Source organism: Leucopleurus acutus, assembly GCF_964270905.1.
Source record: "Leucopleurus acutus genome assembly, chromosome: 1".
In the NCBI taxonomy this organism is placed as follows: domain Eukaryota; kingdom Metazoa; phylum Chordata; class Mammalia; order Artiodactyla; family Delphinidae; genus Leucopleurus; species Leucopleurus acutus.
The window spans coordinates 161,301,651-161,445,829 of record NC_139142.1 but is presented as its reverse complement, the minus strand read 5'-3'; the positions used below and the strand labels follow the sequence as shown (position 1 = coordinate 161,445,829).

Genomic DNA, 144,179 nt, shown 5'->3' with positions numbered 1-144,179 from the left:
AGGTAGAGCTCATTATCTCCTTTTTCCAGATGAAGAAACTTAAAGCTCGGGGGTAAAGTAACTTGCCCAAGGTCATGTTGCTGTGGCCTGGCTCTAAATCACACACTCATAACCGCTTCACCACTCTATGAGGTTGACCAGTGCTTTATCCTCAGTGTATCCTGACACCCCAATGGGTAGGACTAGACCCTTCCTGAGATGGGCTGCTACCTGTCTGAGGCTGTCTTTGGACAGCCTGCTCCTTCTCTCTTCTCTCTTTATCATTATAAAGAGGAGGATTCTTTATAAGAGATTACTGTATTACACCATGGTATTTTTTCTTCTTTGAAAAAGGGTGCGGGTGTTGGCATGAAATTACGCACTTACTTTCTCAAAAAAATAGGCCCTGGCCAATCTGCTTATTAGTGAGATGTGTAATGAAGAAGGCTGAGACTGATTTCTTTTACACCCAAAGCCAGTAACTACAGATCCTTAGGAGACCTACTTGACAGATTACTGTCATAAACATGTTTTCTTTTATGTAAATAGAACTAATGATAGAGTTTAAATTTATTTCTTTATGTTTGTCTGTAAGTGAGATAAGCCACAGAGCAAACTTTATTTGTAAAACATTATAGTGGAGCAGCATTATGAAAAGTAGGAAAAGCATAATTATACATGGGATCGGTCAAAGCTAGTTTCAAAGCCCAGCTCCACAATTTACTTGCTGTGCGTTCTTTAGCAAGTCACTTGACCTCCCTGAGGCTTTGTTTGATAATTTTTTTTTTTTTTTCCGGTACGCAGGCCTCTCACTGTTGTGGCCTCTCCCGTTGCGGAGCACAGGCTCCGGACGCGCAGGCTCAGCGGCCATGGCTCACAGGCCTAGCCGCTCCGCGGCATGTGGGATCTTCCCGGACTGGGGCACGAACCCGTGTCCCCTGCATCGGCAGGTGGACTCTCAACCACTGAGCCACCAGGAAAGCCCTGGTTTTCTAATTTTTAAGAGGAGGTAATCACACCTACCACTGGAGTTATTGAAAAAGCTGTAGAAATGTGAAAAGATCCTAAATGCTTAATAAACTTTAAAAAATAAGAGAGAATTCAAGCCTTTCTTAGGCAATTAACTTGAAAGCATGATACATCAATCAAATACACAAAAGAGATTTATTTGGGGGAGCTTTATCTTTAAAAATTACACTGTTTTTTTGCATTAGAAAGAGAGGACAGTTTGAACACACTCTATTCCTATAATGAGTGCAGGAGAAGACCTGAGTCACGCACAAGACATGTTTTTAACAAAAACTGACAAGAATGAATATTTCCCAGGCATCCTTCCCTGGATGCATGAACACTGCATTAAACCAAATCTACCAGCATTACATTTTATGGCATATTGTTGAAGGTGAATAGTTTTTCTGATGTGACTGCTCAAGGAAATATTTCTCCATATTTGCAAGTGGATTCTTCTTTCTCATTTCTCAGTAGATTTAGTGCATGGATAAAATGAATTCTATAATGCTCTTAAATGTTTCTCAGTAAGAGATGAATTTCAGAGTCTCACATTTAATCAATAATTTTTCACTTGGCAGCAGAGTGGAGCATTCCAACCAGCTTGGTCTCCAGCAGAGGAAAACCCGCAGGTAAAGGTCACTGTCCAATGTGCTGAAAAACTGCTCCAGCTTATGGGTTTGTTTTCTAGAAGGCATCTCATTTTAATATATAATCCAATATTTAAAAATACCTCACAGTAATTAAAGTAAAGCTTCATGAGGCTTGTAGGATAACATCTGTCAACAGATACTGGTTTGATGCCTAGAAAAATAGTGTTAATCCTGAAATCATTTGATTTTATCTATGTTTTTTATTGTGGCAACAAATGAAAATTTCTCCTTATTGCAAAGATAAGTGGATTTGTATAATTTTTACTGAGTGTAAATGATAACTAACAATAATTTTCTATATTTATTTACTAGGAAGCAGCACTTGTGATTTGTGGATTTTCATTTTGCAAAACACTGACTATATTTCTTTTAAGACTGGTGTTCTGGTGCTTAGAGCTTTTGAGAAGAACTGAACCACATATTTGAAAGTTAAACTCGCTTTGATTTACTGTATTTGGATTTAATTTAAAGCTTCTATGCCATAATAATCAATAATAATGAGGCTATCTTATACGCATAAAATATTCAAATACAAATTACTAAGACATTTGGAACTGAAAGCTTAACATATTTTATTAAGACTATATATTAGCTTTCATTTAATTATTTTATTTTATCAGTAAGTTTTCCTATACTCACCTTATTTAAAAAAGAATAATTACAGAGAGATCAATCAGAGACCAATTAATTAGAGTTCTACAACCTGCCTTCTACAGAGGCCAAGAGGGGTCCCAGGAAGAAGTCTGTCAGCTCACTATGTGCTTTAGCCTCTTGAATCCAGAGAATTTGGAAGCCAAATGAGTGCCTTTTCCTTTGAACATGGATGTGTGGTTTGAATAGTGAAAGTTATCTAAAGACTTTTTGGAAAAAAGTTAATTTGAAAGCTCTTACTTCTATGACCCATCGCATATTCTAGGTTTTCTTTCTTATTGTTCTCATGATCTGATAGCTTCTAGTACTAAGCCCTGGCTTATCTGCATTCTCTTACCTACCTTAGTTTTTTTGTTTTTTTCTGAAAATGTCTTTTTTCACCTCTATTCCTTTTATTGGACCATATTTAGTTCCTGGCACGCTGTCGTAATTGATCCTTAGAAAGATGCCCTGTGTTTTGTGTTCATTTAGTCATTGCCATTTCTTTTTCTAGCTCCATCCCTATTTACCCTCCTCCCATAGGCATTCACTCCAACATGCTTAATAAGTCCATTTACATATATTCTTAAAATATATTGTTTTATTTATACATATTCTATACATGGATGACATTACACCATAGTTTTGTTCTGTTTCTTGCATATATATACACATATATGTTTATATGTATTTCAATGCTTCTGACTTTATAAAGAAGTTAATTTTCTCCAAATTAACTTACCAACACAATCTAATTCTAAGAAAATTCTCCACTTATATATAATGTTGTAATCTCATTACAGGAATATAGTAAATCTCTCCACATAGTCAGCTCTTTTAAAAGTTTTCTTTGACAAAGTTTTAGATTTTCTCCATACAGGCCTTGTACACTCATTTTTAGAATAACTCATTGATACTTTTTTAGATTTTTATTGCTATTGTGTCGGTTATCTTATTTCATATTTTATTTTCTTGTTAGTTATTGCTAATAAAGGGAAATGCTATTTATTACAGTATGTTGATCTTTTATCCATAAAAGATAAATTATTTTATCTTAAATAAAAGATAAATATGTAAATAAATTATTACATCTATATGAATAGTCTACATGAGTGATCATATCATTCATCAATAATAATTGTTATGCCTTTTCATTTCCAATGTTTTCTATTTTTTCCTTATTTCTTTTTCTTGCCTAGTTGCATTGGTGGGGACCTCCAGTACTGTGTTGTACAGTGGTGGTAAAAGTGTGCATTTTTTTTTTCCTGTTCTTGATGTTAAAGTGAATGCATGTAAAATTTTCTCAATAAGTATGATGTTTGCTGGAGGTTTTTAGCAATCAATGTTTATTTATAGTCAGAAATACATACCTCTAGTGCTTTCTTTTTCACCAGTTCTAAGTATCTTCAACTTTGCATTGTTATTTCTTCTTTCTCCTAAAGGCAGAGTATTTCTTAGTTTTCAGACATGTGCTACTGATTTCTAATTTTACTGCTTTATGGCCAGAAACTAATCTGTATTAAACTTCTATTGTGGCCTGGTACATTATAAATTTCTGCAAATGTTTCATAAGTGTCAACAAATGTATACACATATGTAGTTCTTCTACAACATGATTTTTCTTTTTGTCTGCTTTATCTTTTTCTGAAAAGGAAGTATTAAAATCTCTAGCTACAATCGTTGATCTGTCTACTTCTCCCTATGGTTTCATCAATTATACTTCATGTATTTTTTTTTTTTTTCGGTATGTGGGCCTCTCACTGTTGTGGCCTCTCCCATTGCGGAGCACAGGCTCCAGACACGCAGGCTCAGCAACCATGGCTCACGGGCCCAGCCGCTCCGCGGCATGAGGGATCCTCCCAGACCGGGGCACAAACCCGTGTCCCCTGCATCGGCAGGGGGACTCTCAACCACTGCGCCACCAGGGAAGCCTGCTTCATGTATTTTGATACTGTATTATTTAGAGCATTATGTTCATGATTGTTATAGTTTCATGATCTAGTGTTGCTTCTACCAGTATACATCATAGTCTTTTTCTTTATGATACTTTTTACCTTACATTCTATTTAGTCTGATATTAAGATTGTTACTCTGAATTTCCCTGGGTTCTTATTTTTCCATTACTTTATTTTCAACTGGCAGACTCCCTCTTTGACCAAATTTTTGTCAGGCTCCTCTTAATCCTCTTCTTGACTAGACCTTGACCTTGGCCTGCTGAGTCCAGTTTCAGCAAAGAATCCTTCTAGGTGAGTTTAGGGAGAACCCCCTCCCCCCATCCTTCATATCTGATCAAGTTCCTCATCCTCCATCCTTGATATCCAAGTCCTTGACCTGCCTTTAGCAAGAATCCTGTTAAACCAGTTTAGCAAAAATCCCCCCACCCCTCTTATCTTGCTAGGTTCTTCTTAGTGATTTTCCATTAACTGATTCCCTCTCTCTGCTCTCTGGCTATCAAGCTTCAGCTGTCTTTGCTGCATTTGGAGTTGACCTCAGCTCTACACTGGAGTCTCTGCTCTACTGCAATACCTCAAATAACATTTCGCTTGCCATTGTTAACAAGTGGTGCAAAATACTTCTTTTATATGATCTCTCCCTGCACTTTTATTTTAAATAAATCTCTTATAGGCAACATTTTGCTGGATATTTTTCAAAATACAACCTGAGAATATTTTAATTGCTTTGTTCAACTTTTTACTTTAATTGTAGTTATTATTATATTAGTATTTGTTGCTTTATCTTGTCTTCTGTTTTTAGTTTTGCATAGCTTTTGTCTTTTTTTCCTCCCTTCCTACTTTCTAATACATATGTTGAATTCTATTGTATAGATTTTCTTTTTTATTTTGGATTTATTTATTTATTTTATTTTATTTATTTGGCTGCATTGGGTCTTCGTTGCTGTGTGCGGGCTTTCTCTAGTTGCGGCGAGCGGGGGCTCCTCTTCGTTGTGGTGCGCAGGCTTCTCATTACGGTGGCTTCTCTCGTTGCAGAGCACAGGCTCTAGGCACACGGGCTTCAGTAGTTGTGGCTCATGGGCTCTAGAGCGCAGGCTCAGTAGTTGTGGCACATGGGCTTAGTTACTCCGTGACATGTGGGATCTTCCCGGACCAGGGCTTGAACCCATGTCCCCTGCATTGGCAGGTGAATTCTTAATTGCTGCACCACCAGGGAAGTCCCTTTACAGATTTTCAAGTTACAGTTTTAGTTTTCTGGTCGTTACCTCTAGATTATTAAAACTACAATTATCTTTACAAACAAAGCAAATACATTATCATGGTCTCACCTCAATCTGGTATCACCTCACTCTGGTCAAAATATATATATTTTGAGTCATAATTTATTTACAAAATAAAATTTGTTAGTATATTTACTCACTTTTCTTTCCTGTATTTAGCAGTGTCCTTCTAGAATTTATTTTCTCTTTTTGTAGCACTATTCCTCTTAAAACGTATTTTCAAAGTGAGTCTTTGTGTAATAACCTTCTGAGGCCTTGAATGACTCACAATATCTCTTTTTACTTTTGCATTTAATTGAAAGTTTGGCTGACATAAGATTCTAAGCTGTCTTAGTTTCTTTCTCTAATAAGTCTTTGTCAATATGACTTAAAAAATAATTAATTAATTTTTATTTTTGGCTGAGCTGGGTCTTCATTGCTGTGTGCAAGCTTTCTCTAGTTCTGGCGAGCGGGGGTTACTCTTCATTGTTGTGCACGGGCTTCTCATTGCGGTGGCTTCTCTTGCTGCAGAGCACAGGCTCTAGGTGCATGGGCTTCAGCAGTTGTGGCTCTTCGGCTCTAGAGCTCAGGCTCAGTAGTTGCGGCACACGGGCTTCATTGCTCCGCAGCATCTGGGGTCTTCCCAGGCCAGGGATTGAGCCCATGTCCCCTGCATTGGCAGGTGGATTCTTAACCACTGCACCACCAGGGAAGTCCCAAATATGACTTCTTGAGTGTCTGTTGTGAGGACTCAGGTCCACCTTGGAAATGACCTTTGGTCACTCTGAACTTTAAGTAAAATGGTCACTGAGTTGCCTCTACTATGGCTTTAAAATTTTTGACAAAATTCTTCCCCTTTTAGAAAGGATGGGAAGAAAAGGGGAGAGTAGGTAACATTTCCTCCTGTTTCACAAGGTCAGGGAATTCACTGAGATTTGTTTTTCCATTTTTAAAAATCACAGAAAGTTTTTCTTGCTGTGGACAGATTAATGGCTTTCAGCAGCTGCTTTTGACAAGGTGGGCCTTAGGGACTAGTGTGTGATTCCTACCTTGAAACCAAGCTGTGCTATTTTCTAGGTATCTGCTGGCAGGCTCCGAGGCTGGGCAGGGTGGATGCTGCTCCTGAGGCAGTGAGCTGGCCTGAGCTGTCATTTTCAGTCTCGTGGCTGCTCTCATATCTTACACTATTCCCCCCACCCCCCAGTTTTCTTATTTAAAGTGCAAAAAAAGAGAAACAAATCGGGTCACTAATTCGTTTTCTGTCTTGTTAAGGCATCTGTTTCTTAGGCATCTGTGATTGCTCAATATCGTACCCTGTTCAGCTCTTGGAAGTGATGGGGGTAGTCAGGAGAAGTGAGCCTGAGAAGGATGGAAAGGAGCCCCTGCAAGTATTGTGGGAGGGGAATCTGTACAGGGAGTATTCGCCATGCCTGCCTGGTACCCCACCACATAGTAGTACCTCAACAAACTTTTGTTGAAAAATGTACTTGTTGACCTTGAGGTATACGGTTAGCCTCTCATTTCCAAGGAAGCAGGGTTCACTTTGCTTTGCCCTGACATTTTCCAAATTGGAGATGAAAAAATCCCCCACAACATCAGAGCCAGGGAACCCCCTTAGGAAGACCCAGACTGTCTGTATTTCCTTCTCTTTCATGGAGCAGAGCAGATGGTGGCTTCACTTGCCAGGTCTAAGCAAGTAGACCCACCCTATGCATTTTAAAAATCTTAGGGCCTTTGAAGACCTCCAGATATGTGAGAAAAGTGCAAGGACATTTGCCAATACAGAATGAAAGCAGCTTTCATCTTCTCAATGCTCCTCGTTCTAGGAAGCACTCAGCTTTCATATCGTTCCATTTATATTAACTTGAGGATTAATTCTCAAGTGAAGTGCTCGTAAAATGACCACAAAAGAGATCAATGGAGTAGATTTAAATGGTGTGAATGTGCTTATTGTCTCAGAGACAGCAGGCCAGAAAAAGATTTTGTTTTCCTCTATCTTCCAGCATGTTTAGGTTTATCAAACCTAAATTATAACCATAAGGGCCCACAAAGTTTTCCCCTACTTTTACAGTGTAAATGTGGGAATTGCAAACCTGTGTTGGTATGTGCCAGCTAATCATCAGGGTATAGATGAATCAGAGGTCGTTCTTTCTTATAGGATCCTGGACAAGACACTGAGATGCTGCAGTGGATGGCCAGCACAGGAGAGATTGAATTTAGGCAAAGTCAGCTGGGATCAGTCAAGGGCAGTTTTGATTAGTGTCTTGTACTAGGGGAGCTCGAGAGAGAAGAAAGTGTTTCAGTGGAGCAGAAATGGTAGGATGGGGAAGTGGGGAGCTCTGGCTCAGTGACTTGAGGAGTGACGGATAGGGTGATGCACAAGTCACTCTGCCTCAATTCTACCTTGCAAAGGCATGACCTTGGGCCAGCCCACACATGTCTCTGGGCCTCATGAGCTTAATTTCCTGTTTTGATAAAGTAGGGATAATGCCTTTGGGTAGAATATATATGTTCCTTGGGTATGTAGGGCCCTGTGGAGTGTAGGGAGGCACAGTATATATATATATATATACATACACACACACACACGCACACACACATACACAGGCATTGTTCTAGTTTTTTGAGAACCCTAATACATATATAGTATATATATGTTTTATATGTATATATATACTCTGTCTATATGCACAAACAGGTGGATACTATATCTATCATCTATATCTATCTATCTATTTCACCTATATCTATTTATCTATATCTATCTCACCTATATCTATCTACCTATCTATCTGTCTATCTATTGTCTATCTATCGATTGATCAAATGATTGATGGAGAGAGAAGATTTATTATGAGGAATTAACTCACAGAATTGTGGAGGCTGAGAAGTCCCATGATCTGCCATCTGTCTGCAAGCTGGAGACCCAGAAAAGTTGTTATAATTCTAGTCTTAGTCTGAAGGCCTGAGAACTAGGAGAGCCAGTGGTGTAAATCCTAGTCCAAGGGTAGGAGAAGACTGATGTTCCAGCTCAAGCAGGCAGGCAGGAAAGGAATGATTCCTCTCTTCCTCCACTTTTTGTTCCATCCAGGCCCTCAGTGGATTGGATTGGATGGTGCCCACCCACACTGAGGAGGGCAGCTCTACTGAGTCCACTGATTCAGATACTCATCCCTTCTGGAAAAACCCTCACAGACACACCCAGAAATAATGTTTAATGTGGGCACCCTGTGGTCCAGTCAAGTTGACACATGAAATGACCCATCACACCTTATAGGGTGGTGGGCAGGTTAAATGCTGAAGTACAGATAAGGCATAGCACAGTGCCTGACACGTATGTCCTGGATGAAGTTCGCTTGCTGTTGTTGCCGTGGCTGTATTAAGGATGTTGATGTTATTATATAGATACCTTTTCTTTTGGCATCAGGATTGGAGGGCCTGGGGATCAAAGGGTCTAGGGGAGGGCTGGGGTTCTATTCTATTCTATTCTATTCTATTACAACTAGAACAAAATGTGTCTATCTTTTTAAAAAAATCTGCAGGCAGGGAAAACATCCATACAAGGGAAACTGCTTAAGTGCTTTAGACTTTGTGTTCATAATTATTTATTAAAGATCTGCTGCTGAAAGGGTCTTGTTTTTCAAAAATAAATCAGTAGTTCACACACAGGCTAAGATACTAAAATTCTCTTCTTCTTGCTAGAAATTAGTCATGGAAAAAAATTACATTTGATGTGTTTGTGAAACATTTATTCATTCTATGTCCCGGGCAAGGCATGAGTATAAAATGAAGCATAAACTAGGGCCCCTGTGCTGAGGTGCTCACAGTCTAGGAGACGAACACTGTGTACAAAGAATTAAAATAAGATGCTATAACATGGATGGACGTAGAGATTATCATATTAAGTGAAGTAAATCAGACAGAGAAAGACAGATATCATATGATATCATTTATATGTGAAATCTAAAAAAATGATACAAATGAACTTATTTACAAAACAGAAATAGACTCACAGACATAGAAAATAAACTTGTGGTCACCAAAGGGGATAGCAGTTGTGGGGGAGGGGAGGGATAAATTAGGAGTGTGGGATTAACGTATACACTACTATATATAAAATAAACAACAAAGACTTACTGTATAGCACAGGGAACTATAGTCAATATCTTGTAATAACCTATAATGGAAAAGAATCTGAAAAAGAATATGTATATTATCTATCTATCTATGAATCACTTTGTGGTATACCTGAAACTAACATAATATTGTAAATTAACTATACTTCAATTTAAAAATGATTATAAAAATAGAGTAGGAAAATGAAAAATGCATTTTATAGAATTTTAACAAGTAACCAGCATGACAATTAAAAAAAAAAAAATGGGATGTGGGATGTGGCTAAAGATGAGACGAAGAGCTGAGGTTGACTGTAAGGCCCTTGATGCTATGTTGGGGAATTTGGATTTGATTCTGCAGGCAAAGGGGAGACACTGTGGGGAAATACGTATTTGGCAAATATGCCGTGGATAAACACCAGAGACAGAGAGGAAGGAAAATCAGCAAAGTTATGAATTATCCTCTATCAAGGGAAGGGAAGTTCCCTTGATAGAGGATCAAGGGAAGTTTCTTGCCTGCTGAATGAACTTGCACTGACATAAGTGCTGTGCCATTGGGCACTGTTAGTGAGTAAAAGTGTCACTGTGGGGTGAGTCTAAAGGGCAGACTGAGGAGGAAAGGGCTGGGATTCTAGCTAAGCACAGGGCCAGGCAGATGATAATAAGAATGATGACCGTTGTTTACATGGCACTAGTCACATGCCAGGCTGTGACAAAGGGCCCTACTGCAGAGGGAGGTTGATACCCAATCCCAGGGCTGTGGGACTTTGCCCTTCTTCTGCTCAGCCTGTCAGCTGTGGCAGCCTTCAGCCCACAGATGCTGGTCTTAGATGGAAGCAAGGATATTTACCATAGGATATCACTTATATCAAGTTTAAAAAACACACAAAACATATTGGACATATACATTAATACGTGGGAAGATATAAAAACTGGTGAGTCTCTGGGAGGAAGAGAGAGAGAGACAACATGGGAAAGGTCTGCGGAGTGCCGGGGGGCACCTTCAAGTTCATCCATAGACCTCCCTTTGTTTTGAAAGCAAAAAGTCCACAAGGTCAATGTTAAGATCAGATAAATCTGGGCTGTGAGTTGGTGGTTCTTCATTACGTTGTATCATTTTCTCTTCGTATTTCTGTATTTGAAGAGAAGTTTTATAACACGATTAAATTTTAAAAGGCAATGCTTTAATCAAGGCGCCCAGGCCCACTCCAACAAAGAGATTACTTTTGGCATTGAGTGAATATTCTAGTTGCTTTTTCTTCCCAGTTGACGGCTTTGGGTTTTCATCCACAATGCATGTGTGTGAGTAGGTGTGTGTTTGGAGGTCTGTTAGAGGAGGTGAGCACATTTGTTAAAAGGGAGTATTATGTTTGTATCAGAAACCTAAAAAATATATTTTCTTTACATGAAATGCAGACTATGCTACCTTAATGATTAGACGGGCTTATGTTATGGGTAACGGGGCCTAGACCACAGGAGATGAGGACAATTTAAGGGGTAAGTGGGGACGCCATGGGGGAAAGCAGTCACTTGGCTGTGGTCGTATTGCCCAAGAAGGGTAGCTGGAGATCTTAATTATAATTTTTAAAGCTATGTGGCCAACCTTGGTTTGACCCAGACTAGTCTTGCTGTGTGCACGTGGCCTGATCTGGTGGAGGGGACATAAACCACAGTGATTGTAATGACGTGGAGATGGTTCTCTAGGACTGGCAGAATCTCCTGTGGTTTTGCATGTGGATTTAGAGTTTGAAACAGCATATTTGGCAGATAAAATGTATTTTCTATATTGAATATAGAACCTTGTTTTTGGCCATGTAAACGACAGAGAGCTAAACTCAACAAATCTCAGGGGAAGAATTTTCAGAAAATAATTTGACTCTTAACTGAGCCATCACTCCCTAGGGGGAAGAATGAGGATTAGGAAATGAATGGCTGTGAGATTTGCTGAAGGAGGGGAAGCATAGGTGAAAAAGGTTGATAACATTGCTCTAGGCTGGTGTGCTCAGGGGACCAGCATCTTGGTGGTGGTGATGAGTTTGACAAGCAAAGCATACGCTTCTATCTCCCCGAGATCTCCCCACCTGGAGTGGGAGTGAGTGGGCCTGGGCTCTATTTGTTGAATACTGCTGTCCTGAACCCTAGTGCCTCTGGGGAGATGTTAGGCCCTCAGGTTCTTGGAGCAGAGTAAATGCTTTGAGAATCCCAGTTGCGGGCCGTGGTGGTGCTTGTTTGTTTCCAAACCTGTCAGTGTTGAATCGGGACCACGAGCAATAAGAGATGAGAGGAACCACCGAGGCACCCAGGTTTCAGTGCCCAGGTGGGGCGATAGGTAAGCCAGGTAATGGAGCAGAGGCCCAGTCGAAGTTTCTGGACATTCACCGTGGGGATGAGAGCTCGGCAGGTTACTCTGGGGTAAAGGCTATTAATTTCAAGCCTACTTGCTGATGAGGAATCAGCTTTAAACTGCAAAGGAGGAAAACTTTTCTTTTCCTCAACCCATTTTAGGTTCATTGGCTGGGGTCCTGTCAATTAGACTGACCAAAGACAGATTAACAAGAGAAACAAACTGAAGTTTAGTAACATGTGCAGAGCACATATACATGGGAACCCTCAGAGATGAGAAACTCCAAGGGGTGGTTAGAACTTGGGCTTCTATATCTGTTAAACAAAAGAACAATAAATTTTTAGAGAAGTGACAGGACAAAGGAAAAGGACTTTCAGTTTCAAAGGTGGCAAATCATGGAAAGGCAAATATATGGGGCAGACTAATGGAAGATAAGGGCTAGTTAGGAAGACTTGTTATGTAGGGTCCCCTGATCCTGCCTCTGTGCTCATAAGGGTCTAGAATTTGTCCTTCCTGGTAGAGAGGAGAGGGGGTCACCTTTACACATTTACGTCTTGCTTTCAGGGGAGGGCAGAGAGCTTTTCTTATATCTGCTTCTTCTCAATTGTCTTCAGCTCAAAATAATTAGTATGCCAAAGTGATGTATTCTGCTACCCTTCAGAACACATTGCTGTCAGGACGGTGTAGCAGCGGGATGGCTAAGTTTGCTTCTGTCTGACTGGGGACTAGCTGGGGCTACGTCTGCAGGCCAAGGGGCTTCAGATGGGTGGCCTATCCAGAGAGGCAAGCTCTGACAGCTCAGAGTCTGGCTTTCTTCTTAAGTATCTGTCATCACTCGTTAAGATTTTCCATATTTATGTATCTAAGGTGTATTAAAAAATCCAGGAAGTGCCTTGATCCCACACAAGTTCAAGCCTCTCTCCTGTTGCTTATGTTCTGATATTTGATCATTTACCAAGAGGGAAGGTTTCTGCTGAGGGAATCAGATGCCTTCCTTCTGTGTCTGGTCTTTGTGGCCCATTTCCCTGAGATCCAGACAGAACTCCTCTGCCCAAACCAAGCTTTTGACCTTAGAAATGATATTTCTCCAGCAGGATTGATAGGAATGGTAAGGGACAGAGAGTTTCGGGATATTTACTGAGCCATATGGCCTTGAAATCTGTTCACATATAATTAGAAGAAAGGCAAATGCCAGCCCCTGTTGATTACTTTTTGAACACACTTGCCTGGGGGCTAAGGAAGGAAACTTCCTGCCCCTGTGTCGACAGGGGCCACTGGCTAGCTGTTGCAGGCTCTAACATGTCAACACAGGCTTTCACGTGGCCAGTGGTGCCAGCCCACCACTCAGCAAAGACAGGTGCACGAGAAGGTCAGAGGGACTGTACTAGAGTTTATTTATTTTGCATAAATAAACTGAAAGCCATTCTCATTCTCTTTAGACATATTGTGGATTATACAGTGTCAGGGAGAAGGATTAACGTAGGTGGCATAAGATAACTATTTCGCATTTCACTTTTCCTGCATATCGGCTATATTTTCAGGGAAATGGACATGCTGGCCCTTCTGTCTTGAATGCTCCCACTCTTTCCACCCTTTGTCTCCCTGGCTACTTCCTATGCATTTTTCAAAGTCAAGCCCAGGCTTCACCTCCTCAGGGGAGCAAGTCTTCAGATACAGTGAATCACTCCTCCTGGGTACCAACATGTACCTGATGGGGTTCAGGGCATGCTCCCCCCAAATATGGCACCTTGGCATGTTGAATATTTTAAGCTGAAGGAGTCTGAGTAAAATGGCAGAAGCAGGGAGGTGACTCTGACCATCTGCTGCCTTGCTCTTGTCCCCTGAAATGGGTGATAAAAAACTCTCATGTGAGAGATGTCCTCCCTATACCCAGAGGAAAGGAGCATCCTTATCTCTTAAGGCAAAGGGACCCCGAGAACAATCCCAACAAGCAGGCCTTGCTGTTTCCCCCAGTTTACTGCACTCATCTCATACTCCTTAACCTGTCATATTCCTCCATGACCACATACTCTTCATCAAATCCAGTATAGGTATAGGTAGGTCTAACTGTTTCTTTGGGTTTTCATTTCCTTACAAGGGCTCCTGTGTTACCTAAAACTTATATTAAATAAATTTGCTTGCTTGTCTTCTGTTAATGTCTTTGTCATTTTAATTTTCAGACCCAGTCAGGGACCCTAAGAGGGTTGAGGACAATTTTTTTCTCCACTACATATTATATAATTCTCAACTTTGATATTGATTGAAGGCCTAGTTTTTACTTTTAAACACTAATACGGTGTTTATTAGTCCTTAACACTTGTACATATCTTTCCTCATTTAAGTCTCATGACAGCCATGTGAGGTAAATACAGATATTCTCCCTATATTACAGATAAGACTAATGATACTCAGAGAGGTGCAGTTAAGTACCCAAAGTCACACAGCTAATAGTAGTAGAGCTAAGACTCAACTCTGGGTAGTCTGGCTCTAGAATATGTGTTCATAACCAGTGTTGGGGAGGAAGACGTTTCCTTTCTTTTCTTCCAGGTTCTATGGCTGGTCTAATAATTAAATAGACATAAAAGAGATTAACAGGAGAAAAATACATTTAATTTCGTATGTACCGGAAACCATAAAAAAAAAAAAAAAAGAGAGAGAGAGAGACTCAAAGAAGTGGCCAAAACAGGCAGCTTTTATACCTTTTTAGACAAAGAAACAATAAATTTGTGAAGAATTGACAAGACAAAGGGGTTTGGGGCAGGGTAGTAAATTAGTGAAGAAGTAGCAAGGCTTGTTTACACAGCCTTCTTGGCCTTGAATTCCCTATCTCTGGTGATAAGGATTTCTCTCTTCCTTCTGGTACAGGGAGGGTACCTTTCACGTGGGAGGTTTATTTCCTGCTTTCAGGGGGACAAAGGAGGGTCAGAGTGCTCTTTTTGCGCCAGCTGTTTCTTAAATAACATTAATTCATTAATGCCAAACATTAATGCCAAAGTGCCATATTTTGGGGCAGCCTGCCCTGAATTCCATCACCAGCATTCCATATTGTCTCTCCCGAAAGGCTTCTGCCTAATCATAGCTAACTTGCATCAATCCACATCTCCTGATCCTGCCCCATCTTCAGCCAAAGCTGCAACTCCTGCAGGTTTTCTTTTTCCACCTCAGTTCATGGCTACTCCATCCTTCCAACTGCTCAGGCCCCAGATCTTGGAGTCATCTGACTCTTCTCTTGCTGTCACACCCCACATCTGATCCATCTGCAAATCCAGATGGCTCTACCTCCAGCATGGAGCCAGGTCTGACAGTTCCTACGACTTCCATCATAACCATCTCAGCCTAAAGTACTGCTGCTGCTCTGGATTACGGCAAAAGGCCCCTTCCTCTGTGGCTTCCCTGCTCCCTTCCTTGTCTGCCCATACCAAGTCTATTCTCAACACAGCAGCAGCCAGAGTGATCCTTTTAAAATCTGTCAGATCATGTCACACCTCTGCTCAGTATCTTTCACTGTTCCTGACTTTGCATTTGCCTTCTTTATTTGAAATACTTTCTGCAACTACAGTTGTTCCTCAAAATCGGCAGGGGATTGGTTCCAGGACCCTCCGTGGATACGAAAATCCGAGGATGCTCAAGTCCCTTATAGTATCAAATGGTGTAGTATAGCCAGCCCTCCTATATCTGTGGGTTCTGCATCCATGGACGTGGACCCTCCGGATATGGGAGTGCTGACTGTATTTACACAGCTCACTCCTTTACTTCCTTCTATTCTTTACTCAAATGTCAACTTATCAATGGGTTCTTCCCTCTTTCTCTACCTAAAATAGCCCATTTTCACTGCTGTAGTCTCCTGTTGCTTTTAACCTGCCTTGGTTTGTATACATGGCACTGTTAAATAACAACAATTCAACTGAGTAAATGTGAAGACCTAATTGGCTTTATTAAAAACAATTCAATTGTTTTTTTTACTGGTTATTTTTTAAAAAATTCTGTCAGTGAGCAGCATTTCCTGGTTTTACACTCCCTGCCCCCAAACTAAGTTCTTGGCAGCTCCATCAGGTGGCATTGCAGGTCGCTTCTGTGATTAGGGTCCTTGCAGCATGGATATCAGTTGGGCATACTGGAGGGTCAGGAAGGCTGCATCTGTCCAGTGTCTTGAAGCAGCTGTTGCAGGGGCTCTCCCAGCTAGCCCTGGCAGCTTCAATATCACTCACCAGATTCCAGGCCAGGCACATCCCCCAAATCTGTAGCAATGCAATACCTACGAAAGTACCAGCCATGATGATCAAGTTATCTTGCAACCACATCTCAAACTGGGCCGCACAGCCTTTCGTGTAGATTACAAACTGCTGATCGACTTCTGTTTTTTGCCTGGCATCATAGCCACACTGAGCGTTGAGGACACCTTCTGTGGGGTCTTTAGTACAGCAGGTGAATGGCATGCTGCATCGCTCTCGACTTGCATTGGAATCTGTGCAGCTGAAGTAAATATTTAGGTTCCAGTCATCAGCTCCAAAAGCAGCACTGAATTGGGCAACATCTCATCGAGCAATAGAAAGGAGCTACACTGAGATGCAGAAAAGGAGAGGTTTATAAATGTAGAGAGGGAGGGTGTGGTGGGGTGGGGGGATAGAAATTAGCAAAGAATTCATTGTTTTAAGCAAGGTTGCCCTCCTAAGGGGGGTGGAGGGAGTCTATCAGAGGATTTCCTAGTGCTGATCAGGAAATTCCAGGTTGGCTGGTTAAGGGGCACGTTCCTGGGGAAGGTTGAAACTGTAATTAGGTTAGGTATTAACTCTTGGTGGGGTCTAGCATAAGTGACTCCATTTTGGGCTTCTTTCTTTTTTAACAGCACTCACATGACATTTACATTTACTTGTTTATTTGTATATTTCTTGCCCCTCCCACTAGAATGCTAGCTCTATGAGGGCAGAGACTTGAACTCTTTTGCTCAATGGTGTATCTGTAGTGCCAAGAAGAGTACTTGGCATATAGTAGATGCTCAATAAATATTTACAGAATGAATGAAAAACAGTAATGAATGAAGTGAATACTCACTCCGTGCTAGTCACTATTATAAGCATGTTTACATGCATCATTTCTTAATCTTCACAAGATCTCCCAAGGCTACCTGGGTGTCTTGGAAACATTACTTATCTCTGTTTAACTTCAGTTTCTTTATCTTTAAAAAGAGGATAATAACAGTGCTTACTTCTGAGAGTAAGTACATGTTAGTCCTGAGGACAGTGTTTGGCACACAGGACCTATTGCAGGGGGGTTTCCTGGGAAGTGGAGGGAGATTGGTACGCAGAATTAGTGCTCTTGGGAGCAGCATCTAAAGGAGTAAAAGAAACAGGATTGGCCAGAGGGAGAAGGTGGGCTGCAGTCTCATCTCTCCAGGGAGTGCAGGAGCTGGAAAGACCCATAGAGTTGGCCTGCCCTGCGGCAGGTGGGCCTGGCCTTTGTACGCCCATGTCACTTGGTCATTGGCTTCAGGTGTCTCTGGGAAAAGGGCATGGCCGTGGGTGAGGCCAGTCTCTAGGGAGAAGCGGGGAAATGAGGGCTGCAGACCAATTGTGAGTGGAGGCTTGGGTGGAGCGTGCCAGCACCCCTACAGTAAACTTCAGTAAATGCTGGAAATCACACCTTCTTACTGCACTGCCTTAACCCAGCAATCAGTTCCTTCTAAGCACCTCTAGCTATTCTAGTGCCCATTGAGAACAGAGCACATACTATGCTTTGAGAATCTTGGCTTGCTTGTAAAGATTCAGGATTGGATTTGGTCTATAAGCTTTTCTCCCTATGGATTTGGTGGTGGTGGTGGGGAGCCTTTACCCAGCTGGCCAGTTTGCTTAGACCATGGTTGAGGTGTCAGCGGGTTCTACCCTATTTCCTGTGATCCAGGTGATTCAGAACAAAATAAGGCTATTTTTAGTTTTTGGAGAAACCTCCATACTGTTTCCCAAAAAACTAAAAATAGAACTACCATATGCCCCAGCAATTCCACTCCTGGGTTTATAGCTGAAAAAAACAACAATAGTAAATTCGAAAAGATACATGCATCTCAATGTTCATAGCAGCACAATTTACTATAACCAAGATATGGAAGCAACCTAAATGCCCATTAACAGATGAAATGATAAAGAAGATGTGGTATATATATATATATATATATTTATATATATACAATGGAAACCTACTCAGCCATAAAAAAGAACAAAATTTTGCCATCTGTAGCAACTTGGATGGACTTGGAGGGCATTGTGCTCAAATGTCAGACAGAGAAAGACATATCATATGGTATCACTTATATGTGGAATCTAAAAAATACAACAAACTAGTGAATATAACAGAAAAGAAGCAGACACAGATACAGACAACAAACTAGTGGTTACCAGTTTGGGGGGGTGTGCATTATAAGGGTAGAGGAGTGGGAGGTTTAAACTATTGGGTATAAGATAGGCTACAAGGATGTATTTATTGTACAATACAAGGAATATAGCCAATATTTTGTAATAATTGTAAGTGGAGTGTAACCCTTAAAAATTATATAAAAAATATATGTAGAGGAAAAACAAGGAAATAAATTAAAAAAAATAATAAATAGGGCTAGCCTTCTGAGTAGTCTAGGTCACCAGGCAAGTGCACAGTTCCACTTAAAGGAAATTCCCCCACCGCCTGGAGTCCTTCTGTTACAATTCCATTCAGTATTGAAGCATTTTTAAGAAGCATTGAGAGTGTTCCGTTGAAATGCAAATAACTCTGTAAAAGTGAAAGACTTAAGCTTTGTGATGAAATGCCTTTCTATCTTTATTCAAAAACACTATTAACTTTTTTATTTTAAAGTATCCTAAATGTGGTGATCCTGTTATGGTGCAACTTGGGTTTCACATGCCGTTCAGTGAAAACAGTCCAGACGTCTTCATTTTCTTTGAGAAGAGTTGAGATGCAGTAGAAGCAGGGGTTGGGTCTGGGGAGCTGGAGTCTAGTGTGAGGTCTCTTCTAACAAACCGAGAACATCTATCTAGTCCTCACTGGGAACTCATTACCCTCTTGGTGAAAGCGGGGTACCTCTAGGTCTGCACTGTCCAACACCAGCCAAATTTAATTCAGTTCCTCAGTCACACTAACCACATTTCCTGCTTTGAATAGCCATGGGTGGCTGGTGGCTATGTCGTGGGCAGCCCAGAAAGTTCTACTGGACAGCACATGATGGTTCTGCCTTCATTTCTTTTAAATTTCTAACTTTTTTTAGTTTTGAGTAGGGTTATTTATTTCGAAGAAAAATTAACTCACACTTGTGATGTGTTGAGAGTTACGGTAATAGATCAATCATAGTTATGGAGGTTTACACACATCTGCTGTGCTTATCTATCCATCCACTTACTTTCTTCTATTCCTCACTACCGGCCTATAAGGTAGGAAACACTGAGGCTGAGAGGGGTTAAATAAACTTGCGGGAGATCTGGACTTGGATTCAAACCCAAGTTGGCCTAAGGCTGAAGTACGGACCCCAGTTTTCGTTTTCCGGAAGAAGCATATGCTAAAATATTGCCAACTCACTATGCTTCAGAAAGAAGCTCACAAGTCCCTTATTGCTGCTGCTCCCTTTCCTTCTCTTCTTCTAGAAAGTTTCATTGTCTGGGTACAGTGTACCTGATTCCTCTTTCCCAGAGGTAACTACTGTTAATATTTTGTTAAGGAAGTTCACCCTTGCAGAAGGTTCCCCATGCATAGAGCCATATGTAGACTGTTTTCGTATACGGATGGTGCACTGAGCCACATAGGGGTGCTCTCCGAAGGCCTCACTATGATTGCTACTTTGAATTTCAGTTCAGTAAAAGTCAGAAACCCCCTCAGGAATTTCTGTGGATTAGAATCAGATGGAACACTTCCAGTTTGCTTGGGACTTGAGGAGAGCTGTCCATCTGGGGGTGTTGTGGGCAAGGCCTGCTTGAAAGTGAATAATCACACAATCATTTTGAGGTAGTGGGGGTGGGAGTGAGGGGGCCCATTCTCACCCCCATCTTCTGGTTTGCCAGCCGACGGGCTCATAAGGATATAAATGTTATCTTTCCTCTTGACTTGCTTGTATTATAGAGAGAGTGAGTTTAAAGTCAGGGGTGTCCAGAGGAGGAAAAATGGATCTTCTGATCCATTTAGAAGTTTGAAAGGCTAGTGTTCTGATGTTAGGATCTCTTATTTAACTACATCACCCCAAACAGGAAAGAAGGCTCTGATCCAGCCCTGGGTGTGTGCATCTTCCAGAGAGACCTGAGACAGTGAGAAGGGAGCATTTGGTGGAGGCCCAGGGCAAGACGCTAACTCTATAAAAGTTGTGAAATTGCTCCACAAGCAGTTTTCTTTAAAACATTTTTTCTGCTGAAGATTTTAAAAGGTGGGACTGAAGAATTCCTCTGTGGGAAGCCTCCTGTGTCTAAAGCAAAGTATTGCTTCTGTAAGGAATCTTTTTAGTCCCTGTCCCTGAAAATGGCCTCTGTGTCCTGTGAGGTGCTCACCAGGGAAGGGATTCATCCAGTTCATGCAAACTGAGAGCTAATTTTTTCGCGGCATGTCTATCAAGTCTGTTTGGCCTGATTGGTATCACCAGTCAAGCCAGGGTCCCTGAGCTCACAGGAAGCAATGGCAACATTTCTGATGTAGTACAAACTGACTGGTGTCTGAACAGCTGGTTTCCAATACCCCAGTAGAGACCCCTCCCATTTTGCAAAAACCTTTGTATGTACACTTCTATTTATATGCAAAACAGCTTGCAAATTACCTCTTTTTTTCCTTAGATCTCTAGGACAAATCATGACTGTGTGGTTTATGAAGAAGAGGAAAGTATTTTTATTTTTCCTTCTGAAAGAAAACAACACTGGGTTAGCTGATTTCAGAGGTGAAAAGTTTCCAAAGATCATTTTGCTAGGGACAGTCCCATATTCACGGAACACAGAAAGACATGGTGTCTTTGGTTTCAAGGCTCCCAATGGCAGCAGCCGGCAGCTCTGGGGGTGGATCCCAGATGACACCTGAGCAGGAACTGTCCTTCACACAGCATGTTGCAGTGACGCACCATCTGTTTCTAGGATGATTCCAATAGCTGTTGAGGAGCCCATGAAAATATCCCTGCCAGGTCTTCTTAAAATTCATCTTTTCCCTGTAGACGGTATATGATAACCCTCTAAGTAATAAGGTAATTTAGAAACAGGAGGACAAGGAAGATACATCTTTTAAAAAAATAAGCTTCCTGTTACCTAGTTTGGTTCCCTCCCACCCACCTCCTCCCTTCTTCTGTCCTGCTCAGGACTCCAGGACATAGCTCTCTCGGAGTTCATTTTGGTATCCAAGGACAGATGAAAGGATGCTCCGATGGGTTATTTGGGTTTCCACTGCCCTGGGCTTCAGTGGGGCAGGAGTCCAATCTTCTCTTTATTTTTCTTTTGTAATAAAGTATTTATTAAGTGCCTTTAGTGCAAAGTCCTGCAACTTACCACCTGGGAGACAAATGCAAGGTGGATCCTGCCCTCAAGGTGCTGACAATCTAGGCAGTCAGCTGCAAGAGTGCGTGAGTGTGGCAATACTGCTTCAAATAGCTTAAGCAGAGTTCTTTAAGATGTTGACATCATTTGAAATCTCTCCTTACTAAATAGGTAGGAGTAATTTCAACAGGAAAGCCAAACGGTGGAAAGAGGCATGTGAAGGAATTTCGTCACGCAAGTAGCCAGGCTTGTCAGGTATCAGGCTGAGATAATCTGTGACATTCAGTAATACAGTGGAGAAGCCCAAAGACCACAGCAGAGGCTACCAGGGATAGACCTGGGTGTGAGTCTGACTCTGCCTCTCTCCAGGTTTGTGACCTTGGGCGATTCTCTTGGCCTCACTTAGCTCCTGTTACCTAAACCCACCTCTTAGGTCTTTGAAAGGATTAAATGAGCTTGTGTGTGAGAAAGCTCCTGACATGTACTACAAGCTCATTAAAGGGTCCCTTTCTTTCCCCTTTTCTTTCGCTGTTACTCTAGGATTTGGAGTGCAGCCCAGAACTGTACAAAACTCTAGGCTCTAGCACTAAATGTGTTTGCATTCCTGGCAACATTTGAGCTCTTTCTAATTACAAAGTTTATACTTTGCCAAAGCTGAATTAGAGGCAAGGATGGAGAGAAGGAGGACACTAATTACAGAGATGTCATACATTGGAGTGGGGGGCAAAGGAGAACCATAGGGACAGTCACACCCGGAGACTGAGTCACTCCAGGATAATTAGGAGGCGAAGACAAGAATTAGAATGTACTGGGGTAAATTAAAAAATATATATCATTTCAGGGAACTACAGGGGACTGGTAAGAGCAAGATAAGCTGGGAGGCCTCTACTTATAGTTTCTTCAAAGTGAGAAACGTGGGGAAGGTTTCCAGGGGCTGGGAGAGCAGCGGGCTGACGGGATGCAGGGTGGAGCCATAACTGGGCAGCAGAAATCAGGGGCCCCTAGCTGAGCAGCGTGTGGTAAGTCCATAGGCCTGAGCTGCAGAAGCTGCTACCTGCAGGCAACCCTAGAGGAAGGACGCTTCCGTGGCTGGGTTATTGCAAGGCTGAAATGTAGCAAAGAGCAGGCTAGTTTTGGGGTTTTTTTTAACTTGTTATTTTATATTGGAGCATAGTTGATTAACAATCTTGTGTTAGTTTCAGGTGCACAGCAAAGTGATTCAGTTATACATATACCTGTATCTAATCTTTTTCAAATTCTTCTCCCATTGAGTTTGTTACAGAATATTGAGCAGAGTTCCCTGTGCTGTACAGTAGGTCCTTGTTGGTTATCCATTTTAAATATAGCAGTGTGTACATGTCAATCCCAAACTCCCTAACTATCCCTTCCCCACATCCTTCCCCCCCTTCCCGTAACCATAAATTCTTTCTCTAAGTCTGTGAGTCTGTTTCTGTTTTGTAAATGAGTTCATTTGTATCATTTCTTTTTAGATTCTGCATATAAGCATAACATACAATATTTCTCTTTCTCTGTCTGACTTACTTCACTCAGTAGGTCAATCTCTAGGTCCATCTATATTGCTGAAAATGGCATTATTTCATTCTTTTTAATGGCTGAGTAATATCCTATTGTGTATATGTGCCACATCTTCTTTATTCATTCATCTGTCAATGGACAGTTAGGTTGCTTCCATGTCCTGGCTATTGTAAACAGTGCTGCAATGAACATTGGGGTGCATGTATCCTTTCAGACCATGTTTTTCTCTGGATATATGCACAGGAGTGGCATTACAGGATCATATGGTAGAAGAGCAGGCTCGTTTTAAGAAAAAAAATGGACGAGGGCTAAGATGAGAGAAGAGGTAAATAAAGACATGAAGAAGAATTCCTTTAGCCCTGCCAATGGTCCTCAGACTTGCCTTTGGGGCACGATGGGGAGGTCTTGGATCCTCCTGGATATCAACTATATTAATCTGTCCATGCCACTCTTCATTTTCCTCATAGATCTGTATCCACAAAGTTTTTAGTCTTTTAGGAAGAGACCCAAATTTTCAACCAATGCCCCCTCCCCCAGTGGAGTATCAAACCATTTAAGTTTAATGCCATTTCTGTATTTTTTTTGGGGGGGGATCTACTTCTAAAGATTGTAACACACCAGAAGATGGAGACTATCTTATGTGTGAAGAAAGGACCCTCTTCTTACAGAAATCTGTTGTTCTTAGGTTTAGTAAAATGTCTATGAACTAGACTATAAGGGACATGAGGGCAGGAGCTTGTTATATCCCCCTTGGTGTCCCCAGCACCTGATACAGGACCTGCTGTGTAGTTGGTATGCCTCCCCCGCAAAGTATTTGTGGAACACATGAGTGACTATAGTGATGACAATTCAGTAAGGCTAGTCCCCTAGGAGGAGTTATCAGAAAAGGAGAAAATACAGCTGGGGAGGTGGAGTGGGCATTGTTTAGCGAGGGTCCTTCAAGGCCAAATTTGAGGACAGTGGTTTGAAGAAACCACTAGGAGATGTTAGGCTGTGAGGAAGTGTGCTGACCATGTTGGGGTGATTCAGGTGAGGGATGCTCTGAGGCAGTGTCAGTTGGATGAAGGCTTGTCTCCAGACCTTATTTCTTTGGCATAGTGTCAAGATGTAAAGTCTAGTAGGCTCAGCGGGCAAAATCTGTAAACCACACAAGAAGAGGGTCCTGGGTGTTTGGCTTTCTTGATGATGGCCACTGCAGTCTTCAAGCTTATATTCAATTCTGTTATTGGCATAGTGCTCTAAACAATTTGTTTCTTATCTTTAAGCTGCACTTTCAACCAGTAGAACTATTTTTGAATCAAATCTATTTTGAGAAGGAAAATAAAGTGTATTTTAAATGCCCAGCAGATTCTAATATCTCTTCTTGCTCTGGGAGATGGAAGTCCACAAGCAGTGGGACCGATCTTTAAATGTTCCCTTAGAGAAGCCTGTGCTGTGTTCTATGAGTTTCCAGGTAGATGTGGGCAGCACAGAGGGCTCCATTTTAATAGCTCTTACTTTTCGTTCTAAAGGAAATATTGCTTCTCAGAAAAAAATAAAACAAAAATTTTCCAAAAAGCAAAAAGCTTGACCCCATTCCTTTCCTTTCCTCCAGGTTAGTCTAAAATGTACCTGTGCTTCTTCACTCCTCAAACTTCCAGGTGTCAATGAGTTCAACACCCTCTGTTGTCACTCAAGGTCCTTCCTAATCTGGCTCTACCTTCCTTTCCACATATATCTCCAGCTATCCTCCCAAAGTCCCCCTTAACTTCCTCTGGACTCGCTGGCCTCCATGGAGATTCCATCATTAGAAAATCTGACATTGCTGAAAGGAAGCAGAATATGCCACGCCAAAAGATGCCACTTTGGCATATTGATTATTTTGAATTAAAGGTACTTAAGAAACAGCCGGTACAAGAAGAACACTATGATCTTCCTTTGTTCCCCTGAAATCAGGAAATAAATCTCCCACATGAAAGGTACCTACCCTGTAACAGGAGGGTAGAGAGCATCCTTGTCACAAGAGCTAGGGAATTTAGAGCCAAGAAGGCTGTATAAACGAACCTTGTTACTTCTTTACTAATTTACTACCCGAAGTCCAATCCCCTTTGTCTTGGCAATTTTTCATAAATTTGTTGTTTCTTTGTCTAGAAGGTATAAAAGCTGCCTGTGTTAGTCATCTCTTTGAGTCTCGTATTTTTTTGAGACCCCTGTATGTATAAAGTTAAATCTGTTTTTCTCCTGTTCACTTGTACTGTGGCAGTTTAACTATTAGGCCAGCCAAAGAACCTAGGGAAGAAGAGAACATTTTTCTGCCCCTATGTTACCCAAATTTGCTGTGTAATTTTGTCAGTCTGTGAATTTACTTAGGGCACATCTGTTCCCAAGTGAACATACAGGAATGTTTTCAGTTGTTGCTTACAGTGTACAGTCTTTGTTGAGTGTATCTGATTGTAAGGTAAAGTGGGATTGTGGAGGAATAGAGGATCCCAGGGCCTGGTTTGGAGGGTCTGTGTTATCTGGCAGACAGGCCCTCTCAGTGGTAGTCAACATTTAATTTTTCTTCAAGCTAGCATTGGTTTCTGAGAGGTACCCATCTGGCAGCAGGAGAGGCAATAAGGGTGTGGGGGAGGAAGCTTAGTAAAGATGGAGAGTTTGAATCCTGACTCTCAAACTTACTAGCTGTGTGACCCTGGCAAGTGACTTGACCTCTCTGAGTCTGTTTTCTTATCTATGGAATAGAAAAACAAGCATAACTATAACCCAAAGTGGGATCCGGCTGCTCGCTGCTCAAAAGCCAATAAAGAGGCAAGGTTGGTGGAAAGGAAAGTTTGCTTTATTTTGGAGGCCGGCAACTGTGGGGGTGGGGTGGGCAGACTCCTGTCCAAAGGCCGACTACCCGCCTCCGTCCCCTGCTGACAACCAGGGCACAAGAGCTTTTATAGGCAGAGGGAGGGGCTACATGTAGAAACAGCACAGTCAGCTCTGAGAGTCATCTTGAAATTGGTCATCAGTGGTCTGATCAGCGTCATCTTGATTGTTTTAAGTACAGTTAGTCTTCAGTTCCAGCGTTGGTTTGTTCCATTTCTTTGAGGCCAGTTCTCGGAATTGTGGCAGCTTATGTCATGGCTACAGTCTGGTCATCGTGTAGCTAACTTCTTCCACCTGGTGGGAGTTTCGGTATCTACAAGCACACAGGATATGGCTCAGAATATTATCTACAGCCCTTGAGGAGGAGCTAAAGGTCCTTGAGTTTGCTTCACGACTGAACTATTATTTGGTCTCCTTCTACTGTTTTCCTTTGTTTCTGCATTTTCTCACTTCTCTGATTAAACTTATTCTTTGGCTAAAGTTTTTCCACAGGCAAAATGCAGGTGGAGGACAGAGGGGAATGACTATAGGGTCCTGCTCTGTTTCATTACTATCTCATAGTGTGGTGAAGTTGAAATGAAATGATAAATCTGAAGTACTCAGATAAGAAAATGTTGCTTTCATTCTACCTTGAAGGCAGTGTTTTCTGTCTGGGTGGTATTTGTCAAGCTTGCATCATTCATACATGATCCTCAAGATTTTTACCATATCCCTGGCAAAGATCATGCTCTTACTTAATTTTTAAAGAACAGTCAACTCACTCTTATTAAAGGAATACATTTATTTAGGAAGGAAACTATACCACTCTTGTAAATATAGGGTAACTATAAAAACAAACACAGTGAAAGCAATACAATGTTATGTTGTTGATGTTTAGCCAGATACCGTGCCTTGCTAAAAGCTCGGAATCTAAGGCTTGTTTTCACTTTGTTAAAAAGGGCAGTTAGCAAGTTAGCAACTAGGAGGTAGAGCTGTGCTGGCCCCCCAAAGGAGACTTTTCCTTTGACAATTGAAAGGGATTGAACATTAAAAATGAACTTTTTCTTTATGTGATTCAATGTTATTTAATGCGATGCTCGAACATATCTTGAAATCATGTCAGATACCAAGAAATGTAGCATCACCCATTCTGGGAAATTGGCCTTGGGCATCAGTCATTTGGGAGTGTCGGGAAGGGGAAATTTCCCCCTCAATCCCTCTTGAGTCCTTGTGGCTGGACTAATAATAAAAGTGACACACGACAGATGAACAGGAAAAAAAGAAACAAATTTTAATTTGTGCATAAGGGGGTCTGGTAGAAATGCGACCTAAGAAGTGTCCAAAGCAGGCGGCCTTTATACTTTTTAGACAAGGAAACAATGCATTTGTGAGGAATTTACAGGACATAAAGACTTAGGTTTTGGGCGCTGAATTAGTGAAGAATCTAGAGTTTGGGCTTGGGGTAGTGACAAGGTTGTTTTATGTAGGCTTCTCAGCCTGAATTCCCTGTCTCTGGCAATAAGGGTATTCTTCTATCTCCAGATATAGGGAGTGTACTTTTCACATGAGAGATTTATTTCCTGTTTTCAGAGAGATAGAAAGGAGGATCAGAGTGACCCTCCAGCGTCGGCTGTTTCTTAAGTAACTGTAATTCAAAGTAATCAATATGCCATTGTGGTGTATTTTGGGGGGCCCACAATGAACCCCAACAGGAGCAAAATATCTGGTGATTACAGGGATGTTTGTCAGGGTCGGGGTCTCCAGAGAGAGGAGCTGGTACAGAGTGACGGGAAAAGGTGGTCAGGACACTGGACCAGGGGTAGGGATTCAGGGCGGGGCTCCAGCAGACTGGGATGACATAAATCACAGCAAGATCCTTTTTGACCCACCTCCTAGAGAAATGGAAATAAAAACAAAAATAAACAAATGGGACCTAATGAAACTTCAAAGCTTTTGCATAGCAAAGGAAACCATAAACAAGACCAAAAGACAACCCGCAGAATGGGAGAAAATATTTGCAAATGAAGCAACTGACAAAGGGTTAATCTCCAAAATTTATAAGCAGCTCATGCAGCTCAATAACAAAAAAACAAACAACCCAATCCAAAAATGGACAGAAGACCTAAATAGACATTTCTCCAAAGAAGATATACAGACTGCCAACAAACACATGAAAGAATGCTCAACATCATTAATCATTAGAGAAATGCAAATCAAAACCACAATGAGATATCATCTCACACCAGTCAGAATGGCCATCATCAAAAAATCTAGAAACAATAACTGCTGGACAGGGTGTGGAGAAAAGGGAACACTCTTGCACTGCTGGTGGGAATGTGAATTGGTACAGCCACTATGGAGAACAGTATGGAGGTTCCTTAAAAAACTACAAATAGAACATACCATATGACCCAGCAATCCCACTACTGGGCATATACCCTGAGAAAACCAAAATTCAAAAAGAGTCATGTACCAAAATGTTCACTGCAGCTCTATTTACAATAGCCAGGAGATGGAAACAACCTAAGTGCCCATCATCGGATGAATGGATAAAGAAGATGTGGCACATATATACAATGGAATATTACTCAGCCATAAAAAGAAACGAAATTGAGCTATTTGTAATGAGGTGGATAGACCTAGATTCTGTAATACAGAGTGAAGTAAGTCAGAAAGAGAAAGACAAATACCATATGCTAACACATATATATGGAATTTAAGAAAAAAAATGTCATGAAGAACCTAGGGGTAAGACAGAAATAAAGACACAGACCTACTAGAGAATGGACTTGAGGATATGGGGAGGGGGAAGGGTAAGCAGTGACAAAGCGAGAGAGAGGCGTGGACATATATACACTACCAAACGTAAGGTAGATAGCTAGTGGGAAGCAGCCGCATAGCACAGGGAGATCAGCTCAGTGCTTTGTGACCGCCTGGAGGGGTAGGATAGGGAGGATGGGAGGGAGGGAGATGCAAGAGGGAAGAGATATAGGAACATATGTATATGTATAACTGATTCACTTTGTTATAAAGCAGAAACTAACACATCATTGTAAAGCAATTATACTCCAGTAAACTTGTTTAAAAAAAAAAAGAAATTAACTGCTTCTTGGGGTAAGAAGAGCATCAACCAGAGGTTCTTGACTTTGAGTGATCACAAGAATTACCTGGAGAGCTTGCTAATAAAACAGATTTCTTTCCCCCTTCTGTGTCAGAAGGTTTGGAATGGGGTCCAAGAATCTGTGTTTAATTGGTACCGAGTGATCCTCCTGTAGGTGATTTGAGGACCACACTGTGAAAATCCCTGACCTGGCTTTAGAACACAGAGGAGCAGAGAGGGAGAGAATTAGCATTTCAGGGATAACTAGGTCAACGTTAAGATCTTAACAGATCATCCCACCATATACATTTGTGTAGTATAAATAAATACATATTTACAATATATAATATTATAGGAACTATTGGTATAATGATGTAATATATGATTTACCTATATTTTCACCTACTATTATAGTGTGATCATTTTTTTTCTTAATAAGTCCTTCAAAACCCATAATATTTAACTATATGTATAAGCTGCATTTACCTAGCCCCTATTACTTAACATATGGGTTGTTTTCTGGGCTAAATGATGCTTTGATTGATGTACTTCTCCATAAACTGTTATTTTGCTTTTGTAGTTTAAAATAAAGAACCATTCTGAACAGTCAAATTAAGGCTGGCATTCCTTTAAAGTATTTGTGTTTTTCTCCAACAAAAAGATGATGTAGTTTGGGTCTTGTTTAATAACCAATACACCTTGGAAACTGGCTTTCTGTTTTAACACAATAGAACAGCTGGGTGCTTCAGCTAAGAAGAGAGAAGTACTTTTAATGTCACACTAATGAGCCCACACTATGTTAAGTGGGACATCTGAGGTTGGAAGCCTCAGAGAACATATCTTCCGATACTAGCCAGATTAAGCCTTGTTATTTTCGGCTCACAGTAGATGTAACCTACTCCAGAAACATCAAGCAGTGTATTTCAGGAAGCATAGCAGGTGGTTAAAACATATTTTATAGTCTGAAAGTTGATAACAAATAACTCAAGTAGTCCTTAGGACCATTGCACCAAGCCGGGACCTCGGTGTCAATGAAAGGCCAGTAGGGAAGTAAAAGAGTGAATGACTCCTTGTAAAAGGTGGCGTCTTCAGGATGTCAGCTGATCCGACTTTTTTTTTTGGTAAATAAAGGTAAACCAATTGGTCTATTTACAGCCAGGGTAGGGGCACTCTGGCCCAGATGCCATTTTGACTTGCTTTCAAGCAGGCACTGAATAACTATTAACCTCCTTTATCGAGCAAGGATTTTCAAGGACCTTCTATGTTTAAAGACTCTGTATTTGGTTCTAGAGATTAAAAAATTAGTAAAATCCCATGTTTTACCTATCCTACAATTACTCACAATCTCCTGGCAGAGAGACACATAAACAGTCACAGTATAATGTGATTATAGAGATATGTGCAGAATGCCATGGGACCTCTTGGAGTAATTCTAAATATTTAAGAATAAAGAGTCATCACATTGCCAGCAAATGGTTAATCAGTTTGGAAATTGTTGCTCTTAGCTTAAAATGGACACTATCCCAGATATTAAAATAATAATAATAATGCTTTATATATTACTTAGATGGTTCAAAGCATTGTCACAGATATAGAAGAAAATATTGAATCAGAGAGCTGGAAAGGACCTTCAGAAGTCATCCAGTACAGCCTGTCATTTAGCCGCATGAAACTGAGGGCTGCATCCAGGGTCCCACCCTGACTCGATGGCAGGCATAGGGCTGTAGTTCACATCCTCTATCTAGTGGTCCAGTGGTCTTTCTCTTAAACAACTGACAATATTTTGTACTGAGCCCTCTTGTCCTATCTTTGGACTCATTATTGGCATGACCTGCACAATTAGGATGGGAACTGAAGTAAGAGGTGTCTGCAAAGCTAACTGACACATTGGCTATCTCATTAGTGCCTATCTGAGTTTGCTGACTTTCCTATCTCTTGTTCATGTGAAATAGAATTACACTAAGGTTCTAAATACGATCTTCTCAGGCTTTGCCCCTCTATGCCTCAGTTCCCCCTTAATTCCTGCCAAATAGTTTCAGGAGTACCCAAGGCCATCTCCTGTGTTGGTGCACTAGCCTTTCTAAGTGTAGGTTATCTGCCATGTTCTTCTGCCCTGACTCTTTGGGGTGAATGTCTCATCAAGGCCAATTGCAGCTGAAGCCACAGCTGCTACTGACGCCTGCCAAGGAGGCCAACGAGTGCGCTCAGCTTTCTAGGGGTGGGTCTGAGTCTACTGGCATCTTTGCTAAGGGGACCATCTTCCATTATTGTTTGCACCCAACTTACCACATTCTGGGCTCTTGATATACCACCAAGATTTGATTGAATCTGGTGGAAAATCTCAGAATTATTTTTCCCTCCACCTGTGGCCCATTGGGCTACGACCAGGCTGTTTTCGCTAATTCTCACTTCTAATGGGTCCTGCATGCAAATAGACTCCGTGATGCTTGCCAAATTGGCTTTCAAGACATGACAAAATCCTAGGTTGAATAAAGCTTAGACTCTAAATCAGTACTTCACTATTCAGAAGAGCCTAATGTTAATACGGGTTCCAAGGAAAAAGAGGTCCATAATCACGGGTAACACTGGTTTCCACCAGTTAAATAGATTTTGGGGGGAAGAAAGAGGGGAAGAACAGCAGCTTTATTATATAATATAAATTATAAAATTATTTAAAATAATGTATTATTAAAATATACATGGCATAAAATCCACTCATTAGAGTAAATGATTTTTAGTAAATGTATAGAGTTGTGCAACAACCATCACTGTAATCCAGTTTTAGAACACTCACAGCACTTCTCTGGCTCAACTTTCCTCAAATTTACTTACAGTCACTCCCTGCTCCCAGCCTGGCCCCAGGCAACCACGTATCTGCTTTCTGTCTCTATGGATTTGCCTGTTCTGGAGAATGTCATATCATGGAGTCATACGCTACACGACCCTTTGTGTTTGCCTTCTTTTACTTGGTGTAACGGTTTTGACGTTCCTCCATGTTGTAGTATGCACTGGTAGTTTGTTCCTTTCTCTTGCTGGTTATTCTTCCATTGCATGGATATACCACCGTTTGTTCATCCATTCATTAGTTGATGGACATTTGTATTGTTCTCAGTTTGGGGCTATTGTAAATTATGTTGTTATTTACATTCACATATTAGTCTTTGTGTGGGCATGTGTTTTTATTTCTCTTAGGTCGGAATTGTTCGGTAAGTGTACGTTTAACATTTTAAGAACGTGCCAAACAGTTTTCCAAAGTGGCTGAACCATGTCTTATTCCTACCAACAATGTATGAGGGTTCTAGTTCATAATATCCTAGTCAGCACTTGCTATCGTCTGTCTGTTGATTGTAACTATTCTGATGGGTGTGTGGTGGTAGCTCATTGTGGTGTGAAATAGGTTTTTATTCAGGTCTTCTCACAGCTTTTAACATAGCCATGTGCATTATGAATCTCTGAAAGAAAATGGTGAATAGAGTATGCAACATTTCCTAAACTTATTTGCTCTTGAAATTCTTTTTTTCCCCTTAAATGAGCATATTAAAAGGCCTAATGTTCTGCAGAACACATTTTGGGAAGCATTACATCATTTGATTATAACATTATTTTTAGCTTCGTTCTATGTGATATTTAATCATGAACAAGTGTTTACCACGTGATGATTTTGTATCAGATAGCATAGACGCAGAGGTTAACAGGATGTAAGAGTTAAAGGAGGATGCTTAAGAGATTTGTGCTGGGTCATTTTGGAGAAGCAGTGGTTTTCATGAATAACTAAATGTCAGTTTGTTTTTCTCTGTGTTTTGTTCCCCAGCCCAGTCCAGATGGGCCCCAGATCTCAAGTGGAGTTAGGCAAGGCTCAAGCTGAGAACCTGGCTACATTTTCCTTATCAATCCTCAGATAATAATCATAACAACAACAACAATCATAATAAAAAATCAAATTTATATTGATCACATCCGTGCCAGGCACTGTGCTAAGCACTCTTCATGGATTATCTTCCCAAATCCTCAACGTAGGTACTAGTATTACAACCATTTTTCAGGTGAGGAAACTGAGGCACAGAGTCGCCAGAAGCTTGCACACAGGTAGCAGGAAGTGGCAGAGTCGAGATTTGAACCTGGGACCTTAACACTAGGGGTTGTGTTCTTGAACCATTCTGCTATATAGCCTACCACCCTCCAAAAAGGCAGATCAGCCTGAAAAAAGACTTGTCTGTCTGGCTTTCTTTTTTTAATTTATTTATTTTGGCTGCAATGGGTCTTAGTTGCAGCATGAGGCATCTTTGTTGCGGCATGCAATATCTTCAGTTACACACACACACACACGAAAACTTCTACCTGGTTTTGTTGTCTCTAGGTTTTCACTTAAAAACCAGGACACGCATTCCCACCAGGAAAATCTTTCCAGATCCCTGCTCTGCATGACGCTACTTTACTCACTTCAACAACAACTTCAGGGCTTCAACAACTTCAAGGGAAGCAAGGGCTTCCCTTGCTCAAAGGAAAATTCTCAGTCCCTGAGCAGGGCATTCAGACTGATTGCTATTTCCCTCCCCAGTCTGTCTCCCATAATCACCCCTTCTTGGATCCTCTGCTGTGGGCAGATGCTTCATTGCTGCCAAAACAAGTGAAGCCATTCCTACCTCTGTGCCTTTGCTTCTCCCTGTTCTCCAGCCTGTAGTGCCCTCCTCTCTGTTGTTTGCTTCTCTGAGCCCTTTCCTGCCCTTGAAAATCCCCCAATCTCTAAGATGCTATTTCAGCAGAACTCAGCTCATAGCGATCCTTCCCTTCTCTGAACCTCCTTGGAGAACCTACAACCTGTGACCCTGGTCATCTGTCCAGCCTCTTCAGCCTCAGTCTTGTTTATTGTAAACTGAGTATAAAAACAGGGCTTCCTTGGTGGGGCAGTGGTTGAGAGTCCGCCTGCCGATGCAGGGGACACGGGTTCGTGCCCCGGTCCGGGAAGATCCCACATGCCGCAGAGCGGCTGGGCCCGTGAGCCATGGCCACTGAGCCTGCGCATCCGGAGCCTGTGCTCCGCAACGGGAGAGGCCACAACAGTGAGAGGCCCGCACACCACAAAAAAAAAAAACCCCAAAAAACAAAAAAAAACAGCCCCTGCCTCAAAGGGTTCTTGTCCCAGTTGGAATATGTAGAGCACACGATAAACTTAGCATTGTACTTGGCTCAAAGCCACAAGGCAAGTGCCCAATAAATGAAAGATAATATTAGTGAGAGTTAATATTAACATTTAATTTTTATGACTGTTGTTTGACTCTCTCATGTTGTTTGTGTTGTTTGACTCTCTCATGAGGGGTAGACCTCTTGAGAATGGGGATCAAGTCATGTCATAACTAATACAGTGCCTTAAGCACCAGAGATCCTGGGGAATGTTTGTTGAGGATGGGCAAACAAACTTGAACCTGGGAGTCAGAAGCCCAATGTCAGTCCTAGCTCTGCAGGCAACTCTTGTCTGACCCTGACTTGTCTCCTTGGACTCCTAAGTTTCTTCCACTGTACATCATCCCTAACATTCTCTCTGAAGCTGGCTTCAAATCCAAGCCCTGACATTGATTCTCTGTGTTACATTGGGCACATTCTTTAACCCTCTTAGCCCTCAGTTTCTTCATCTGTGAAATGGAGAGAATAACATTGCTTCACTATTGGCTGTGAGGATAAATGAGGTAATGCTTGTAACATGCTCATCTTAGTCCGCAGTTAACAGCTGCTCTTCTGGTTGTTTTATTATTGCTGTTTAGCTCATAATCATTAGACTTGCTGATGTTTTTGAATATATGAGTTTCCTGGTGCTGCCATAACAAAGGAGTACAAACTGGGTGGCTTAAAGAAAGAAATGTATCATTTCACAGTTGTGAAGACTAGAAATCCAAAGGCAAGGTGTTGGTTTTGATTGATCCTGATGAGAGTTGATTCCTTCCGAGGGCTGTGAAGGAGACTCTGTTCCAGGCCTCTCTCCTTGCTTCTGGTGGCCTCAGACATCCCTTGTCTTGTCAATGGTACCCCCCCTGTGTCTCCACATCATCTTTTCTCTATGTGTGTCTGTCTCTGCATCCAAATTTTCCCTTTTTATAAGTCACCAGTCATATTGGATTACAGCCCACCCTAATGACCTCATCTTAACTTGATTATCCTTATAAAGACGTAGTTGCAAATAAGGTCACATTATGAGGTACTGGAAGTTAGGGTTTCAATATACCTTTTTTTTAGGGGGGAGGGGTCCCAATTCAACCCATAAAGGATTAATAGCTGTACTCTCTAGAAAATACTTTGCTGAAAAAATGAGTTGGCATTTCTCAATGAAAGAGAAAAAAACCCCACAGCACTTGACAGTGAGTCTTCCCGACTCCACGACACCTGACATTCACAGCAGTTCATTTAACTGGATCAGACGAGTGGAATTTGTTTTGACAAAGATCTGCTTCTTTCCACAAAGCAAGTCCCAGGACCTTTGCCCCGAGTGGTATTTCCCACATGTGCTTTTGGAATTGCAAATCTATCATTTTTAGTTCATGACATTTTTGCAGAACCCCCAGGATGGAAATAACACACCAGATCTCAGGCAGTTGGCGCGTTCTATCTCCATTTTTTATAGCACTCTGCAAAGCTTTCATGCTGTTTACATGTGATTTATATTCCTCCTGTGGTCCTAAATGCATATAATAAAAACAGATTTAGAATATTAATTTGACATGATTCAGGCCAGCATGGCCTAATACAAATTTATTTACTGGGGATGGTGAAAAATCTGAAAGGATGAAGTGAGAATCAGTTCTCAGTAAATATTTCTTGCTGACTTTTTACCTCACTGTTTCTCAAAGCGTAGTCCACTGGATTCCTTATGACGTCTGTGGAAGTTGCAGATTTCCAGGCCCCATCCCAGCTCTGCAGGTTCAGAGTCTTTGGGGGAGGGGTGCTTGGATTTGCATTTCTAATGAGCCCCTCATGCCCTGACTGGCTCTGGCCTACCCTGCGTTTGAGAACCACTAGTGTCTGGCATCCCCCAGTAGATATCCCTTGTGTTTTCGGAGTCAAATGAGTTCCAGAGCTGGAGTCTGTCCAGGGCTGAGGGCGAGGAGAGCCAGGCAGACAGGTGTAGGGCAGGGGGTCCAGGGATACCCTGTGGGCACGGCAAGGGCAAGCGTGTCCAGTCCTCTGTGGGGTGGCGTCGGCTGAGCTTGGTGAAAGGACAATGTGGGTTTCGGGTGTGACAGGGAGGCCTGGAAAGGTTGAGGGAACGAGTATGTACTTCACAGCAGGTGGGTTGAGCTGGGGAGTGGATTTCTGGCAGCCCTGATGAAGAGATCTGAGCATCCATCTTAGTCCGAGGGTCTGGCAGTGGGGAGAGTTGAAGTGAGTTAAGGTGTCCGGGAGGGGTCTGGCCTCCACCTGGGGGCGCTGCTCAGTAAGAAGCTGGGCCTCAGAGCCACTCGGGGAACCGTGTGAAAACTCAGTTTCTGAGCTTGAACCAGTCCCTCTGCATGCATTCTAGAATCTGTTTTCTAAATTCCCCGGGGGATCTAGTGTGACAGGCCCTTGGAACAGCATTTGGGAAGAACGACAGCCATGGAAAGAACTGACTTTGGGTATCAGTGGACCTGGTTGAGTCCTGGTTCTGTGACCTTGATCTAACTCCACCTGAGACACAGTTTCTTTATCTGTAAGATAAGGAGGCAAACACATTTTCTTTCTTTTTCTGATTGTTGTAGGAATTAGGGATAAGGGATGTGACACATTTAACACAGTTTCTGGTACCCAGGAGGCATTGTTAAATGGTGACTCCATACCTTGTGAGAACTGGAATTCTAGGGATGTAATTAGGACAGGGTCTGTTGGGCATGGAAATCAACAGATGGACCCACTGATTGGAATTGGGATATAAGGTAGGGTCTTGGCTCTGACAATACTGGGTCTTGGTTTCCAGAACTGGAGCTAGAAAAAAAAAGAGCAAAATAACATCAATGCTTAAACAGTGTTTACCAAGCAGGTCAGGCACTGTTCTAAGTACTTTATGCACAGCCTTACGGGTTAAGTACTATTATTATCTCCATCTTACAGATGAGAAAATTGAGGCTCAGAAAAATATGTGCATGATCACATGGCCATTATGTGGCAGAATCAAATTTCAGGCACAAGCTCTCTGGTTCTGGGTCTTTAGCAACTATTCTTGCCTATTTAAGACAAGTACAAGGTCAGAGTGGCCCTGGAACCACAATGCTGAGTTTCAAAAGTAAGCTGAGCCCTGGGAAAAATGGTCCTGGATATTTCTTTGCCATACATTTCTAGATGTAAAATTGTACAGCCACTTCATGCCAAAGTTAGAAAAGCTGGCCTCCTCGTAACAGAAGCTGAGCTGTAATAAACCTGCCCTGTTGCCAAAAGCTTGATCTACTCTAACAGAAAACCCATAACACAAAATCGTCTTGTACTGAAAATCTCTTGCTCGCTTTATATTTCATTCTTGTGTAAGACTTGACCCCTTTCATGGGTTAATCAGTGCTTCCAAGGGCCTCTCTGACCACTGCTCTTTTTCACCGGTTTAAGGCTCCTTCATTTGGTATGAATCTGATGTCTAACCAAGATTTCCTCCACATTACACATGAAGCACTGGCACTAATAAACATATTTGTTTAATTCTGAGAGTGTTTTGTCAGAATTTCCACATTTCATAACATTCTTCTCTTTCCTTTCTCTGTACTCCAGGGTATAACCTTCAGTAGCAGAACAAACCAGGCCAGTCAGCAAGTTGCCAAGTCCTGCAGACTCCTTGTCAAGGAGAACAGCTGGACCCATTTCTAATCAACGTCTCCAACACAATACCCTTGGATTGCTGCAGGAGACCAGACCAGAATTTGAAACTTTCCAAAGACTTCCAATAGACATTGAGTGCACATGGATACTTAGGTCGCCTTTGAGACCAAGGCGAAGAATACAGGTGTCACGTTCACCCAAGAAGTCTACATTTAAACAACTCTGTACATAGAATGGATGATGTTTATTGAAACAGCCCAAGCCTCTTTCACAGTGCAAGGGATATAGCTCAAGAGGCAAGCAGGCAGTCCCAGAACCAAGGAATGGATGACTACAAATATCATGACAACTATGAGGGCTATGCGCCCAGTGATGGCTATTATCGTGGTAATGAATCCAATCCAGAAGAAGATGCACAGAGTGATGTTACAGAAGGCCATGATGAGGAGGATGAGATCTATGAGGGCGAGTACCAGGGCATCCCTCACCCAGATGACATCAAGGCCAAGCAGACCAAGATGGCGCCCTCCAGGGCGGATGGTCTTCGGGGCCAGGCAGACCTGATGGCCGAGAGGATGGAAGAAGAAGAGCAGCTGGCCCACCAGTACGAGACCATCATTGATGAGTGTGGCCACGGACGCTTCCAGTGGACCCTCTTTTTTGTTTTGGGTTTGGCCCTGATGGCTGATGGCGTGGAAGTGTTTGTGGTGAGTTTTGCCCTGCCCAGTGCAGAGAAGGACATGTGTCTGTCTAGTTCCAAGAAAGGAATGCTTGGTAAGTAGAAATTTTCAAAGGTCATTCTCTTTGTGGCATTAAAATCTGAAGGGGAAAGAGCAGTAAAATTTGTATAGCACCTGTCACTGTTAGGTATCTTAAATCTATCATAGTGTCCTTGCAACACTATCATTTTACATCCATTTTGTCACTAAGGTGTTTTTATCTCAGAGAAATTAATAGGCACAGGTTTACAAAGCTAGTAAGTATTGGAGCTTGGGTGCCTACCCAGATCTGTCTGAGTCCCAAGCTCTTAGTTCTTCTTTCCAAGTCTTTTTTTTTTAAAATTGAAGTATAATTAATGTACAATATTGTATGTTACGGGTGTACAACATAGTGATTCACAATTTTTAAAGGTTATGTTCTTTTTTCCAAGTCTTGTTGCCTCCTTGAGAGTCTGATTTCTCTCTTTTTCATGTTAAACCATCTTCCATATCCAAATGACAAATTCATTTTGTGTGTGGCAAGCCAGGGGTCTCTTCCACTCAGTACTTCTCTCTGTGTCTTTCCAGAACCTGATAGCATCTGCTCCTGGTTTCTCTTGTATATAAGTGTTAGTGGGCTGAATGCCCATGTGCCTTGGTGATGAATACTGGGCTGAGCCACCCACAGAGCCCCTTCAGGCTGTTGGGGATCACGCTGTGAAGCACAGATGGATTCCATGGGATGGAGGACCAGCTTTGCAAATCATTGATGAGACTAGCACCATCAGAGCCAAACATCAGATATCAGGGCTTGCGGCACAGAGGATTCTGTGAAGTTAGAGAGAGGATGGGCATAAATTGTGTGACATAGAAGAGATTCATCAAAATATAGACAAAATAGTCTTGGTCATTAAATGTCCTGCAAAACATATTCATTCTCTAATCTCAGAGTCCATGCAATTGATTGTTTAGCAAATATACAGCTACAGAGAACTTACTGTGAGTCAGGTTCTTCCTCAAGACGGAGACATAGTTATGACCCACAAGAACTCAAAATCCATCTAACAACTTAGTTCATTCACTCAAAAGATATCTCTTACTTGTGTACCATGTTTTAGTCTTTGTGCTCAGGCCCTGGGGAGAAAATATTGAACAAGGTAGGTGTAGTCCTTGACTCTCAAAGAACTTACATAAAGTAGGACAAACAAGCATTAACGAACATAGAGAATTATTTGATTATGGTAGGGATACCTGCTATGAAACACTTTGTGCCATTCTGGTCCCAATGCCTGCTTTAGAGCAGGGATTGACAAACATTTTCTCTAAAGCTCCAGATGGCCTCTGTCACCACTACTCAACTTTGCCTCTAGCACAAAAGCAGCCATAGACAATTTGTAAACTAATGGGCACAACTGGTTCCTATAAAACTTTATTTACAAGAAAAGGCAGTAGGCTGAATTTAGCTTATGGGCTATAGTTTGTTGGCCCCTGATTTTGAGCCACAATAAATAAGATTGAGATATAATATAAAGAAAATATCTGCATAGAGAATTGTCCCTGGAGGCTCTTAAAAATGGTTTTACAGGCTCACAGATAATAGAGATCAGACTTGTGGTTGCCAAGGAAGGGGAGTAGGGGAGGGAAGGAATGGGAGTTTGGGATTAGCAGAGGCAAACTATTATATATAGGATGGATAAACAGCAAGACCCTACTGTATAGCACAGGGAACAATATTCAGTATCCTGTGATGAACCATAATGGAAAAGAATATGAAAAGAATATATGTATAACTGAGTCACTTTCCTGTACAGAAGAAATTAACACAACACTGCAAATCAACTATACTTCAATAAAATTTAAAAAAAAAGAAAAAAGAAAAATACGGGCCAATATCCTTAATGAATATAAATGCCCCCCCAAAAATCAGCCTTAAAGAAGTAAATTCTGACACATGCTAAAACATGGATGAAACTTGAATTATGATAAGTGAAATATACTACTCACAAACACACACACACACAAATGGTTTTATCCATTCCTGCTTAATTAAAGAGACATTTAAAATGATGAGAACTCTGTCAGATATGGCCATCAGGAAACCAGAAGAGACAAAGTATATGCAAACAAAAGAAATGACTCAATAAGCAAGACGTCACCCAGAGTTTTTAAACACCAACAAAATTTTATTTTTTAAAAATTATTTTTATTATTTTTTTATCAACAAAATTCCGCTGTGTTTCTCTAAGTTTCAGTAGATTTTTTAAAAAGGGCAAAAACCAAAGCAAAACAAACCCCAACCTCCTGATCAAACCAAACCATCCCCAATTGATCTAAATATTTCCAAGACCATTATTTTGTTTTGTGACATTCTCAACTGAAACCTTGGGTCCCTATTAGTCCAAATTGGTATGTCAGTAACGCTTTCACTCCCTCTTGTTCTCTCTGCCACCCTGGTGCCCAGTAACCTCATTAACAGCATGGTAACAGCTCCTGCTGGCTCCCAGGGCAAATGCTAGGAGTTGAGGGAACATGGTCCCAATCTGGAGAGCCCACATTTGTGCAATTTTACTTTCAGTGTTTATCATGAAGATGCTATGACTCAGCCCAAGAGAGGCAGGCAGACCCCTGAGCAGAGATGGACTCCCGATGCACTTTTGGGGCCCCCTGTATGGATCCAGGGAGGTGGGTGTTTGGAGGGTCTCGTGAGGCCGGCTTTTCCATGTGCTGTCTCATGTCAGCTTCATAGTCACCATGGTGCTTATAGGATTTTTATCCCATGTGTACACATCAGAAAACAGGCTCAGAGAGCTGTATTTAATGTCACATAGTAATTGCTGGAGCTGGGATTTCAACCCAGATCTTTCTGATTTCAGGGTCTGTGTTCATTCTGCTATACCATACCGCCTTTCTTTCACACATGGTCTTTAGGAAGGAGGTCATGCCATGGGGCAGACTTCTTTCCAGTCATCAAGCATCCCATAGATTACTTGAGCACCATGGATTGCTTCCAACAGAGACATAGCATGGTGTGGGGAATAGTGGTGTGGACACTGGTGTCTGGCCACTAGGGTTTGGCAACTGGCTATATCATTTATTTTCCAATGACCTTGGGCAAGTCATCACTTCTTTAATTATCAGTTTTCCAATATATGGAATAGGGTAATGATACATCTGTTGTGAAGATTCAGTGAGATAAAGCTGGTAAAGCAATCAGCTCTCCATGCCCCTAAACTACTGTTTGTTCTTGTTACTTTGTATTATGACAGTCTCCCTTCAGCATTTACAGTGAATTATAGTTGCAGTGAGACAATGGAGCAGCCTGGACCCTGCAGCCAGGTGGCCTGGGTATGAGCCCTTGCTCTGTCAATTCTTAGGAGGGTGACTTTGGGAATTACTTAGCTTCTCTGTGCCTTGGTTTCCTTCTCTGCAAAATGGAGATACTAATGGTATCTTACCTCATAGGGTTTTTGAGGGCTAAATGGATTTAATGCATTTAACTTGCCTGAAACAGTGCCTGCCCATAATAGGTGCTCATTTTAGTTATTATTGTTGAGGTTGTTATTATTACTAAGTTGATTGCTTGATAATGATGACTCATCCAAATTCAGGACTAGATTTTCTCAGGTGACATTGCATATTTCTTTAACCCAAAGTTATTTATAATAGGCTTTTAAGGTCAAGCTTCCCTACCTTGGCTGGTAAAAAGGCCTTTTCTGTTCAAGTGCTAACCCAGTTCTTTCTTTCCCCTTCCTAGCTGTTTTTCTTTTTTTTTTTTTTAAGACAATATTTTTTTGAGAAGTTTTAGGTTCACAGACAAATTGAGAGGAAGGTACAGAGATTTTCTTTATGCCCCTTCCCCACACACATACATCATCTCCTCCTATTATCAACATCCTCTAGCAGATGTACATTGTTACAGTTGATGAACCTATATTGACACATCATAATCACCCAAAGTCCATAGTTTATTTTTACTTTAGGGTTCAATCTTGCTGTTACACATTCAATGGGCCAGACAAATGTGTAATGACATATATCCATCATTACAGTATCATACAGAGAATTTTCACTGCCCTAAAATTCTTTGTGCTCTGCCTATTCATCTCTCCCCGCTTCCCCAACCCCTGGAAACAACTGATTTTTTTTTTACTGTCTCCATAAGGTTTTTTCTTTTCCAGAATTTCGTATAATTGGACTCATATAGTATGTAGCCTTTTCAAATTGCTTTCTTTTGCTTAGTAATATGCATTTAAGTTTCCTCCATGTCTTTTCATGGATTAATAGCTCATGTCTTTTTAGTGTTGAATAATATTCCATTGTCTGGATGTACCACAGATTATTTGTCCAGTCACCTACTGAAGGACATCTTGGTTGCTTCCAAGTTTTGACAATTATGAATAAAACTGCTATAAATGTCCACGTGCAGGTTTTTGTGTGGACATGGTTTTCAATTCCTTTGGGAAAGTATCAAGGAGTGTGATTGCTGGATTGCATGGTAAGAAAAAGTTTGGTTTTGTAAGAAACTGCCGAAGTCTCCTAAAGTGGCTGCGCCATTTTGCTTTCCCACCAGCAATGAACGAGAGTTCCTGTTGCTCCACATCCTCGCCAGTATTTGGTGTCTTCAGTGTTCTGGATTTGGTCATTCTGATAGGTGTGAAGTGATATCCTGTTGGTTTTTTTTTTCTTTTTTTTCTTTGCGGTACACGGGCCTCTCTCTGTTGTGGCCTCTCCCGTTGCGGAGCACAGGCTCCGGACGCGTAGGCTCAGCGGCCATGGATCACGGGCTCAGCCGCTCCGCGGCATGTGGGATCTTCCCGGACCGGGGCACGAACCCGTGTTCCCTGCATCGGCAGGCGGATTCTCAACCACTGCGCCACCAGGGAAGCCCTATCCCGTTGTTTTAATTTGCATTACTCTGATGACATATGGTGTGGAGCATCTTTCCATATATTTATTTGCCATCTGTATACCTTCTTTGGTGAAGTGTTTATTAAGGTCTTTGACCCATTTTTAAAGAAGGATTTTGTTTTCTTATTGTTGAGTTTTAAGAGTTCTTTGTAGGTTTTGGATAACAGTCCTTTATCAGATGGGTCTTTTGCAAATATTTTCTACCAGTCTGTGACCTCATTCTCTTAACTCTCTTTTATTTTAAAAAGAAACTGGGGGAGTTCCCTGGTGGTCTAGTGGTTAGGACTTGGTGCTTTCACTGCCGTGGCCTGGGTTCAGTCCCTTGTGGGGGAACTGAGATCCCCCAAGACCTGCAGCTCAGCAAAAAAAAAAAAAAAAAGGAAACTGAAAGTGATATACCTCTGGACTTGACTCCTAGTTGATGTTCCAGGGAAAGAATTCAGAAGGAGAACTCTTCCTACCCCCAAATACGGGCCTCAAATTATAGACTATTTTGTTATTTTCTTCCTGGAAATGGATGAACCATTCAGAAAATAAAAGAAGCATCCCCAGGCCAGGTAACAAAAATATCTGGGTACCGCTGTGCCACTTTGCTGAGGTTTTAGAAAGATGAAAGTTTGCTTCCTTGAAGGGTTGTGTTTTAGTGAGTCACTTGTCTAGAACTGTCTCAGCTGGGGAAGAAGAAGTCCTGTGAAAATGTGGTTAGCATCGAAGGGTCAGCCCTGCTTCTTATAAAGTGGTTGGTCCCCTTTAAGACAAAAAGAATGCATTCATTTGTTAATTAGACTCTTTATTCTTATTTTTAAAAGAATTGCTGGACATTTCCACATGCCTGTATTCCCTCTATGGCAATGCAAGACAGGCAGGTCCCAGCACTCAGTGTGTTTTATTCTAATGGTGAAAATAGAGTTCATACAAGAAATATAAAATACCAAACAGCACTATGCAATTATGCAATGCAATATTCAGTATTATCCCTGTTATTCAAATATGAAGAAAACAGAGACAGTGTAAGGGATAGAACTTGAGGTTGGCGGGTTGTAGAGTTAAGTGGCTTGTTTTTATATCTGCTCTGCTGTTTAGTGGTTGTGTGACCTTGTGCTGATCTGAATTCTTCCTCTCAGAGTCTTCCATGATTTTAGGTGGTTGATGAATGAACCTATCAATATATTTCTTTTTAATCCCCTTCAGGTATCAATATTATTTATGTATTTTCTAGCTATATGTAGAAAAAATCATTTAAAATGACTTAAAGATAGGAAGTTTAGGACTGTCTGGCATGACATTTGCTTTTTCAAATGACATCAAATTGTTGGCATCTCTAATCATTGTTTCCTTATAGCTAGGATACCACTTAGTATTGATGACACATGGACCAAAGCAACAGCATCCTTCTCTGCCTGCATTTGGTAAATTGCCACCAAAGTTTTCTCGTAATTGTAAAAATACCCCTTAGGCTGCAACTGTGGTTGATTCCTACCTTCATGCTGATCAAAAGAAAGAGAGCCTCATTTTTAGGTAAGAGTTCCACTTTTGCCTTCAGAATTTTGACTTCCTGGAAGGGTCTAGTTGCTCAGTGGGTATTTTGTTGGCTGTTAGTTTTTCTTGCTATCTGCAGCGGGAAGACTCAGGGAGTCCTACGCTTCATATAGTGATTTAGAACGTAACAGGGGACCCCTGGGGCTTGGTGTCATTATGAGCTAAGGGAGGACATGGAGCAATGTCAGATGGAGTGGATTCATTAGAATAAATTGCGTGTTGAATTTCCATAGCAGCTTGGAGATGGATGTATTACTCTGCTGTCATGAAAGATTATCCTTTAATTGTTTTATATGCAAGTTCGAAGTGAACATCAGGGCAGAGCACTTGATTTATGAGCCACTTTTTCTTTAGCCCTGAATTCAGAGTGTCAGTTCCTGAAAGGAGGGGCCACCTGTACCCCAGAGCCTGGCACAAAATACGTGCTCAATAAATACTTACTTAGCCTCATGGAAACAAATACTTGTGATGGTGAAATCCACCACTAAGAATTTTCATATAATCTTTTTGTGTTTGATTATATCAGTTGTCCTTATTTATATTTTTTAGATCATGGGATTCTTCAGAATAGAATGAAAGCCAAGGCCTCCCTTAATAGAGTCTACACTGATTGCCATATTTAGGAGTGTGGACTTGGTTCCACAGGCAATGCAAGAGCTATTAAATGAGGAGCTATTAAATGGCTTTGAGGAAGGGAGTGACAAGGTGGTTTAGGATGATGACTCTACTCCTGTGATTTTGGTACTGGGAGTGGTTCTAGAGGAACAGAATCTTAAGGATGAATTTACTGAATTGGTTCTGGAGCTTCTGGAATCAGTTCTCTAATCTGGTTAGATTTAGAGACACTATTGACTCTATTTCCTGTAGTAAAGAGAGCACTTCCTGTTCACAACATGATGTGGCAATAGGGATACACAAGATATCATCATTGGATACTCCTATTCAAATACTTACAAGAGGCAAGGATCTAGGTGAGCATTTTTGTCAAACTAACTGCTGTCAAAGTAATGAGTATGAGATTGACTGGTTGCTCCTAATATCATTGACAAAGTGGGAAAAGAAATTAATGAACTGAGGACTCGAATTCCCAGCACAAGCACTGCATAAATGACCCAAAATCTTCTATGTCTGCCCTGAAGGACACCTTTATCTCCTGAGATTGCTGACAATCAAACCCAGTATCTCATCCTCTGAGTGGCTGAATTACAGTGCAGGTTGAATTCCCAGCCTCACAGCATGTCTACTGTTAAAGTAAAGGCATTGATAGGGAAGAAATAGGATCCTGGAAGTTGGCATGGGCATGTGTGGGAAGACCCTGATGCAGCTGGGGACATTGAACTCCTAAATTTTGATCAGTTCTCTTCGCCAATAGAAGCAGGCCCTCCACTTGTCTTGAGGGGATTAACCCTGCGTTGATGAGGAAGCTGTAATGGCCTCCCCTTAAGGCACCTGCCTTGCAAGACATTGTTGATTCTCCTCAGGACCCCCACCCCTCTTTTCTTCTGGACTTATAACTAAACTCAAGTCCCTGCAGGTCCCTAAAAGTGAGGGTCAAAATGTGACCCATGAGGAATTCTGCTACACTGCAAAAGAACTACTTGGTTTTTCTAATTTACACAGAAGTTCAGGGAATATGTGTGGGAATGGATATTAGGGGGGTGGGGTAATGGTGGAAGGAACATAAATTTGGATTGGGCCACATTAATTGATATGGACCCGATAAACAGAGATTTCTGCATTTAATGTTGAAGCTCGGGGAGTTAGAAAGGGCTCTACTAGTTTGGTCGGTTGGTTGGCTAAAACATGGACCAAAAGTTGGCCCACAGTAAATGAACTTGAATGCCAGACCTGCCTTGGTTTAATGTAGAGGAAGAGATTCAAAGGCTTAGGGAGATTGGAATGTTAGAGTGAATTTGTCATTTAAAACCTACTCACCTGCCTTGGGGGGTTACAAAGGACACACCTTTCACCGTGACTATGAGAAATAAATTTGTGAGGGGACCCCCAGCATCCTTGAAGAGCTCTGTGATCACTCTTAAATGTAAGCCAGACCTCGCAGTGGGGACTTCAGTCACTGAAGTGAGAAACCTAAATGCAGAGTAATTGGACCCTGGGTGGCAGGGGCCAAGTGACAGTACTTAACCACCAAAGTCAAGGTGGGCGTGATTACTGTAATGGACAGCAGAGTCAAAGCAGTACCTGACTCTAAGAGACTGTGGTATTCCCAGAAGTGAAATACATAGGAAGCCTACTAAATTTTTATTTGATCTGTTTGAGCAGAAAAATTCCAGGTCAAGTGAACAAAAGTCTAACCTGTCTCATAAAAACAGTCACTGCCCCTCAATTGATTCCCAGATTTGAGCCAGTTTATAGACCCAAAATCCATGAGTGAAGGGGAGGCTGGGTCCCTTTGAGGAAGGATCCCAGGCCACTGCCAAAAATTTATACTGGTTCATCTTTCTTCCAGTCTTCCCCAAGGGACCTTTGGCTTTTTACCAGCGTGACTGTGCGTTGGAGAAAAGGAAATAATCAGACCTTTTGAGGATTACCAGACACTGGATCTGGACTGGCACTAATTCCAGGAGATTCAAAACATCACTGTGTTCTATCAGTCAGATTAGGGACTAATGGAGGCCAGGTGATCAATGGAGTTTTGGCTCAGGCCCATCTCACAGAGGGCCCGGTAGGTCCCCAAATCCACCCTGTGGTTATTTCCCCAGTTCTGGAGTGCTTAACTGGAGTAGACATATTTAGCAACTGGCAAAATCCCCACATTGACGATAAATGGATTGTCAGGGAGAGAGACTAAGGTGGGAGATCTGACAGAAGTTTACTGGAGTACTCCAAGGGAGAAATATGCAATTCCTGGACTAGTACATAGAGGAAACAGTAGAAACTGTTTGAGTGTTTTGAAAAATTGAGATTTTTTTATATAGAGCTTCAAAATATTTCTGCTATAAGCACCTTTTTTCTCTTATTTAATATATGCAAGAAAGAAAACCGATGACTTATGCAAAGAAGACAACCCTTCTTAACTTCAAGAGATTGACATTTTTACACAGCTGGCTGTGTTTATTGCAATAAAATCAGTGAATTCATAGTCAGAGGGTTGACTATGACAAAGCTGATGAGTAAATTCAATTTTCTGTAACAAACATAAAGGAAGAAAAACAATTTCCTATACAACCAACCAACCCACTAGCTAACCAAGCAACCAAAAAACCAGCATCGTAATTTCAAGATTAAAAGTTATTTCACGATTAACCCTTGGGTTAATTGTAACGGGGTTAAGAAAAATCTTGCAAGGAGACCTTCTTGAAACAAAACCCTCAGTTTTATGATGTGGGCTACATGTTAAGTACGGATTTAGCTTTGAGTGAGGCACTTTTCCTATTTGTCTACAGCTGTTTTTTTTTTTTTGTGCCTTTCAACTTAGTCCTACATCAAAGGATAGAGCCTACCTCAGTCTGAAAGCATTTGTGTCAAAAACTAACTATTAACCACTTATTCGAACTTATGGATCCTGGATTTCTACTCTGATTTTCATCAAGATTGAATCTAAGCTATTTGGAGCTCTATGTGTGTAGGTTTTAGTTTTACATGGAGTAAATAGCATTGTCTGGAAAAAGAGGGGGAGGGGGAGGGGGAGGGGGAGAGGAGTACTTAGCTCTCAGGGCTGTTGGGAGAATTGAATGAGATCACCCTTCTAACTGTCCAGCTCAGGGTCTGCACACAGTATGTCCTCAGTTAATACTCATTCTGCTCTTCTGATCCATCTGTTGGATCTTCTGATCCAACAACCTGATGATGTTCAGCTTCTAACTTGTTTGAACTTTCATTGTAGCAAAGATGTCTCAGTACATTCTGTCTACACTTCTTTGCAGAACGTCTTTGGCCATGAGACCTTCAAAGACTTGAAGGTTTTTTGTTTTTGCTTTTGTTTTTCTTCACAGTTGTAAGCACACTCCTTGAGACCTAAATAAAAGATGTTTGGTAACTAATGATATATTAATTTGGGGAATAAAAATGTGCTAGTTACTTATTTATATGTATTCCCCTATATTTGTCCCCACCATGGAAAACTTTAGTGAATTAGAAAAAGCTCATAGGGCTGTTAATCCACATATTTGAAAATATAATCTTCAGACCATGGAAAATACAGCGGGAATGAATGGGAGAAATCCTTAAGTAAACTGTTATATTTACTGTGAATGGAGGGGAAGTTGCAGGGTTGGGCATGTCTCCAGATATTGCAGAATATCCCCTGGAGGGAAAAAGTCACCTCCAGTTGAGAACCACTGCTCCAGGTGAGGGCTTCTCCCCTCTATCTGCCCATTTGAGTCACCTGAGGAGCTGTTAAAAAAAAAACAGGCCCTGGGACTTCCCTGATGGTCCAGTGGTTAAGACTCCTCACTCCCAATGCAGGGGGCCCGGGTTCAATCCCTGGTCAGGGAACTAGAGCCCGAATGCTGCAACTAAAGATCCCGCATGCTGCAATGAAGATCCTGCACGAGGCAACGAAGATCCCATGTGCTGCAACTAAGACCCAGCTCAGCCAAATAAATAAATAAATATTATTTAAAAAACAAAACAAAACAAAAACAGGCCTTGCTGTAGAAGAATGCTGTCAGGGACTCTGTGAGTGAGGTATGGCTTAGGCATTTTTTCACAGCTGCCTGGTGATTCTGTTGTGCAGCCGGGCTAGAAAACTAGGTAGTTTACACAGACTCAGGGTTATTGGAGCTACTGAGTTGTCAGGGTTTTTTTATTGTGCTACCTAGGAATTCTCCCCAGACGGCTTCCTTCTTGAGTTTGTGGTGATGGATGGGATATTTGCATACACCTTAACCAGTGTAAGGAAAATGGGGCTGTACCCAAAAATCTTGTTTACATTTGCAAACAAGATTATCAATGGATTTTGATATCCAAGAGATTATCAATGATTTTCATAGATACTCACATTTGATCTTGAAGTGAAACTGTGAGGTGGTCAGAGTGGTAATCCCAAGTTTATAGGATGAAGGAAGTGCTGCTCGAAGACCGTAAGTGATGCATATGGTTCCTAAGGTAGTTTTCTTGTCTTGCGTTGTCACTCATTGCCACTCGTGTTCACTGTGGGTTACTTTATAGTAATGAGGTTGGAAGGTTTATTTTTTCATGTACGGATTTCTTCATAAAAAGCAAAGAACTAATGCTTAAGGGTTCATTATTTACCAGGACTGGTACAACCTGTTACCTTTCTTTTAAATTAAAATCAAATTATAATAATTATATTACTACCACCACCAAAAATTACAGTTTGATAAACTCTTTTATACTAAGCATTTTATATATGACATTTCTGATCCTTATAACAACCTGCAAGGGAAGCATTATTTTCACTGTTTTACAAATGAGAAAACTTAGTCTCTAAGAGGTTAATGTAACTTGTCAAAACTAGTTAGTGATGGCTCTAGTAGTTGAAACCAGTTATGTCTGCCTGCAAAGTCTACTGCTGCTCCTTTACCTTGCTGTCCCATCTATGGAAGATGTCTCTAGGTGACCGTTACATAAGTAACCTTGAGCGACCTTTACACTAAATGCATGACTCTGATAAGATACAGTTGCCAAGTAGGCACTGGGCCTCCATCAGAGTGCTAGAGTCAGTTACAGCTTATCTCTGTAGGTGAGAGTATGACGTAGTCCACGTCCCAGCCAGCTGGACCAGAAAGGCCAGGTGCTGATTTCACCAGGGACTTGCAGTGATCTGAGGCATAGATTGTGAGCCCAGAATAGGCTGTCATATTGCTGAAGAGCAACACTGCCATCCACCCGTGAAAAGGGTCCCAAGGAATGCTCCATCACCTTTTTAGACCAGAGCAGCAGAGGCACAAAGGACTTCCCCACCCTCCTTCTGCCAGGAACCACATCAGACAATGGAACACTCTTGTCCAATGTGGAGTTCATGACTATACAGCTATCATGGCCCTTTGCAGGCCAGCAGGTGTAAAATCTCTCTGTATTTATAACCCTTGTGCAGCACAAGCCCAGATGAGTTGGGTTTTTCTTTGGAAAGGATTGATTTCGTTTCCAGAGAAGTCTCAGATATTAGCAGGGCAGGGAGGAGGGAAGGGAGAGTCAGATAGAAGGTCTTGGAAATGTAATAGCCTTTGACATGCCCCCTGGGGTCCACTGAACAGATTGAATGTGAACACTCTTTTCTCCATTCAGACGGGCCCAGGCTGCTCAAATGTGCAGAGTGAGCATCATCTGTTTCAACACCGGAGATTTTGCTGACTCAGAGGCATATATCAATCTCCACTGGGGACGTGCAGCAAATAGCCTAAAGAAGTCGCATCCTTTCCTTGGCCTCTCTGCCTCACCTCTCCTTGGGTCCTAGAAAGGAAAGTCTTATCCTTCGAAGGAGATGTAATGACAGATTATAAGGCATAAGCCATTACTTACAACATTATAGAATCGCCTAATATTAGAAGTGAAAGGGATAAAGGAGAACTCCTAACATGCCTTTCATTTCTAACTGGAGGAAACTGAGGCCCAAGGAGGAAGCGAGTTCTTCAAGGTCACAAGCTCTGAGAGCAGGACCTTGGCCCCCGACAACTGGCACAGAGGTCTTTCCTCTACACAGAGTTGTCTTGCCTTTTGCTCTTAAGGAATGACTATGTAAATCAATCAGATGATCTTTCATCTGTATGCTTTCTTTTTTAGGAGGCGATATGTGTCTAGGATGTATTCAACTGCCGGTAACAATGACTTTGAATCATGAAGATGTTTATTCTTTACTTATCAAGAATTCTTAAAGTAGGTGGTTCCAGGGTTGGGTCAATGGCCTACTGATGTCAGGACATTAGGCAAGGACATTCTTCTGGCCTTTCTGTCATGGTCGTAAGCTGACCACCATAGCTCTATGCTCTACATCTTCCCATGATGGCTTTCCAAGCAGGAAGTGAGAGCGATGGTGGCAAGAAAGTGCCTCTTCTGCAATGTTCTCTCTTTTATTGCACAAAAACATTGCCTAGTAGCCTTTGGCAGACATCCTTGTATGTCTTATTGCTCTCCCTCAATTAAGAGTTGGATTCAGAAGACCATCTTAAGTTAACTATGCTTCGTCCCCTAGGGGTGTGTGTGTGTGTGTGGGTGTGTGTGTGTGTGTGTGAATTTCTCTGAACACATTTTAATACCTAACAAAACCACGCTTCCTTTAACAAGGAAGAAGAGGGAAAGAGTCCTGTTGGGAATGTGACCAACAGAGACTACCATATGTATAAACGCTTTAAAGGTGGACAGTCTGACTTAATATTTTGGCTCTATCACTAACTACCTCTACCATCTTAGACAAGTCACTTAGCCTCCCTGAACTTTGGTTTCATTATCTATAAGATGAAGATATTATTAGTACCTACCTCACAGAACTATTGTGAGGGGTGATAAGATAGTGTACATCAAGGGCTCATCAAAGTGCCCAATAAGGACCCAATAAATATGATCTTGCTTTGTATATATATATTTTTTATCTTATTGAATAACCCTTTAAGGAATCAATTATTTATTGAGTGGCTCATTGATGAATGACATACAAGTGCCTCCCTCATGGAAGTAACGTTTTAGGGGGAAACAGACAATAAATGAGATGATTCTACCACCCCCCCACACCTTCCTAAACTCCATTCTTCCATTGGCAGGAGCAGGGGGTGATCCAGAACTCAGGGTGCTCTAGGTAGGTCCTTCAATACTTCTTTTCCCCCTAATGCTACCAACCGTGTTACCAAAATTGGTTTTGAGACCTTCGGGAGCATGTTTACACCCTTTGTCACTGTACGTGTTGGTCACCATGAAAGGTCCATGTCTCCCAAGATGTTCATTATCACCCAGACTTTCATTCCCCTATGGCACTGTGCATCCTTTTTTTCCCCCTATCTCATCTCCCACCTCTTCCCTTAATGTCATTTGCCTTTTTGCTACAACTGAAATGTATTCTCCTCTGAGGATGTTACTTAGCCCTGCAGTCTTAGTGGGTGGCTGTTTCCTTTTTCATATTCCACACCCCTGTACCATTGCTCCTCCTGGCTCCCCCATGACATTTCCAGACCATTCTCCCTTCCTCCTCCTTAAAACATTCCTCATTTGCATCTCCTGTCCTCAGAGGGTATCACCTAGCATGCATCCTTGTTACAGTCATCTACTGGCCCCCTGTGTCATGCCCCCTCACTCCTTGAGGAATTTAGTGCCAGGTTTACTGTCACTATTTCCATTATAATTCTTGGTGATTTCAGTAAGCACTTTCCAATATCCTAGTTTCTTTCCTTAAAGTCTTCTGCAATGATATCCCCCCCTCCTAATCACCTACTGTCCTGGTCTTACCCTAGGTCTTATTGTTATCCATTACTCCAACCCCTCCACAATCCCAATGTCAAGTGCCCCTTCTTCTGTCTTTCTAGCTCACTCTATCCAGTCCTCCAGCTCCCACAATTGTTCAACCTCATGAGACCTACAGCCTTTTGGTCTGTCACTCACCACGCTTTTGTCCTCATCCCATTCTTCACTGAACTTAAATTCTGTGAGCCAGAATCATAACCGCCATCAACTTCCTTGTGCCTCTCTTTTTTGTCATGTCCCTCAGCTCTGGTTACACCTCACTCTTCATCAGTCTGTTCCTGTACCCTGTAGGTGAACACGGCTGGTGAGATACACACCATGTTGTCCACTGGTCTCACTTTAAATTTATTGTCAATAACCTCAAGGGCGCCCTTGTGCTGCCAGCCATCATCCTTCATTCCCCTGAATTATTCACTTTCCCAGTCTCCTTGATGACAATTTCATGCCTCATCCTCTGTTTTCCAGTTCCCAGCGCCTCCTCCCCATCTTTAACCTCAGCATAATGAACTCAGTTCCTCTTTCACTGAGAAAACAGAAGCAACCAGAAAAGAACTCCCACAGTGCCTACCTCCACACTTACGTTCCTAACTGCCCCTGGGCTTACATCTTATTCCTGTTGCTGTGGAGGAGCTGTGAGGCTCACCTGTCTACTCTCAGACTAGATTCTCATCCACTCTCACTTCCCCAGGGTACCACTTTCATAATTCTCACCTTCCTCTCCCTCATCTGTTTTTCTGTCTATCTCGAGTCATTCCCATCAGCACACAAACATGATACAGTTTCTCTAATCCTGACTTCACACACATCTCTTCTGTTTTCAGTAAAACTCACTAAATCCAAGTCCTCACTTTCCATTTTTGCTCAACTTTGAGCAGAATTTAGTCCCCAACACTTCAGAAAACTGTTCTTTTCTAGATCACTAGTGACCCCCACTTGGTCAATCGAGTGGTCCAATCTCAGTCCTCCACATTCCAGACCTGTCAGCAGCAACTGTAAGAGTTCAGCCCTCCCGCCTCCTTGAAACACTTTTTTTATTGGATGTCTAGGCTACCCCTGCCTCCAGTCTCCCTGCTGTTCCACTGGCCACTCCTTCTCATTCTCCATTGCTGGTTTCTCTTCATCTTCCTGACCCTTAAACACTGGAACATTTCAGTACTCAGCCAAGGAAGCTCCTCTCTATTGCCACTCACTCCTTTGGAGAGCTGATGCAATCTCTGCTTTATATACCATCCATTCTCTTGACTCTACCTTTAAAATACAACCAGAATCCAGCCACTTCTTACCATTTCCACTGCCACCAATCACTCCACTCCAAGCTGTCAATGTCACTCACTTGGGATATAATGGCCTTCTAACTGGGCTTTGTGATTCCACCTGTCAGAGGGAGAGACCGCTGTGGATGTTGTGGATGGGTGGTCAGGGAAGCTTTGGAAGGAGCCAGCCATGCAAAGATCTGAACAAAGAGCATGCCAGATGGAGAAACAAGCAATGTGAAGACAGACAGGAAAGAGCATAGAACATCACTATCCAGGGGGTACTCAATGCCTGATACAAAGGTAAAGAGAAAATTAAGAGTAATTGTCATAGGAATAAAAAAATTGAGATCTGACCCACGAGATACATTTTATTTCAACAAAAGTGTGAATACCCACCTTCCTAACATACTAATATTAAAACCTGTGCCGATCTCTGTCACATAGGGTTTGCAAACAATGGATGAAAATAATTGTTTTGTTAGTAGAGTGTTTTAAAAAGCAAGGAATTTTATTTAGAAATCAGATTTCCTGCTCTTTTTGAAACTCTAGGAATAGAGTGTATATTCGATAACACAACAACTGGCTGAAGTTAAGTATGGCTGCTCCCTTTAGATGGGCCCATATTCCCCCATTCCTACCATTCCCCATTAAATATGCCTGCTCAACTTCACTCATTTGCATTTACTGCTTGGCCCCTGTAGGCATCTGATTTTGAAATCCTTGGGCTAAGAGGTGAAAAGATTTCATCAGTTTGGATATTTGAGAGGACTCACAAGACTCCTCTGAGTATAGTCACATAGGCTCTTATTTAAAGGGAGAAAGAGAGAAAGAGATTGTAGGCAAGAACTGGACATTCAAAAGACATCCAGGCACACTCCCCAAGGTCCTTCTTATTCTCATATGGGCTTGTCTCCAGATAAAACCACTAAGATCTGTGCAAGAAATCTTCACTTTAGGAGACCTCAAGGCAGAAGTTCCCAGAGGGATTTTCTTGTCCCTCTGATTCTGTGGTAGACCCAGGTTGACCAGTTATGATACTGAAAACCATGAGTAAACAAATTGTCTCTAGGGATCACCAGGGGAGTTTCAGACTTTAAACAGCACATCACAAATCTCATTACCCTTATCTTAGCCATGAGTCAGAGCCAGATGTCTAGGTGTCCCAGAGAGAAACACAGATCTTTTCCAGTCTGGCTTTAAATCAACTCTATGCTAATATAGAAGATAATGTTCTTTGAAGACAAGGTAGCCTGTTCAGAGTCATTGTACCAAAAGGCATCCAAGTTTTGTAAGGTCGTGAGTTTGACCTCTGCCAATAACCAGCCTCATCACCTTCTGATCCCTGTGTGAGGCTCAGTCCTGCTGTCCCCATCCAACCATTCCTTTACCACCGCCAACCATCTGCTTATTCTAAGATAGCAAAGCTTGGCCCCCACCCTCTTTCTAGTCATCAGCTTGCCAGAGTTCTTGCTGTGGCCTTTCTCTGGCCCCTGCCCTGCTCTACCACTTCACTTGTTTCCACCTATTTATTTCTGTTATATTGTGAGTGTTTTTGAAACTGGAGGACTGGGCTGGACTTATTTAATCTCTATGCCCCTTTCCCACACTTGCTGATACATAGAGAATTGGGCTGAGCAAATTTCCTTGTAAAGATTTTGGTTTCCATTCTTGATTTTATGTCAACTACTCCTGTCTCAGCTATTAACTCTGAGCCATACCTTGCAATTAATTAGCACTACCGTGATTCTCCTGGACTGGTCCTAGATGTCATCAGATACATGGTTCCATCCTCTAGAAGTGACCACAATGGCAGCCTCAACTTGGGCTTTAGTGGAATGGTTGAGGGATTGCCAAGGCTCACTGGGTAATGGTCATATCTGAGATGCCCACGGTGTCCAGGAGAGCTATCAGAGATGTCACACCTCTACTGGTTTTAGTCCAGGTGACACCTCTTCTTACCTGCACTGAGAGGTCCCAAAAGGAAATCTCTGCTTTTCTAAGATGGCTCTAGTGTGGTGGTATGTGGACAAGGCAATTTCAGGGTTCTCACAACATCCTCAAGGAAGAAGAGGCACTAAGAAATATTCCTTGAGGATGTTGTGAGAACAACATCCTGAGAGAAGATTAAGGGACATGACAGATACCCCTTTGCCCCAGGGCTAGCCCGGGGCAGAAACCTCACTAGTGTCCTGAAAGTTTTCAGTTACAGTTGCTTCCACGATGGCTGTAGGCCTATCTTCTACTCACCGAAGACATGGCTAGAGATCTGGGGTCTGGGTATACTTACAGGCTCACTGCTTGGCTCAGAATATTGCCTTGTGGCTTGAGCTTGGTTATGCGTCACCTGGGTTGATAAAGTCTCTGGGCTGCCTTGCAGGGTCTTTAATTTCCTTTAAGTATTGCTGGAGAAAGAACCTCTTCCTGGTTTAAGACCCTATCCTTACACTATGTTGCTGAAGCAAGTGGCTGTCTCTCAGATTCCCCAATCCATCTGCAGACCCCTACCTCTGGATCTATTGGCCACATGCTGAACCTAGACCTTCCAGGAGGGATGATTCTGCTCTTCCATAGCATTGTGGCTTCTCTCGAGCTGAAGGACCAAGCATGAGTGAATGTATTGCATCCTCAGGCAGAGTGACAAATACCTCCAACCCTGGTGTCCTTGAATAGTATTAGTGCACCTTTTCTCATGAGCTACTCCATAATTTGGGGCATTGATGAATCACCGAACTGTAAACGTGGATTTCTTCTATCAGATATTAGAACAATTTACTCAGATATTTCAATAATTGTGGTCAGAGAGGAAAGCTCCTAACTCATCTATTAAATGAAAACATTAATACTTCCCTCACAGGGTTGGAATGACAAATTAAAATTATTCTATATATCACCTAGCATAGTATCTAACACATGGTAGGGTCTTAAAAGATGCTAATTCCTTTGTCCCTTCCTTTCTCTTCTCCACACTTGTTTCCAAATATCTTATGTGACCTTTTGGAGAGCTCCAACTTTCAGTAGACTGGGAAAGTTAACCTACTTCCAAAGATTCATTCACTTGAGTTTATCGGACACATAAAGTACTAGAAGAGTCCAATACAGTGACTGCCAGGTTGGTTTCCACTAGACATACTGTTAAAACCAAACCTTTTCTGTGCTAAATGCTTTAGACCCAAAAGGAAGTATTTACTTATCCCAGAAGTTTCCAAGCATCCAGATGTTGTATAAACAAAGCACTTGGCCAAACTACCCAAGGCATCTGATTTCATAGGGGTATGCAGATAGATACCCTGATGTTCTTCCATGACTTAGTACCAAAGTGAGACTTCTCCCAGAGGTTCACTTATGTGTTCAACCTTTATCATGTTTACCACGTGATAAAGCAGTAAACTTTATAGATCTGTGACTCCCAGACCCTAGTCCAAGAGAACATTACCCTTCAAGAAAGTATATTTGGATGAATAATAAAGAAGTGGAATGGAAATGGTTCCATCTGGAGATGCTGATTTTTATTCTTGCAAGGCACATGCATGCAGTCAAATAAATACTGGAGTGGCTGCAGAAAAAGGGAGCTCAGCAGTTTCCTAGGATATTAATGCATTTAATTTCTATGTATTCAAGTGAAAAAAATGTGAGAAATGCTTTCTTTGTCCTTGGTTAATTGCTAGATAAAGAATATTATCCTGCAGGAGGCTCTTCTTTCCCATCACATATAAGCCAGCACATTCTGATTGTTTATCTCCTCAACGTGCTGCCCCTGGTGTTGCGGGTGTATTCTGTCTGTGTGAAGAGCATCTCTAGAGATGGCAAGAGGTTTGTGTTACATACCAGCTCTCTGGAAGGAAATTCAACGCTGGGTCTCAAGAAACCCTTTGACCTCATGATTTCATTTCTAGGAATCAATTCTGAGCAAATAACTAGCAACGCAGACAAGGACATATGCACAAAGATGTTCTTTGCTGAGTTACTTATCAAGTGGAAAAAATAGGTTATGGAACTTCCAAGACAGAATGGTCTCCACCATGTAATTGTATGTGTACAAATACAAATACAAAGAATAAAGTACGCTAATAACAGCTGTCTTTGAGTGGTGGTATGATAGTTTTGACTTTACCTTTTATACATTTTTAATGTATTTTTCAGAGTTTTCTACAGTGGGTGTGAATTATTTTAATATTATTTTATTTCTTGAAAAAATATTAATGGAGTGCTTACAAGGTGTCATTCTCTGTGCTGGGTGCTAGAGACACAGTGGGAACTCCACTCGGACAGAACTGACAGGTCCCCACCTCCCCCTCCTCTGGGACATGGCAGTCAAAGGCATCTGACAAACGTTGAGCCAATAAATACATAATAGCAAATAGACATATGTTATATGAAGGAATGGTAGTATGGTGCCGAAAGACAAGCAGAGATGACAGAATTTCATATGGAACAGGACAGGAGTCAGAAAACTATGGACTACAGGTCTGTGGCCTACAGTAAGTCCCCTACATACGAACGTTCAAGTTCTCGAACGTGTGTGAAGTTACAGCTTGCCCTCCATCTCCTGTTGCTGACGATCCTTCAGCTCTACCATCTCCTACCTCCTCTCCCTCCTCCAGTCAGTAACCCTTCTTGCCTGTTCACTCGATGCCAGCCCCTGGATGCCAGCTGTTGTACTGTACTGCCGTACTTCTCAAGGTACTGTACTGTAAGATTAAAAATGTTTTCTTTATTTTTTGTGTTTGTTTTTTATGAATTATTTGTGTGAAAAGTATTACTATAAACCTATTACAGTACAGTACTTTATAGCTGATTGTGTTAGTTGGGTACCTAGGCTAACTTTGTTGGACTTATGAACAAATTGGACTTACAAACACGCTTTTGGAATGGAACTTGTTTGTATGGAGGAGACTTACCATATTTTTGTTTTACATTTTTAAAGGATTATAAAGAAAAAAGGAAGAAGAATATGTCACAGAGACCACAAGACTTCTACAGAGTAAATTATTTGCAAGTAAAATATTTATTCTCTGGCCCTTTACAGAAAAAGTTTGTTGAGTCCTAGTTTGGGACATCAGGGGTGCCTCTCTCAGGAGATGACATTAAATCTGGGAACTTAAGAAACAGAAGAGTTAGGGGAAAAAAGTGCCCCCCCCCCCCCGCCACCAAAGTCTTGTTAGAAGAAACTTGAAAAAACTTTAGTCCAAAAAAGCTTTTTGTTGGAAGTTGGCTTCCTTTTCAGGTAAAGATAGAGGGAGGTACATTTAAAGGGAATAAATAAATAAGTTTTTTAAAAAAAACTCCTGTAAATAAGTTTCTTAGGCTTGTCTTGATCCTCTTTTCTCAAATTCTAATATATGGTTGATTTGATTTTAAAATACCACCAACTTATTGTCATTTTTCCAATCCTGTGGCTTTCTCAGGTACCAGCCTATTCTAAGCTGCATTGCTCATAACAACAGTAGCAACTTTGATCAGTTATGTATTTACTTTCGAGCCAAGCATCCTGCTATGTACTTTCAACCCAATGTCCTACATAATCCTAACAACTCTGCAAGATAATCACTAGTATCTGAATTTTACAAAGAAGGAGCGATGATCAGAGAAGCTGAGTGGGGAGCCCATGGTCATGCTGCTGGTAACCCATGGAGCCAGGACTGTGACCACAACCAGCTCAAGTCTTGTGTCTCAAGACTGGGCTCTTCCTTTTATGGGCACCTATCAGTGTGGGTTCCTCCCTCTTTTCCATTTTATTTGTGGTGTTACCACCAGTTGAAAGCCCTTCTCACCCCACCACATCCCCCTCCTTTCACCTCCATGCCCCTGCTCTGCAAGTAGCAGAGTGCTTTTGCTACCAAACTTCACTGTCCAAGGCAAAAGAGGAACTAGATAGAACAAGAAGAGCTTTTCAAAATGCTGTCGTAATGGGGTCAGAATATGTGGCCTCCAAATGGGCCACTTTGATATAAGGATTATTTTGAGCTGAAGACAGTTGAGAAAGAGCAGACTTAAAAAAAAAAAAGCTCTCTGCCCTACCCCACATTTGCCTAAAAGCAGGCTTAGACTCTAAATCATGGTTTTTAACTACCTCAAAAACCTTGGTGTTATTAGGGGGGGACATTGCCTCAAGATGCCACTGAGCTTGCTGAATAGCATTGAAGGAGGGTAGACTTCCTAGCTTTCTAACTAGTCCCTTATCAGCTTCATGCTAAAGTAATTTTCCTTGGATAGGCTCATCTTTCTTCCATTCTTCCTTTTCATGGCGTCCCAAAACAGTACAGGGGAGGAAAAACTTTTTCCCTCTATCCTCCTAGGTTTGGTGGCTGGGGACCCTTTGAATTAAACTGACAAAAGACAGATTAACAAGAGAAAAACAAACAGACTTTATTGCCATGCACAGTGCATGTACCTGTGAGTAACTCTAAGGATGGTTAGAATCTGGGCTTAGATAGCATCTTCCCAAAGAACAATACATTTGTAGAGAAGTGACAAGACAAACTAACAGGGTTTTAGGCTTCCTAGAGTGGCAAACTGTGGGAAGGTAAATCAATCTGTGGGGCAAACTAATATAGAGTTGCTTTAGTGAGGTTTGTTATGTAGATTCCTCTTTGTGTAGCACTATGTTGATAACAGTCTCTGGTGATTTAGCGTCTAAGCCTGCTTTTAGGCAAATGTGAGGGAGGGCAGAGCTTTATTTTGGGGTCTGCTCTTTCTAACTGTCTTCAGCTCAAAATAATCCTTATATCAAAGTGGCACATTTGGAGGCCGCATATTCTGATCCCCCTACGACAGCATTTTGAGAAGCCCTTCTTGTTCTTTCTAGTTCTTCCTTTGCCTTGGACAGTGAGGTTTGGTAGCAAAAGCACCCGGCCTGGAGCTAGGAGAACAGAGTGTAGTGCCAGCAGATCCCGGGCCAGCAGAGAGCTTCCGAGAGAGTCCCTGGCCTTCTCTGGTATTCAGTCTCCTCATCCAGTACAGCTAAGGGATTGAACTCAATGTCTAATCTCTAAGATTCATCCATTTGCTTATGTGTCTGGATCAGTCAGGGTGTAGTCAGGAGACAGAAATCATGGCAATTATTGGAACAGAGAGAATTTAATGTAAAAACTTCTTAACTGGGTAAGTGAAATGTTTGTAAAAAGTATACTGAGGTAGTGAAGGCAAGGAGCAGCTGCCACCCTTAGGACCTGGGGGAATAAGTTAGAATTATGATAACTTAGAAGCTCAGGGAAAGGGGGCCCTGTGGAGCTAGCTCAGATCTCTGGAGAGAGGGCCCAGGCTGGCTGGTGCTGCTCTGGAAGGGGAGGGGAGGGGAGGCGGGATGTGTCTGGTTCTGCTTTTTGGATTCAGCTGCTGCTGCTGTGGAAGGGAATTGCTGCGGCCAGAGAGAAAAAGTGTTGCACAGGTGAAACGACAGGAGCAAAAAGCAGAGGTCCCCTCCTTGAAGCCTCCCTCTAGTGCCCCCTACTGGCAAGGCCTAGCAGGGAGCAGCCTGCAAAGTACTTGTATTCGTTTGTGGACAAACTAGGGGCTAGAAGGATGGCTTTGGAGCTGAGAGATAACAGCTCAATAACTGGCACAATGTTCACTGCTGGGATTGCAGACTGGTGGCCCAGAAGCCACTTCGGGCCACATCTGATCCATAAACATGTCTTGTGTGACTATCACAAAAGTTTAATCAAGCATCTGTGTCTGGGTTTGTTTTTTTAGTCTGACAATCTTCTTCCTGAGAAATTCCACAGAATTTCATCCTTCATGATTTATACTTTTTAGAAACAAACAAATGGGAAGGCAGCTTGGAGATTAGCTATCTCAATGATCAGTTTACAGATGTGAAGGTCAGGCCCTTACAGGGTGAGAGGATTTTCTACCAAATTACACAACCAGTGAATGAGATCTTTGGGTTCCAAAGTCAGGATTCTTACCACTTCCCCTCCCTGTCTTGTCCTGAAGCTGGGTGTGCTCTAGCCTCTTGCCACTCAGAGTATGGTCTGTGGACCAGCAGCACAAGTCTTACTAGAAATGTGGACTCTCAGGCCCCAACTCAGACCTACCAAACTGGAGAATCAGAATCTGATTTTAAAAAGATACCTCCATGATTTTTGTACATAGTGAAATTCGAGAAGTGCTGAAGATAGCTTTATTGAAGTAAGAAAAAAATAGAACATTTATTGGACGCTAGTGTTTTTCTCTGGGGTGGGACCAGGGTATGGGGCGTGCAGCTTGGTTCTTAGCAAATGTCCTGACCATTCCTCTGATTCTTATCTTCTCTTCCCCCCAATTTGTAGGCCCACATATAGGCATGCAAACACCACATGTGCACGCACTCATACATGTGCATGCATGTGCTCCCTCTCTCTCTCTCTCTCTCTCTCTCTCTCTCTCACACACACACATACATACATGCACACACAACTTCTGAACCATTTATGATCTGGCCTCTGTCCTAACCTCCAGCCCCAATCCCTCACCAGGTGTCCCACGAGTACTGTGTTCTACTCACACTGAACTACTTGCAGGTAGTTGCCCAAACACATCAGTTGTTCTTTCAGCCTCCCTGTCTTTGCACGTGCTGTCTGCTGCTGCCTGAGATACACCCCCGTCACCAAGATGGAGACCTGACTGACTTCTATGTGTCCTTCAACAACAGCTCAATGTCTTTCTCTTGGAAGCCTTCCCATGTTGCGTGAGGTGTATCCAGGCTGTGTTCCTCCTCTGTGATTTTAAAATACCTGACATATACCTTTATTGGAGCACTGTTTCTCACCAGGAGATAATCACAGATTTTGTGGTTTATCTCCTTGAATGGAAAGAACCATGCCCCACTGAGCAAGCCATCCTGGGGACAAGCCAATGAAGAAAGAATGAACTGATGCAGAGCTACGAAGTCTGACCAGTGCTTATCCATAAAGAGCAGTGAAATATAGTAGTTGAAGCAGGGACTCTGAGGTCAGAAGTACTGGTCCCAAATCTTGATATTTCCATCAGTTGTTGACACTGGGGAGCTACTTTATCTCTCTGTGGATCAGTTTCCTCCTGTATAAAATAAGGATAATAACAGTATCTGCCTCACTGGATTGTTGTAAACATGAAAGGGGATCAACAATGCCTGTGAAATGCTTATCACAGAGCCTGTCTAGTGGCTAGTGCTCACCCCATGTTTGCCGTTTTGCTGCTATTATATGATATATTAGGCTCCTTAAGTTTGTTCGGCACTTACCGTCCCATTATTTATTGCTGTATAACTCAGTGGCTTAAAGCAACCATAGCATCTATTTTGCTCATGGAGCTGCAATTTGGGTGGGACTTCCCTCCTCCCTCCCTTTTCCCCCTTCTTCCTTCTTCCCTTTCAATATATACATTTTTTTATTCCAAATGTTTACTGACCAAGTATCATGAGAGAAACACAAGTTTTCTGTTGGCTGAATGGGATGTTGGAAATTCTTGGCGGGGAGTTGCACTAAACTGAGGCCAAAAAATGTTGGAAGCCTAACAGACCTAACTGGAGAAAAAAGTTCCCTCTCTGCTCTGGTCTAGAAGTCTGAATTACCAAGTATAAGGAATTGTGTGAAACTCCAGTGTGAACTGGACTGGTGGTGAGCTCCCAGGGGTCTAACTGGGAGTGGGGAGGAAGGGCAGGGCATCTCAGATGTGGGGCTCTTGGCCGTGGTCAAGGTGTTAGGTGGGTTGTCTAAGTCTGAGGAAGTAGAACCCAGTTCTTTCCTGGGGAAAGCCTGGGTAGACACACACAGGGTTTGGGACTTTTCCAATTGGTTGGGGCATCAGATGCTGGTAGGAAACTAGCATGGGGACCAAACACAAAGCCAGTCTTGCAAACTAGAACCACTTGGTGAGAATAATAGGGAAGCTACAGCCTGAGGCTCACCCAAGCACCCGACCGAATTCATTCTTGCTGGAGATAGGTCATGGCAACAGAAGATGGTTTTAAGACACCCTCATCAGTGAGTAAGGCAATCCCACTTAACACCCGATGGCTAAGAACCGGGCAGGATTAAGTCTGCTGGGAACCAGATGCTGAAAGCCCTTGGCCAGTCAGGGCTGGATCAGGCAGATAAACTCACAGTCTAACAGGAAGACTAACCCAGACGTTATTACAGTACAGCATGACCCAGGTCTGAGTTGGGTTTGCAAGTCTTGACTCATTTTCTCAAACACAAGTGTCAGTGACCTAATACAGTGGGAAATTGCTCACTGCATTTTCTGAGCTATGGGCTGAGAAACTGGTAAAATTGTAATGGAGAGAAACCTTGGGTCTAGGAGCACAGGTCCAGCAATTTCCCCGAGACATCCCCATGTTTGACTCCCTGCAGATCTTTGCCAAAATGTCCCATTTCCCTGAGGGCTTCCTGAACCATCTTATTTAGAACTGTCACCTCCCACCCTGACTCTCCTTTTCTCTATAACACTTATCAGCATCCCACTTACTGTATCTTTTACTCATTTATAATCTCTTTTCCCCAACTAGAATGTAAGTGCCATGAAGGCAGGGATTTTCATGTGTTTGTACCCTGCTGTGTCCCCATTAACAAAAATAGCACTTACCTAATAAGAGGCATTTAATGAATGCTTATAGACTCAGGCATATTTCATGAAGTGACATATACGGAAAAGAAAAAGGAAATAACATATTTCATGACTTTGAGCGATGTAGAGGTGAAAAGTTACAACTCACATGAGGGAAGGGAATCCTAGTTAGTGAAAACCATTGACAGCACCAAAGTTATCATTTCTTTTCATCTCATGGAATAAAAATAATAAAAGAAGGAAATCTGCCACTGGGAAGATAAAGCAGAGCATAGTTGAATTGCTCCTTTTGGGGACCTACCTGCCAGTTGATTAACCAGCTAATGAAGCTCTTTGCTTTACCTGGGCCCTTCCCAGCACACATCTGCATAAATAAAGCATCCGCAGGTCAGGAGAAGCTTCCTTTCTGTGAAAGACAAATGATGTTCTTCGTTTGATTTACAGTCAAGGCTGAGCAAAAGAACACTTACCTAATTCGTATTCAGTATTTCCACTGCATGAAAGACATTCTCCAAAATTTGCTTCTTGGGTTTAGTAAATGATGTACTAGCACAGTCGTTGATAATTAGTAAGTACTCAATATTTAGTAGGAAAGAACTATCCATGTGCTTCTGGAGATTTGCCACCTCTATGAGGATGCTTGCTGGCTTCATTGGAATTCCATAAATGTGTGTACAACACTGTATTTAAATGATATCATAAATTAACTGATTCTATTACAAGGCACATAGTAGTTACATGTGTTGAAGAAAGGACAGCTCATTGCTACTGTCTTCCGCATTCCCCTAAGACATCTGAACGTTGGCTGTGGCTTGGAAAAGGTCCTTCTTGGGTGTTTAATAAAATAAGCTGTCTTGTTGGGAATTGCTGTTTTCACTTGCACCATGTTTTTCCTTCCCATTGCTCCCCATACCTGCTTGGCCACAATTTTCCCTGGAAAATTTCTCTAAACATAACCCCACAAGGACTTTTGTAGCACCAACACTTTTTTTGTTTTAATTTTTATTTATTTATTTATTTTTGGCTGTGTTGGGTCTTCGTTCCTGTGCGAGGGCTTTCTCTAGTTGTGGTGAGCAGGGGCCACTGTTCATCGCGGTGTGCGGGCCTCTCACTGTCGCGGCCTCTCTTGTTGCGGAGCACAAGCTCCAGACGCGCAGGCTCAGTAGTTGTGGCTCACGGGCCCAGTTCCTCCGCAGCATGTGAGATCTTTCCAGACCAGGGCTCAAACCTGTGTCCCCTGCATTGGCAGGCAGATTCTCAACCACTGCGCCACCAGGGAAGCCCACCAACAGTTTTTTTGCTTAAAAATAAAATGACAGAATTTCCCTCATCTGAAGATTATGCATCTGAAAAAAGATACATCAAACTCAGGTATGGTTGATCTATTTTAGTATATATACATATATGTAAACCTGGTGAGACTATTATTTTTTGAATACCATTCCTAAGAAGTCACATTTGTCCAACATTTGTAATTGGCCACCAACATCTGTCACATTCCACCTTTTATGTCTGTGACACAGAATTTCTAGGATGCATTAAAATGGGCATCAGATTTTCTAAAATGTTGCGTGGTCTCTAATCGCTTGTATTCTCTCTCCACCCTCTCCTCTCTCTTTCTCCTCCTCACAGGGCTGATAGTCTACCTAGGAATGATGGGGGGAGCCTTCATCCTGGGGGGCCTGGCTGATAAGCTGGGGAGGAAGCGAGTTCTCAGCATGTCCCTGGCCGTCAACGCCTCCTTCGCCTCCCTCTCTTCCTTCGTACAGGGATATGGCGCCTTCCTCTTCTGCAGACTCATCTCAGGCATAGGGTGCGTAATTACAGAGGTTCAGCTGGACCTCCCCCCACACCAACCCCAAGACCAGTGGTCCATCCATCCTGATACCCTGACTCTGAGTGGTACCTCCAGAAAACTTTGAACTGAGTTTTTGTTTGACTTCCAAGATACTGTGTTAAAGTTGAACCTTAGAAAGGGGTTAGGTTGTAAAGTCAGTCATAAGGTCAAAATAATCTGACACTGCCTTGGCCGGTCTTTCGAATTCACTGGGTTATTTCACCACTGAGCCTAAGGGTGGGACAAGGCAATTGGGTTCCTGCTATGATCATTTTTAGTGTCTGACTTGGTTCTTACTTTCTGGCATTTTCTCTCTGCAGTATTGGGGGTTCTCTGCCCATTGTTTTTGCCTATTTTTCTGAATTCTTGTCCCGGGAGAAACGAGGAGAGCATCTCAGTTGGTTAGGCATCTTCTGGATGACTGGAGGCATCTATGCATCTGCCATGGCCTGGAGCATCATTCCACACTATGGTGAGTGCACTGGCTTAAAAGAACCCAGGGGCCCTTGTTACTATGACACCTGCATCCGAACAACATTCCCTGTCCTCAGCCTTATTCCCACACTCACTCACAGTTCCTGTATATGACCTTGATCTTTCTAAAGAAATTCTAACACTGGAGACACATGGCTAATTTCAGTACACATGTCTTCCTGGAAATAATACAGTCTACCCTCCCTCACTTCCTCCCTCCTTCTCTCCTTTCCTTCCTTTTCTTTGAAAGGACTTCAACCTTCATCTCCTCCACCCCTCCTCCTCACAGCAAGTTAGGCTCAGTAACCCCATTTTATAGATGTTGTAACAGAAGCCAAGAAGTTGGTGACTTGGCCAAATTGATGACTTGGCCTTGGCCTGACCTTGGATCATTATGCCCCCTCCCCCTCAGTGTGGTGCTCTCATATACCTTCCATTTTAGTGCCTGCTGTCACTCTTTCAGCTGCAAACGTGGAGCAGCCCTTACAGACAAGGTCTTGGTTTCAGCTGAGACAATTTTATTATCTTGGATAATTGCAAAAACTGGATTTTCTGGGCAGGGACTTGGCAACATTAACTTTCACTATTGGATTTTATTAAGAGTAAAGTAGGGAGAAGGCAGCAGTTTTGAATTTGATTATGCCTTTTGAGTATCCTGGGTAATGTCATCATTACCCTTCAAAATTATGTTTGGTGAACCACTGATTATGGGTGTAGGCTTTGCCATCATCCAGAATCCTGCAGACCATAGGGAGGAACAGAAACTGCCCCTGAAACTGACCAACAGTTCTCTACCCATTCCCTTCCTTGGTGTGTGTGTATTTATTGAAGTATAGTTGACTTACAATGTTGTGTTAGTTTCAGATGTACAGCAAAGAGATACAGTTATTCTTATTTATTTATTTATTGGAGTAAAATTGTTTTACAATGTTGTGTTAGTTTCTGCTGTACAATGAAGTGAATCAGCTATATGCATACCTATATCCACTCCCTCTTGGACCTCCCTCCCCAACTTCCCCCCCATCTAGGTCATCACAGAGCACCGAGCTGAGCTCCCTGTGCTATACAGCAGGTTCCCACTAGCTATCTATTTTACACATGGTAGTGTATTTATGTCAAACCTAATCTCCCAATTTGTCCCACCCTCCTCTTCCCCCTCTGTGTCCACATGTCTGCTCTCTACATCTACGTCTCAATCCCTACCCTACAAATAATTTCATCTCTAACATTTTTCTAGATTCCATATATATGCATTAATATATGATATTTGTTTTTCTCTTTCTGGCTTATTTCACTCTGTATGACAGACTCTAGGTCCATTCACATCTCTACAAATGATCCAGTCACTTTCCATTTTTATGGCTGAGTAATATTTCATTGTATATATGTACCACATCTTCTTTAACCATTCATCTGTTGTTGGACATTTAGGTTGTTTCCATGTCCTGGCTATTGTAAATGGTGCTGCAGTGAACATTGGGGTACATGTGTCCTTTTGAATTATGGTTTTCTCAGGGTATATGCCCAGTAGTGGGATTGCTGGGTCATATGGTAGTTCTATTTTTAGTTTTTTAAGGAACCCCCATACTGTTCTCCATAGTGGCTCTATCAACTTACATTACTACCAACAGTGCAAGAGGGTTCCCTTTTCTCCACACCCGCTCCAGCGTTTACTGTTTGTAGATTTTTTGATGATGGCCATTCTGACTAGTGTGAGGTGATACTTCATTGTAGTTTTGAATTGCATTTCTCTAATAATTAGTGATGTTGAGCATCTGTTCATGTGCCTCTTGGCCATCTGTATGTTTTCTTTGGTGAAATGTCTATTTAGGTCTTCCGCCCATTTTTTAATTGGGTTGTTTGTTTTTTTGATATTGAGCTGCATGAGCTGTTTGTATATTTTGGAGATTATACATTTGTCCATTGCTTCATTTGCAAATATTTTCTCGCATTCTAGGGTTATCTTTTCCTCTTGTTTATGGTTTCCTTTGCTGTGCAAAAGCTTTTAATTTTAATTAGGTCCATTTGTTTATTTTTTTTTTATTTTCATCACTCTAGGAGGTGGGTTAAAAAAGATCTTGCTGTGGTTTATGTCAAAGAGTGTTTTTCCTATGTTTTCCTCTAAGAGTTTTATAGTGTCTGGCCTTACATTTAGGTCTTTAATCCATTTTGAGTTTATTTTTCTGTGTGGTGTTAGGGAGTGTTCTAATTTCATCCTTTTACATGTAGCTGTCCAGTTTTCCCAGCACCACTTATTGAAGAGGCTGCCTTTTCTCCATTGTATGTTCTTGCCTCCTTTGTCATAGATTAGGTGACCACAGGTGAGTGGGTTTATCTCTGGGCTTTCTATCCTGTACCATTGATCTATATTTCTGCTTTTGTGCCAGTATCATACTGTCTTGATTACTGTAGCTTTGTAGTATAGTTTGAAGTTGGGGAGCCTGATTCCTCCACCTCCATTTTTCTTTCTCAAGATTGCTTTGGCTATTCGGGGTCTTTTGTGTTTCCGTACAAATTGTGAAATTTTTTGTTCTAGTTCTGTGAAAAATGCCATTGGTAGTTTGATAGGGATTGCACTGAATCTGTAGATTGCTTTGGGTAGTATAGTCATTTTCACAATATTGATTCTTCCAATCCACGAACATGGTATATTTCTCCATTTGTTTATGTTATCTTTGATTTCTTTCATCAGTGTTTTATAGTTTTCTGAGTATAAGTCTTTTTCCTTCTTAGGTAGGTTTATTCCTAGTTATTTTATTTTTTTTGTTGCCATGGTAAATGGGATTGTTTCCTTAATTTCTCTGATTTTTCATTGTTAGTGTATAGGAATGCGAGAGATTTCTGTGCCTTAATTTTGTATCCTGCAACCTTACCAAATTCACTCATTAGCTCTGGTAGTTTTCTAGTAGCATCTTTAGGAATTTCTGTGTATTGTATCATGTCATCTGCAAACAGTGACAGTTTTACTTATTCTTTTCCAATTTGTATTCTTTTTATTTCTTATTCTTCTCTGATTACCATGGCTAGGCCTTCCAAAACTATGTTGAATAAGAGTGGCGAGAGTGGACATCCTTGTCTTGTTCTTAATCTTAGTGGAAATGCTTTCAATTTTTCACCATTGAGTATGATGTGTGCTGTGGGTTTGTCATATATGGCCTTTATTATGTTGAGGTAGATTCTGTCTATGCCTATTTCCTGGAGAGTTTTTATCATAAATTGGTGTTGGATTTTGTCAAAAGCTTTTACTGCATCTATTGAGATGATCATATGGTCTTTATTCCTTAATTTGTCAATATGGTGTATCAACATACCATCACTAATATATTAGATATCACTAATCAATTGATTGATTAGTATATATTGAAGAATTCTTGCATTCCTGGGATAAATCCCACTTGATCATGGTGTATGATCCTTTTAATGTGTTGTTGGATTCTGTTTGCTAGTATTTTGTTCAGATTCTTGCATCTATGTTCATTAGTGATATTGATCTGTGATATTTTTGTCTGGTTTTGGTATCAGGGTGATGGTGGCTTCATAGAATGAATTAGGGAGTGTTCCTCCCTCTGCAGTTTTTTTGAAGAGTTTGAGAAGGGTAGGTGTTAGCTCTTCTCTAAATGTTTGATAGAATTCACCTGTGAAGCCATCTGGTCCTGGACTTTTGTTTGTTGGAAGATTTTAAATTACAGTTTCAATTTCATTACTTGTGATAGGTCTGTTTATATTTCTAATTCTTCCTGGTTCAGTTTTGGGAAATTTTACCTTTCCAAGAATTTGTCCATTTCTTTGTGGTTGTCTGTTTTATTGGCATATAGTTGTTTGTCTCTTATAATCCCTTGTATTTCTGTGGTGTCAGTTGTGATTTCTCCTTTTTCATTTCTAATTTTACTGATTTGCACCCTCTCCCTTTTTTTCTTGTTGAGTCTGACTAAAGGTTTATCAATTTTGTTTATCTTCTCAAAGAACAAACTTTTAGTTTTATTGATCTTTGCTATTGTTTTCTTCATTTCTATTTCATTCATTTCTGCTCTGATCTTTATGATTTCTTTCCTTCTACTGACTTTGGGTTTTCTTTGTTCATCTTTCTCTTGTTGCTTTAGGTGTAAGGTTAGATTGTTTATTTGAGTTTTTCTTGTTTCTTGAGGTGAGATTGAATTGCTATAAACTTCCCTCTTTGAACTGCTTTTGCAGCATCCCATAGGTTTTGGGTCATCATGTTTTCATTGTCACTTGTTTCTATGTATTTTTAAATTTCTTCTTTGATTTTTTCAGTGATCTCTTGGTTATTTAGTAGTGCACTGTTTAGTCTCCATGTATTTGTGTTTTTTACAGTTTTTTTCCTGTAATTGATTTCCAATCTCATAGCGTTGTGGTCAGAAAAAATGCTTCATATGATTTCAATTTTCTTAAATTTTCTGAGGCTTGATTTGTGACCCAAGATGTGATCTATCCTGGAACATGTTCCATGTGCACTTGAGAAGAAAGAGTATTCTGCCACTTATGGATGGAATGTCCTATAAATATCAATTAAATCTATCTGGTCTATTGTGTCATTTAAAGCTTGTGTTTCCTTATTTATTTTCTGTTTGGATGATCTATCCATTGGTGTAAGTGGGGTGTTAAAGTCGCCTACTATTATTGTGTTACTGTCAATTTCCCCTTTTATAGTTGTTAGCATTTGCCTTATGTATTGGCGTTCTCCTAAGTTGGGTGCATAAATATTTATAATTGTTATATCTTCTGGGAGTGATCCCTTGATCATTATGTGGTATCCTCCTTACCTCTTGTAGCACTCTTTATTTTAAAGTCTGTTTTGTCTGATACCAGTATTGCTATTCCAGCTTTCTTTTGATTTCCATTTGCATAGAATATCTTTTTCCATTCCCTCACTTTCAGTGTATGTGTCCCTAGGTCTGAAGTGGGTCTCTTGTAGACAGCATATATATGGGTATTGTTTTTGTATCCAGTCAGCCAGCCTGTGTCTTTTGTTTGGAGCATTTAATCCATTTACATTCAAGGTTATTATCAATATGTATGTTCCTATTACCATTTTCTTAATTGTTTTGGGTTTGTTTTTACAGGTCCTTTTCTTCTCTTGTGTTTCCCACCTAGGGAAGTTCCTTTAGCATTTGTTGTAAAACTGGTTTGGTGGTGCTGAATTCTCTTAGCTTTTGCTTGTCTGAAAAGCTTTTGATTTCTCTATCGAATCTGGGATCTGAGATCCTTGCTGGGTAGAGTAATCTTGGTTGTAGGTTTTTCTCTTTCATCACTAAGTATATCCTCCCACTCCTTTCTGGCCTGCAGAGTTTCTGTTGAAAAATCAGTTGATAACCTTATGGAGGTTCCTTTGTATGTTTTCTTTTGCTTTTCCCTTGCTGCTTTTAATATTTTTTCTTTGAATTTAATTTTTGTTAGTTTGATTAATATGTGTCTTGGTGTGTTTCTCCTAGGATTTATCCTGTATGGGACTCTCTACACTTCCTGGACTTGGGTGACTATTTCCTTTCCCATGTTAGGGAAGTTTCCCACTATAATCTCTTTAAATATTTTCTCAGACCCTTTCTTTTCCTCTTCTTCTGGGAGCCCTATAATTGAAATGTTGGTGCGTTTAGTGTTGTCCCAGTGGTCTCTTAAGCTGTCTTCACTTCTTTTCATTTTTTTCTTTATTCTGTTTTGGGCAGTGAATTCCACCATTCTGTCTTCCAGGTCACTTATTCGTTATTCTGCCTCAGTTATGCTGTTATTGAGTCCTTCCAGTGTATTATTTTATTTTATTTTTTTGCGTTACATGGGCCTCTCACTGCTGAGGCCCCTCCCGCTGCGGAGTACAGGCTCTGGACACGCAGGCCCAGTGGCCATGGTTCATGGGCCCGGCCACTCCGCAGCACGTGGGACCCTCTCGGACCGGGGCACGAACCCACGTCCCTCGCATCGGCAGGCAGACTCCCAACCACTGCGCCACCAGGGAAGCCCTTCTAGTGTATTTTTGATTTCAGTATTGTGTTGTTCATCTCTGTTTGTTTGTTCTTTAGTTCTTCTAGATCTTTGTTAAACATTTCTTGTATTTTCTCAATCTGTGCCTCCATTCTATTTCTGAGATTTTGGATCATGTTTACTATCACTACTCTGAATCCTTTTTTCAGGTAGGTTTCCTATTTCTTCTTCATTTATTTACTCTTGTAGGTTTTTATCCTACAAGACTTGCTCCTTTATCTGTGACATATTTTTTTTGTCATTTAATTTTTTTTTTTGATGGGTGGGATTGTGTTCCTGTCTTTCTGGTTGTTTCACCTGAGGCTTCCAGCACTGGAGTTTGTAGGCTGTTGGGTAGAGCTGGGTTTTGGTACCAAGATGAGGACCTCCTGGAGACTTCACTCCAATGAATATTCCCTGGGACCTGAGGTTCTCTGTTAGTCCAGTGGTTCAGACTCAGAGCTCCCACCACAGGAGCTCTGGCCCAACCCCCAGCTTGTGAACCAAGATCCTGCAAGCCATGTGGGGAGGCAAAATAAAAAGAAAAAAAAAAGAAAGAAGAAAGAAAAAAAATGAGCAGAACAATAACAAAGAGTAAAAAATAAAATAAGATTAGAAAACTAACATATGTTAGAAAGAAAAAATATATATATAGATGAAGCAACAACTGGAAGGTAAAACAGACCCTAAATAGTAAAAAAGAGGAGGAAAAAGAAAAGCCAGAAAAGGTCTTGGCTGTGGGGCGGTGGGGCTTAGGCAGGGTCAGGGTTTAGGTGGTAGGCGTGGCCTATGCTTAGGACTGGAAAAGGCCCTGGGGGGTGGGGGTTGGGGCTTAGGCTCAACGCAGCAGGAGGGGCCCAGGAGTGCCTCTGGCCTTGGAGGTCTGAGGACCAGGTCCAGGACCCCAGCAGGCTCACTGGGCCCGAGTGGGTGGGGGAAACGCTAGGTGCATTCTCCCCATCCTCTGATCCTTGAGGGCCCCACCCCATTGGCCTCTCTTCTTCCCCCACTCCTTCCCTCCTATGTCCCTAGGACCCCAACAGCCAGAGGGGCCTCAGAGAATGGAGGACCAGACCTGGGAGCCCAGCAGGTATCCCAGGGCTTGAGGGAAACAGCTGCCATGCCTCCCCTGATCCTCCAGTCCTGGAGGGTTCCCCCTCCGTCTGCCTCTCCTCTTTTGCACCCTCCCCCACCCCGCACTTCCCTCCTATGCCCCTAGGACCGGTGCAGCCTGGAGGGGGCCTTGGAGGGTGGAGTAACCAGTTTGGGAGTCCTTCAGGCTTCCCAGGGCCCGACTGGGCAGGGGAAATGCTAGGCATGTTCACCCCAATCCTCCAAGCCCCCAAGGGTCCCTCCAGGCATGGGAACCCCTACTCCCTCCCAGCCACCCCTCAGGGGCACAGGTCCTGTCTGGCCTCCACTTCTCCTTCCCCCTCACTCCCCCCACATCCTACCCAGTCACTCAGGGGTTCCTCCTGTCTCCTTAGGCATTGAGGTCCCCCACCAGCATCTGGCAGGCGCCTTAGTTGTGGGAAGATGCGAACTCCGTGTCTCCCCACACCGCCATCTTCCACTGTGCAGCTCAATTCTTCTTTTCAGATTCTTTTCCCTTATAGGTTATTACAAAATATTGGGTGGCCAAAAAGTTCATTTAGGTTTTTCCATAACATTTTACAGAAAACCCCAAACGAACTTTTTGGCCAACCCAATATTGAATATAGTTCCTGTGCTATACAGTAGGTCCTTATTGGTTATCTATTTTATATTCAGTAGTGTGTATATGTTAATCCCAGGCTTCTAATTTATCCCTCCCCCCTCTTTCCCCTTTGGTAACCATAAGTTTTTTCTATGTCTGTGGGTTTATTTCTGTTTTGGAAGTTCATTTGTATCATTTTTTAGATTCCACATATAAGGGATATCATATGATAATTGTCTTTGTCTGTCTTACTTCACTTAGTATGATAATCTCTGGGTCCATCCATGTTGCTGCAAATGGCAGTATTTCATTCTTTTTAATCGCTGAGTAATATTCCATCTTATATATGTACCACATCTTCTTCATCCTTTCATCTGTCCATGGATGTTTAGGTTGCTTCCATGTCTTGGCTGTTGTAAATAGTGCTGCTGTGAACATAGGGGTGCATGCATCTTTTTGAATTAGAGTTTTGTCCTGATATATGCCCACAGGCGGGATTGCTGGATCATATAGCAACTCTATTTTTAGTTCTTTAAGGAACCTCCATAATGTTCTCCATAGTGACTTCACCAATTTACATCCCCACCAAGAGTGTAGCAGGGTTCCTTTTTCTCCTGGTATGCTTGTTTTAAATCTGACCCTCTCTGATGTGTGTTCTGGGTTAATGGAGGCTTCTGTATTATCTTTTTAAGAAGAAGCTTTGGTGTAGACAATCCCTATTTTATTAGTTAAGGGGATGCTGGGTGTATTACCCTGAGAACCTGATAAACCCTGAAATCTTAGTGGTTTAATACCAAAGAAGTTTTCCCCTCCTGCAAAGCCCGGCTGGTGTTTCTGATCTGCAGGCAGCTCTGCTCTATCAGTAATCCCAGGGCTCAGGTTCCCTCCAGCATGTGATCTACCCTCTTCAACAGGTAACCTACATGTTGGTTCGGTGAAAGAGCATGGACAGTTGTATGTGGGTGCTTTTGAAGGGCAGGCTAGGAATTGGATCACATCTTCTTTGCTCACATCCCATTGGCCCCAAATCTGTAATATGACCACACACTACAGCAAAGGACACCAGGAAATGTGACCTAGCTGCGTGCCCACAAGGTAGAGGAAATGGGTTTGGGACCATCATGTTACCTTTGCCATATCCCACTGGATTTTTGTATCAGAAACAGAGAAGAAATACGAACAAAAATAATGAAATAAAGAGTTGAAGGGTTTTCCAGATAATTTTGTTACTATAGGTAATTCTACATAATTTTAGATACAAAATTGTATTACTCCTGATATCAGGCTCTGCATTCTACCCTTCCCCAAAATGCATACATTAATTATCCAGGCCGTTGGTTATAGGGGTCCAAGGAATTGCTTTTGTCCCCACAATTCTTGCTATAATATCATTTCCCCTGTTAATTGATCCAAACGTGTTAACACTAAGAAACTATTTCTACATATAAATTGAGTTAGACAGTTTTGTTGGGGTGGGGGGAAACAAATAGACTCTGGATAAAAGCTGAGTCAAAATAGTGGTTCTATGTAATTTGGGACAGGTCACCTAGCTTGTCCAGCCTTGGTTCCTTTGTCTATAAAATGGAGAGAAGGAAGCAAAGAGAATAGACTGTGGAGATCCGATCTGTGCCAGCCCTAACATCCAGCAGTTCTTGGGAGGCAAATAATGGTGAGAAAATTTTGAAGACGATTCTAGTATTTGGGCTCGTTTCCCTCCAAGCTGCATTAGCAATTCTAGCCCTATTTTCAGACTGCTTGTTCCACAAGGGAACTGCCCTCACAACCAACCAATGAGCAAAGGTCCTTGGCTTCCCTCTGATTGGATCAGCTTAAGTCATGTGCTCACCTCAGCCAATCACTAAACCCCAGAGGATGCCAGGTCCTGGGCGTTTCATATACTTTCTTCTCCATCCCTGGCACTGGGGATGGGGTCAGTCCCACCCAAACCACAAGTCTGCAACCCAGTGGAGAGGAAGGATGGGAAGGATGTTGTGAGGGGAGCAACCCACAATAGTCACTACAAACTGCATCATTTTTTCACTTCACTTTGCACACACAAACACACAATGTCTGGGTGTCTGGTTTCTAAAAAAGCAATAAAAGAATTCAGGCTGGGGACACATTGACCAAGACTAAGGGGGATGCCCATGGCAGAGGGGCCACATAGCTCCTGGCTGATAGCAGGGCTTGTGGTTAAGTATCTTACTCCAAATGGATAGGATATTTTCCTATTTGTATGCCTATAAGAAATCTATGGCTTTTACATTCCATTTAAAAATACCAGCCTCTTGGATGATTAGGCTTAATTGAAACAGGCTTTAACTTGAGGGCAACCCATCCTAGAAATATGGCGGACTAGAGTCACAGTGCAACAGGAGTGATTATTCATTTTAAACCTCATTTTACCAGGACCAGATGTTCTGTCCACAGTGAACAGAGACATTTGATGATATTTCCCAACAGACCTAAGACATTAATCCTCTAAAAACCCCTCCACTCAGCAGGGACAAATGCAAGGGTGATCCGGAAAGGAGACTTGATGTTTGTACGTAGCTTGTGCAAACCATTTAACTGGTTTTGCAGGAATGAAGTGATGGGAGGTCTTGGCACCAGGAATCTGGGTGACTGAGTCATTGAGAAAGAAAGTTACAAACCTCAGAATGTTTTTCTGGGAACTCATGGGCATAGCCCCCCCAAAATGGATATATTATGGAAGATTAATTCCCACTGTAGTCAGCAGCACCAGCTGTTTGAGAAATCCTGATGGAGAAAAGTAGGGCAAGCTAAAAGATCAGTGACCAGAACAATCCCTGTCTCCAAATTAATAGTAGTCTTATATATTTGGAAGCAGTTCACTGTTTAATTTTAATTGATTTAAGGCCCCAAAGGTGTGCCTAATGAATGTGATAAGTGCAGATTACTAAAATCACCATAAAAACCAGAGAGGCATGAGGGAAGAATGGATTTTGGATAATTTGCATATATTTTCATTAAGAAAAAAAATATCTCTGAGGCGGAATACTTTCTAAACATACCTGCTTCTGCCCTTCTTCTCTTGTTACCCACCTGAGTTTGACTGCTACGTAGCTTTGGTCAGCTTTATTTCTGATTACACCAGAGTGGTTTTTGGACATGAGCTGAGGATGTGGAAATCTTACTATGGTTTTGCCTTCTTCTTTCTGTTGTCACTCCCAAGAGAGGAAAGACTTCTTAATTAAAATTAAAATGAACAAAGAGGGACTTCCCTGGTGGAGCAGTGGTTAAGAATCCGCCTGCCAATGCAGGGGACACGGGTTCGAGACCTGGTCCAGGAAGATCCCACATGCCTCGGAACAGCTAAACCCGTGCATCACAACTACTGAGCCCACACGCCGCAACTACTGAAGCCCATGCGCCTAGAGCCCCTTCTCCGCAACAAGAGAAGCCACCGCAATGAGAAACCCATGCACCGCAACGAAGAGCCGCCCCCGCTCACCGCAACTAGAGAAAGCCCGTGCGCAGCAACGAAGACCCAAAGCAGCCAAAAATAAATAAATAAATTTATAAAAGAAAAAACTCCTGTGAGATGGAAGGAGAACAGGACAGGCTGTGCAAAAAAGAGATTTGATTGTGATTGAGAATGTTGGATGTATTATGTGTATTATGTTCTGTGGCCATTGTGTAAAAGCGGCCACAGCCCCATGTTTTTTTCACCTGGGATTCCCTCCGGCCAGTCATTCCATTGTGCAAATAGAGTAAGAAATATCTGCAGAAACAGCAGATATTGGTTAGGAGTCCCCTGCAAGTAGAACAAATTGAACCGCGATGGTAAGAGAGAATTCAAGACATAAACTGCCCACCTCCGGAGTTGGCCATATAGTATATTTTCAAGTAAATGGAATAGAGATTTTAGAGCTGAATAATGTTCACCGTCTGAACTTTAGAAATCAATATATTTATTTATAAAGTTTGGTCTTTTTCAGAAATGCTGTTGGAATTGTCTTCAGAGATCGTTTTGAGTGACATGAGAGAACCAGTCTATTTCATAACCTTGGCTTTAAAAGAAAATAATCCTTTTGCTGATATTCATCTATTTTACTCAACATCTTTGGCACTAACTGTCATGTAACTATTTCAAAACAAATCAAATCTACCCTCAAAGCAGGTGAATTACTTTTGGTTGCCAGGAGCCTTCACACACAGCAAATCTGTGGAAGTACCATTACCTGCCTTCTACAGCTGTGAAAACCCACCAACATAACAATAACGATGTGAGAAAGCCAGGATTTGAACTCTGATCTACGTGACTGCAAAAGTCCAGGCACTTTTCACTGTGTTATCGTCCTTTGCAAGAGGAAAATTTGCTTCTTACGAAGATATTTGAAGGAATGTTTTATAGATCCTGAAGGCAATTTTGGAAAATGAATTTTAGAAATGTTTTGAATAATGAAAGCTGAGTAGGAGCTATTCACCTCTCCATTTCAATGATGGTAGAATTCATTTGAATGTAGAAGCTCAGTTTCTTTAAAAAAAATTAGTATTATCACTGACAGTTTTTTCAAAGTGTGGTCCTGAACCCTGTGCATTGGAATCACCTAGAGCTGGTATTGCCCTTTGACTTAGGTAAGACTAATGCCCCATCAAAACCCTGGGTCACGTAAGGCCTTGCTCTGGCTTTCCTCCAGCTGTACCTCTTCCCATGAGGCAACGTGCGTCCCTAAGGCCACAATCCCACTCCATCCAGATCATGCTCTGGCTACTCAGGACCTAGGACTCCCCACTAAACTCAAGGGATCATGAGAAGGACACCCACTCTTACTACGGTGGTGTGTGTGGTGTGACCACACGTGTTGGCATGAGGCCCCTCATTCTACAGGAGGGGCTGGTCGGGGGACAGAAGGGGGTCCTGTAAAGGTGGGTCTTGGGCAGGTCAGGGCTTGGCCTTCCAGTTCCTTATTTGTTGAGCAGGAGGATGGAACATCTGTTATCTAACAGTTTAACTGAAATTTTAATGAATATATAGAAATATGGGATGGTGCCTCTATTTGTACTCCTACCCAAGGCCCCATAAGTGTCAGGCCAGGCCTGCCTCTGGGGTTGACAAGATGCAGATTCCCAGCGCCTTTCAGAATCAGAGGCTTTGGGGGCACAGCCGGGGAGTCTGCATGTTAACCTGCTCCCCAGGTGATGCTCTTGTGCCCCATGGTTTGAAAGCCGGTTCTTGAAGGTCACTCTAAGACCGTGTGTCAGAGATCCTCTGACTGCTTCTTCACAGGCTGGGGCTTCAGCATGGGCACCAATTACCACTTCCACAGCTGGAGAGTGTTTGTCATCGTCTGCGCTCTGCCCTGCACTGTGTCCATGGTGGCCCTGAAGTTCATGCCAGAGAGCCCGAGGTTTCTGCTAGAGGTGAGTCAGCACCCCCAACCCGTGTGAGGGCAATGGAACAGCGACAGGAGCTAGCCCTGCTGCTCCAGCCCCTTGGTCTCATGTTGGCTGACCTGGCCCATCATTAAATCCATCGTGATGGTTGCACGCCTGGGATTCAAGGACAGCCAGAGCCGGAGGGACTCAGGAGCTCACTGAGCACAGAGCAGCAGCACTGTTCCCGGAGGCTGGGTGGAGCTGGAGGGGGCTCTGCTGAGGATGCTTCTGGCACCCACACTCCCCAGAGGCTCTTCAAAGCTGCATGCAGTTTTTCCATGTTACGGCTGTGAGCTGGGTTGTAAATCTGTCACTGCTCCCAAGCCCTTCAAGACTCTTGGCTTTGCAGGACCTCTCTCCTCCAGAAAGCTGCTCCCGGGGTCCTGTGAGGTTCCCAGCTTGGTGGTGGTGGTGGTGAGGCTCTCGTGCTTGCGGTGGTCAGACAGGCAGGGCTGGTGGAGGGGCGATAGGACTTGAAGGCTCTTACAGCCCCAATTCTCAGAGTCTACTTATAAGCCTCCTTCTAGCTTTCTGCAGACTGACCCTCCTTGTTGAATTTCTTCTTTCATCCCATTGATCAGGTTCCAGATGCAGCAAAAAGTTTTTTTATCCATGCTTATCTCAAAAGCTACCCTTCATTGTGTATGAGTTTCCTAGGGCTGCTCTAACAAAGGCACACAAACCGAGGGGCTCATAGTAAGAGAAATTTATTGTCTCACAGGTCTGTTGGCTAAAAGTCCCCAACCAAGGTGTTGGCAGGGCCACACTCCCTTGGAAGCCCTTAGGGCAAGCTTTACGTGCCTCTTTCAACTTCCGGTGGGTTGCTTGCATTTTTTGGCATTCCTTGGCTTGCCGCTGTTTCACTCCAGTCTCTGCCTTTGTCACCACACGGTGTTCTCTCTATGTGTCTCTGGGTCTTCACATGGGCTTCTTATAGTGACACCAGTCATGTTGGATTAGGGGTGCACCCTACCCCAGTATGACCTCACCTTAATTAATTACATCTGCAGCAACCCTGCTTCCAAATAAGGTCACATTCTGGGGTACTGGCAGCTAGAACTTCAACATACTTTTAGGGTTGGGGACACAGTTCAACCCATCACATGTTGTGTCTTTGCTTTGTCCTGCCAGGGAGGAACATGGCTCCCACCCTGCAGTCTATTCAACCTTAACCTACGAGTAGTTACTCACAGCCTATAATGATAATAGTACCCAGCATTTACACCTTGAAGGTACAACCTTACTATCCTTCCAAGATGGGCTGCGACAGAAACTTGTCCTAGTCTTTCACAAGCCCTAGATAGTAACACATCCATGGCCAATCGCCTCAGACTTGGGTATCAGCACCTGTTGGGCTTGTAGGGTTTTCCACCCCTAATCAGCAAAAGACTGTTCACGTCTCTCTCCTTGGTTTTACCAGATGGGCAAACACGATGAAGCCTGGATGATTCTCAAGCACGTTCACGACACCAACATGAGGGCTAAGGGGGCCCCAGAGAAGGTGTTCACGGTGAGTGCCTGGTCACCTATGCCAACAGGAGGGGGCCTCTCCTCTTCACTGCTTTGGTTTGCTAAAAAATAATTTTATTATATAAGTGTATCCCAGAAAATTTGTCAAAAGGGGAATAAAGCCCCTGACATTCCTATTACTGCATCACAATTATTCTTTGCATTTTGATGGATACCTTCTTGGTACTGCTAAGTGTTCAAATATGGCAAAGGGAAAACCTAGCTATATTCATATGGGGATAACCATATGTACATATATTTACATATATCAATGCATATAGATTATTCAGGAGTACTTATAGGCGTTCTATATGTGTCTCATAGTATTCAGAATCATCCTTTTAACGGACATTAATATTAGAAACATTAACACAGTTTTCATAAACATGTCCCCAATGTTAGAGATGCATATGCCCTGCTTTATTACCTTGTTCCTGCAAATATTGCTGCAATGAACCTTTTCCTGCACATAGTTCCTTTCCTTTCATGTTCTGGGTTTGTTTTCTAAGAGTAGACTCCTAGAAATAAAATGAGTGCCTCAAACAGCACGAGTATTTTTATAGCTCTTGAGATGCATTGCAAGTTACATTTCAGTAGGGTTGCAATGATCTGTGATACCTCCAATGATAGGATACCTGTTTCTCAGCATCCTTACCAGCATTGGCTGTTAGCCTGGATTTTCTTTCTCACTAGTTTAAAAAGTGAAAAACTAGCCAATGGCAGTTTCCACGGGGAGGTCCTGTTAGTTACCATGAACTGTGCTCTTCCCACAGAGCTGTGGCCAACCACGAGGAATACCCACGGCAGGGTCCCTGTGCACCTGTCTGCATGACCCCCTTTTAGACCAACTCCAAATCCATTTCTTCAAGGAAGCCTTCCTGAGTTAACTCCCGCCTACTCCAACTCACTGCTTTTGCTTCTTTGGCTTCCGTAATTTGAGTCTGGAGTAAAACACTTTTTCTTGTTAACCTGTTACTTGAAACCCCTGATTCTCAGGCAGGACCCCATAGCAGCTAAGAGTCTACAACCTGAAGCCAGACCAGTCTGGGTCCAAATCCTGATTTTAACATGTTCTAGCTGTGTGGCCTTAGGCAAGGTACTGTCTGTGCCTTATTTTCTTCATTGGGAAAAGAGGGATAACAATGTCTATGAATAGAGTTATAGTAAGGATTAAAATCAAGCACCTAAACTGTGCCTGGCTTAGAGTAAATACTACATAGATATTAACTATTATCCAAATATTTTATATCATATTTTTAAATAAATAAACTCAAATAATAGATTTTATAGAAAGTTGTCCAGTGGAATATTTCCCCAATTCCAACACTCCTAAAATTATCTAAAATATGGGACCAGTCCTTTTATCACAAACATTTATTAAGAAGCACCATTAACAATATTTATAGACTTTCTGGTTGGATAAACGAAATGTAATTGAAAATAGAACTTTTAGCTAGTTCGTTTTCTTAATCCTTCCTCAATTAACTTTCTTATTAAAAATTTCCCACACTTAAAAAAAAAAGGAAGAAGAAGCACAATTAGCAGAGCTACTCCAAATGAAAGATGATAAGGGAACTGGTGGTTCTCCCAACCTCCCATCCCCGCCGCTCCCTGTGATGGGTTTTCATGCTGCAGCTGGACTGCAGGTCTGGACCCCAGATGCTAGCAGGAGCGCCCTGTCCCCTGGGGTCTGGGTATGCTTGGTTCAGTCCTGCCTCCCACCCCACCCATTCTATAGCCTTCTCTCCAAGCTCCTGCTTATTCCTAGGAGATGTTACTGAGTCTTTGGGTATAACCTCTGCTTTTAGTAGATTTCACCCTTTCTCAGGAAAAGGGAATTAAAAAGGTCACGGGCTCAGTATTTCCAAACTGACTTGATGATCATAGTAATTTTGTAGAAGAGGATGACTGGATGGGCCAGGAAAAAAAAAAGAAAAGGGGGCTTCCCTGGTGGCGCGGTGGTTGGGAGTCCGCCAGTCGATGCGGGGGACGCGGGTTCGTGCCCCGGTCTGGGAGGATCCCGCGTGTCGCGGGGCGGCTGGGCCCGTGCGCCATGGCCGCTGAGTCTGGGCGTCCGGAGCCTGTGCTCCGCGACGGGAGAGGCCACAGTGAGAGGCCCGCGTACCGAAAAAAAACAAAAAAAAAGAAAGAAAAGAAAAGAAAAACAGCCTGAAAGTGTTCCTGACCTCAGACAGCTGGGCAGTGGCTGGAGTCAGGAGTGATACTCAGCCCTGACGAATGGGGTCGTCTGCTAGGATCCTGTGCGCGCCCCTCTGTAGACGGTACTCACAGTAAACATGCTCAGGGGCCTGGAGGAAGAGCTTCGGGTAGGCCAGGCTCTTAGTGTTCATGGTGAGCCCTGAATGTGGCCCTCCTCATATCCACCTTGGAGCTGATGGGGTTCAGGACATGATACCCCAAGATATGGCACCTCAGCATATTGAATATCGGAAGCTGAAGGAGCTTGAGAAAACAGCAGAAGTAGAAATGTCACTCTGACCTCCCCCTGCTCCCCCTTCTTCCCTGAAACAGGCCATAAATCTCCCATATGGCTTCTTTCCTCCGGGCACCAGGAGGAAAGAAGACATTGTTCTCAGCAGAGATGGGGAACTTAGGGCCAAGAAGGCCGTATCAACAAACCTTGTTAAACTAACCCTTATCGTCCTAATTACTTCTTCACCATTTCTTCACCCTAGCCCAAATCCCTTTGTCTTGTCAGTTCTTCACAAATTTACTGTTTCTACAAGGTATAAAAACTTCCTGGGCTGGTCACTTCTTCGGGGCTTCATTCTCTCGTGAAGGCTCCTACGGACCTGTAAAAATTCAGTAAAATGTGGATGCTTTCCTCCTGTTAATCTCTCTTTGCCAGTTTAACTTCCAGACCCAGCCAGGGAGCCTAAGAGGGTAGAGGAATACTTTCCCTTCCCCTACAGAGCCCTGGCTTTCACCAGCCCGTCGCTACCTCACAAGCTTCTGAACAGCCCCCTGGCAGGTGTCCACTGGGTGGGTTGAAGTATTCCCCTGAGAACCCATGCTCTGCAAGGCTGGGATGAGCACAGACCACACAGACTGTATTCTACTTTAGACTGAAGCAAAGCCAAGTATCCCAGTTAATTGTAACTTACAGTAATTATGCTTTGCAAGTTGTCAACACGCCCACTCCCAGATCCCCAGGGAATAGGGTGTTATTTTCCCCAGGAGCAAAGCAAAGGCAACATTTGTATTTCCTTCCCCTCTCCCCCACCCACACCTCAGGCACGTGGGATCTTAGTTCCCTGACCAGGGATTGAACCCGCGCCGCCTGTGGTGCAAGCACAGAGTCTTAACCACTGGACCTCCGGGAAGTCCCATTTAGTGAGATTCTTAACGTGCTTCCTGACTTGGGGTCAACCTTCTCCTCGGCCTCTTTCGGCTGCAGCTGGGTCCTTGGTCTCCCTGGGATACCTAATAACACAAAGACCAGTTCCAGCCAAGAGTCACACTGGAGGGCCTGCTGCGTTCTCTCTCCTGTGTCCCTGGGTGGGCCTGGGCAGAAGAGCATTTGCAAAGGCCACACACCCAGGAATGGCAGGACCAGCCCGGGAGGCTCTGGCATGCTTATATACCTGTGATTTTTAGGAAGAGCACCTATGCTTTTACCAGGTTCTCAAAAGGGTATCCGGCCCTCCCGAGAGAAGAACCACTGTTTTCAGTGTTTAGAAAAACAAAGCTGAGCCCTCCTAGGCTCAGGGCTTGAGAATTAAAGAAGCAATTGTCCCTAATTCAGGAACTGTATTTCCCCCTGTGGATATCCAGCCTCATCTCTCTCTCTGTCTCCTCACATTCTCAGTCCCTTGGCTGAAGAAAGAGATGGAGACATTTACGACTAAAGCCTTTTCTCCCTAGAAAGAAAGGTTTGTTGGAGGAGGTGATAGAAACTGGTTTTGAATTTTTTGAGTACACTCTTCTATTTTGCTCTGAATTGGTCTGCATGCACGGACCTTGATAACTTGGCTAAGAGTTTGTGTGGTCAGGAATCTCCTTAACATGATGGTTAGTTATAGAATGCAGTGGTTGTCTTAAACATTGATTAAACTGAAAATCGCTGTCTTAATGAGTCAGGATTGCTCCCTGGGGCTACCTGCTGACATTGGACAAATAACACTTTCCGGGGCCCTTGGGGGAGCCCTGAGATATACAGCCTTATTTCCATTCCCTATCTCTTTGATTTCCTCCAGGAAAACCAGGGGTAGCAAGGAAGACATAATTTCTCTCTCTTTCTAAAAATTAAGGTATAATTGACAGATAACATTATATTAGTTGCAGGTGCACCACATAATGATTCAGTTATTTGTATACATTGCAAAATGATCACCACAATAAGTCTCATTACCGTCTGTCACCACACATTTACAAACATTTTTTTTCTTGTGATGAGGACTTTTAAGATTTACTTTCTTAGCAACTTTCAAGTAATGAATACTGTATTATTAACTATAGTCACCATGCTCTATGTTACATCCCCATGCCTTATTTTATAACTGAAAATTTGTACCTTTGATGCCTTTCTCCTATTTTATCCACCCATAACCCCTCTACCCTCTGGGAACCACCAGTCTGTTCTCTGTATCTATGAGCTTGGTTTTCTGTTTCTGTTTTGTTTTGTTTGTTTGTTTGATTCCAAATATAAGTGGGATCATAAAGTATTTGTCTTTCTCTGTCTGACTTATTTCACTTACATAATGCCCTCGATGTCCATCCATGTTGTCGCAAATGGCAAGATTTTTTTTTAAATTTTTTGTGGCTGGGTAGTATTCCATTGTGTGTGTGTTTGCATGGGTGGGTGTGTATCACATTGTTATCCATTCACCTGTTGATGGCCACTTAGGTTGTTTCCATATCTCCACTTTTATAAATAATACTGCACTGAACATGGGAATGCAGATATCTTTTCGAGTTAGTGTTTTCATTTCCTTTGGATAAATACCCAGAAGTGGAATTGCTGGATCATATGGTAGTTCCATTTTTAATTTTGGGGGGAACCTCTATACTACTTCCCATAGTGGCTGCACCAATTTACACCCCCACCAACAACGCAGAAGGATTTCCTTTTCCCCACATCCTTGTCAACACTTGTTATTTCTTGTCTTTTTGTTAATAACCATTCTAGCAGGTGTGAGGCGATATCTCATTGTAGTTTTGATTTGCATTTTCCTGATGATTAGTGATGTTGAGCATTTTTTTCACGTACCTGTTGGCCATCTGTATGTCTTCTTTGGAAAACTGTCTATTCAGATCCTCTGTCCATTTTTTAATTGGATCTTTTTGTTTTGTTTTTTTTGCTATTGAGTTGCATGAGTTCTTTTTATATTTTGGATATTAGTCTCTTATCAGATACATGATTTGCAAGTATCTTCTCCCATTCAGTAAGTTGCCTTTTCATTTCGTTGATGATTTCCTTTGCTGTGCGGAAGGAGGACATAATGTCTTTTATTCTGCTGTGTTTTAAAAATGTCTTGCATAGCAAACCCCCTTTCCTAACACACACACACAAACACACACACACACTGTTGCCTATATGGGTTCTAGACTTCTGTGATGTTAATATCCATTAAGGATAGACTTGTGGATTTTAAGGTGGAGTCAACTCTACTATGGGCAAATCAGATATAAACAGGAATTCAGTGTATTTCCCAAAGCCATAATTGAGTGAAAAAACTCTGATTCATTTTGTCTGCAGTGGGACATAGCCACCTGAGAAAGATCCCTAAGAGATGCTATGTACAATTTTGGCTAAGAATTACTGAACTGTAGGGTCACCGAAAGCTCCTCTAGCCCTAAGTAAGTTAATAAAGTCAGTTACGTTAAACTAAAAATTGAAAAGTCAAAGTGGGGTTAAGATTCTCTAGCCAATCTTTGCTTTACAGGTTTCCAACATTAAAACTCCCAAGCAAATGGATGAATTCATTGAGATCCAAAGTTCAACAGGGACTTGGTACCAGCGCTGGCTAGTCAGATTCAAGACCACTTTCAAGCAGGTACAGCTGGGGACCTCGGGTTGTTGAGAGGGAGGCTCTGTGGAAATCTGTAATGTCAGTGGATGAAGAATAGAGATCCTGAACACCCCCATCAGCCCAAGACAGTGTGGTGGGCAGGAAGCTACCTTGGATAGGGACTTTTGGGTCCTAGCCCATGCTTACCTGTGAGCCCTTGAGCCACAAACTATAAACCTTCGTTTCTTTCCTTTGTTCTTCCTTCCCAAGGCAGAGATTTTGAATGTAGGTGCAATGTCTAGTCTGAGTAAAAACCTTTCTCTCTAGCACCTTCTCATTAAATAATCCATAGGAAGAAAGGAGTGGGTTAAAGAAATGACCCCTTTGAGATTTGTTGGTGATTTCTGAGAAAGTCTTCTTGAAGGGCAAGGCTCCTGTGAGGTGAATCAACTATTGAACACTGAGGCAGTCAATGGCCAGAGTCTCCTGAGCCTGGATAACCTTCCTGGTGTAAAAGGTGGTTCAATGTTTGGAATATCACCCATTCCCACTGGCGGGGAGCAGAACTCACTGCTCAAGGCTATTCACTGCCTTGACATCTCCACTCCGTGTGCTTTTTGTCACATGCATGGAGCATTGTTGTGTTCCCAGGTGCTACAGGACGGTTAGAAGTTGAGACCAGCCAGTAAGAAGAGAAGAGGCTTTCCTTGTTATTTGAGCAGAATTGCTGCCTCTGGAAACGAATGGGTTCCTAGGCAATTTAATAGAAAATATTAAAAATGAGCTCTTCCAAGTCACAAGTTTCTGCCTTTAACAACCCATCTCTTCTGTGTGTTATAGGTCTGGGAAAATGCTCTGTACTGTGTGATGGGGCCCTACAGGATGAACACACTGATTCTGGCCGTGGTCTGGTTCACCATGGCTTTAAGGTAAGCTCTGTCTTCCTTAAGTTCATTAATTTCCTCGTGCTTCAGGTGCCTCATCTATACACTGAGGGTTACAGTTGGTTCTAACTTACAGAGTCTGTGTCAGATTGGATGATTTTGGCTCTAAGTAACAGGCAACCAACTCTAGTGGCTTCTACAACTAGGAAATTTCTGATCCTTTTTAAAAAATTTTGTATTTTATTAAAAAAATATTTTTATTATTATTCTTTTACATCTTTATTAGAGTATAATTGCTTTACATTGTTGTGTTAGTTGCTGCTGTATAACAAAGTGAATCAGCTATACATATACATATATCCCCATATCTCCTCCCTCTTGCGTCTCCCTCCCACACTCCCTATCCCACCCCTCTAGGTGGTCACGAAGCACCGAGCTGATCTCCCTGTGCTATGCGGCTGCTTCCCACTAGCTATCTATTTTATGTTTGGTAGTGCATATATGTCAACGCCACTCTCTCACTTCATCCCAGCTTTACCCTTCCCCCTCTCTGTGTCCTCAAGTATATTCCCTACATCTCTGTCTATTACTATCATGCCCCTAGGTTCTTCAGAACCTTTTTTTTTTTTTTTTTAGATTCCATATATATGTGTTAGCATACACTATTTGTTTTTCTCTTTCTGACTTACTTCACTCTGTAGGACAGACTCTAGGTCCATCCACTTCACTACAAATAACTCAATTTCGTTTCATTTTATGGCTGAGTAATATTCCATTGTATATATGTGCCACATCTTCTTTATCCATTCATCTGTCGATGGACACTTAGGTTGCTTCCATGTCCTGGCTATTGTAAATAGTGCCGCAATGAGCATTGTGGTACATGACTCTTTTTGAATTATGGTTTACTCAGGGTATATGCCCAGGAGTGGGATTGCTGGGTCGTATGGTAGTTCTATTTTTAGTTTTCTAAGGAACCTCCATACTGTTCTCCATAGTGGCTGCATCAATTTATATTCCCACCAACAATGCAAGAGGGTTCCCTTTTCTCCACACCCTCTCCAGCATTTATTGTTTGTAGAATTTTTGATGATGGTCATTCTGACTGGTGTGAGGTGATACCTCATTGTGGTTTTGATGTGCATTTCTCTAATGATTAGTGATGTTGAGCAGCTTTTCATGTGTTTGTTGGCAATCTGTATGTCTTCTTTGGAGAAATGTCTATTTAGGTCTTCTGCCCATTTTTGGATTGGGTTGTTTGTTTTCTTGATATTGAGCTATATGAGCTGCTTGTATATTTTGAAGATTAATCCTTTGTCAGTTGCTTCATTTGCAAATATTTTCTACCATTCTGAGTGTTGTCTTAAGTTTCATTAGGTACCATTTGTTTATTTTTGTTTTCATTTCCATTTCTCCAGGAGGTGGGTCAAAAAGGATCTTGCTGTGATTTATGTCATAGAGTGTTCTGCCTATGTTTTCCTCTAAGAGTTTGATAGTGTCTGGCCTTACATTTAGGTCTTTAATCCATTTGGAGTTTATTTTTGTGTATTGTGTTAGGAAGTGTTCTAATTTCATTCTTTTACATGTAACTGTCCAGTTTCCCCAGCACCACTTAATGAAGAGGTTGTCTTTTCTCCACTGTATATTCTTGTCTCCTTTATCAAAGATAAGGTGACCATATGTGTGTGGGTTTATCTCTGGTCTTTCTATCCTGTTCCATTGATCTATATTTCTGTTTTTATACCAGTACCATACTGTCTTGTAGCTTTGTACTATAGTCTGAAGTCTGGGAGCCTGATTCCTCCAGCTCCATTTCTCTTTCTCAAGATTGCTTTGGCTATTCAGGGTCTTTTGTGTCTCCATACAAATTGTGAAATTTTTTGTTCTAGTTCTGTGAAAAATGCCGTTGGTAGTTTGATAGGGATTGCATTGAATCTGTATATTGCTTTGGGTAGTATAGTCATTTTCATAATGTTGATTCTTCCAATCCAAGAACATGGTATATCTCTCCATCTGTTGGCATCATCTTTAATTTCTTTCATCAGTGTCTTATAGTTTCCTGCATAGAGGTCTTTTGTCTCCTTAGGTAGGTTTATTCCTAGGTATTTTATTCTTTTTGTTGCAGTGGTAAATGGGAGTGATTCCTTAATTTCTCTTTCAGATGTTTCATCATTAGTGTATAGGAATGCACGAGATTTCTGTGCATTAATTTTGTATCCTGCAACTTTACCAAATTCACTGATTAGCTCTAGTAGTTTTCTGGGAGCATCTTTAGAATTCTCTGTGTATAATATCGTGTCATCTGCAAACAGGACAGTTATACGTTTTCTTTTCCAATTTGGATTCCTTTTATTTCTTTTTCGGCTCTGATTGCTGTGGCTAAAACTTCCAAAACTATGTTGAATAATAGTAGTGAGAGTGGGCAAACTTGTCTTGTTCCTGATCTTAGTGGAAATGGTTTCAGTTTTTCACCATTGAGAACGATGTTGGCTGTGGGTTTGTCATATATGGCCTTTATTATGTTGAGGTAAGTTCCCTCTATGCCTACTTTCTGGAGAGTTTTTATCATAAATGGGTGTTGAATTTTTCAAAAGCTTTTTCTGCATCTACTGAGAGGATCATATGGTTTTTATCCTTCAATTTTGTTAATATGGTGTATCACGTTGATTGATTTACGTATATTGAAGAATCCTTGCATTCCTGGGATAAACACCACTTGATCATGGTGTATGATCCTTTTAATGTGCTGTTGGATTCTGTTTGCTGGTATTTCATTGAGGATTTTTGCATCTATGTTCATAAGTGATATTGGCTTGTAGTATTCTTTTTTTGTGACATCTTTGTCTGGTTTTGGTTTCAGGGTGATGGTGGCCTTGTAGAATGACTGTTCTTCCTTCTGCTATATTTTGGAAGAGTTTGAGAATGATAGGTGTTAGTTCTTGTCTAAATGTTTGATAGAATTTGCGTGTGAAGCCATCTGGTCCAGGGCTTTTGTTTGTTGGAAGATTTTTATTCACAGTTTCAATTTCAGTGCTTGTGATTTTTCTGTTTCTATTTTCTATTTCTTCCTGGTTCAGTCTCAGAAGGTTGTGCTTTTCTAAGAATTTGTCCATTTCTTCCAGGTTGTCCATTTTATTGGCATATAGTTGCTTGTAGTAATCTCTAATGATCCTTTGTATTTCTGCAGTGTCAGTTTTTACTTCTCCTTTTTCATTTCTAATTTTGTTGATTTGAGTCTTCTCCCTTTTTTTCTTGATGATTCTGGCTAATGGTTTATCAATTTTGTTTAACTTCTCAAAACCAGCTTTTAGTTTTATTGATCTTTTCTATCATTTCCTTCATTTCTTTTTCATTAATTTCTGATCTGATCTTTATGATTTCTTTCCTTCTGCTAACTTTGGGTTTTGTTTGTTCTTCTTTCTCTAGTTCCTTTAGGTGTAAGGTTAGATTGTTTATTTGAGATTTTTCTTGTTTCTTGAGGTAGGATGTATAGCTATAAACTTCCCACTTCATCTTGTCTATCTTCGTTCCCTGAAGTTTTCAAATATAATCTCTTCAAATATTTTCTCGGGTCCTTTCTCTCTCTCCTCTCCTTCTGGGACCCGTATAATGTGAATGTTTTTGTGTTTCATATTGTTCCAGAGGTCTCTTAGGCTGTCTTACTTCTTTTCATTATTTTTTCTTTATTCTGTTCCACAGCAGTGAATTCCACCATTCTGTCTGCCAGGTCACTTATCCGTTCTTCTGCCTCAGTTATTCTGCTACTGATTCCTTCTAGTGTAGTTTTCATTTCAGTTATTGTATTGTTCATCTCTATTTGTTTTTTGTTTAATTCTCGGTCTTTGTTAAACATTTCTTGCATCTTCCCGATCTTTGCCTCCCTTCTTTTTCTGAGTCCTGGATCATCTTCACTATCATTATTCTGAATTCTTTTTCTGGAAGGTTGCCTATCTCCACTTCATTTAGTTGTATTTTTGGGGTTTTATCTTGTTCCTTCATCTAGTACATAGCCCTATGCCTTTTCATCTTGTCTATCTTTCTGTGAATGTGGTTTTTGTTCCACAGGCTACAGGATTATAGTTCTTCTTGCTTTTGCTGTCTGCCCTCCCGCATCCCATAGGTTTTGGATCATCGTGTTTTCATTGTCATTTGTCTCTAGGTAGTTTTTGATTTCCTCTTTGATTTCTTCAGTGATCTCTTGGTAATTTAGTACTGTATTGTTTAGCCTCCATGTGTTCGTGTTTTTTACGTTTTTCCCCTGTAATTGATTTCTAATCTCATAGTGTTGTGGTCAGAAAAGATGCTTGATATGATTTCAATTTTCTTAATTTACTGAGGCTTGATTTGTGACCCAAGATGTGATCTATCCTCGAGAATGTTCCATGCGCACTTGAGAAGATAGTGTAATTTGCTGTTTTTGGATGGAATGTCCTATAAATATCAATTAAATCTCTGGTCTATTGTGTCATTTAAAGCTTGTGTTTCCTTAGTAATTTTCTGTTTGGATGATCTGTCCATTGGTGTAAGTGAGATGTTAAAGTCCCTGCTATTATTGTGTTGCTGTCGATTTCCTCTTTTAGAGCTGTTAGCAGTTGCCTTATGTATTGAGGTGCTCCTATGTTGGGTACATATATATTTATAATTGTTATATCTTCTTCTTGGATTGATCCCTTGATCATTACGTAGTGTCTCTTGTAACATTCTTTATTTTAAAGTCATTTTATCTGGTATGAGTATTGCTACTCTAGCTTTCTTTTGATTTCCATTTGCATGGAATATCTTTTTCCATCCCCTCACTTTCAGTCTGTATGTGTCCCTAGGTCTGAATTGGGTCTCTTGTAGACAGCATATAGATGGGTCTTGTTTTTGTATCCATTCAGCAAGCCTGTGTCTTTTGGTTGGAGCATTTAATCCATTCATGTTTAAGGTAATTATCGATATGTATATTCCTTTGACCATTTTCTTAATTGTTTTGGGTTTGTTTTTGTAGGTTCTTTTCTTCTCTTGTGTTTGCCACTTAGAGAAGTTCCTTTAGCATTTGTTGTAAAGCTGGTTTGGTGGTGCTGAATTCTCTTAGCTTTTGCTTGTCTGTAAAGCTTTTGATTTCTCCATCAAATCTGAATGAGATCCTTGCTGGGTAGAGTAATCTTGGTTGTAGGTTCTTCCCTTTCATTACTTTAAGTATGTCATGCCACTCCCTTCTGGCTTATAGAGTTTCTCCTGAGAAATCAGCTGTTAACCTTATGGGAGTTCCCTTGTATATTAGTTGTCATTTTGCCCTTGATGCTTTCAATAATTTTTCTTTGTCTTTAATTTTTGCCAATTTGATTACTATGTGTCTCAGTGTGTTTCTCCTTGGGTTTATCCTGTATGGGACTCTCTGTACTTCCTGGACTTGGGTGGCTATTTCTTTTCCCATGTTAGGGAAGTTTTCAAATATAATCTCTTCAAATATTTTATTGGGTCCTTTCTCTCTCTCTTCTCCTTCTGGGACCCCTATAATGTGAATGTTGTTGTATTTAATGTTGTCTCAGAGGTCTCTTAGGCTGTCTTCATTTCTTTTCATTCTGTTTTCTTTATTCTCTTCCTCAGCAGTGAATTCTACCATTCTGTCTTCCAGGTCACTTATCCGTTCTTATGCCTCAGTTATTCTGCTATTGATTCCTTCTAGCGTATTTTTCATTTCAGTTATTGTATTGTTCATCTTTCTTTGTTTGTTCTTTAATTCTTCTAAGTCTTTGTTAAACACTTCTTGCATCTTCTCAATCTTTGCCTCCATTCTTTTTCTGAGGTCCTTGATCATTATTGTGAATATCATTATTGTGAATTCTTTTTCTGGAAGATTGCCTATCTCCATTTCATTTAGTTGTTTTTCTGGGGTTTTATCTTGTTCCTTCATCTGGTACATAGCCCTCTGCCTTTTCATCCTGTATATATTTCTGTGAATGCGGTTTTTTTTCCACAGGCTGTAGGATTATAGTTCTTCTTGCCTCTGCTGTCTGCCCTCCAGATAGTTTTACCTCTTGCTTTGCAACTTTATATTCCTATGCTCTTTCTCATGAGTAGCTGAGTTAGCTAAGACCTGCAACATAGTGTTAAATGGTAGTGCTGATAATGCATATCCTGGTCTTGTTTCTTATGTTAGTGGTAATGACAGCAGCGTTTCCTCATTAAGAAAGATCCTGACTTTTGAGCTGAGATATATATATTTTTACATGCTAAGGAAGCGTCCATGAATTCCTAATCTATTGTTTTTATTGGGAATGAATGTCATGTTTTATCAAATACCTTTTTGGCACCTATGGATGTAGTCATGATTTTTTTCCCTTAGATCTATTAATATGATGAGTTATATTATTAGATATTTCTAATGAACCATACTGATACATTTAAAATGGGCTTGATTTACATCAAGTCCTGAATGCAGTCTCTGATGGTGTTGCTGCTCAAATATTCTGTCTTCTGTATTACAGTTACTATGGACTGACAGTTTGGTTCCCTGATATGATCCGGTATTTTCAAGATGAAGCATACAAGTCCAAAATGAAGGTATTTCACGATGAGCACGTGTATGGTGTCACAATCAACTTCACAATGGAAAATCAGATTCACCAACGTGGGAAACTTGTGAATGACAAGTAAGTGGGAGACCATGGGCTTTCCTCAGATCAAGGGGGCTATGTGTGGGGACTGTCTTGGGGAGAGAGCCATTGGGAAGATAAGAATTCAATATGGCGAGGATTGAGCTCCAAGGCTGGTGGAGCATCACAGCTTACCATGGCTGCCAGAGACTCGACAGTGCCCCTGGTGGCTCTGTCTGTACTGTGCTGTCCCCTGTCATCCTGCCTAAGGTTGATTCATCCATGGAGGGTCAACCAAATCATCTCTCCTGAGACCTCGCATCTTTAACGGTGATGCGCAGAGAGCCCCTCAGTGATGCCTGCCTGGAGAGAGGTCCCAGAGCTCTCACCAGTGAGGTCCTGCACCAACTCACAGCCTGGCTGTTGAGCTTTTTCTCTGATTCTGGATGCTTCTTCAGAAGCAAATCCAGAGGCCAATATAACACTATCTTATGTTATTCTTTCGCCTAACATTACCTCCAAGCGACTATTGGCATGGCCCATTGTCATCAAGAATGTTGTTGTGCTTTGGGGCAAAAATGAGTGGAGTGTTAGAAAAGTCCCGCCCACATCCTCCTCAATCTGTTTGACTCCTCCTCTTCCTACTTCTGGGACACTGAGGTGGATAGTCCAGCCTGTTGGGCTTTCAGAACACCGCTTTGAGGTTGCCCTCTGAAGGCCCCAAATGGGTCAGGGCAGGTCAGTTTCCTCCAGGCCACATGCTCCACTAAACTGAGCATTTTCACCTCTGCTGTTTCCCTCCTTGAATTATCCTTAGCAAGTTCACTGGGTCAGTCGAGGGCATGATACACCAGAAACACCACAGCCCAGTGTCAGTGGTATAAACTGCCCCCAGGTTAATGTGTCTGTGCAAGAATTATCACCATGAATTTTCTCCACCGACTCGGTTCTACTTCCCCAGCCTGCACCCACCTGTGTGTCTATGTGGCCATGACCGTGACTGTGAGAAAGAAGTGTATGTCTGGGTGAAGTCCAAGGAAGGTGGCTTGGGCAGTCTAGTCCATATGTTCTTACCGGCCAGACCTTAGCAAATGTTCACTGTTATTTAGGATGAGAAAGAAAGTGTGGCAAAAAAAAGGGGAATGTTATTTCTACAAATATAAGGCCTCTGGGGCAGGAAGGTTAGGACCGACTATCCGTGGACATGGAATTCAGATTTTCAGATGACTTTTTAAAATGCTGAGGCTCAGTCACAAACATCTCCACCTTCACATGCCCATGTATGCACATGCTGCCTTTGGGGACACTTCGGTTCCTGGAATCTGCTGAGAGTGGCCACTCCAGGGATGGCAGCTCGAAGGCTAGTGGTTGGTGGATGGCAACTCTCCCCAGTATTTCTCACCGTCAGGGCTCTTCAATATAAGCCCAGAGATCTTGCGTTGGCATTGCCAAGGAAGAAATGTTGCCCTTCTTTATTAGAACGCTTTGGAAATGTTGAAAACGGAGGGACATTATGGATGGCTAGATGTCACCCATGATATGTTGTTATTCCCTGCAGAGACGAATTCACTAAAAGAGACCTTATCTATGAAGTTTCCAATGTTCAGTGATACTCTATTGTGGTGTTAGTAATAATAACGATGGTAATGACACTTCTGTGTGCCAGGTGCTTCCTTAAGTGCCTTTCAGAGATTATCTCGTTTAATCCTCACAAAAACTCCAGGAGGCAAGAAATGTGCTTTCTCTTTTACAGGTCGGGAAATAAGCTTAGAGAGGTTGAGTTGCTTGCCCAAATCACACAGCTAACGTAAATAGATTAGAAATATCTCTCACCAATTCATGCATTCGGACTCCAACCTATGACCTTGACAACTACAAATACCATCTCACTGGGAAACTCTGCATTCCCACAAAGGCCCTGTTTTACATGGTGCTTTCTGCATTAAAAAGTTAATTGCAATGCCAGAGCTGTTATGATTTTTAAAAGTAGGTTTTGGAGTTCTAAGACTTAGCTACACAGAAAATGGGAACTTCTGCTCCACCCTGTCCTTTTAAAAGATCCCAGCCTCCCAAAGCTTAAGGCTTGAGGAAGGCGGTGGCCTCATCTGTGGAACCAGGACCCCAGGGAACAATAGTTATTGTTAAGGGTCTGCAAATGCATAAGCAGGCCAATGATTGTCTGGGAGTGGATGTAAATATTCTGCACACACAGGTGTTCTACCATGTTTCTGTGTTTCAAATGCATACAAATGTTTTTGTGTGATTGTTAAAGTATAAATTCCTTCAGAAGTTACAATGAGTTCATTTTAATTTGTCATATATATGTAATTCAGTTTTTTAACCAGGGGATACCACTGTCACTTGAAGCTCATAATTTTTACCCCAGCAATTTATTTGAATAAAAATGGTGTTTTTCTCCTTGGAAAAAGATTAGGAACTTTTGAAACTAATCTGAGGAATTGAACCTGGTTTCTTTTCTTGAGTTATGCTGCCATCTGCTGGTCATAAACTAGAAAACATGCCACCTTTGGAAACCTTGAGCCTCTTTGGAGAGTTAAATTCTTTAAGTTCTTTAGCTTGGATGGGGCATTGTCCCCATTCGTACCAGTATTCCCCCTTAGACTTTATCCACACTTTGCTGATTAAAAATTTAAATAAAATTATTTACTTTATTGACTGTCACACATGGGGGAAGATTACTTTTAGCAGGGAGAGCAGAGAGAAAGAAAGCAAACGCGTATCTAGAAGAGAGAAGGTTGATTTCACACATCGCAATGAAATGCTACCCACACTGTTAAAAGCATTTTTTAGTGAGGCATCAGTAGGAATTTTCCTCACCTGCAGTGGGTGTGTTTCAGGACAGTAAATCTCTGCGAAGCTGGCAAGGGTGGGAAATGTGTTAAATGTACCTTTTGGCTTCAGGTCTGAGGAAGTAGCCAAGGCTTGAGGGACTTGGGTTCCAAGCCTTGATGGGTCAGTAAATAGCTGAGCCACCTCTGACCAACCTGTTTAAGCCTCTGATTCCACATCTGAAAGTCATAATATTGATATGTAATGTCCATCAGGCTTCAGAGTTAATAAAATATCTCAGCAAAATTTTGTGATTTAATCTAGGTCCGGCATAGGTCTTATAGAGCCTCTTCCTGAATATTTTACGACTAATTGGCTACTGAAAATGGGATTGCTGTTCCTCCATCAGACATTTACCCAGGTTATTGCAGATCAATAGAAATCCTGTTGATTTGGGGATGTTTGTTTTGTCTCTAACCGAGCTCTTTTATTAGTTCTAATAGTTTCCCCTTGTTATTGTTATACCAGCCTATCACCTGCCCATAACAATTGTTTTGTCTCCTTTCTTTTCGTTTTTATTCCATCATGAAATATATCAAATATGTGGAGAATAGAGAGTAACACCAACAACCCTATTCAGAGCACCTAGCTTTGTAAAATCATAAACTATGCTACATTGACTTCAGATTTTAATATAGATTAAACATCACTCACTCAGTTGCCCTTCTTGATGCTATTCTTCCTCCTGAGGAGTGATGATCACCACGGTCATAAATTTGGTGTTTTACATTCATGTATGTTTTTATACTTTTCCAATATATTTATGTATCAGTAAACATTGTACAGCATTCTTTTGTGTGCTTTAAATTTTAGGTAAATATCATACTAGGTTATCGATGTGAATGTATAATTCTCATACTATAAATGTTTCAACTAGTTTTGTTACTTTTAGGCTATTTACTTCTTTTATTTTAACTATTTTTAATTGAGGTGTAGCTGATGTACAATATTGTGCTGATTATGACATCTGGTTTGGTGATGGATAGAAGCCATGCTAATGGGTATCCTGACTTCAGTGGGGGCATTTTGGGTGTCTTCCTTTTAAGTATGATATTTTCTGTATGTTTTTGATTGGCCTCCTTTATAAAGTTAAGGAAATTCTTTTTTGTTTTAAGTATGCTGAGAGTTTTTATCATGAAAGTGTATTGAATCTGTCAAACGTTTTTCTGCATCTATTATGATAATCATATTGTTTTCTCCTTGGACCTATTAATATGATATATTAAAATAATATTTTTTTTCAGTATTCAACCATACTTGATTCCTGGGATATATCTTAATCATTCAGTGTGATCTTTTTTTTTTTTTTAATAAATTTATTTATTTATTTATTTACTTTTGGGTGTGTTGGGTCTTCGTTTCTGTGCGAGGGCTTTCTCTAGTTGCAGCGAGCGGGGGCCACCCTTCATCGCGGTGCGCGGGCCTCTCACTGTCGCGGTTTCTCTTGTTGCGGAGCACAGGCTCCAGACACGCAGGCTCAGTAGTTGTGGCTCACGGGCCTAGTTGCTCCGCGGCATGTGGGATCTTTCCAAACCAGGGCTCGAACCCATGTCCCCTGCATTGGCAGGCAGATTCTCAACCACTGCGCCACCAGGGAAGCCCCCAGTTGAATTTTTTAAAATGGCAATCAATACATTGACAAATTTGATTACTAATTTTGTGTTTGTTTGTTTAGATGTTTATAGCAGTTTTATTCATAATTGCCAAAACTTGGAGGCAACGTACATGTCCTTTATTTTTTATTTTTACAAAAAGCTTGTGCAAATATTTCAAATTGGGTTTCAACTTATTATTTTGTTAAGACTATTTTTAGAACAGTTTAGGTTCACAGCAAGATTGAGAGGAAGACACGGAGATTTCCCATATACCCTCTGCCAGAACTACCATATTATCCAGTGATGATCCAAGATGTCCTTGAGTAGGTGAATGGATAAATAAACTGTGGTACATACTGACCATGGAGTATTATTCAGGGCCAAAGAAGTAAGCTATGAAGTCATAAAAAGACATTGAGGAACCTGAAATGCACATTCTTAAGTGAAAGAAGCCCCTCTAAAAAAGGCTACATCTGTATAATTTCAACTATATGACATTCTGGAAAAGGCAAAACTATGAAGATCAGTGGCTGTCAGAGGTTAGGGGAGAGGGATGGATAAATAAGCAGAGGATAGAAGATTTTTAGGGCAGTGAAAATAGTCTGCATGAGACCATGACGATGGATACATCTCATCATACGTTTGCTAAAACCCATAGAACTAAGGTTCTATTTAGGATTTTTGCATCTACATGAGATTGGTGTATATTTCCCTTATACTGTTTTTTTTTTCTTTTTTTTTTTGCGGTACGCGGGCCTCTCACTGTTGTGGCCTCTCCTGTTGCGGAGCACAGGCTCCGGACGCGCAGGCTCAGCGGCCATGGCTCACAGGCCCAGCCGCTCTGCGGCATGTGGGATCTTCCCGGACCAGGGCACGAACCCGTGTCCCCTGCATCGGCAGGCGGACCCTCAACCATTGCGCCACCAGGGAAACCCTCTTATACTGTTCTTATTCAACTTTGCTATCAACCTTATATTCTGAGGCACAAGAACATATGTCCTTAGAGAGTCTGTTTGGTTGACATTAGCACCAGTATTTCTCATCCTATAAATCTGCTTCTCCATGAAATAATATTTCAACTGTTTGGAGATATAAGATGGCCATGTCCTAAGTCCACTCTTTTATTTCTTTCGCCAATAGCTTCTGCTTCCTTAAAGGAAAAGTTCCACAAGATACTTTTGTTAACTTTTCTTTCAGCCTTTGAAATCTCCTGAATGAAGAATCTTGGACCAGTTTAGTATATAAATTAGAGATTGGAGGAGATGATTTATGTAAAAGACTCATAAAATATGCCTTGGTCCTTTCTCCTTTTATCTCTTCTTTTATGATTTTGGCTTTTTATAACTTACTTGGAGATACATTTTAAGGTCTGTCTGTGTCAGACCTATTATGATTTATGGCTCTGCTTCCTCACCCACTTTTGGTAGAACATTAAAATACCACCGAAGGCCACATCACCAGCCTATCACTGTATTAAAGAGAAGGATATATTAAGAAGGGCAAAGACCTGAGACAGTCTCCAGGAATAGCTTTCCTGAATAAATACATTCAGCATCCAAATTACATTAATTTTGACATCAGCGCCATCTTCCTGTAACAAAGCCTTACTGATTAGTTTTTCCATGGAAATATGAAGAGTCCAGTGATAACTTTTGGAGGCTGCTGTTTAAAAGTCTGCAGCAAATTTAACCGTAAGAAAAATTGTTGAAAACACTTTGGCTTCCTAGATCAGTGACTCTCACATTTTCTAAAGTATAATAATCTGGCATCTTCCTCTGGTGATCTTAGTTCAAGAGGTCCAGGATGGAATGTAGAAAACTGTATCTTTCACAATAACCTCCCATTTTGTTCTGATGCAAGGGGTCTGGGGACTTCTCTTTGAGAAGCACTGACCCAGGCTTTCTTATTGGGTGGGAGGTCTTTTTGCAGAAGCTAATGAGAGGTGGCTCTTGTTTAGCGTTCTCAGCAGAACACAACAGAGCATAAAGGGTAAGGGGCACTGCGCATTGCATGTGGTCATGGATTGAATGATCTGGTGGCTGTAAAGAGGAACAATGACCCTCAGCGCCCCGTGCTACCTTTGTCACTGTGATTCCCACTGACTTGTAGTTGTCTGCTTCTTTTTTTCCCATTAGATTTGAGGGCAGGGACCATGTCTTTCTTCTCTGTACTCATAACACCTAAAGCTATGTAAGTATTTGCTGAAGACTGAATATCTAAATAAATGAATAGACAGATGAATGAACGGGTTGTAATTCTTCATAAATGAAGCCATAGCCAAAGGTTTCTTGCTTAAAAGTTTAACCAAGCTTGGTAAATATAAGCAATAGGGGATGATGTTAATATATGTCAGTATATGTTTTTAAATGTAATATTGTTCTTTTCTTTTAAGTTTACGTAGGAGTTGGAGTCTTGCAGCAGCTCCTAAATGTGGCTGCACCTCATAATCATCTAGGGGTTTTTACCTCTTATTGACTGTTTTATTTTTAAGTAAAAAAGTATTATGTACACTTGATATAAAGAAAAAATTACGTTTGTCTCATGCCCAACCCCCATTGTACCTCCTCAGGGCCAACCACATCTGCCAGTGTCTTGCGTCACTCTCCAGGTATATGCTATGCATTTACAGGCATATATGCCATATCCTTTCTTACATGAATGGTCACATGCAATAAACACCATATTGTATTTAATGTTTTCAGTTAACAATATATCTTGAAGATGGTTCCATATTAAGACGTATAGATCTACCTAATAATTATAATGGCTATGTGGTATTCCACTGTATGGTATCTATCTCTCTATCTCTCTATGTATCTATCTGTCATCTATCTATCTGTTGTCTATCTATCTAGTAATCCATTGCTGTTATCAGCAATGTTGCAAGGAAGATCAGTGAATGTGTCTCTTTGAATGCATGAGCAAGTATGTGTACGATGAATTTTTAGAGGTGGTATTCCTAGGTCAAAGGGATTGTACATTTAAAGCTTTGCAAAACTCCTCTCCAAAGAGGCTGCACCAATTATGTTCTACCAACAATGCGGATGAAAGTGCCCATTTCCCCACTTTTTTTGGTTCAACAAAGATTCTGAGGCCCTCACACGTCTACTGCCTTTAAACCTTCTAAGACCATCTGAGGGGTATTCATGTTTTTAAAACTCCTATAGTGAGATGTTATTAACATTTTCATTTCACACTGTTTCACATTTCTGTGATTCTGATGTAGGAGGTCCATGAACCTGCATATGGGAACCACAGGCTGTGTACCTGGACTAGACATCAGCTTCCACTGTCCTGAGGCCCCTCCCCATTTATAAACACACAGTGAAGAAATGGGGAACTAGTCTGGGTTGAAAATAACGTTCCAGCACCTTTGGGTTTGCAGTTCTCCTTTTTTTCTGCCTTTCTGTGTTTTCCATCTGAGTCTCAAGTCTCCTTTTTTTTTTTTTTTTTCCTGGATGAATCATTCAGGGGCTAATTTTTTCCCACAGGTTCACAAAGATGTACTTTAAACATGTACTCTTTGAGGACACTTTATTTGACGAGTGCTATTTTGAAGACGTTACATCGACTGATACCTATTTCAAAAACTGCACCATTGAATCGACCATCTTTTATAACACAGGTAAGGGCACGAACAGGGTGGGCTTGTTGTCTAGAATCAAACTGCTCAGTCATAAGCTTTAGGAGTAGTAAAGTATTCACAGATATTCATGCTGAGTCTTCATGGGGAGAAATGGGTTCCAGCCCCACGTTGGGGCTTCCTTGTGCAACAAAGAAGTTGCACAGCCTTTACCAAGGCATTTAGTTTGTCTGTGTCTCAGTTTGATCACATGTAAAATGGAAATAAAAGTACTGGACAAGTGTTCTGATCTCAAAGAGACTGATGCTATATGCTAAGGATGTTTGGTAGGAACAAAGTATGACCCATATTAAAAAAAAAAAAAAGAAAAAAACAGCATTCCAGGAGGGCTGCATTTTATACCTGGAGTGCATTCTTGAAGACCTAGCATAATTTGAAACAAAATTCAAGACATATGTTCTCACAATAATAAATGAAAAGGGAAAACTGCATCTTTTCAAGCTTCGTGCGTGAAATGAGATGATAAGAATATTTTAAAATTACACCATTTCAGATTTCCATGATTAAAAAAAAAATCACAAAATTCCACCACTCTCTCACTCCTCATTATTTTTACTGCTCTCATTATAAATTAATACCAAGTGGAGTTGGGTTATAAGGAAACTAATTGAGTTTTACCAGGGGCTTCACCAATATTGCCTCAAGTAAGAAATGTACTATCATTCCCATCTTACAACTAAGGAAACAGGGACTTAAGCAACTTGTCCAAGGCCACAGCTAGCAAGTTGGAGGGACTTTGATTCATCTCTTAATTTGTTTAGCTCTGAAGTCTGTGAACTTTCCACTGAGATACTTGCATTATGTCCAGATCCATGCTTTCTCCCTGGCATTGGCACCAAGGCACAGTTTATGCAAGAACATCTTTTTCCTCCATGATATCAGCCTCAAAAGGTTCAAAATCTGGTCTCTAAATATCCCTTGGTCTTTAAATAGTCAATTATGGGATTTCTCTTCCTAATTTATGTTTAGCCTGAACTTAAAAAAATATTAGTGAGTTCTATACATTTACTCTTTGGCATATCTTTTATTTTCTTCTTTCAAGTTTCATTGATGCCTCTTTGCTTGAACACTTTTTATTTTATTTATTTATCTTTTTATTTTATTTTATTTTATTTGAGTAAAATTGCTTTACAATGTTGTGTTAGTTTCTACTGTACAATGAAGTGAATCAGCTATATGCATACCTATATCCACTCCCTCTTGGACCTCCCTCCCCAACTTCCCCCCCCATCTAGGTCATCACAGAGCTCTCTGTGCTATACAGCAGGTTCCCACTAGCTATCTATTTTACATACGGTAGTGTCAAACCCAACCTCCCAATTTGTCCCACCCTCCCCTTCCCCCCTGTGTCCACATGTCTGTCCTCTACATCTACGTCTCTATTCCTGCCCTACAAATAAGTTCATCTGTACCATTTTTTTAGATTCCACATATGTGCGTTAACATACAATATTTGTTTTTCTCTTTATGGTTTACTTCACTCTGTATGACAGTCTCTAGAACCATCCACGTCTCAACAAATGACCCAATTTCGTTCCTTTTTATGGCTGAGTAATATTCCATTGTATATATGTGCCACATCTTCTTTATCCATTCATCTGTCAATGGACACTTAGGTTGCTTCCATGTCCTGGCTATTGTAAATAGAGCTGCAATGAACATTGTGGTACATGACTCTTTTTGAATTATGGTTTTCTCGGGGTATATGCCCAGGAGTGGGATTGCTGGGCCATATGGTAATTCTATTTTTAGTTTTTTAAGGAACTCCATACTGTTCTCCATAGTGGCTGTAATCAATTTTCATTCCCACCAACAGTGCAAAGGGGTTCCCTTTTCTCCACACCCTCTCCAGCATTTATTGTTTGTAGATTTTTTGATGATGGCCATTCTGACTGGTATGAGGTGATACCTCATTGTGGTTTTGATTTGCATTTCTCTAATGATTAGTGATGTTGAGCATCCTTTCGTGTGTTTGTTGGCAATCTGTATATCTTCTTTGGAGAAATGTCTATTGAGGTCTTTTGCAAACACTTGCAGTCATGAAATGTCAGAGCTGGGAAGCAGTGGAGATCATTAGGTGTTTTCCTCTAACTTCATAGGTAGAAGCTCAGGGAGGTTAAAGTGGGTCAGCCACAGAGCCAGTTCCCAAACCTGGGTTTCCTGAGAGCCTATATAGTGACCTTTTTGCTAGAATAGCTGATGTTAGAAGGTATCAGAAAACATGGAACTGGTTCCGAAGCAAATGGTTATTCTTATTTTTTAAGACTTTATTTTTTAAGAGAAGTTTTAGGTTCACAACAAAATTGGAAGAAAGATACAGGGATTTCCATATGCCACCTGCTCCCATGCCATAGCCTCCCCCATTATCATCATCCCCCACCAGAACGGTACATTTGTTATAATGAATGAACCTAGGCATCATCATCACCCAAACTAGCTTTCTCTAGTTGCTGCGAGTGGAGGCTAGTCTTCATTGAGGTGCACAAGCTTCTCATTGCGGTGGCTTCTCTTTGTTGTGGAGCACAGGCTCTAGGCGCATGGGCTTCAGTAATTGTGGCACGTGGGCTCAGTAGTTGTGGCTCGCAGGCTCTAGAACACAGGCTCAGTAGGTGTGGCGCACGGGCTTAGTTGCTCCGTGACATGTGGGATCTTCCCGGACCAGGGCTTGAACCCATTTCCCCTGCCTTGGCAGGCGGATTCTTAACCACTGCGCCACCAGGGAAGCCCTAAGGTTTATTTTTGCTGTTGTACATTCTATGGGCTTGGACACATGGATAAGAGTCATCATCATAATATCATACAGAGTGTTTTTACTGCCCTAAAAATCCACTGTACTCTACTTAGTCATCTCTTTCCCTCCTCCACAACCAAGGAGCAAATGGTTTTTATTCTGAAGCATGTTCAGGTTTCTGCATGGGCTTTGGAGTGATTGGCTCAATCTGGATCCGATTCTCTGGTCATTTCCCTCGTATACACTGGGTAGCCTCAGAGGAGTAGCCCAGGTACGGTGGCCCTCAATGTCATCTTGTTGATACAAACAGAACTATTATCTGGCTTGAAAGATGCTGTACTTAAACATGTCCCTCAGTGAATGTTCATTTCCCCTTGCTTATAGGAACTTGAACAGGTCATTACATTTTTAAAGGTTTCCCACTTCATCCATACCTGGCCACGCATCACCTGGATTTTGAGACTGTCTGATTGCCAGGGGGCGGTGCCACCTGCCCAAGGAAGGGGCATAACTTTATCCCTGTTTCTGCCCCAAATCTCTCCAGCCTCCCTCCATTTCATGTGAACCAAACGTTTCCTTCTCTCCGCAGACCTCTACCAGCATAAGTTCATCAACTGTCATTTTATCAACGTCACCTTTCTGGAGCAGAAGGAGGGCTGCCACATGGACTTAGAGCAAGATAACGACTTCTTGATTTACCTCGTCAGCTTCCTTGGCAGTCTGTCTGTCTTGCCTGGGAACATCATATCTGCCCTTCTCATGGATAGAGTCGGAAGGCTCAAGATGATCGGTGAGTTGTGAGGGACGCCGCATTCGTGCTCTAGTGGGCTAAGGCAGTGGCTTAAAATGTATGAAAGCAGTGGAATTTTTCTTAAAGAAATCTCACACAGAAAACCACACAGGTAAGAGGGAATCTGCTGGTGTAGAACCAAGGAGGCACATCTGCAAAACCCCAGGGCCCCGTGGAGTTCTGGTCCATGCCAGGGACACATCTTCATTTCCTGACTCAGCAATTCTGTGACAGTTACTTATTTTATTAGCACTTCAATAGGATATTAAATACATCCACTGTACCCACTCTGTAAAATGCTCTTAAATGAGCATTGGTTTCATTTGATGATTTAAAATAAATCCTATTACTTATGATTATTTAATAGTGATAACATTTGGGGCTTTGGAGTTGGATAGGCTCATGTTGGAATCCTATCACCTAAAGGCTGTTTGACTGGACACGTTCCTTTACGTCTCTGGGACTTATCTTATAGATAAGGAGACTTATAATGAGCTGGTAGGGGTTTGTGAAGATTGAGCATAATGTACCCAAAGCATCTCATAGTGTTTGGTGCATTGCAGGTTCTCATGTCTGCCTTGCCTCATCCAGCAGTTTGTTACTGAAACACATGCCAGGCATAGTGAACAAGAAACAAAATATATACACCCAAGGCCAGGCAAATTGTACACCCATTAGAATATGAGTCAAGGCCAAGAAAGGGGAAGCAGACCGTATGCTAATAAACATGCCATGAGTTCTGCCCCAGGGATATAGCTGATCAGTAAAAATCAATTCCAAGATCCTAGCAGCAAAGCTCAAAGGAAACAAGATAAATCACATAATCATTTTGTTAATAAGTCGTAGCACGAATATTCAGAATGGTGAGCCCAAGACATGCCTGTGATTTCTGCTTTTTAATCTTGTGGTGAGGACGGTCATCTCTCAGGCATGGCAGATTGAGCTGTGTCCCCTGTTAGCGGCGATGCCCTGGTTAGACCTGAAACCTGATGACGGAAGATGGTGGCTTATTAACTTCTGTGACACTCGTGCCCAGCATGGTGCCTGCCACTGAGTTGCCACTTAGTAATGCTGTGGGACTGACCTGAGCCAGCGAAGATAACCTCTTTCCTAGATGAGTTGGAAGCACGATGGTTAAAATAATACCTCTGTTTGCTCCAGTGAGACAAAGACTGTGAGAGTAGATGTGTGACACTTCTGCCATTCTGTCACTGGCCCTTTTTTTAAAAATTTATTTTGGAAATATTAATATGTAATGAGCTAGACAAATAGTGTGTTTGGAGCAGTCTCTCCAACCTGTCTAATCAACATAGAGAAGAAAAGCAGGTGACCGAACCCAAACATTTTTACTTGGCACTTGAACTAAATCACTTGGAGCAGCTCTGACAAGCCTATTTTTATGGGAAAAAAACACAACAGTTTTGGAGGAGAAAAGAGCAATCTTCATACCAGAAAGTAAATTTCTGTCTCTGGTATTTTAAGTCCCAGGGTTGAACAGTGAATTCTGTGGTCAGGTCCTGGAGTAGCTGAGGAAGTTCTTGGGAGATGAGGGTCGATAAAGGGTGGGGTGGGTGCATCTGTGAAGAAGAATGGACGGCCCGCCTCGACCAGGGACAGAGGGAGGGCGGGGCACAGGGAGCAGGCAGGGCAGGGAGAGAGTGGACAGCCTCTTCTTCGCCACTGAAGCCCTTCTTGTCATCATGAATGTATCCCAGATAAAAATTGATTTCTCTAATGCTAAATAGAGCCATACCCCCCAAACTGGATATCTGGAACTAATATTTATTATTCTTTATATCTTGCTTTTTTATTAATGCCTGTATTTTGTTTCTGAGCCAGATTGTTTAAAGCTCGGACAGTGCCCCCTTTGTATCTTTAGTAAAAGGTCTAGCATACAGTGCATCAACTGCGATATTCTCAGGGCCCAGTAAATACTAGGTGCTCAATAAATGTCACCATGGGATGTGGGTGACCTGTTTTGAAACTGCCTCTCCCATGACCCTTAGACAAATCCCCTATCGAGTCTGCTGGAGAATCATTTATCCTGCTTTCTCTGCTGCTGTGCCCTTTCCTGGGCAGAAGTTGTGCCTTGTTAACAACAGAGAAGAAAGTTTTGCTGATGAGCCTGCTACTCTTCATTTATTCATTCAATAAACATTAATTTATGCAGCATAATTCTCCGCCAGGCTGTATGGTTGGCAATGGGAATACAGCAATAATTGACACAGACAGCATCCTTGTGCTTAAGGGAAAAATGATCTATTGGGAGAGACAGATGTAAACTAGAAATTTCATTTAACTAACACTTAGGAAGTGCTTATTATAGGTCAGGTTTTTTTCCAAGCGTTTTGTAAATATTAGCATATGTAACCCTCACCATAGCCCTGTGATGGGGAAAGTGAGACAGCCCAGGGAGGTTGTGACCTCACTCAAGGTCACACAGGGGGAGCTGGGATTTGACCTCAGGCCTCTCCATCACAAGGGGAATAAGAACTAATGATGAGAGTGGAAGAACTGGGCACCAGAGGGACCTATAGTGAGAAGACCTAACATAGTTGAGGGGTCAGTTCCCTATCACTGAATTTATTTGATGATAATATTTTGTATTCAACGAACATTGTACACCAAGCCCCATGGCTGGCCACTTTGAGGGATGCATGCATGTCGATGATACAGTTCTCAGGGCACTTGTGGTCCAGTAGATGCCAGTCTCCTCCCATTCTAGTTCTCTCCTTGCTGTTGGAAAGAAGCTACCAGGCTACCCAGTCACAGCCCTAGCCCTTCTCAGAATCAATAGAAATAAAGCAGACAGTTACCATTCCCCAGCTCTTCAGCAGGGTTTGGCACCAGTCTCGGCAGCTCCAGGTCTGAGGGTGAGATTCCAGGTGGAGGCCCCCCAGGGAGGCACTTATGGGTGAGGCCAGACCAGCCTTCTGGTTTCTTGGCAACCTGAAGACCTCCCTCCTCCAGGGTTCTGATGCCTGGGTGGGACTCTTGCCCTGTTTCCTAGCTGGTTGTTTGGGACCTGCTTTTCTTCCTTCCTTTCTGCTAACTAGTCCCATCGCACTTCCAGACGTCCTCTTGATCTGTGCCCTGCACTCACTCCAGGCTTCCCAAGCTCTTCTGGGCTGGATGTATTGGATTTCAGTAGGATTTGACATAGCCTTCTTTCAGTGGGATCTCTTATCATTAGCTGTATCACCCAGGGTCCTGGTGGGAAAAGGAATTTACCCCAGAGAGTTCTAGAGAAGAGACTGTATGATGCGGCAGGTTTTAGAGGTGTGGGCAGGGTTATGGGAACAAATGAGGCAGATGAGACACCCAGATACTAGCAAAAGTGGGCAGCAGGCTCTACCTCCAAGGCTGCAGGGACAAAGGGAGAAAACAGCAGTAACCGAGCCCAGGGAGAGCTGGAACCAAGGAGCAGGCGGTGTCCGGGAGGAACTGTCGTCCTGGGGGGAAGCAGCCTTTGGCAATAAAGGGCTTATAAAGCAGGATGGGAATTAGGAAGAAGTGTGCCAAGCCCTTTCTCCTCACAACTGACAAGGAACCCCCAGGTATGCAGTCCATGGGGGTTAGCTTCCTGGGGCACAGAGCAGAGCTGAGAAGCGCAGCTTAGATATCTGGGGTGGAGATGGGCATACATGAAAATAAGCAGCATGGCCCTTGATCAGGTGTTCTTCTGTTGCCCCTTTGCATCTGTGTTCTCAGTGGAACGTGAGCTCCATGAGAGTAGAGTCTTTTGATACTGATGTATCTCTGGCACCTTAGAACAGTGTCTGGAGCATAATAAATTCTCTACTAATACCCACACCCTCTGCCTTGTTCTCAGTTATTCTGGGCTGGACAGCACCATAGGGTGAGGTTTTCGATATCCTTCCTGGAGGCTAATTCTGGTGATATGACCCGCATAGAAGTCTCTAATCCCATGGCTGGGGTACCATGTACGGGGTCCACATCTTCCTTTGTGTAGAGATGAATCTGTTTTTTCAGGTGTTGTCTGCCACGGGCTTCATGTTTCTTTCTGCCCTGATCTCCCTCTGCAGGTGGCTCCATGCTCATCTCGGCTGTCTGCTGCTTCTTCCTATTTTTTGGCAACAGTGAGTCGGCGATGATTGGCTGGCAGTGCCTCTTCTGTGGGACAAGCATTGCTGCCTGGAATGCTCTGGATGTGATCACGGTGGAGCTGTATCCCACCAACCAGAGGTCAGTTCCTCTCTGGGCTTCCCTCTGGGACTTTCTTGGACTTCTTTGGCCAGAAGTCTATCTGCCCCAAGATCCTCCACCATGGCCATCTTGGGCTTCTTCTTCTTTCTTTTTTTTTTCCATTTTTTTAAGTAGACATTTTATTTTGGAATAATTTTAAGTTTACAGAAAGGTTCCAAAGATAGTACAGAATGTTTCTGCATACACTTCACCTAGCTTCCCCTAATATTAGCATCTTACATAACTATGGTACATTTGTCAAAACTAAGAGATTAACGTTGGTACATTATTAGACTCTGACTTTATTTGGTTTTCACCAGTTCTTCCACTAATGTCCTTTTTTTTTTCTGTTTCAGAATCCAACCCAATATACCACATTGCATTTAGGGTGTTTTTTGTTTTCTTTTTTTTAACATCTTTATTGGAGTATAATTGCTTTACAATGGTGTGTTAGTTTCTGCTTTATAACAAAGTGAATCAGTTATACATATACATATGTTCCCATATCCCCTCCCTCTTGCATTGCCCTCCCATCCTCCTTATCCCACCCCTCTAGGTGGTCGCAAAGCACCGAGCTGATCTCCCTGTGCTATGCGGCTGCTTCCCACTAGCCATCTATTTCACACTTGGTAGTGTATATATGTCCATGCCTCTCTCTCACTTCATCCCAGCTTACCCTTCCCCATCCCCGTGTCCTCAAGTCCATTCTCTACATCTGTGTCTTTATTCCTGTCTTGCCCCTAGGTACATCAGAACCTTTTTTTTTTTAAGATTCCATATATATGTGTTAGCATACGGTATTTGTTTTTCTCTTTCTGACTTCACTCTGTATGACAGACTCTAGGTCCATCCACCTCACTACAAATAACTCAATTTCGTTTCTTTTTATGGCTGAGTAATATTCCATTGTATATATGTGCCACATCTTCTTTATCCTTTCATCCGATGATGGACACTTAGGTTGCTTCCATGTCCTGGCTATTGTAAATAGAGCTGCAATGAACATTTTGGTACATGACTCTTTTTGAATTATGGTTTTCTCAGGGTATATGCCCAGTAGTGGGATTGCTGGGTCGTATGGTAGTTCTATTTTTAGTTTTTTAAGGAACCTCCATACTGTTCTCCATAGTGGCCGTACCAATTTACATTCCCACCAACAGTGCAAGAGGGTTCCCTTTTCTCCACACCCTCTCCAGCATTTATTGTTTGTAGATTTTTTGATGATGGCCACATCTTGGTCTTCTTGGTGTTCCATGGACCAAATGTCTTTTAGGTCGTTGAGTTTCTCCTGCCTGGGGGCTGGCATAGGCCGGGAGTAGGAAGGCTAAGGCTTGATAGGGTGGGGTGGATGGCAAGATGTAAAGGATAAGGGCAAACCTTGTCCCGGAGAGAAGAACTAGGACTAAACCATATGTATCGTGCAATCCAAAGGGAGGTGAGAACAGGCCTGCCAATGGGAAATGAAGTGAAAAGGTGCAGAACTAGACAAACAAAGGGTGGGGCAGAAATAAAGGTGGGTATGAGGCATGATGGTCTAGGGCATTTGTGGAGAATGGGGCAGGGATGCCCAGGGTTTCCTTTTATTTTGTGCGTGCCCTATGGGAAGAGGCCTGGTTTAAAGGCATAGGGTCAAGGCCATTGCTTAGCAGTTATTTCTCCTCTTGGAGGGGGAATTTTCAAGACAGCAGGTAAGTGGCTCTTTGGCCAGAAAGGAATGTGAAGTGGTGTGGAAGGCAGGTAAATGCAATTCTGCATCAAATCTTAATGATATTCCCAAGATTGATGACAGAGGTATTGGGATAGAGGTAGCTATGTTTCCATAGCACAGAATAGTGAATTTGGAGCCTTTTCTGTGAATCAAAGAACTTCTAAGTTTTACAAGAAATAAGAGGAGGAAAAGTTATCACTAGTTCAATGGTATGTGATTTTAAATCCAGGAAACCTAAGAGAATTAAAGAGACTACCAGAAACAATAAAATAATTTGGTAAGGTGGTCAATAATAAAACTAATTTAATAATTTATAGATTTTTAAATATATGAAAAAATTAAAATTGAAATCCATCTAATAATAGAAGAAATCATAAAATATATAGGAATCAATTTGATGAGAAAGGTGAAACACTTATGTGAAGAAAACCATAAAGCTTTACTGAGAGATATAAAAGAAGATTCAACTATATGTGAAGATATATCTTACGGAACTCTACGAAGTTTTAATCTTACAAAAATGTCAAGTATTCTTTAGTTTTTAAAGAGTCCATTCAAAACTCCATGAGATTTTTCCACACTCTGGGAACTTGAAAAAATTAGTCTAAAGTTTATTTGGAAAAATACACATGTGAAAATATTTAAGAAAATTCAGAAAACAAAAGAATTGGGATTGGGGCTGGTGAAAATGGATAAAGGTATAGTGTAGTATAGTTACAGAAAAAATGTAAAAAGAATTTAAAGTACAAAAATATAGCCATATTCTTCATAAACTAGTGGTGTGAAATAGAGATATTTTGCTTAATCTGAGGAGGACTAGTGCTGGGAATATTGTCTCTGTATATACATGGAGTCAGAAAAGGATTGATGGTTAACAGTAGTTATCACTGGGAAGTGTGATTAATAACAATTAAGATTAGCTTCTGCCATGGGTGACACAGACCCCAAATAACTGCACACTTAGGAAGATAGGCACTAAAGGATCTTTTTATCTTCTTCTTCCTCTTTCATGACCTCAGCCATGGTCCAAGATGAGACCATTTATATTCCAGGAAGCAGGATGGGAGGAAAAAGGATAAAAGAAGAGAGCAAAAGGACCACTCTTGACATCTCTTAAGGGAGTTTCTCAGGAGCTGCTGGGAGTACTTACATCCCATTGGCCTAAACTTAGTCACATGGCCAGACTCAGAAACAAGGGAATCTGGGAAATGTAGTCTTACATTTGGAGAAATGCTATTTAGGGAGAACTAACAGTCTCTGCCACAAGAGGGTCGAAGTGTTATTAATAGGGAACACTTACACTTTCTGCTTCATCCTTCTTCATTCTTTCAAGTTGGGGAAGGAGATACTCCAAAATGTTAATAATGGTGATTACTTTCAGTGGTGAAGTTATATATTCTTGCATCTTTATGTTATTCTGTACTTCCAAATTTCTAAAATAAGAATGTGTTACTTTTACATTTAGGAAGAAAATTCCCTCCCACACCTTCACCATACTTCTTTAACAAGGGAAAGAAAGAACCTAGTCCCACATATCTAAGGAGGTCTAGTTTGCATCTCCCAGAATGATTTACTTTCTTCTTTTACAGGGCAACAGCCTTTGGCATCCTCAATGGATTATGCAAATTTGGTGCCATCTTGGGAAACACCATCTTTGCTTCTTTTGTTGGGATCACCAAAGTGGTCCCCATCCTTCTGGCTGCTACTTCTCTCGTTGGGGGTGGCCTGATTGCTCTACGACTGCCAGAGACTCGAGAACAGGTCCTGATGTGAACAACCTACGGGGAAGGGAAATGTTGGAAGAACCTCGTCCAGGAACCTTAACTGCACCTACACTTCCTGTCCATCACTGTCCAGAGGACACCTGGATAGCACAGGAGGAGAAGTTGAATTTGTGACCCCTAGTCTAGCACCCATTTCAGCTGTCTATATGTTTGTAACTCAGGTGACTGATTTGAGGGTGTCCTGAGCTGTCCTCCCTTAGAGTCCCAGAACTGTGTGCTTGGCTAATGGTGTCCCCAGCCCAGGGCGAGGGAGGAGGGATCATGCCCTCCAAACTAAGTAAGGGGTATTTCCACAAGTGAGGTGCAAGGACTTTTTTCATTCATTTCAAAATGAATTTGAGAAACACTCAATGTCCTCCATAAAGTTCCTTTGGAGCTCAAGGACCTGACAAATTGACTTGGCAGGGAAGTTGAGTCATCATATGAATACTGAAGTACAGGATACATATATTTTTGCATTTAAAGTATTACTTATCATAGTTTCCATTTGAAAATTGGCACAATAGCATTGAAGATACTCTGATATAGGAAACCAAATATGTGAGCAATATCTGTAGAAATCTACTTTACCCCCTCGAAGGGTCCTAAGTTTTCCATGATGATTAGGTGGTGAACTTAAGAATAATATTTATTCCTATTTTGATCTCGTCAAAGAAACTTAATGGGATAGGTATTCTGTAAACTAACTTTGTACATAACTGTCTTTGGGTTTCATTTGCAGAAATGATATCTGCAAATATTTGCCAGCATTTAGCCATATTTTGAGAGGACTTGGTGTTTGAGTTTCCAGAAAATTGGGGCTGATGGAATGAAGTGCAAGCACAACTTCTTACAGCCGTTTAACTTGCTGTCGAGAGGATGCACTTAGCAAATTCACGTTGTACAGTTCCTTTCATCCAGGCTCTTTTCTTCATGTTGGGGGAGGAGTTACTTTCCTTTCTTACACAGATCACTGGTGAAACGCAAGCTCACCGTCTTCCATCCTGGTATTTGACGTTGCTGCTCACCCAGAAGAAACACGGGAAGTCTTCCGTGACCTCTGGCACCCTCTTTGTAGGCGAGAATGAAACACGGTGGACCACATGGGGGATTGAGGGAGGGATGGGGAAGTGTAGCCACAGATCTTCAAAGTGTAAATTTAGCAGTAAAACACAATCCGTATTTGTTATAATGGTCAGGTCCAATGAAAAATCTACCTGATATGTCTCGGTTCAGGGTTTTTGAAGCAGTCATTGGCATGGGAGTTAGGGAGTGTAGTGGATGTCACATATGTTTACCTTCAGTGTTCCAAGAGAACACTTTCCTGAGATCCAGTTTGAAACATGAATGGGGGTGGGGTGGGGGTGGGGTGAGGAACCCAGGACAAACTGTTTGGCAAAGGTCAGTAATAGATTTAATAGATTGAAGTCTTCACTCCATAGAAAAAGAACAATGTTTCACCCATCAGAACTGTCCTGCATGGAAGAGACAGTGAGCTGTAAAACCCCTGCCACCAGAGGTGAACTTGCTGAGGCCAGGTGAACACCAGTCACCAAAACTAGTTCTTTGAATTGATTTGCGATGCTCTCAATTCTGTAAAGTGCCACACTTTCTCTACCAGAAACCTCAAAAATTTAAAGAAAATGATGGCTGCATTGAGTGTATTTTCTGTTTTGGAGAAACACCAAGTCCCGTGATAACTTCAGGCCATCTTTTGGTTATTCTCTGGAGTAGAAGAAGGTAGACAGGAGGAAAGAGTATATTCTATAATACATTTCTACCCTGGATTTGAGATCAATTTTAATGGTTAAAAGGTTTTCTCTGCTTCTCATGTTCCCCACCTCTTTACTGGCCGTTTTTTTTTTTCTGTGCAGGGAAGGAAGACACATCAACTTTGATCTGACATCTTGATTCTCCCAAATATATAAATATACCATTGTGTGTTAGTGTTTCTCTCAGTGTTTTACAGGAGTTACCTAACATCAGTGCTACATCAGTAATGAGAGAGCCAATGTAATATAGCTGTAATATACTTGCTTGTGATACAAAATACACTGGCTAGGTTCATAAAACAGAATTGTGTAAACTGGGATTACCACATCCTTATAACATTATTCTTCAATGGGATAATACAATTCGATGAGCCGTTACTGCTTAAGAAGTTTACAAGGCAGTGAGGGTCTGCATTTCTAGTTATGATGGATCTTGCAAATCTAAAACCTGATTAATTTTTTTTTTTTTTTTTTGCGGTATGCGGGCCTCCCACTGTTGTGGCCTCTCCCGTTGCGGAGCAACAGGCTCCGGACGCGCAGGCTCAGCGGCCATGGCTCACGGGTGCAGCCGCTCCACGGCATGTGGGATCTTCCCGGACCGGGGCACGAACCCTGCCCCCTGCATCGGCAGGCGAACTCTCAACCACTGCGCCACCAGGGAAGCCCCTGATTAATTTTTGAGCATTGGAATGGCTGCAACGATTTGGGGTAAACTCCATTTGATTCCTAAGTTCTAACTTCTGCATTATCTTTATGGCTCCTTTATACCGACAACCTAACCAACCAAGGGCAATTCGCATCCCATCAATCATTCAGGCCTTTGTAAAGGTACAGCCATGCTCGCAGCCTTTTCCCACGAAGGATTGTCTGGCACTGGGACCTGGCCACTTCTTAAATGCTGTCACTCTTGCCGAGATAAATGCTTCTTTAAAAATAGTCTCTGTGGCAGGTCATTGGCAGATAATGTACAGCATTCCTGGCCAGGCGCTTCTTTTTCATTTCATGTTCTACCCTGAGAAATTTCCTATGGCATCCGTGGAGAATTAAAGGGATGAGGCTCTCCCTCATTGAGTAAATCTGTTTGCAGTTCATGATGTATTTTATGATGCCCAGTTTGAGAGTAGTTACTTTTAATGGTCTCAGCTGTATTGTGTCATCCCTTGATGCTGATTTTTTGATCTTTTGTTTTACTGGAAATAAATAGTGAAAGGGGTGTGCCTATTTGTGACGTTTATAGCACACAACCCAGAGGTTATGTAATAACCCCATTCCCAGGGGTCCCTGGCACCTTGTATTAGTTCATTAAAAATAATAATAAAAATAATTGTAAGCAAACCTTAAAGAACTGAGACTAGAGATTATTTCCAGACGCTACAGTCTATTCTGGATTCTTAGATTGATTGGATCAGCTGGGAGGAATGCTGACAATCATTTCCTTCAACTTCCTTATTTTGCATAGGGGGACCTTGAGAGGTTAAATGATGTGACCCAGGTGACATGTAGTTCTTGGAGTGGGTTACAAGTCCTACAATAATGCTGTCCGTCTAGTTCTGGACTAATCTCTCAGTCACTGATATGTTACTACAAGGTCTCCCATAGTCTTTGAGGAAAGGGAAAATGTGACCAACACTTACCTGTGACCATTCATTGAAAGCTCACATGATTGGTTTATATAGAGTAAGTTGAAGGTCCAGTATAAACACGAAAGGATTAGTATGTATGCATCCATTCAGTCAGACATTCATTTGTTTATTCAACAAACCCTGATGGTAGGAAGATGGCGGAAGAGTAAGATGCGGAGATCACCTTCCTCCCCACAGATACACCAGGAATACATCTACATGTGGAACAACTCCTACAGAACACCTACCGAGTGCTGGCAGAAGACCTCAGACCTCCCAAAAGGCAAGAAACTCCCCACGTACCTGGGTAGGGTAAAAGAAAACAGAATAAACAGAGACAAAAGAATAGGGACGGGACCTGCACCAGTGGGAGGGAGCCGTGAAGGAGGAAAGGTTTCCACACACTAGGAAGCCCCTTCGCGGGCAGAGACAGCGGGTGGCGGAGGGGGGGAAGCTTTGGAGCCGCGGAGGAGAGCACAGCAACAGGGGTGCAGAGGGCAAAGCGGAGAGATTCCCGCACAGAGGATCGGTGCCAACCGACACTCACCAGCCCGAGAGGCTTGTCTGCTCACCTGCCGGGGCGGGCGGGGCTGAGAGGTGAGGCTCAGGCTTCGGGCGGGGCGCAGGGAGAGGACCGGGGTTGTCGGCGTGAACACAGCCTGAAGGGGGCTAGTGCACCACAGCTAGCCGGGAGGGAGTCCGGGGAAAAGGTCTGGAGCTGCTGAAGAGGCAAGAGGCTTTTTCTTCCCTCTTTGTTTCCTGGTGCGCGAGGAGAGGGGATTGAGAGCGCTGCTTAAAGGAGCTCCAGAGACGGGCGTGAGCCGCGGGTAAAAGCGCGGACCCCAGAGACGGTCATGAGACACTAAGGCCGCTGCTGCCGCCACCAAGAAGCCTGTGTGCGAGCATAGGTTACTATCCACACCGCCCTTCCGGGGAGCCTGTGCAGTCTGCCACTGCCAGGGTCCGTGATCCAGGGACAACTTCCCCGGGAGAATGCAAGGTGTGCCTCAGGCTGGTGCAACGTCACGCTGGCCTCTGCCACTGCAGGCTCGCCCCGCATCTGCACCCCTCCCTCTCCCGGCCTGAGTGAGCCAGAGTCCCCAAATCAGCTGCTCCTTTAACCCCGTCCTGTCTGAGTGAAAAACAGATGCCCTCCGGCAGCCTACATGCAGAGGTGGGTCCAAATCCAAAGCTGAACCCCGGGAGCTGTGCGAACAGAGAAGAGAAAGGGAAATGATGTCTCCCAGCAGCCTCAGGAGGAGCGGATTAAACCTCCACAATCAACTTGATGTACCCTGCATCTGTGGAACACATGAATAGAAAAGGAATCATCCCAAATTGAGGAGGTGGACTTTGGGAGCAAGATATATTACTTTTTCCCCTTTTCCTCTTTTTGTGAGTGTGTATGTGTATGCTTCTGTGTGAGATTTTGTCTGTATAGCTTTGCTTTCACCATTTGTCCGAGGATTCTGTCCGTTCGTTTTTTGTTTTTTTTTTTACTTTTTAAAAAAATTTGTTGCTTAATAATTTTTTATTTTATTTTATCTTACTTTATTTTATTTTATCCTTTTTCTTTCTTTCTACTTTTTCTCCCTTTTATTCTGAGCCTTGTGAAAGACAGTCTCTTGGTGCTCCAGCCAGGAGTCAGTGCTGTGCCTCTGAGGTAGGAGAGCCAACTTCAGAACACTGGTCCACAAGAGACCTCTGAGCTCCACGTAACATCAAATGGCGAAAATCTCCCAGAGATCTCCATCTCAACACCAAGACCCAGCTTCACTCAACGACCAGCAAGCTACAGTGCTGGACACCCTATGCCAAACAACTAGCAAGAGAGGAACACAACCCCACCCATTAGCAGAGAGGCTGCCTAAAATCATAATAAGGCCACAGACCCCAAAACACACCACCAGACATGGACCTGCCCACCAGAAAGACAAGATCCAGCCTCATCCACCAGAACACAGGCACTAGTACCCTCTATCAGGAAGCTTACACAACCCACTGAACCAACTTTAGCCACTGGGGACAGACATCAAAAACAACAGGAACTACAAACCTGCAGCCTGCAAAAAGGAGACCCCAAACACAGTAAGATAAGCAAAATGAGAAGACAGAAAAACACACAGCAGATGAAGGAGCAAGGTAAAAACCCACCAGACCTAACAAATGAAAGGAAATAGACAGTCTACCTGAAAAAGAATTCAGAATAATGATAGTAAAGATGATCCAAAATCTTGGACACAGAATACAGAAAATTCAAGAAACATTTAACAAGGACCTAGAAGAACTAAAGAGGAAACAAGCAACAATGAGCAACACAATAAATGAAATTAAAAATACTCTACAAGGGATCAATAGCAGAATAACTGAGGCAGAAGAACGGATAAGTGACCTGGAAGATAAAATAGTGGAAATAACTACTGCAGAGCAGAATAAAGAAAAAAGAATGAAAAGAATGGAGGACAGTCTCAGAGACCTCTGGGACAACATTAAATGCACCAACATTTGAATTATAGGGGTACCAGAAGAAGAAGAGGAAGAAAAAGGGACTAAGAAAATATTTGAAGAGATTATAGTTGAAAACTTCCCTAATATGGGAAAGGAAATAGTTAATCAAGTCCAGGAAGCACAGAGAGTCCCATACAGGATAAATCCAAGGAGAAATACTCCAAGACACATATTAATCAAACTGTCAAAAATTAAATACAAAGAAAGCATATTAAAAGCAGCAAGGGAAAAACAACAAATAACACACAAGGGAATCCCCATAAGGTTAACAGCTGATCTCTCAGTGGAAACTCTGCAAGCCAGAAGGGAGTGGCAGGACATAATTAAAGTGATGAAGGAGAAAAACCTACAACCAAGATTACTCTACACAGCAAGGATCTCATTCAGATTTGATGGAGAAATTAAAACCTTTACAGACAAGCAAAACCTGAGAGAGTTTAGCACCACCAAACCAGCTTTACAACAAATGCTAAAGGAACTTCTCTAGGCAAGAAACACAAGAGAAGGAAAAGACCTACAATAACGAACCCAAAACAATTAAGAAAATGGGAATAGGAACATACATATCGATAATTATCTTAAATGTAAATGGATTAAATACTCCCCCCAAAAGACACAGACTGGCTGAATGGATACAAAAACAAGACCCATATATATGCTGTCTACAAGAGACCCACTTCAGACCTAGGGACATGTACAGACTGAAAGTGAGGGGATGGAAAAAGATATTCCATGCAAATGGAAATCAAAAGACAGCTGGAGTAGCAATTCTCATATCAGACAAGATAGACTTTAAAGTAAAGACTATTACAAGAGACAAAGAAGGACACTACATAATGATCAAGGGATCGATCCAAGAAGAAGATATAACAATTGTAAATATTTATGCACCCAACATAGGAGCACCTCAATACATAAGGCAAATACTAACTGCCATAAAAGGGGAAATTGACAGTAACACAAACATAGTACAGGACTTTTACACCCCACTTTCACCAATGGACAGATCATCCAAAATAAATAAGGAAACACAAGCTTTAAATGATACATTAAACAAGATGGACTTAATTGATATTTATAGGACATTCCATCCAAAAACAACAGAATACACATTTTTCTCAAGTGCTCATGGAAAACATTCTCCAGGATAGATCATATCTTGGGTCACAAATCAAGCCTTGGTAAATTTAACAAAATTGAAATCGTATCAAGTATCATTTCCAACCACAAGGCTATGAGACTAGATATCAATTACAGGAAAAGATCTGTAAAAAATACAAACACTTGGAGGCTAAACAATACACTACTTAATAACCAAGAAATCACTGAAGAAATCAAAGAGGAAATCAAGAAATACCTAGAAAAAAATGACAATGGAGACACGACGACCCAAAACCTATGGGATGCAGCAAAAGCAGTACTAAGAGGGAAGTTTATAGCAATACATTCCTAACTTAAGAAACAGGAAACATCTCAAATAAACAACCTAACCTAGCATCTAAAGCAATTAGAGAAAGAAGAACAAAAAAACCCCAAAGTTAGCAGTAGGAAAGAAATCATACAGGTCGGATCAGAAGTAAATGAAAAAGGAATGAAAGAAATGATAGCAAAGATCAATAAAACTAAAAACTGGTTCTTTGAGAAGATAAACAAAATTGATAAACCATTAGCTAGACACATCAAGAAAAAAAGGGAGAACACTCAAATCAATAGAATTAGAAATGAAAAAGGAGAAGTAACAATTGACACTGCAGAAATACAAAGGATCATGAGAGATTACTGCTAGCAACTCTATGCCAATAAAATGGACAACCTGGAAGAAATGGACAAATTCTTAGAAATGAACAACCTGCAGAGACTGAACCAGGAAGAAATAGAAAATATGAACAGACCAATCACAAGCACTGAAATTGAAACTGTGATTAAAAATCTTCCAACAAATGAAAGCCCAGGACCAGATGGCTTCACAGGTGAATTCTATCAAATATTTAGAGAAGAGCTAACACCTATCCTTCTCAAACTCTTCCAAAATATAGCAGAGAGAGGAACACTCCCAAACTCATTTTATGAAGCCACCATCACCCTGATACCAAAACCAGACAAAGACGTCACAAAGAAAGAAAACTACAGGCCAATATCACTGATGAACATAGATGCAAAAATCCTCAACAAAATACTAGCAAACAGAATCCAACAGCACATTAAAAGGATCATACACCATGATCAAGTGGGGTTTATTCCAGGAATACAAGGATTCTTCAATATATGCAAATCAATCAGTGTGATACACCATATTAACAAATTGAAGGAGAAAAAGCATATGATCATCTCAATAGATGCAGAGAAAGCTTTTGACAAAATTCAATACCCATTTATAATAAAATCCCTGCAGAAAGTAGGCATAGAGGGAACTTTCCTCAACATAATAGAGGCCATATATAACAAACCTACAGCCAACATCGTCCTCAATGGTGAAAAACTGAAAGCATTTCCACTAAGATCAGGAAAAAGACAAGGCTGCCCACTCTCACCACTATTATTCAACATAGTTTTGGAAGTCGTAGCCACAGCAATCAGAGAAGAAAAAGAAATAAAGGGAATCCAAATCGGAAAAGAACAAGTAAAGCTGTCACTGTTTACAGATGACATGATACTATACATAGAGAATCCTAAAGATGCTACCAGAAAACTACTAGAGCTAATCAATGAATTTGGTAAAGTAGCAGGATACAAAAAAATGCACAGAAATCTCTGGCATTCCTATACACTGATGATGTAAAATCTGAAAGTGAAATCAAGAGAACACTCCCATTTACCATTGCAACAAAAAGTATAAAATATCTAGGAATAAACCTACCAAAGGAGACAAAAGACCTTTATGCAGAAAATTATAAGACACTGATGAAAGAAATTAAAGATGATACAAATAGATGGAGAGATATACCATGTTCTTGGATTGGAAGAATCAACATTGTGAAAATGACTATGCCCTCCAAAGCAATCTACAGATTCAACGCAATCCCTATCAAACTACCACTGGCATTTTTCACAGAACTAGAACAAAAAATTTCACAATTTGTATGGAAACACAAAAGACCCCGAATAGCCAAAGCAATCTTGAGAACAAGAAATGGAGCTGGAGGAATCAGGCTCCCTGACTTCAGACTATACTACAAAGCTACAGTAATGAATACAGTATGGTACTGGCAAAAAACAGAAATATAGATCAGAGGAACAGGATAGAAAGCCCAGAGATTAACTCACACACATATGGTCACCTTATCTTTGATAAAGGAGGCAAGAATATACAGTGGAGAAAAGACAGCCTCTTTAATAAGTGGTGCTGGGAAAACTGGACAGGTACATGTAAAAGTATGAAATTAGAACACTCCCTAACATCATATACAAAAATAAACGGATTAAAGATGGATTTAAAGACCTAAATGTAAAAGATGGATTAAAGACCTAAATGTAAGTCCAGACACTATCAAACTCTTAGAGGAAAACATAGGCAGAACACTCTATGACATAAATCACAGCAAGATCCTTTTTGACCCACCTCCTAGAGAAACGGAAATAAAAACAAAGCCAAATGGAACCTAATGAAACTTAAAAGCTTTTGCACAGTAAAGGAAACCATAAATAAGAGCAAAAGACAGGCCTCAGAATGGGAGAAAATATTTGCAAATGAAGCAACTGACAAAGGGTTAATCTCCAAAATTTACAAGCAGCTCATGCAGCTCAATAACAAAAAAACAAACAACTTAATCCAAAAATGGGCAGAAGACCTAAATAGACATTTCTCCAAAGAAGATATACAGGTTGCCAACAAAGACATGAAAGAATGCTCAACATCATTAATCGTTAGAGAAATGCAAATCAAAACTACAATGAGATATCATCTCACACCAGTCAGAACGGCCATCATCAAAAAATCTACAAACAATAAATGCTGGAGAGGCTGTGGAGAAAAGGGAATACTCTTGCACTGTTGTTGGGAATGTAAATTGATACAGCCACTATGGAGAACAGTATGGAGGTTCCTTAAAAAACTAAAAATAGAACTACCATACGACCCAGCAATCCCACTACTGGGCATATACCCTGAGAAAACCATAATTCAAAAAGAGTCATGTACCACAATATTCATCGCAGCTCTATTTACGGTAGCCAGGACATGGAAGCAATCTAAGTGTCTGTTGTCAGATGAATGGTTAAAGAAGATATGGCTCATATATACAATGGAATATACCTCAGCCATAAAAAGAAATGAAATTGATTTATTTGTAGTGAGGTGGATGGACCTAGAGTCTGTCATACAGAGTGAAGTAAGTCAGAAAGAGAAAAACAAATACTGTGTGCTAACACATATATATGGAATCTAAGAAAAAAAAAAAAGAACGGTCATGAAGAACCTAGGGGTAAGATGGAAATAAAGACACAGACCTACTAGAGAATGGACTTGAGGATATGGGGAGGGGGAAGGGTAAGCTGTGACAAAGCGAGAGAGTGGCATGGACATATATACACTAACAAACGTAAGGTAGATAGCTAGTGGGAAGCAGCCGCATAGCACAGGGAGATCAGCTCGGTGCTTTGTGACCGCCTGGAGGGGTGGGATAGGGAGGGTGGGAGGGAGGGAGACACAAGAGGGAAGAGATATGGGTACATATGTATATGTATAACTGATTCACTTTGTTATAAAGCAGAAAGTAACACACCATTGTAAAGCAATTATACTCCAATAATGATGTTAAAAAAACAAAACAAAGAAACAAAAATAAACAAATCCTTACTGATTCCCTATTGTGTTCCAGTCTGCACACTCAGTTCTGGGGATACAGAGGTGAAAAAAGTTCCTGCCTCCTGCTTTGTTCTGCTTACAGCGAGTGGGCAAGATGGATATTAAATTGGCAAAAACAAACCCCCCTCCAAAAAAACAAATCCAAAGTGCAATGATCTTACAATCAGTAAAATGCACCTTTTGTTTGTAAGAGGATTCTTCTTTACCAGTCAAGTCCCTGTCCACCTTCTCTTTTCCTCAAGGAATGTGCCAATCTCTTCTCTTTATATACCAGGTAAGGGAAAAGGCACACTCGCTCATTTTCTATAGAACTTAATCTGTTTTTGCTTAATCGACTTGCAAGAACGTTTCAGATGGAAGAGGGATGGGGGCAAGGAATTCAACCAGGACATTTGTTAGTGGGACGAGGCTCCCAGTAGTCCTGGGAAAGGCATTTCTACCTCCACGTTTGGCTTTTCTAGGGGGCAGCTGAGTAACAGTCTCTCAACGTTTGGGATTTAGTTAGGATTAGGTTGGGTGATGTATAACTGAAAATTCAAACAAGCAGGTTTAGAATATGTTTATAATAAGTTAAGGTTTATTTCTCTCTCATATGAAGGGAATCTGGAGGAGAGAAAGCCATGGCCGGTGTGACTGCTTTGTCATCTGATTATTGGGGACAGAATCCTGCCTTTTGGCTCATCAGTTTTTAGTGCCATTTCCATGGTCAAGGCTGCCTCATGGACTGAGATGGCTGTTGGAGCACCAGTCCTCACATCCACAGTTCAGCAGGAAGCAGAAGTAAGGGCAAGAGGCAAAGGGGCTGCACCTCCCAGCTTAGCCAGCTTCCCTTGAAACTGCTCTCTTGGATGCCCCTTCTGGTTGCTTCCACATGTATATCATCGACCTCCCTTTGTTGCAGCAGAGGCTGGGATTACCTGGGAACATTGCCAGACTTCCTACAAATTGAGGATCTTGGCGCTAATGGAGAAAGGGAGAAAGGAGAGGTGGACCATGCTTCTTAAACCTTAGCATGTGTCAGAATCACCTGGGAGGGTGTGTTAAAACTCACACTGCTAGGCCGCATCCCATCTGGGGTGGGATCTGAGAATCTGCATTTTTAACAAGCTCCCGGGTGATGTGATGATGTCAGTTCTTGGGTCATATTTTGAGCAGCACCAACAATCTGCCAATTTGACTTGTTGGAGAAGTTCTATTGCCTGGATAATTTCAAACTTGCCCAATCAGAAAGAAACTCACAAAAAAGGGCAGTCCATGAAAAACAATCACCATCTTCCTTAAGTTCAGAGACAATCAACTAGGGGCAGTGCATCAGTGACTAAAGAGTGTCAATGAAGATATGGCTAGGTGTGAATCTGATCTGCTGACAGGCAACTTGAACTTGGCATGGAAATGTGTTTTGAAAAGGGTGAAAAGATGTTTTCCTTTGAAAAGAGAAAGGCGGAGTACAAAAATTCCTCCACTTGGATCTCATTCAACACGTATTTACAGAATGGCTACTTGTGTCCCATGCTGTCCAAGGTCCCCGCCTCTACGTGATTGTACCCCTGTTCAAAGTTTGGGCTTTTGTGGGTAGCTGAGTCATGCTTCGGCTCAGCCCTAAAAACAGTGTGGAAATAAATCACACGGAGCCTTTGCGTTTGAGGCAAGCTTAAAGCACATTTTATTTAATTTGCAGAAGCACGGTGGGGAGATTTATATGCATGGCTCTTGTGACAGCACTGACACAATTTTTGATTTCCAAAAAGATTAATGATGAACTGAAACAGAGACAAGAGCTATCCACAAAGGTAAATGGAGAAATAAAAGTTGCTAATTACAGGAAGAACAGGGGATCTGCTGAGCAGGACCATACTACACCCTCCAGAAGGTTCAAGCCATGAGCTGAGGAATAAGGAGTACTTGTCATGTCACCTGACAACACATGCTTTAGCTGTCCATTCACTTCTGGTCCTGCTGGCTTCAAATGTCTTCAAACTTCAGAGGCCATAAATACGTATTCCTCTAGAAAGCAAAGGTCTTTCAGGACCTGTCCCCTACCCCAAGTTAATGTGGTCTACACATTTGGTCCTTTCACTAGGTAAGGAGATCTGTTTAATCTCAGTGACTGTTGCCCAGGAGAGCAAACTACTCAAAACCAACTGTCTTGTTTACGTCTCACCTACAATATATAATCTCCGTAATTCAGATTTCTCTAAATCAGCATGTGTGACTTCAATAGGGTGTGAACAAAAGGCCAACAAAAATGGCTTTCCAGGAAAATTAGACCTTGAACTATCTCACAAAGAATTACTTTAAAAAAGCTCAGAAAAAATTGGTAAGCAATTGATGAGCAAAATTATAAATGACTCTTATTTATAAAAGTGTTTCTCCCGAAGAATCAGACAGCAAATTTTTTCCAACCTCAAAAATTTTTGGAAGTGACAAAACTCTACTTATTTAAAGTGTGTTTTATAATAACGCCTTTCTTTCCAATTTGAAGTTTGTCTAGATGAGTCAAGAAAACTCAGCAAGTGTTTAGAGTGGATTGCAAATAGCTAATTTGCTAGTATTTGTACTAATGATTTTTAATAAGGATAAGTTCAGAAACCTGTTTCTACATATTTACAGTTGAAATATCAAATGATAGGCTGAAGATTTGCTATTAGAATATAGGTGGTACATTGCTGAGATGTATGTTAGAACCTAGGCTGTAACAAGTGAGGCAGGAAAAGAGCATTTTATTGGTAGTCCTGAATAGAATATGCATGTCTAGTAACTTAAATTGATGATTTTGAAAGGTAGCTCAAGTTTTATTATATACATAAAAAAATACGCCCCACAATATACAGATAGTAAAACGATTTTATGTTTAATACACACATCATGAATTAGTCAGTTTTGATTCAGGCTATTTTTACTTTATGTGATAAAACCCAAAAGATATTTTGAAATTTAAAAGTATGGAATATTAGGTAGTTAAACACAGATTTGTCGATTCTGCTGCATTTTGAATAGGGCAAACATTAAAACAGCTGATCTGTGCATTTCCATTTGGTCCCAACTTTTTGGTCTGTCTGACTCCTAGAGGTTCCCAGCCCTAACAGACTAAGAGAGTATATCTTTTGTTATTACTTCTCTTTTCTTGACATGATAGGTTAAGTATATAAAGCAGGTTGAGTTGTTAGGAAGAGAACTTCAAGATTTTTTGGTCCATCTTTCCATCTGATTTATTCTTATGAATCTTTTCAAAAAAATTCCAAAGTAGTAGGTTAAATTTAGAAAGTCCAAACTAAGCCTCTGGGCTCCAATAAGCAATACTGGGGGATTAAGAGGTTTTATTCCCTCTGGAGGGGGGCTAATAAGGGGCCATTGTGGGAGGGGGAGGCCAAAAGTATCCAGATGTGAGTGAATACTCAGTCTTCCTTGAATATTTGACCAGTAGTTTTGAACATTTTTTATAGTCACTGCTACAAACATGGCCATCTCAGTCCTTTGATTGGATGGGGGTACTTCTAGCTTTTCAAATGTGAGAAGTTGCATAGTAATGTCCACTATGGCATTTGCTCCTGAATGGGTGTCTGGGAACAAAGTTAATAAAGACAATCTTGCCAAGTCTCTGTTGTGGGCCTGTGAAGTGCTCTAAGATTTGTAAAGAATTCTTTACAGGTATAGAAGGAATTTATAGAAAGGCATATATAGAAAGCAGTACTATTGCACAAAGCTATACTAATACATACATAGGAAGCAGCACTATGGCATAAAGCTATACTAATACATACATGGAAAGCAGTACTATTGCATAAAGCTATACTAATACATACATGGAAAGCAGTACTATTGCACAAAGCTATACTAATACATACATGGAAAGCAGTACTATTGCATAAAGCTATACTAATACATACATGGAAAGCAGTACTATTGCATAAAGCTATACTAATACATACATGGAAAGCAGTACTATTGCATAAAGCTATACTAATACATACATGGAAAGCAGTACTATTGCATAAAGCTATACTAATACATACATGGAAAGCAGTACTATTGCACAAAGCTATACTAATACATACATAGGAAGCAGTACTACTGTAATTGATGAAATGTGCTGATAGACAGCCTGTGGAGGAAGGAGCTGTTTCTTCAGAAGCCTGCCATCTTTCTTTGGAAGCACCTGCAAATGGAGATGACGAAAAGTCAGTTTGTTTCACGGTCGTGAATTACACTGACCAGTCCTTGGTCCCATGGCCACGAGGAGGACACAGAGCCACATACCATGAGCTACGAAAAGGAAGTCTGCAGATGATGGGCAAAGGGACTCATTGCCTGGTTTACTATGACTTGACAGCTGGCTGGATAAAGCTTTGCTGTATGTCCATTTAGAGCTGTCTGGATAAGTCTGTAAATAATACCATATGTAGTGAATGCACCTACAGAATGATTAAACCGATGCGGTGAATGTGAAATGACCAAAGTCAGTTTTGTTTTCTCTTCATATTTTTCATGCTGTAGTTTCTCTTTTCCTTTAAATGTTTTTCCATCTCGCTGTCCCTGGAAAGTAGAATTGCTCTGAGGACCTAAGCTTTTTTGTTCTTTAGTGTACTAAAGTAGTAGAAACATTTGATTTGGCTAATAAATTTTTAACCGCTAATATTTTGTGATCCAAATATTAGCAAACACATATGGAAAGCTTACTCTATGACACAAGCCATGTTAAATACTATCTCCCTTAATACTCACAATAATCTAGCGATCTAAGTGTTGTTTTCTTCCCTTTCGAGATGGGGAACCTGAAATCTAGAAAGATAAAGAGCTATTAAGAGGTGGAGGCAAAGTCTGGCCCCTCATCACCTGGCATATACTATAGTGTAATCACCCAAAGAAGCCTGGATGTAGATTAATTGGCTGCAGAGGTTTCCAGACCACTAGGACAATATTAACCAAATTAGATGTCTTTTTTAAGTTCAGAGGATTCCACAGGACTGCAATCTAATAGAATCTTCCTTTTCCCCCCATGCATCGTGATTAACATGGTGTCTGGGACATAGTAGGTGTCGATAAATGATGAATGGATGGATGAATGAACACGCTAGTTGAATGGAGAAGAGGAATTAAGTGCCACATTCAAAATGTTTCATCACTGGATTGATTCGAATGCTGACCTAACACTGCAGCCGTGTCTCTGGATCAGGGTCTTGGAGGTACTTGCTTGGCCAAGCAGTAAAGCTTTAGTTACTGGGTGGTGGAGAACCCTGGGGAGTGCAGGGGAAGGCTCTGGTCCTGGAGCGACGGTGTGGGTGCTCAGGGGATTTAGGATAGTGGCTTTCTGCCTAGTGGTACGGAAGCATTTCAGTATTTTAACGAGCATGGAAGTACCACTGTGAATTGGTTGAATAGAAACCTTGGGAGCCACACCTGGTCAATCCCAATGCAGCATCCTTGTTTTCTAGGGACCTACTAAGGTGACTGGTGACTGAGACATATCATTAATTGAAAAACTTTGTGAGGTTGGCTTACATTCTACCAGGTATACTTTTTGCTGTACTCCCAGAACACTAGAGGGCAGTAGCTACCTTGAAGATGTAAAACAGGTTTGTACTCCGAGGGTGGTTAGCCTTTGGTCCTGCTCTGTCAAGTGGAACGAGACAGCTTTTGCAAAACGATGAATATTTCCCTCTGTTCTTCAGGATGTATCTGAATATGGAGATGATTCCAGAATAGTTTCTCAAGGGCCCAGAGTGTTCTTCAATCATTTGTAATATGCTCAGGCCTGAAATAGGACTTGCTTAATCGTTGGGGGCAATTGTCTAGATTCAGATCGAGCAAACATTTATTATATGTCCATGTGGAAACACCTAACATCATTCTAGCAGACGACTGACATTTACTCCATGCTTCTTTAAGCAGTCCTGCCCCATTTACTGTTGCTGGATAGTTTCATACAGGCGAAAACTCTGGGGGTGGCTGGGAATTTGTGAAGATTAAGCGTTATAAATGAGAATGCAGGAGTGTTGTTTGTATATTTATAATGTGTCTCTTTAAAAATTGAAATTTTCCAAGTATGGGAGGCCGCTCCTGACATTAACGATGTTTAAACACAGGTAGCCACCGTCCTCGCTGAGCTTACGGGAGCAAATCTTTTCAGCATATCTGTTCCCTGTAAAGGCAGTTGGATATCCTAGGAGAAGCTCAATTTGGGAGCCCAGAGTTTCTTGGTTCCACTCCTAACTTGCGTGATCTAGGAAAGGGCTGGGAGGTCTTGGGCTGGTTACTTAACCCCAATTTCTTCATCTTTAAGATAGAAGAGGTGGACAAATAGCTGTAAGGTTTCTCCAAGTTCTAATTTTCTACGATGCGAACAATGTTCACCAGGGAAGGCTCACGAAACAAAACACAGAAATAGAATCTTCTGCGTCTGAATCTTGGTAGGATGCAAGGAAGAGAATGCTTGCAAGGTTAGATACGCTTCATTTGGAGACATGTGACAGGATGGACTTTGCTTATTCCTTACCGGCATCTTCTGCTGAAGGAAAAAGCGACAGGTGATCTGTAAACGTAATATGGAGGGAGATCTGGGCTCAGGGCTAACTTAAAGAAAAAAGAAAAAGGAAGTAGCCACAGAGAAAATGGAATCTAGTTTTATAGTCAGATCTCAACTAAGATACACACAAAGTGGTGACAGGGAACTTCATTCAGTCACAGCTATGAAAACTATGAAAGAAAGTCATCAGGGGAAGAGAGAGGAGACAGAGAGGGAAAGAGATATTGATGGAAGCAAATCCTGGTTTTATCATTTATTAGATGGGTAAGCATGGGCAAGTGGGGGACTTCTCTGAGCCTCCTTTTTCTCATCTGATGTCTGTAAATGTTAGTTGCCTCTCCCCCTTTGCCTTTACTGTACTTGTATCTGTAGTTCTAAGGAAAAAAATGTGTTGTGTGTTTTATCTATTCAGTACAAATAACTCTCCCTGAAGATGAATGGATAGAAAGGGTACCAGCAAGTATAGTAGGAAAGTTAGGGTACATTAAGTCTGGCCTGAAGGAACTGTGCTTTTCCAGAATGTTCCCCAGAAAAGACAGATGGGTGAAGGATGTGGAAGTGTATCTGAGTGTGAGGCCTGGCGTGTTTCATGAAACGGACCTTTCTGGCATTGGTATGCATGGCAGAATTCTTTTTGTCTGGAGAGGAGGAGAGATCAGATGTGTGCACTGGGCCCAGGGGAAAGAAGGGCAGGAAGACAATGTCATCTCAGAGATCGGTCACTGGCCATCTCCCTGGACTTGCATGGGAGCCCCATGGGAGAGGAGGTTGCAGGACAGACTGTGCACAGCAGCCTCGGTGATGGTGACAGTGGGGAAAGGCTTTGTGGGGGGCACTAAACATCAAATGGGGGGAACAGGCAGAAGAACACGAGGAAAACACATATGCAAATGTGTGGCATCCCTTGTGAGTTTCTTGAAATAATCAGGAGAAATGCTTTTTTTTTTCTTTTCCATTACGGTTTATTACAGGATATTGAATATAGTTTCCTGTGCTATACAGTAGGTCCTTGTTGTTTATCTATTCTGTATATAATAGTTTGCATCTGCTAACCCCAAACTCCCAATCCATCCCTCCCCCAGCTCGGCAACCACAAGTCTGTTCTCTATGTCTGTGAGTCTGTCTCTGTTTTGTAAATAAGTTCATTTGTGTCATATTTTAGATTCCACGTATAAGTGATATCATATGGTATTTGTCTTTCTCTTTCTGACTTACTTCATTTAGTATGATAATCTCTAGGTCCATCCGTGTAGCTGCAAATGGCATTATTTCATTCTTTTTTATGACTAAGTAAATTCCATTGTGTGTATATATATTTATATATACACACACACACATATATATTTTATTATATGTGAATATATATTCCATTTTTCCATTTGGAATATATATATATGTATACCAAACCTTCTTTATCATTCATCTGTTGATGGACATTTAGGTTGTTTCCACATCTTGACTATTGTAAGTAGTGCTGTTCATGTATCTTTCTGAATTATAGTTTTCAAGGAGAAACTCTTAAAGTGTTTGGAAATTCTGTATTAAAAGCCTGAAGAAAATCCTAAGAAACATGGGTGGTTACTGTAAATGAGACCCAGTTTATAAGAAGCTTGATGTAGGCCATGCACCCTAGAAAGAATTGTTGAGGGAGTTTCAGGATTCTTACATGGAAAAGAGATGTAAAAGGACTGGGTGAAGTTCAGCAGAATTATGTCTCTTCCAAAATTCTTGTATTAGGGTTTCCTTGAGTCAGGATGCGATGTCTGTGATACCAACAGACTGCTTCAGTATCACATGTTTTTATGATTTGATCATTATGTATTTACTTTTTTTGGCCTGACTTATATTAAAGAACTTCAAATTCATAATTTTAAATTTCAGCGAGCAAACTAATAAACTACCCACAATTTACATAATCTTGCTTAAAAAAATAGCTGTTGCATTTGCATCGAGCTCTCAAATGTAATTTACACTGTATATAAGATTTTCTTGGGGGAAACCTAGCCTGAATAAAAGAGGATGAAGAGGAGAGAGAGAGAGAGAGAGAACGCATCAGATGACGGGGACAGAGGAGCACAGAAGGTGAGGAGGAAGCCAGGATGTGGAACGAGGCCAGGTCACAAGGGGACAGCAGGTGGTGCCTACAGAAGCAAGAAAAAGGTCATCATGAGAAGTTCTAGTAATACAGACGGAGAGTGTGTTCAGAGATCCTGAGTCCTCCAACGGGGGAAACTGAAAAGGTGCCAAATTGTAGATTCATCTTAGGTGGGGACCGTTCTGGAAAAGCATGGGTCCTTCAGGCCAGACTTAATGTACCCTGATTTTCCTACTATACTTGGTGGTATCCTATCTATTCATTTGGTTTCAGTGGGAGTTATTTGTACTGAATAGATGAAACAGGGAACACATTTTTTTCCTTATCAGTATCATAGACTTGGGTCAGCTCCATGCATTCCAGCTGGTCAGAGGGGGACAGGATTCCTGTCTGAGGACACAGGCAGTTTCAGCTGGATGTAAATCAAGCATGCTATATTCTTCTCTCCATCTTGTTGGAGAAGATGCTAGAGAAGGAAATGGGAAACTGCATCCCTGGGTCAGAAATGGACAGTAAAGTCTTTACCACTTCACACCCAGTGAGTGACTGAGGAGTCCGGGGCCTCGTCCACCTGCCCTGTGCCCTGACTGTCACCCTTCTGAAGGGTGGGTTGAATACCTCGAGGCATCACCTCGAATCTTCTTGGCCTGGCATCCTATTTCCATCATGGCTGCTGGACAGTCAATCCACACAGGCTTCGACAAGCTTTCCTCAGTCCTCACTTGCTGCTTTGACTCCACAGCAGGGCACACCTGAAGAACTTCCCAGGACCCACAAATGCTCAGCTGTGACGTGGAGGGAGTTCGTACCCTGCGGGGAAGCCCTGGACCCACTGGGGAAGGAGCCCAGGGTAAATGTCTTCCCCCTTCTTACTCAGATGCCTTGGAGACACATTGCATGTTTTCTCAGGTGATCCTATGCCAGTAAGGGGCTCAAGAGCAAGGACCAGTTAGACAACACAAGTGCATCTTTGCATTGGTTTTCCTTCTTTATTTCCTTTTCACTCTTCATGTCCTTCAGTCTTGCTCCCTGGAATCACCCTCCTAAATAAACTACTCTCACATACACCTTTATCTCAGGCTCTACCGTGGGGTAACCCGGGCTAGGGAAATAAGAGACTGAGAGTGAGAAGGAGATGGGAATCACTCCCCTGGATTGTGCTTCCTGCACATAACACATGACCATAGAGAGCAGGGGCAGGAAGGAGCCCCAGCACGAATAGTGAGGGCGCTTCCCCCATCCTTTGCCTTGGAAAGGTGGCAAATGCATGGGGCATGCATCTCTCTGGTTAATGATATTCCTTTTTCAGGAGCAGTTCCTCTGCTCTTTAGAGATGAATTTACCTAAAACACAGACTTTGGGATTTCAAATCCCACACATTTCTCTAGACCAAAGACTCTGTTTCTCCAGGGCTTAATTTTAGGACATGGTTGGCAAATCTGCTCGCTGACTTGGTCTCCTGCCCCCGAATACAGACCTATTCATCAGTGTTCTCCTGAAGCCAGTCTCCTGAGCTCTGGACATCCCACCAAGTGTGGCCTGACTAAAGCAAATGCAGGGGAATGCTTGCCTCTTGTCACTGAGCTTCAGTTCTTGGTCAAATAATTGGGTCCTGGATTGTAGAATGCAGGCCTTTGCTTTCAGGAAATTCAATTACAGTGTTGGAAGCACTAATTACCTGTTTTAAAAACCAACATTATTAGCCAAGAATAATTATGACTGCAAGGAAAGTGAAAACAATAAGGAAGGAGCACGTCTTAAAGTCGTCTTCAATTTCAGCTTTCCTCTTAGAGCAGGGAATGTACAACTCCCACATTCTCCTCTCTATTAAGGAGGAAGTCCTCAGCTACAAGCAATCTGCTCTTGAATCCCATTTATATTTTTTACCTATGGTGCGAATAGTAATTAGACAGAGTGACAAAAACACAACATGTGGTGGTTCATACAACTTTGGGATTTGTTATTTTAAACTCATTTTCGGGCTATAAATGATTTTTGGAGTTTGAGCAATTTATGGTTGGTGGGTAAAGTGTGTGAAGTGTGTGTGTGTGTGTGTGTGTGTGTGTGTAGAGGGTGGGTAGCATAATGAGGCTTCATGGTTACCATGACTACACCAGAAAACTCCCCTGGCAACTTGAACAGTATATGGGCAAAAAGGGGGGTTTGGAAAATAATACAAAATAAAATCAGAGGGGTTACAAATTCTCAAATTGGAACCTATATTTCCTTAAATACCGCTACCATCTGGGCATATCCTCTTTTAAGATTCTGTAATCCAGATGCATTTTTGTCAAACAAAGCAGAGTTATTTTAGTAACATAAGATTAAAGGAGCAAAGACTGAATGTAATAATTCTAAGGAAACCTGGGTATTGGCTGTACAGTGATGTTTGATCTGGCTGGCCTCGTTGGGGTCTCTGTGTCACGTGAATAAAATCTCCCCTTCATGGGAGCCACCTTGTTGAACTAGAGAGGATGAGCTGGACATCATGAAGATTCCCATCATCCTCCCTTAATCTGTCTCCAGGACTGCACCTGCCACATCTCTTGTGGGTCTGCCTGGGCTCCCAAGCTCATCCCAGCTGTGGGGAGAGATAGTGAAAGGATGATCAGGATGAACCACTGACTTTGGGCCTCAGCTTCTACATCAATAAATGGTCAGGTTTGGAGTAAAACCTCTGCCAGATCTTTTGCTTTTCACTTTACATCTTCATTAATTACAAATGTTATCTGGGCTTCCCTGGTGGCGCAGTGGTTGAGAGTCCACCTGCCGATGCAGGGGACACGGGTTTGTGCCCCGGTCCGGGAAGATCCCACATGCCGCGGAGCGGCTGGGCCCGTGAGCCGTGGCCGCTCAGCCTGCGCGTCCGGAGCCTGTGCTCCGCAACGGGAGAGACCACAACAGTGAGAGGCCCGCGTACCGCAAAAAAAAAAAAAAAAAAAAGTTATCTAAGGTCCATCGATTGGACAGAGACTTTTGACACAACAGCACAAGGGGCTCCACTGATCCACTCACCCGTGAAACTGGTGAAAATTACTTAAAAAACCCTAACCATGTAAAACCTCTGGAAATGGTCCTATGCACAAACAATAAGCGAAAAAAACAGCATTACAAGAAAATCTATGAAAATTTGATTTAAAAAGGGAGTTCGTAGTATTTGAACCAAGACCACTCCCTTTCTCATGACTCCTGCTCGGCCAAATGGAGACTCCACTCCAGATGCTGCAGCCAGGAACACAGACTTCCTTTCCCCCTGCTTCCAGTTGGAGGGCTTTCTTCCCAGGAAAAGAAGGTCTTCTATACTTCACATCTTGCTTCCCAACTACCTGAGGCTGAGGCTAAGTCCCAGTCCCCACTTGTGGGACAATGTCCTACCTTTGGCATGCTATGCTGTGAATACTGGGGCTTTGTTGCCTTTGCCAGGTTTGTGAGTGGTGGTCCCGTACCAGGAGAGGCAAGCTGAGAGGACTTTAGGTTATAGCTCCCTCTCAACCCCCAACCAGGTGGTCAGCAAATAGAGCAGGTTATCACTCAGAGTAAAGCTTTGCTCTGCTATTTTTCCTCACTTCCAGCTGCAGAGAGGTGGCTCTAAGATTTATCCTGGGAGAGAAGTAAGCCATAAAACAGATAGCTCCTAATCTCTTCCCCAAAGAACTGACTTCAGTTGCAATGGAGTATGGAGAAGTTCAAACCTAAGGACACTCTCAAGAATAGTGAAGGTTGTGGTAAAAGGAAATTGGGTGGAGATTCATGGTTTTAATGAAGACACATTTAGGTTATAGGCAGACTACTTTGCAGTAGAGAACTGGGGAATAAGACAGCTGGTAGGAGCCTTCCTGGGGTCAGAACAAATATCAAACATGTATATCAGAAACTGTTCCTCCAGAGGAGTCACAGTGTGATTGGATTAGTTCATAGAGCAATTTATGCCCCAGGGCATTGTTGAAAGCAATAGAGCAATCAGTAGGCAATTAGTAGAGTTTAACAGCTGGGTGAGGTCATGGAAAGATAAGTGAGCCCTGCCAACACCATTGTCATCTTAGCGTGCTGTGGGAATCCCCAAAACTGCACCTCCCTGAGAACAACACCAAAGGCTTAACACTCTGTGTTTGTGGGGGAGATGGGGGAGATGATTCACTAAAATCTAATCAGTCACTAAAAAATACAGAATTGATGAAAATTTCATCAGTCGATCTACGAAAGAAATGGAAAATTTTTATTTGAGCCAAATTTGAGAATTATAACCCAGGAAGAGCATCTCAGAAAGCTCTGAGAACCGTTAGAAGTTAAGGCACAGTTATATAAGGTTTTTGAGACAGAAGGCTGTACATTTAATGATGTATTATTTATTCTTTTTTTTTTTTTTTTCTTTGCGGTACGCGGGCCTCTCAGTGTTGTGGCCTCTCCCGTTGCGGAGCACAGGCTCCAGACGCACAGGCTCAGCAGCCATGGCTCACGGGCCCAGCCGCTCCGCGGCATGTGGGATCTTCCCGGACCGGGGCACGAACCCGTGTCCCCTGCATTGGCAGGCGGACCCTCAACCACTGTGCCACCAGGGAAGCCCAAATGATGTATTATTGACAGTTTACACAATCCAGATCTAAGCTGCCCCTTGCGAGATCAAGACGGAATGTTATCTTTTAAGGAGTTGTCTTGTTGATGCTAGAAGAATGTTACTCTTTATGGCTGAGCAGGTATTTCTGCTGATGGGGGAGGTTTTGGTCGATGCATAATGCAGATACAGAATGCACAGTGAAGGGAGAGAAGAGGCCAAAGAGCAAAGAAAAATTTTTATGTTTAAATTCTTCTTGTCTTGCCATAAAATATGAATTTATTTCACACGAGCAAATAATGAAGACAAGACTTGGAGGGGGATACCAGTATCCAGAGTTGCTACAATATATAATCTGAAATGTCTAATTACCAACAAAAAATTATGAGGCATATAAAGAAATAGGAAAGTATGACCCATACATATGGAAAAATAAAAAAAAAGACAAATAGAAACTGCTTGTGAGAGTGACCGGATGTCAGCTTTAACAACAACCATTGTCAAAATAGCCATTATAAATATGATCCCAGAACTAAAGGAAACCATGAGTTAAGAAGTAAGGAAGGCATCAGATAGAGAATATTAATAAAGAAATAGAAGTTATAACTCAGTATCAAGTGACAATTCTGGAGTTGAAAACTACATAGCTGAAATAAAAATTTTTCCTACAGGGGCTCAAGAGTTGATTTGATCTGGAAGAAATGGAAAAATTCTTAGAAATGCACAACCTGCCAAGACTGAATCAGGAAGAAATAGAAAATATGAACAGACCAATCACAAGCACTGCAATTGAAACTGTGATTAAAAATCTTCCAACAAACAAAAGCCCAGGACCAGATGGCTTCACAGGCAAATTCTATCAAACATTTAGAGAAGAGCTAACACCTATCCTTCTCAAACTCTTCCAAAATATAGCAGAGGGAGGAACACTCCCAAATTCCTTCTACGAGGCCACCATCACCTTGATACCAAAACCAGACAAGGATGTCAAAAAGAAAGAAAACTACAGGCCAATATCACTGATGAACATAGATGCTAAAATCCTCAACAAAATACTAGCAAACAGAATCCAACAGCACATTAAAAGGATCATACACCATGATTAAGCGGGGTTTATTCCAAGAATGCAAGGATTCTTCAATATACACAAATCTATCAATGTGATACACCATATTAACAAACTGAAGGAGAAAAACCATATGATCATCTCAATAGATGCAGAGAAAGCTTTCAACAAAATTCAACACCCATTTATGATAAAAACCCTGCAGAAAGTAGGCATAGAGGGAAATTTCCTCAACATAATAAAGGCCATATATGACAAGCCTACAGCAAACATCATCCTCAATGGTGAAAAACTGAAAGCATTTCCACTAAGATCAGGAGCAAGACAAGGTTGCCCACTCTCACCACTCTTATTCAACATAGTTTTGGAAGTTTTAGCCACAGCAATCAGAGCCAAAAAAGAAATAAAAGGAATCCAAATCAGAAAAGAAGAAGTAAAGCTGTCACTGTTTGCAGATGACATGATACTATACATAGAGAATCCTAAAGATGCTACCAGAAAACTACTAGAGCTAATCAATGAATTTGGTAAAGTAGCAGGATACAAAGTTAATGCACAGAAATCTCTGGCATTCCTATATACTAATGATGAAAAATCTGAAATTGAAATCAAGAAAACACTCCCATTTACTATTGCAACAAAAAGAATAAACTATATAGGAATAAACCTACCTAAGGAGACAAAAGAACTGTATGCAGAAAATTATAAGACACTGATGAAAGAAATTAAAGATGATACAAATAGATTGAGAGATATACCATGTTCTTGGATTGGAAAAATCAACATTGTGAAAATGACTCTACTACCCAAAGCAATCTATAGATTCAATGCAATCCCTATCAAACTACCACTGGCATTTTTCACAGAACTAGAACAAAAAATTTTGCAATTTGTATGGAAACACAAAAGACCCTGAATAGCCAAAGCAATCTTGAGAACGAAAAAAGGAGCTGGAGGAATCAGGCTCCCTGACTTCAGACTATACTACAAAGCTACAGTAATCAAGACAGTATGGTACTGGCACAAAAACAGAAAGATAGATCAACGGAACAGGATAGAAAGCCCAGAGATAAACCCACGCACATATGGACACCTTATCTTTGGTAAAGGTGGCAGGAATGTACAGTGGAGAAAGGACAGCCTCTTCAATAAGTGGTGCTGGGAAAACTGGACAGGTACATGTAAAAGTATGAGATTAGATCACTCCCTAACACCATACACAAAAATAAGCTCAAAATGGATTAAAGACCTAAATGTAAGGCCAGAAACTATCAAACTCTTAGAGGAAAACATAGGCAGAACACTCTATGACATAAAACACAGCAAGATCCTTTCTGACCCACCTCCTAGAGTAATGGAAATAAAAACAAAAATAAACAAATGGGACCTAATGAAACTTCAAAGCTTTTGCACAGCAAAGGAAACCATAAACAAGACCAAAAGACAACCCTCAGAATGGGAGAAAATATTTGCAAATGAAGCAACTGACAAAGGATTAATCTCCAAAATTTACAAGCAGCTTATGCAGCTCAATAACAAAAAAACAAACAACCCAATCCAAAAATGGGCAGAAGACCTAAATAGACATTTCTCCAAAGAAGATATACAGACTGCCAACAAAGACATGAAAGAATGCTCAACATCATTAATCATTAGAGAAATGCAAATCAAAACTACAATGAGATATCATCTCACACCAGTCAGAATGGCCATCATCAAAAAATGTAGAAACAATAAATGCTGGAGAGGGTGTGGAGAAAAGGGAACACTCTTGCACTGCTGGTGGGAATGTGAATTGGTTCAGCCACTATGGAGAACTGTATGGAGGTTCCTTAAAAAACTACAAATAGAACTACCGTATGACCCAGCAATCCCACTACTGGGCATATACCCCGAAAAAACCATAATTCAAAAAGAGTCATGTACCAAAATGTTCATTGCAGCTCTATTTACAATAGCCCGGAGAGGGAAACAACCTAAGTGCCCATCATCGGATGAATAGATGAAGAAGATGTGGCACATATATACAATGGAATATTACTCAGCCATAAAAAGAAACGAAATTGATCTATTTGTAATGAGGTGGATAGACCTAGAGTCTGTCATACAGAGTGAAGTAAGTCAGAAAGAAAAAGACAAATACCGTATGCTAACACATATATATGGAATTTAAGAAAAAAAATGTCATGAAGAAACTAGGGGTAAGACAGGAATAAAGACGCAGACCTACTGGAGAACGGACTTGAGGATATGGGGAGGGGGAAGGGTGAGCTGTGACAGGGCGAGAGAGAGTCATGGACATATACACACTAACAAACGTAAGGTAGATAGCTAGTGGGAAGCAGCCGCATGGCACAGGGATATTGGCTCGGTGCTTTGTGGCAGCCTGAAGGGGTGGGATAGGGAGGGTGGGATAGGGAGGGTGGAAGGGAGGGAGATGCAAGAGGGAAGACATATGGGAACATATGTATATGTATAACTGATTCACTTTGTTATAAAGCAGAAACTAACACACCATTGTAAAGCAATTATACCCCAATAAAGTTGTTAAAAAAAAAAAGAGTTGATTTGAAGTGGCAGAAAAAAGAATTAATGAACTTTAAGATAGATCAATAGATATTATGCAAGATGAAGAATAGAGAGAAAAAAGAATGAATAAAAATGCCCCCCCTCCAAGAAATGTGGGAGACCATCAAGCACAGCATCATATGCATAATGGGAGTACCAGGAGAGGAGGGAAAAGAGGTGAAAATATTTTCAAAGAAATAATGGCTTGAAAGTTATGTAAGATTGTTGTAACAAGCAAAACAATATAAAGATGTGTAAACTAAATGCTGATAATATTTCACTCACACGTGTGCTCCCCACCCACCCCGAGGTAACCAATGTAACAGCTTGGTATGTATCTTTCCATACTTTTATCTATGCTCATGCAAAAATGAGCAAATACACATATACATATTCAGCTTTTTAATATATAAGACAGAGGGATAATGATCCATTGTTTGGATGTACCACGATTTATTTAGCTATTTCTCAATTCAACCGTTTCTCTGCTATGATTCTGTTTACCTAATAGCAGACATTACTATGTAAAATTTCTTTGCAAACAAGTCTAGCCCAGTTTTAGAACTTCAGGGCAATACTTGCATTGGAATAGGCTTGATAAAATTCATTGTCATTTGTAGGATGTGCACCAGCCCGATTTGGATATTAGGTGTGAGAGGTCGTAGTGGGAAAAGAGAAAGGATGACAAAGATGAACTTGTTTAAATCTCATTTGGTTCAGCCCAATTTCCCATATATTGAGTGTGGTTTTATTAAAAGTTTTAGACTATGTGGTAATATGGCACCCAAAAGACTGTGGATTTGGAGTGAGAGGTCTGAGTTTGAATCCTGACTTAGTCACAGATTCATTTAAACATGGCCACAATAACGCTAAGTAACAACCAATTGCAAAATCTCAGTAGTATACAAAAATGAGGATTCATTTAGCTCGTGTGTCTGTGGGACAGTGTGGGAGTTGGGTGGGTAGTGGGTAGACTGATTTGGGCTTGGTTCAGTTGGGGTAGCTCCGCTTCTTGTGTCTTCTTGGAACCGGAAGACTTGGCTGGTGATGGCAGAGGTGGAAGAGAACATGTCCAAGTGCAAAAGCGCTTTCAAAGTCTCTGTGTGTATCCTGTGGGCTAAGATGCCGTCAGCCAAAACAAGTCATGTAGGCTGAACTCAGAGTCCAAGGGGCGATGAAAGTTTACATGGCCAAGGACATGCATGTATGATCCTATTGTTGGAGATGGAGTAAAGATTTGGAGCCATGATTCTGTCTGTTATTGTCATTTACCAGCAAGTTACTTTGCGCTATCTGAAAAAAGGAGATAATACTCCCCACCTTGTAATTTTGTCTCAAGGGTTAATTGCAATATTGTATGTACATGCCTTGGCATGCAGTACATAATCAATGGCTATAAACTTCCTTGCTTTACAAAAGCTCTTGTGGAATATGTGATTCTTTTATGTTCAAAATCTCACACAACGTTGGTCAAATTGATCAAATAAAAAAAGTGTATGCAATAATTTTAAAAAAATGCTTTCTCCAACACTTGAATACAAGACTGGCTTTCACGTAGCCTATTACATATCACTTGCATAAACACTTCTGCACAGTTGGATCCAGAGCATATGGGCCAGTCTGAATTTTGCCATTTTAGATTTTCTTACATCAAAACTTTGTCTTATACTTCTGCATTGTTTCTCTAGTAATCTTTGTGTGTGTATATGTTTGTGTGTCTGTGTGTGGCTGTGTGATAGTTTATCATTTGACTGACCCATAGGAGGTAAATTATTTCATGGAGAGGTTTTGAAGCCTCCAGCCTGAACATAAGTTACCTGGGCTGGTGTCCTGTTGGTTTCAGAGCACTAGCACCTGCTGAGTGATGGTGGGGCGGATCTCAGGGCCTGAGGGGTCCCAGAGCTCCCATAAATCCTCTCTTCCCTTAGAAGACGAGCAAGTGTGCTGGAAAAATAATAAAGTCCTCGATGTTCTATTAGTGTGACTGTGCCTGGGGGAGGAAAACAAAGCCATCTGCAGGTGCTGTCAGTGACAATGGCACAGGGTACCCAGCTCGAGTCCCACCGAGTTGATTGTGTCTAAAGTATTTTAGCCGGACATAGG

At 41.6% G+C, this 144,179-nt stretch overlaps 1 protein-coding gene across 3 annotated transcripts; it reads left to right on the top strand.

Moving 5' to 3' along the window:
- Nucleotides 1-37,940: 37,940 nt before the first annotated feature.
- SV2B (synaptic vesicle glycoprotein 2B) lies at nt 37,941-114,576 on the top strand (the record flags this gene model as incomplete). 3 transcript variants are annotated; one of them, XM_082836152.1, is made up of 12 exons in its annotated part: nt 37,941-38,424; nt 66,584-66,764; nt 67,109-67,260; nt 80,186-80,319; nt 81,755-81,844; nt 87,750-87,860; nt 88,656-88,744; nt 95,173-95,337; nt 103,217-103,350; nt 106,689-106,889; nt 110,936-111,095; nt 114,393-114,576. In XM_082836152.1, the coding sequence occupies exons 1-12, from the start codon at nt 37,974-37,976 to the stop codon at nt 114,574-114,576; spliced, it is 2,052 nt and encodes a 683-aa protein (XP_082692278.1). In that variant the 5' UTR covers nt 37,941-37,973. The 3 variants fall into 3 exon arrangements, with proteins under 3 accessions (XP_082692278.1, XP_082692279.1, XP_082692280.1); XM_082836153.1 differs by lacking the exon at nt 106,689-106,889 and having other exon boundaries at nt 37,966-38,424; XM_082836154.1 differs by lacking the exons at nt 66,584-66,764; nt 67,109-67,260 and having other exon boundaries at nt 37,966-38,424.
- Between the last annotated feature and the right edge of the window lie 29,603 nt (nt 114,577-144,179).